Source organism: Polypterus senegalus, chromosome 18, assembly GCF_016835505.1.
Source record: "Polypterus senegalus isolate Bchr_013 chromosome 18, ASM1683550v1, whole genome shotgun sequence".
NCBI lineage: Eukaryota > Metazoa > Chordata > Cladistia > Polypteriformes > Polypteridae > Polypterus > Polypterus senegalus.
In genome coordinates, this window is record NC_053171.1 from 35175453 (window position 1) to 35281594 (window position 106142).

The following is a 106142-nucleotide window of genomic DNA, read 5'->3' on the forward strand; positions in this document are numbered from 1 at the left end:
ATTTTTATTAAAAAGAAAATTAAACCTTTTTACACTAAGTGAAAATATACCAATAATTATTTGTTAAGGATCTCTTTGTATACCACATTGTTAGTTCGGCCCTCCTGAAGTTAATTCTTCATAATAACTATTCATGGTGGCTCTAAAATCCGTACTGACCCCTACTCTCTCTTCTGTTTCTTTTTCCGGTTTCTTTGTGGTGGTGGCCTGCGCCACCACCACCTACTCAAAGCATCATGATGCTCCAACAATGATGGACTGAAAGCCAGAAGTCTACGTGACCATCATCATCAGGTCCTTCCATGAAAATATGATGATTTATGTTAGGTAGAATGCCCAGAGGGGACTGGGCGGTCTCTTGGTCTGGAACCCCTACAGATTTTATTTTTTCTCCAGCTTTTGGAGTTTTTTTTGTTTTTTCTGTCCACCCTGGCCATCGGACCTTACTCTTATTCTATGTTAATTAATGTTGACTTATGTTTATCTTTTATTGTGTCTTCTATTACTCTATTCATTTTGTAAAGAACTTTGAGCTACATTTTTTTTTTGTATGAATATGTGCTATATAAATAAATGTTGATTGATTGATTGTTAGTTCGGCCCTCCGGTTGTAATATGACCAAGCTGGGCGCTGAGCTTACTCTTGAGCATGCAACATACAGTTGGCCATGTGAAAAGTAATCTTGTCTCAAATCTCACAGCTTGGATTGCTGCTGTCATAATTGGTTTGAGTTTCACGGTTTGTTTCAATTACGACAGTATTTGCAGGATTTGTGTTGAAGTGACATTCCGCATCTGTCAAGCGTTGTAAGCATACAACCAGTTTCATCGATAACTTCACATCCAGCTTTTGAGAGTTTAAACATTCATAAACATCAAAGTGTCCACTACTAAAATTGTCACCTGTGAATCTAAGATGTTTAAGAGGCATTGGCGGTTGTCCAAAGGTGTAAAATATTTGGCCATTTCGGTAGACTTGAAAGCGACAACCAAACAATTCAGCGGCAGCCATCAACTCACATGCAGAACCATAGGTGAAGGGCTTAAGCATTTCACTCTTATAGTGCTCCTGTGTAGTATAATTATCTCCTGTACCGTCATCAGTCCACACCTTGAACCTGTCCCAGTCATTCAACACATAAGACACAATATTCCTCCAGATATCAAGAGTGAGCCTGCAATATATAACAAAGAGAATGGAAAAGGCAGGTGCCATCTCCAGGCATGGAAGCCACTCGGTAAGTGACAGTTCTTTGATCGATGGTGATCACCTCGATAGATATATTAATGGGGGTACGGTTGGAATGATAAAGGAAATGGGTACCCGAACAATGTAAAGTAAGTCTAAAATACCTACACAATAACTATAATTGTAATAAACAAACAATAAAACAGCGGAGAAGCCATGGATTAAATAAGAAGGCTGTAGTTATCAGCAGGGAGACGTCAGTCCCGTGGCGAAGCAAGGTAGGGAATGTAGAGACTGGAGCGAATGACGGCCTTATATAGGCAGGCAGCCAACAACGTGGGAGGCGTTGGGATGGGGGACCCAACGCTGCCTCACACGGTGACCGAGCTGCAGGCTATGGATGTATATATATGTACGTAAGTAGGATTCATTTGGGAACCCACGTACCAAATTTCTTGAAGATGGACCCATAAGTAACAAAGACCGTTGAAAAGTTCAATATGGCCGCCAACAGTGGCATCATACCACCAAAATAAGTATCAAATTTCAGCCTTCTACCTACACGGGAAGTTGTAGAATTAGTGACGTTGGAAAGTTCAATATGGCGGCTGACAGTGCCGGCATACCACCGAAATAAGTACATACATTGGTTTCGGTTAGCGCAGGGAAGCCACCTACCAAATTTCGTGAAGATGGGGCCATAAATAAGAAAGTTCAACATGGCGAACGTTGTCAACCGTTATGACCGTTGCGCGTAGAATTTTAAAATAACACCTGCTTAACTTTTGTAAGCAAGCTGTAAGGAATGAGCCTGCCAAATTTCAGCCTTCTACCTACACGGGAAGTTGGAGAATTAGTGACGTTGGAAAGTTCAATATGGCGGCCGACAGTGGCGTCATACCATCGAAATAAGTACGTACATTAGTTTCGGTTAGCGCAGGGAAGCCACCTACCAAATTTCGTGAAGATGGGGTCAGCCTTCTACCTACACGGGAAGTTGGAAAATTAGTGACGTTGGAAAGTTCAATATGGCGGCCGACAGTGGCGTCATACCATTGAAATAAGTACGTACATCGGTTTCGATTAGCGCAGAGAAGCCGTCTACCAAATTTCGTGAAGATGGGGCCATAAATAAGAAAGTTCAACATGGCGGACGTTGTTGACCATTACGTGTAGAATTTCGAAATGAAACCTGCCCAACTTTTGTAAGGAAGCTGTAAAGAATGAGCCTGCCAAATTTCAGCCTTCTACCTACACGAGAACTTGGAGAATTAGTGATGAGTCAGTCAGTCAGTCACTGAGGGCTTTGCCTTTTTTTTAGTATAGATTAGATGTCTTATCATTTATGTATCTACTAATATTTACTAGCCTTGATTAATAATTTTTTTTTTTATAGTATATTGAGATATTTTTGTTCCTGTCAAGGTAGGCTCTGGCACCCATTAAATGTAAATTGAAATGTGGCTTTGAAAAAAAGAGAGATCACTGACATTTCAATTAGTTTACATTGTAATTGTAGATTTTTATTCAATAATTTGTTTTAGACTTCACTTTTTGTGTCATTAACTAATTCCTATTATAACAAGTTGCTAATGGAAATGTAGTGTGGCAGCATTATTAACAACAATTAACTTGGGCATATTTGCACCTTTGCACATTCACCATTATGTTGTTGCTTAAATAACAATTGGAAGGAAACAGAACAAGTCATTAAACAATACCAAACAATTCAGTTTTGTTCAATTTTTTACTCTGAAAAGTAAAGAAATAAATTAGGCGTAGAAACAACAAAATATTTCATTAACAACATGAAGTGAACTTTATTTAAACAGGCTTTAAAGAAACTGCACCGAATGCAGTTTACAGAAAATGGACTGGGATACATCCATTTATGTAACGGGTAGCTTTGGACACAGCAAAAAAAATAAAAAAAAAATTACAGCCTTCAATCTAACAAACAGCTACTTTCCCTCAATAGTAGTACTTCTGCTCCTGAAACACTAACTAAAATAAAAACTGAAGATTTTTTTGCCATTGTTGTAAATTCAAAGAACGTGTTAGTTTATGTTTTCTTTGTACCAGGATAACTTAAGAGTTGTCTTGAAATTTTCAATCTCATGTGGCTTTCCAACTGTCATGTGTGTTAAGCACTCAAAGAGCATATTAAAGATAATGTACTTTAAATGAAAACCAAAATAAACCGGATACAAGTAGCCTAACAAGTCATAAATACACTAGAAATTATTTTTAACCTGCAGTAGCTGCATTTAAACCCCATGGTCCCCAAACATTGGAACGATTTGCATGTTAGGACGTCCCAGTGGGCTCAGCCAAATGCACATTATACCATAACCTTATTAGAGAAGGGGAACAAGTTGCTCAAACAGGAACTGCTTGTTTTTTCACTCAACACTAAAGGCCTCTATATCATTATTGTTACTGAGCCCCTTCTATTTTGTTTCTGTTCTTTTACTATTCTCTTGTAACACTTTTTGCAATGCTCGTTTGTAAAACTGATTCTCCTGTTCAATGAAATGAAAAGTCAGAGATACTCCAAACATGATTATTCAGAGTTTATTGACTCAACACCACACTATCTCACTTTAGTTTATACAGTGGTGGACTACAGTAAGTGCTTATGAAATTATAAAAAGCTACAGGTGAATCAGGAAAATTTTACCTTTGTCTACTACAAGTAATCATTGATGGCCCCCCAAATCCCCCATACAGTTACTCAAGGTTTATTTTCTCTATGAATGTAGTTAAAATATCTTATGCTAATGATCTTAATTCTTGATTAACTTTGATATGTCTTTTATTTGCGTAAATGTTGTATGGTTTTGTTTTATTCTGGTATTATAAAATGTGGTGCGTTCTCAGTCTTTGCAGAGTGCAGAGAACTGAAAATGTCAAATGAGGTTTGGATATCTTTAACTTAACATACGAAGAGCAATGGTCCCACAGCAGCCACATGCAGATAGCAGTTTTGAATTGACACAATCCCAGAGAAAATGCTGCACAAGGAGAAAAATGGAAATTAGTCTCAACACTCCAAACTGCAGCTGCTGTGACATGCTTAATAAATAACACTCTATTTGTTACTTAGCTATTCCAGTCAAAGGTTCCCTGTATGGTTTTTATCATTTTAGGCTCATAAAGTTAACGTAAACACAATCAAAATTACAAATTATTACACTCATTAATGTGATAAAATTAAGAGACTGAAGCAATTACTGTAATTGTAAAATCCCTTGACACTAGTAACTATAGGAAGATATTACTGTATATAAAAATGTTAGTCGTCTTCTACTATATTTTCAGTGAATTTTTTCTATTTTTTCTCTCTCTCTTTTTTTTATTTCCCAAGGATGTGCCTTTTTACTTTTAGTTATTTGTTATGTGTTTGAAAAGCATGTTGAATAGGTGGGCTCCTTGAAAGATTCTATTTAAAATGCACTTTGATTGATTTTAAGTTTGTTATTTAATATAATCTAAGTAGGAACTTCAAAAGTAACAGAAAACATCTTTAAAAAAGCATACACATGAGCAACTGTGGAAAAAATACAGGCATAACATGTTAATGTGAAGGCCCAGTTAATTTGTAAAAACTTAAAACATTTGAACTGCGATTGAACCAAGCTAAATGTTTTGCTGTCTTCTCGGTGACGACTCATTGCAATATTATAATTACACTGGGAAAAAAAAAGTGCAGGTCAGGTGCTATTTAAGAAAAGTTAAACATGACATTAACCTTCATTAAATATAGAGCAGGTTTACCAAGAGGAAAATTATGGTCTCAGTTAAAACTATGGAAAAGTGATACGAGGATTTGTCCACTTAGTTTGAGTTGCCTTCTTTGTGTTTCATCAGACGACTTCAGCTTACTTCAATAACACAAGATATTACTTTATTGTTTAGATGCTCAAAAACAAATGAAGTACAAACTGGAAAGTCAATAAAACAACACTCAAACTGAAGCATCTTTGCTTAGTTCTTCATGCCTCCATTCACGTCACTTCTCTGTTGAGAAAGCTCTCTTCATCAGTGGAGGTGGAGTTTTGCCGGGATCATAGACACTTTCTGGTGGAGGAGAGCTGAGGGAACACCAGTCAGGAATACGACCTATCTGATTATAATAATCTCTAGATATCGAACGGCTCCCAAGGATGTCCTGTAATGAGCCAAATATAGCCCCTGTCATGCAAAAACAAAAAAAAAAAGATTATTTCAAGAAAAGGTATACTAATGCTAATAAAGCAATTACTTTTAGAGGGTCATATTGCTTCTGAGAAAATCCTTGTTTAAAAACATTAATGGCAAAAGTAAATAAAGCCATACACCAATCACTTAAAAATAAGCATTCCATCTCATTTTCTGTATTTGCTCTTTTGTGCATTTCACTCATTTAGCAAGAGTCACTGGGGCCTCCATTCTAAATTATTTTTGTGTACACGTTATCTCACTTTACATTGCAATTGTTACTCAGAGCATATAATTTCTCTTATAATTTAATTATGACATAAAATACTATAATTCTGAAAAAATCCAAAGAGTATTATGTGATACCATCTACTGTTGAATTCTGGTCTGTACTTGTAATATTTCTATTGCACTATTATATTGTATTGAGGATTACTTGTGTTCTGTTCTGTGTATTGTATTGACCCCATTTTTTTGACACTACTTGGAAAGGGGTCTCTCTTTAAACTGCCAAGGTTTCTTCCATTTTTGTTTCCCTACACAGGCTTTTTTTGGGAGTTTTTCCACGTCTTCTTAGAGAGTTTCAAGGCTGGGGGCGCTGTTAAAAGGCAAGGCCTGTTAAAGCCCATTGCGGCACTTCTTGTGTGATTTTGGGCTGTACAAAAATAAATTGTATTATATTGTGCATTAATTTGAACAGTCAGTCATATGTATGTTCACTTGCAATTCCTATGTTTAGGATGCTGATTAAGAAAACTCTTGTACTCAATACAAAAATGGGAAAGATGAGGGTGGCGATTAATTAAAAAAGGGGTAAAATGTATTACATTTGGTTGTTACTGACAAGTATGCAGCCAACAAATGATCCCACTTACTTAATGGATTATAAAATGGTGCTTCTGTAACTACTGAATAAGGTTGATTGTACCTATGGTGCATTTTGTGACTAATTAGCAGGACACAATTAAGGATATGTTGTTTCAGGACAATATCAGTCTTTCTACTATGCTCCTCCAAAGCTGAAAATAGTCCTGTGTGTTTCAAGTCTCTCTCAGATACATAATATAACGTACCCTTCTACTGGGAAAATGTCTGAAACATTTTTTCATGCTGACAGTAGCCTTGACAGCCTCAGAGAAATTAATTGCACAAGTGAAAATGTGAGTATTGGAAAGTCTGAAACAAGCTGTGAAGTTTAGATATTTTGTATCGAATAGAAAAGCTCTCACATAACTTGTATTTCATTTTTCAAAATAAAATATGTAAAGCAGAAGTAGTGGATTCACCAAGTAAAGAAACAAATGGAAGTTTTCAGTATTTGTTAATTTTTCAGTGGGGTAAAGGCATCTCATTAAATTGACATTATGCTTGTAAATATGACACATCAATTTAAAAAAGCAAAATATTCTTTTTTTAGAAATGAAAAAATCTTGCCACTCTCTGCATTCTTTCAGCTAAAGCAGTTTTACTGTTCTGTTTCTTGTGGTTATGTTTCTAAGTTCAGTAATCCCTCGCTATATCGTGCTTCGACTTTCGCGGCTTCACTCTATCGCGGATTTTATATGTAAGCATATCTAAATATATAATGCAGATTTTTCGCTTGGGCAATGGGTCTTTTTACTTCCTGTACATGCTTCCTCAGTTGGTTTGCCCAGTTGATTTCATACAAGGGACGCTATTGCTGGATGGCTGAGAAGCTACCCAATCACAGCATGCAGTTAAGTTCCTGTGTGCTGACTGGCTCAGCGACGGAGCGCCGAATTCGATTCCGCTGTGTTAACCAGGAAGTCTTGTCTCGCTCATTCAGCATCAACGTATTTCGCTGTGTAAAGAGTTAACTTTTGTGCTCTTTTGTGTTTATCTTTGTGCATAGTCAAGCCCTTCGTTATTGCTCCAAAATGATCTGCTCATGCTACTGCTTCAGGAGCCGTGCTCAAGCGCCAAAGGAAGATGCTAACGATTGCCAAAAAGGTAAAAGTTTTGGATATGTTGAAGGAAGCGAACAGCTACACCGTTGCAGGATGTCATTACGGCACCAATGAGTCCACAATTCTTATTATTTAAAAAGGAGGAAAAGAATATAAGATCTATGGCCGCAGTGTCCTTTAACCAGGGAACAAAACGAGTTGCAAGTGGACGTAACAAGGCGGTAGTCTGGATGGAATCTGCTTTAGGGATTTGGATTGAAGACTGCTGGAAGAAGAACAACAACAGTGCTACACAGTCACCTGAAGGGGCTCCTTTAGAAGAGCTGTAACGCTCTCCTTTGTTGTGCAGTAAAATTAAACTCATCGTTATTGGACAAGTCGTCGTCTCATTGTTGGCGAGTAACCATAATTAATTTTCTACGTACAGTACTTAGTACATGTACATACGTCTAGTGTCACTGTACACACATTTTACTGTATACAATTTTTCTTGCATTGTATGTATTTATTGCTGGTGGCCTATCTATCGTAATGGCTGTAACATAACATGTAACATGTGTGATATTGGAGACGCTCAATATCTTATCTATAATATTTAGGTTTTACTGTATATAAACAGTGTGTTTACATACATAATTTCAACGAATCTTACCTAATATCTAAGAGAATACAAAGGGTTTATGCTGTATAACTCTACGGGAAATGTTTATAAGAGTGTGGGAGAGTTTATAAGGGCTTACAATATATAAAAATAACCATATAAACATATGGTTTTTACTTTGCGGATTTTCACCTTCTGGTTCTGGAACGTAACCCCCGAGACAGGTGATGGATGACTGTATACTTTTATTGATCTACTGTAAGTACACCATTAAACTTAAAGTTAAAGCATTTGGTTATATTGTGCTTTGAGGGAGAAGCATGAAAAAATTAATCTGCATGTAACTTTTAATACATACATTCACAACATGAGCTATTAATTGCATAACTATGCATAAAGCGTACAAAATTGACCCATCCACCATTTTGACTCCCATAGCAGATGCATTGCTAATTTGCATTTTGAGATGGGAAAATGTAATCAAATTGTAGCTGCCTGCTAAAAACACATTTAAAGTTTCTATGCATTTCTGTATATGCAATGCCTTTAATACCTATCATTATAAAATCAGGATACAAGTATCTAGTGTAAACAGGGTATTTATGATGTTTTCAAATATGTGATTCAAGTCATCGGCAAACTACCATCCATCAGCAATGTTAGATAATCAATCATCAATTGCCAATCAGTGCATTTACATGTGCTTCAATAACCCAACTTTTCACAGAAATCTGATTTCAAAAATTCCATTTAAACCTTTTTAAATCCAGTTACATAAATAGGGTTATTGGCCTCTGAGAAACCTGGTTAACAGAGGTAGAGTTCTCAGAGGAAAACCAAATTATGTGGCCATTAACTCTTAACTGGATTACTGTTTAAGGATTTTGTAGCTTGCACATGTATTTGCTTTGCACACACAGCCACGGGTAGAAGCACCCGCAAAATAAATTTCCAGAAGCAAATGTTCGAGCGATCACATTATTCTGTTTCCTGGCTGAAATAATTTGTCTTAATATTACAGAAATAGTACATTTATGTTTATGAGCTGAACGTACACTGCTAAACTCAGCAACACAGTCTCTAGTGCAGTAGGGTAATGCATTAAAATGCCCATAACTTAGTCAAGTTACTTTTTTAATGTAATAAATAACCTCACACAATACTTATCTTACTGGAGTAAAAATACCTGCATTATTATTATTATTTTAGCAAAACTGAGTGTAAGGCAAAAAGTACATATACTGGGTCAGTCCGTTGCAGAGCTCAATCGTACAGCCAAACAGAAAAGAGTGTGCTGCCTGTATTCTGGTAACAGAAACCTATTAATAAAGCATCATTTTGACAAAAAATATTTATAAAACACAAGAAGATTATCATAGGCGTTGTGCTTATTTTCAGATTCACAGTGGCTGTTGATTATGTTTTAACTCTTTTTTGTGCAGTTTAATGACAAAGGAGAAGATTACTTGCCCATATAAATGTGTGCTTTTAAAAAAAACAGAGTTATTCACTTATGTTCATGTAAATGCAGTCATTGCTGTTGTCCATAGGCACAAGTCTAAAAAAAGAGCAAGCTGTGTTTAGTATTTTATTTAATATGCTCAACTTGGTGTCTCACCCTGAAAAAAGGTGTATTTTTTTTTTATCTTTGTCTCTGCATGGTTCTGTCTTCTTTCAAAATAGGACCGGTCTCTCCATGGTCTTGCAAAGCTTCTCAATTTTAAACATCTTGGTGCAACCCTGCTTCCTTCTCCAACAAATGAAGAATTTCCAGGTCCAATGCCTCTGACTTTCTCTCGAATTGCAGGCTAACTACCTGCTCACTGGATCATATATCTGCCAATCTAAAGGTCCTAAACTGCTGATGTTACTCAATTTATCATCACACAGATGCTTAACCTGTCCTTTCCTGATCTGAAGAAACAGATTCCTATACTACTCTACTGTGGACAACTTTCATTTATCTTTTCCCATCTAAATATCATGAATGTACTTTATTCAGTCAACTCAATATTGACAATCATCTACATCAATCTTTCTGCTCTGGACAGTACTGAGGAATCCCTTGTTCACATTGTGAACCATCTTCTTGCTGAAGCTAGATGTGCTCCTACCTAGTATCATTGCTTTTTTCAATAATCCTGGCCATTCAACAGTACATTAGAGATAGCAGTGACTCAATTGAACAAGCACATCTTGGATATGATCCTGCTTTGTTTATGTTTATATGTTTACTGTAGCTTTTTTTTGGTAGTGAAGGCTCTCTCTCTCACATTGTGTTCTTTAATGTTCAGCACTTGTTGCTAGTTTCTTTTACTAACTTTTTTAAAGCATTGGATGATCTTGTATATTGTTGTTGTGTAATCTACAATAGTATTATTTAATTTGTAAAGGCCCTTGAGAATGTGTGCTCTATATATATGTATAGAGCATCATATTAAATAAATTATTAGTTCTTCAATCAAGGAACCAATTGTTCCTGCACTGCAAGCTGAAAAAACATTTAAATGCTTCACTTGTACTCACCTCCAAGCCAGGAAGTGCAGTTTGGTTTGGCTGGTGGGCTATGAATGCGGAAGGTTTTATTTGATAGGGACGGTTTATATTTGGGTTTTTCCTTCAAAGCTCGGATTTCAGCAAGGAGACGATGTTGAAATCCAGGCAGCATTGCTGTGCCACCAATTATTACAAGGTTTTCTGACAGAGTCTTCCGTGTGTCTATTGGACACTGTATTTAAAAAAAAAAAAAAACATGGCGGCAACATTAGAAATCTTACATATAAACCTTTATATCTCAGAAGTGAGGCTATTCTGATAGAAACAGACATGGAAACATTACTTCTGTCCAAGATGAGAACCAGAATAAGAAAAGATTGTATAATCTCAATAAGACTGAAAGTCCATATGACAGCTCTACCTTTTTTTTCTAACAAAGAAGAAGGAATGTAGCCACTGCATAAGATATTCAATTAATTATGTTTCTGTCAGTGTACTTCTAGGCTGTGAGAGCACAGAACTCTTCAAAATATTATCCATAAAGTAATAAAAATATGACATGCAAAACAACTTTTACTTATAAAAACCATAGCCAAAAAGTACATAGAGATAGTAAATACTGAAACCAAACGAAAAGTAAAATCTCTAAATTGCCTTTACCTACACTATCTAAAACAGAAATGCAAATCAATTGGCTTATTAGGAAATAAATGGCTTAATTTACAAAAGAATCATAAATAAAAAGTACAAATCTGAATGTTCAAACTTCACACTCCATTTCTGAAACAAATATACAATTGATTTTAATTGCATTCTAGCAGTGGGAGGAATAAAAATTACTATTCATACTCTGAAAAAAGGAACCCACATCTTTAGTTAAATTAACAGATAGCAGAATCCTGTGCAAGAATATGCGTGAAGCTTAGAGATTAGTTATAGAGACAATCACAAAGTAATAAAAAATAAAAAAACACCTGATCATTAACAAAAATAAAAGTGTTTCTGTAAAGCTTTATATTGAGTAGTTATGAAGATGCAAGAGAAAACTCCAAAACAGAATGTGACACTTTAAAGAAAGAGAAGACAACGATTTTTTAATATCCTTAGAAGATTTCAGTCACAGAGGCCAAAAAGGAGTCTCAGAGACAGAGCTAGATTAAATGCATATTTCTAAATCTTTATACATCTAACCCTTTTCTGATGGAAAAATAAAAGCTTAAGAGTGTCATAGGACATAATCACAAACCCATTTTTCCTATAGATTTAATATCACCCTGATACTCAAGATCACATCTGCAAGCATTTCTGGCGATATAAGTAAAAAAAAAATATATATATATATATGTGGAAATTTGGCCATTGTTACAAAATTAAATGGGAGACAAAAACGTTTGATATACACAGCATTGTACCTTAATAAGAGAGTCCAGGATTAAAGTGGCAATTGATTTCTCCTCATTGTCTTGTTCAAAGAGGATCTCAATTACAGAATCTCTGAAAGCAAGGAGAGTCGTATTTAAAAGTATTGTAAACAATATCTCTTATCTAATATTTAAAAGTAACACTGTTTTTTTCTAAAAGTAATTTCTATATGGCAGTGTGAGAATCAGCTTCACATTAATTTGCTCCCTATATAGTAACAATGGTCACCACTTTAGCACCAAGAAAAAGCCTTTCATCTGATAAAATAAATTGTTCTAGACTGCAAAAAAAAACAACACTTCCAATAAGTAAGACAATTAACAGAATGCAGAAGCAGGTATTTAATTTGAAGTCTTTCATCTCACCTGATTGATCCCTTGATGTGTAGAATTTTTTCTCCGTCCAGTGGATAATCCACATCTGGAGGTGGATCTGGACGCTAAAAATAAATTTGATTTCATATAATTAAAACTTTTTTTATGATCAAGAAAATGGCATATTATTAAGGAAAATCTATTCAATACCATTTTGCTTTTAGCCACAAAGATGACACTTACTCCAGTACAGTATCCCATATGACACCAGAATTTCATGGTGGTGATACTGACAATAACCCTTAATTTAAGGCCAAATGCTACACCTGCTTTTTTAGATGCTGACATTTTTTTCATTATTCACAAAAGTTTGACAATTTTTAAATCTTTATGAAAGGATTAATGTAAAATAAAGATTGACTATTTCATGTAGAAAAAAATAACTTTTTTTTTTTTTTTAAATAACGTTACAGGCTATTTATGTCTCTCCAATGGCAACATATACTAATGGATATAAACCTAGATTTACCTGTGCTGTCCCATCAAGATTGAACTTGGCCTTTTGGATGTTCTGCCCCCGGTGAAGATCACTAACAAAACATGTACGCACTGAAAACAAGCAGAGATAGTAAAAAATACAAATATTTACTGATAACTGTAGAAAGGCAATTTCCTCTCTCAAATAATGAAATCAGAAATAAGCTATTCAGCTGAATGAATATGATTAATAGAAAGATTCTGCATAAGTCTGCATTCCTAAAAGAAAACAAAAAGAGTATGAAAAGCAGAAAAGTCACAAGGGGAACAGTTTCTGGTTTAATGATGTTAAATTAAGTGAACCACTTACCTTTAATGTCTTCAATGATGCTTTCTGAAATGGAACCTGGGAATGCAAAATTAAAAAATGACAACTGTCTGAATGTATGCTTTAAATATAAAAACTAGTTAATACATAAAACTAGGTTATGCAAAACAGTACTTTGAAAACTGATGCATTTCTTAGCAAAAGACAATTAAGCATGACACAGTGATGGAGACAGATTGGTTTTTAATTCACAGTATACTGTAAAAATTTGCAATTCATGCCTTTCATACATCCATTTTATTAGGAAAGCAAGAAATAAACAAAATTGCTTATCTTAATGAAATACTTATTTGGCTTCAGCAGGTACTCACCCATGACAGATGGCAGACTTTGGCCATTGGCAGAGTCAGTGTCTACAGTACACTGCTCAACCAGCATGCTCTCTAGCTCCCTACATGAATATAGTATAAAATAAAATTAAATACAACGAAGAAAGCCTCCTATAAAAACAAATGCACTCTACACCAAAATATCTTTAAAGCTGAAGTTTATTTTCAAATTTTCTTCTCAACTGAAGTACTACTGTATCTTAGCGCAGTTTATCATGCATTTTGACATTCATTTTCTATTGTTACAACTTTGCACAGAAGAGAAGGGGATCAAGAGTAATACTAATACTGTAGTATCAAAATCAAAGTGCTATATATGCAAAAAAAAAAAAAGTACAATCTGATAATTACGGGTATATAATTCTGAAAATGGACCAGAGTCAATACAGCTTTTAAATTTTTAATCATGTTATATATTTATTTTACATAACTGTTATAAAACTGCTAATATGACCAGATGTAATATTTGTTTTTAAACAAGCTATTTTACACAATGCAAGGTAATATTACACATAATCTACACATAATGCTGGTTTCCAAAGTACATATTGTACAAGGTTGTGACAATTTAACTTCTGGAATGAACCTGTAGAAGAAAAAAAAAACTGTGCATATCTGTTCACTAGGGGCTACTGTCAACTTCTAACTAATTTCCTGCTGCAGCTATGTATTTAGTTGGACACCGCTGCCATTGCTAGAAGCATACTTGGAACTCTCTTTCTGGAATACCCTTGAGATTCTTTGTCACTTTACACTGAATGTCAGAAATATCTGAAAATCTTCATCATTTCATGGAGGTTTTTAAGGGACTATTCATAAGTAATGTGAATAGGATGGAAGATCCAATTTTGTGAGTGATTTGTATGCCAGGAAGTCATGAACACTGAGCATATCATGATGGATCATACACTTCTGGCATCATCATTCACATCTTCTTGCCCCTCCTTGAACTTCTTATGCTACTCAAAGACAATCTACTTTTTCATAGCATTCACACCATACACCCCTTTCAAAAACTCCAATGTCTCAGTAGCACTTTGTAGAACAGGCAACGCTACACAGCCATTCCAGAAATTAAACTGTCAAACCTTGTAGACTGACAGAGGTTCCTTATTTTTTGATGGGTGTTTTTTAATTGAAAGATACTGTATATGAGCATAAACAGCAGGTAAATGATCATTGTACAACAACATACTGTACATCAAGTTCTATGGATTTGTGAAATCTTTATAATGGAAATCTTACCATGCCAAGCATTCAGAACACAGTTATTTTAAAAAAATAAAATAAAATACAAACGAAGCTGAGTGAACCTTGCCCTTACACAGTAGGAAGAGGTTGGGTAAATAAAGTGGAATTGGCATCTATCTGGCATTAGAAGAACAGATGTTTAGACTGCATTATGGGCTAGCATAATCATTTCAAACACAAACTTAAGAACCACCGTGCCTGCATTTTGCATTTTTCATTTTAAAACCACTGTCTAAGCAGCTGCCAATACAAGTTTAATTTATTTCTGGTAGTATTCTTTCAAGTCAGAAATTTTAAACAGTAATGTTAACACCTATGAAAATGTATACACTAGAATGAATTCAGATGTGATGAACTTTCCTTTATAGATATCCATCCACAATCTTTATTTATATGCTTTCACAATAAACACATTGTTAGAACTGTTTTTTTTTTTCATTTAAAAAACATTGCAAAAGTCAGATCTCTTCGTAACATTATAAGATGCTAAGAAACTAATTCATGCTTTTGTTTTTATTTAATAATATTACTGTAATGCAGTCCTAACAGGTTGGTTTGGAGCATGCACTGATTACAGGGCATAAGCGCACCCACCACATGACGAACCACCCAGATTGGGACCCGAACAAAAGGCATGAATCGGTTGAAGTTAGTAGAGATTGCAGCAGCAAAAATCTTAACCAGTAAAAGAAATTCTGAGCATGCCTCAACAATTTTAGCATCATTACACTGGCTACCTGTCTCCTTTAAAATTGATATAAAAATATTGTAAATGGTATATGAAGTGTTTGATACTTTTGCTCCTACTTACATTTTGGAGTGTTTGTCCCCTTATATTCCCAGTTGACCTCGTATATCCTTGAACACTTAACGCTTACTTCCTCGAATAATGAGCAAATCTGGTCAGGTGGTCTTTTGATGTTATGCACATAAACTCTCCTAAAAACACATTTTTTAACCTAGCATTTTCATAGCTGCATTTTAGTTCCACTTCTAAAAGATTATACATGTACTGAAGTAATATATACTTCTTGAATTTGCAATCATCTACTTTTCTTTGCTTTCTTTTGCTGTTTACAGTGTTGATCAGCTACTTGTTACATTGGAATAAATGTAGATGCTACAACTTTGAAAGGGGCCTGTTGCATTGAATTTATTAGGAAGACGCTCAAAAAAAGATAAGAACTACTTAAGCATATTTATGTTAGGTAGTATGCCCAGTGGGGGCAGGCACTCTTTTTAGCTCTAGAATCCCCAAAGGTTTTTTTTATGTTTTCTGTTCGCTGGGCAATCTGACCAGCATTGGAATACTGTATTCATAAGAGACTTAAAAATGAATCAATAACTCAACTTTATCCATTACTTGTTCTGTATATCTTTACTATTTATGCATGTATTGATTTATTCTTATTTACTCTTTTTTGTATTTCATGCATTTATATACTTATTTCTAATTATTTTTTTCTTGAAACATGTGACATCTTATAAAACACTGTAAGCTCATAACGTTTGTATGTATGCTATAGAAATTATTGTTGTTGTTGTTTATCCAAATACAATATTTTGTTCAGACATTTTTTATGGTTTCTGCCAAAATGTGAAAATGTTTGAAAAGCATTCCTCTATTTGATTAGCACATACAGAACAGCTGACATTAAATAGATAGAAAATTTCGAGTTACATGACTATTATGCAGGAGTGTCTAGTCTTTTTCACTACAAAAACAGAGGGAAATGTTAACAAGTAGTGTATGCAAAATGAAAATAAACTGCAAGTAAAAAAGGATTTCTTAATTACAAGTTAGGTAGAATATAAATCTTAGCAAACATTCTCACAAGTCTGTGCACTGTTAATACCCAACTCTAAAACTACAGGAATAAACACAGTGTCGAATTTAACACGGAAAGTTAAGAAATAATCTGTAATTAGTAGATAAAATTCAAATTCAAACACTAGGATAAAGCTTCAGAATTGGTGCACTAGAAAATGTTATGGAGATCACTATATTATAAGGGCAAAAAACTTCTAAATTTAATATGTAGTCTTTAACTTGCTTGAATTACAGGAAAAGTGTAAAAAAAATTGAACACAGTAATATAATGATGTCAGTTTCATTATAATAATTGTAAAAATGGAGTTACACTTACTTGTGGATTGTTTTTCCACCCAAAGGTAGAGCTTCCCACAATGATAAAATAGGGATTCCTTCATAAACCTTAACTGGGATAAGGACATTTAACAGAACAAATTTCCACATCATTCTCCTACACATTGCTTGTCCCATTTACTACACTTAACCAAACAACTTGATTACTGCTGAAGATATCTGTTAGTGGATCTTGACAATAAAGCAGTCTATTTTGTTTTTCAGCATACCGGCACCTTTCGCCAACATAAGGAAAAGAAACAGTACAACAGTACTAATGAGAAGTTTAGAAGAAAAAAAGAAAAAAAAAAAAAAAGAGTAAAAGAAAAATAAACTGCACAACCACACTATTCTGACACACCAATTGGAGCTACTACCTTACATCTCAGGAAGTCTGGGTTCAAATCACAGCCTAGACATTATCTTGTGGAACTTGCATTCCCTTTGTCTGGACTTTTCTTCCACATCCAAAAGAAATGGATGTTAGTCCTACTGGTAATTCAAAATTGCCCCATTGTGACTGAAAGTGTGCGTATGTGTTTCAGAGTGTGCATATCCAGAATTGTTTTCTACTTTGCACCCAGTACTTTTGGGAGAGGAACTGGCACCATGCAACCCTAAGCTAAAAAAGGGTTAGAAGACCATGAACAAAATGGATGGAGACTGTATAAAAGACAGATGCATATTACTTTAGCTGTCACTTAAGAGAAAAATTCCACATTCATTTTTCAGTATGCTTCATTATGACCCGAGCAAAAATGTTAGAAGCTATCCAAACGTAAAAAAAACAGTTCTATAGATTGCACAAGTACAGTATGGGTGTATTCAGTAAATACAAATCCAAGAAGAACAGTTCTTAGTAACAAAGGTGATTAGGAGTAATGTTGGGGTGATTGGGAGCTGGCTTTGAGAGGGTGAAATACTTCATTCTCAATAACTCTGACCTCTTCCTCCCTGTTCAGATCAGTTCACTAATACAGTAAATCTCATCAACCTAAGATTATATAGGTAAATCTGTAATCCTTGGGAAGTGTGCACTTGAGACTGCAAAAAGAATACTGAGCCAAGGCAACACACTGGGGAATACCAATAATGAGACTAACAGGTGTTAAGGTGTTGGGTGAACACTGCCATTGTAACAGTATCCACTGTTGTTCACCAATAAAAGGAAATATATATATTCAGAGATCTTAACAACATAAATAACCTGCACAACGTCCTATATTCTGAATGAGAGCTGCTAGTCTATCAAGCTTCGTCCTCTTCAGAAAGGGACAGGAGCTGTTCTTTCTGAACTTTTCATTTCTAATCCATTGTGAACAATAAAGAAATTAGCCCAATGAAACTTTAACCCCGATTTAGAAAGAAAAAAAAAAGTTTGCCACTCCAGCTCAAACAGACATCCCATTCAGAAAAGAATAAATCCATTTTGAATCTGCACATACAGTACACTATTTTATCCACTTTTTGATGTAAGCATACTTTCACAGTCGAATCCAAGTCAAGCATATAAGAGAGACCCCTGCTGGGGAATTTTATACTCATGATGCCATGTCAGTGCTCAATAAGTTTTGGATTTTGGATACTCAACATGTATTTAGATTAATAAGTTATGGCTATATTCAGTCTGTATAAGTTTTTCTTCGGTAATACTTTTAAACCTGTACATGTCTGCAACAAGAGACAATTGCAATAATTTCATTACATTTAATTTTAAAAGTAAGCTAAATTGATGGTAATTATCACAGGGAAGTTCAAATTAAATATTTTAAAATAAAGAAATGTATTCTTATTGCTGGTCAGAGAGGTACTGCAAAACATAGCACATTTCATCCATTCCCATATGATACCCTTTTGCCATATGCTACTACTGTGTAACTCACTTTAGGAAAGCCAGTCTTTTCAATGTCATTAATGTATGTTGTAATCCAATGCCAATTCCAAATGAAGGCACCTACTGAGTTGAGTGTTTAACCTTAGTGATTTATACTACACAATATGAACCCGAAATTTTAAACTTTGATGATAGGCAGTGTAGCACAAAAATACTCCTATGCTAAAATTACAATATCTGAGACATGATTCTACCAATTAATTCTGAACCTGTAACAATCATCTGTCCTGATTTTCAGAAAGCTATCTTGAAGCCCCTGGAAAACATTGCACTGCCCATAAGTTGGGCAATGCCCATAGGTTGAAAACTACTGTTCAAAAAGGATACTGGGAGAACAAGAGTCTCTGTATAACCGCAGTCCATCACCATTGCAGAATTTATTCCAAGAGTTAGAAGAGACATAAGATGACTTGGAGCAAAAAGAATAGAAGGAACCTATAAAAATTAAGAGGGGAATGAGGACCTAGAAGCAATCTGCAGTCTGGAAATAAAACATAAATATATTACAATACTGTAGATACATAATACATCAGTAGGAAATGTTTACTGTTTTAGCTTACAGTAATTTAAAAGGTGTAGGAAACTTGATTTCATACATATCGTTTTTTTTTTGTGATCAAATTTTTACTGATAAATTGAAAAAGGAATACAGCAAAAGAAAACCAACATTAATAACAAATGTTTTGGCTATATAAAATAAATTGATTTCATATAGTTTGCAAAATAAAATGTCTTTGCCTATGTAAAAAAATATTACTTTATCAATTACGCACCCAGGTGTCAATCTTGGCAATTCAACAAGTCATCTGTGGTAGCACCTTTATATAATTATTCTCACCAGTTAATTGTGGTCTACGGTGAAAATGTTCATTCAAAATAATTAATAGAGTGTATTCATTACTTGAATATAGCTTTACTGTTGGTACAGCTGCCTCTGTTTTCCTTAAATATTAAATTATCCCTATGTGCTGCAAGCCAAGTACCTCGAAATGTCTGAAGAAAACTTTAGTTAGTGTTTCTCTGAAATGTGAGGGACACAAAACTGACTCAATGATCACAACTCTTCGATCCCGAGGATTCACCAGTAAGTGTCTATAAAATAAGAAGATGATCAGTTTAGCAATTACATTTCAGTGACTTCAATTACATTAAGATATCATAAAATTACCATTAGCAATTTCAAGATGTTTTCATTTTTAGGTTTTGTCATTTTCATTTAAAGGCAGATTAGAATATTGATGATAAAGAAGTGCATACCTAAAATACAGCATGTGAATGAAGTCCTTGAGGAGGGAGAACAACTCTTCTGTGTTAACATTGTACTGGACCACTTTAACTGGCTGAAAAGGTAAATCAGACCTGTATTAGATCCAGACTATGAGGAAACCTTGCTATCTTGCCAACTTTAAACTTTTTTACTTCTCTCTTAATATAGTGAAAAAACATGACCTACAAAAAATATTTGTTCTCCACTTGAGTAAATATATGTTTTGGTGTATATTTAGTCTAGAGAATAACTACTCTTGATCCCTGCAGGTTCTTCTTTAAAGGAATAGAGGTGCAGGAACATCAGAAAATGTGGTAACAGAGCTTACTTTACTTAAACTGAATTTCAACATATTTCTCTGAAGTGGAAAAGGAGTAAAAGAAAATAGTTTTTTTTTTTTTTTATGGAAACAAGGCACACATTCTGCTATCTGATAAAGGTGTTAATTCTCCAACAAAACAACTGCTTGTAGCAGATGAGTTTTTGACATAGTTTACAAGGCTCAGACTGCCTGAAAAAACATCCCAGTTTCAACTGGGACATTATTTTTTTGTTGATATTGCCAACAAATATATTCAAATCCCTTCATAAAGGTTAATATTTTGGTATCCCATGTAGTTTGGATTTTACTTTGGCTCAGAAGGTGCTGCTCCTTTGGCTGTTAAAAAAAAAACAGCCTTCAGATATTAGTACTATTTACTCACTTAAAGCCAATTTAATGTCAATTGTACTTCTGAGTGAATGCTCATTGCTTGTAAGCTCTCAGGTACACAAGCCTGCCTATAGGGCTTATGAGTTAAGACAAAATCAAATGTCTATGTTCCTTCCTTCGAAGGGATTTACCCATTGCCTGACAATGCTATCAGTCATATAGCAGTCTCCATATAAACACCAAAAGATTTCCTGAATGTTACATATGGAAATTTCAGCCATTATCTTGCTCTGACATATGAATACAGAATTGAGGCAGGGGGGAATACTTGAACTGTAATGTTGTAACATTACAACAGATTTTTGGCCATGTGATCATATTTGGTGTGAATTTCATGTGCTACTATACTATTAACAAGAAAAATATTTGAATTGGATTGATACTCATACCCAAGAAAAAAATTGCAAATATTACAGGATCCCATAGGCTTATTTTTAAAGATGACAACAGAATCACATATAACACTACAATAAAAGCCAGTCATAAAAAACATTTTGCATTTTGTTTAATCAGGACAGTGACACTGTTGGCAGCACTGCTGTCTCAAGGATCCAGCATCCTGAGTACATTATGGATCTGAGTAATTAACATGTTAAGTGTATTTGAAACAAATGTATTTAAAGTGGAATGCCAATCTCACATTTTCTTACCACAATGTGTCTAGCTAGATTTACAGCTAAACATATGTGTTACAAATGTTATTTTCTGCTTAAAAACAGCGGAATCACAAAATTCCTATACTGAAATTGTATGTAAACTCTGAAATTGAAAGAGAAACGGAACAATGTGCAACAAATACCAAAAAAAAAAAATGGTAAAGCAGCAGGAAGATAAATAAAAAAGATTTACACTAAATATTATGGAAGGAACATAGGTTAGAAGTTTCTTTACATGGGCACTAATAACAATCCATTATCAATCAAAAGCTTTTATGAAATAATTTTCAAGACAGGTTGGAATTTTCATTAAGTATAAAAACATAACCTACAAATAAAACTTCCAAAAGCAGAAAGATCTTTTTTTGCAACTGGACTTTCTAATAAAGAATGCATTATTACATTTGCAGGGATAACCAAAAAAATATAAATATGCATAACTGAAAACTGGGTGGGCACTCAAAGAAAACAATTCTGCTATTAACAACAGATTTCCTAAAAGATGCAAAGGCTCACCTGTGTAGATCCCGGCCTTTGAATTTCACTTGGAATAATGCATCTTGGCCCACATTCCCCGGCAAAACCACATCTATACAAAGATACATATTATTAAGAGTCTCAAAAGATACACAAAGTTCAGAGTAGGCATTTTACAAGGAAATGTCTGTTTGAACTGAAAATCACTCTTCTCTCCAGTTTGAACAGATTTTAGTCAATTAATACACAAGTGCAAGTGCTTGCATTGCAATGATGCATCAAAATCTAACATTATGCTCTAGCATGGTTTATTGTTGAATTCTATAACAATTATCTACTCTAGAATCCACTTTTGAAGATTAATATTAGCATCACAAACTAATTTGCCAGAACCATGTTAAAACGAGCTACTAGAGCTACATTTTAAATACACGGATGCAAGGAAATGAATATCAAATAGCTTTTTAATTTTAGATTTATAAATCAAACTTGATTTGTCACATACAATTATAAATACAGTACAATATGTAGTGAAATGCGTTGTTGCTCAACTCTGAGAATGTGTGTTAGGTAGAATATAAAAGGGGCTGTAAACAATAATACATAAGTTTATAAATATCAATACAAAATCATTATGTTAAAGAACAGCAACAGTATGGACTACATTAAATTATAAAAATATGCAATAAGTAAATAATAAATAACATTAGGGATTAATCATCATGTAGCTCAAGACATTAAATATGGAAACAAACACCCTACTCCCATCAGTACTCAAGGAACCTGCAACATGGTCATGTCACACCCAGCTTTGAAAAGGTGAGTTTTTAGGGAATTTGCTTTGAAGTCCAGTGTTTGGCATGACACCCAAAGATATATCTGGACATGTTGATATAGTAATGCAATTCTAGTCTGTTGTTGTTTAAGTGACATACTTAACAATATCTTGCTATTCTGTTCTTTTAATGATGTTCAGCATCTGGAAGGGTTTTCTTGTCGTCAGAGCTTCTCTTTATTTTGGCAATAAAATCTGTGCTCTCTGATGAAGCACCCTTTGCACAAGAGATGATGCATATTTTTAGCTCTTTCTTAACCACAGGTAATTTCAGAGTGTAAGGAGGCCGAATATGATCTACAACGGACCAGTTTGTGTAATGTGCACTTTATTGTTTGCACAGTATTCACGTATATTAACACAATTCACAAACATTGATTTTTCTTTGACTCCGTTTTCTTCCTGACACAGCTATGATTTTAAAACAGTTGGACATTTTTTGTCATTGCAACAGGAGTGGATTTTATTGCCCTGCTCTGCTTTACTATGGCTGATCATCTATCAGGTCAGAGTCTTCCAGTTTTGTGACTGCAGGTTTCAGTCACATTTATATCCCAGCCAGTTGAAATCTTCAGTAATTCTTAATACTTTCCTGTCTGTCTTTTAATACTCTGTGACAATGGTTGACATGCTCTTAGTCTACGTAATACAGTATTGAGCAACAGGTCACCATTTCTACTTTTTCTTTTATCTTTATCACAAGACTTTTTAAAATGAAGAGTTATTAATCATTATCCCATCTTTATTGATCAATACGTTTTTATATTACATAGCCTTATCTATATTAATCCTTTAGCTGGAGACTGGTAAAAGAGAACTTTATTCTAACATTAACACTTTGTTGATAACAACTGAAGATGTGATAGTTAGTTATGCATCAGATATAATGTCCTTGTTAAGTGTCAGTGAGGACAATAGGAACTAAGGCTTTGTGCTAAAATGTATAAAACTTTAAGATATGGGAAACTGTGCGAGTCATCTTTTTTTTTTTTAACAATACTTTCTCTTCATTGAGTTCACGCTACAGTTAAATTTGTGTCCAACTTGTAATTAAACCATAAATGCTTAAAAGCAGGGAAAGGAGAAAATAAAATGATTTTTAACATACCAAGTCACAAAAATACATGAGAAACGTGTATATCTTTAATTCATACCAAACAATGGAAAAGATAGAAAAACCAAACAGAAACAAAATTCAAAGAATGGTGGAAAAAATACAAATCCACTGATGTATTTTTCTTAAAAATGTTATAAATGTTAAGCTCTTTATAAATTTTGTCTTTACACACAGTATTTTGATAATGACAGATTTACCTTAATGAGTAAACGGACATTCTATTTGGTATAGTTATACTTGTATCTGAGATGGCATCTTGTTGGTATATGTGGAACAGCTAATTCGTTGTTTTATTATGTGACCTTGGCTTGGGCTGCACTGCTGCTTTACAATGGAGTGTATGGGGCACAGAGAAAAAGCTTACAAACTTACTAAATACGTCCATTTGTCAAGATAAGATAGTTGTCAAATATCAATCCCCATCTTCTGTGTTTCCAGGCCATGCGCGTGACAACAAAATGGGTGTGAAAATAACTATCACATATTCCTGGTAGTATTTTTCTCTTTGTAGGGATGAGTTCCACTTATGTGAGCTCTCACATAAATATGGAACTAAATCAAAACAAAACCAACCACAAGGCAAGAAAAGTTTACTGTAATTTGGTCTTCTGAGAGGTAACCACCACCCGGTGGGAGAATTTTTTTTTTTTTTTGTTATTCAAAAGTGACATGTATAAACTATTTTACAATGTATGGAATCGCAACTGTTTCTTCTTGAAAAAATGGATGCACTTGCTCAAGTGTTTAAGCTTTCCCTCCATGCCCCATAGTCTATAATGTAGAGCACCAGTGAGGACAAGATTATTATTTTTTTTTGTTAATTTATAGATAGCGCACAAATTTGGGTGCCAAATGCATATATACCACATTTGTGAAGAAATGACTTTGACTTGAAAAATACCAAACTTATCCTTTAATAATATTTCAATCTATCTAACTTCACAAGTAAGCAGGTCAAAAAGATATACTTAATCCATGCATCCATTTTCCCACCAGCTTAATCAAACTGAGGTTTGTGAGCTGTGCAGGCTCTTCAGGTACAATGCAGAACCTAACACTGAATGGAGACCATCACAGGGCACAACCACCTTTACCAAAATTAGGCCAATTTTGAGGTGCTGCTATCCTAAGACACACATCTTTGTGATGTGGAAGGAAAAATGTACTTCGAATCACAAACTCAGGAAGCAGTACACATTTGCAATAGAAAAACGGTAGGCAACACACAATATTACAAAATAAACACAAAAAACATACATTATATATGCAGACATATACAGGTTTACACTTTAAAAAATAAATTGGGGTACTACATTATCTTTAAATGTTAGTAGATCTTGGGTGTTTATTAATATTAATTTACAGTGTATATATTAAACGTTTTTATTTGATCGTGCTTTACACTGCATTAGAACAACGTGACATCTAAATACTGATAAACAAACAGTTTGCAAACCACTTCATTCTGATAATGGAAAGGCATTTTTTTTAACTACACACCACTAACAAGTAATCCAAACCAAGTGCTTTCATAAATATATATAAATATATATAACTGAGGACAACTATGATTTTAGAATTCAGTAGTATTAATTATACATTATGATATCACACATGTAATAAACATATTTAATTACATTTCATAACTCAATGCTCACTAACTTCACAAGTTTTTTTAATTGACATATCTAGATTTTTTATTCTCAGGTATAAAAATGACAAACAAAATCAGTTATCCATATCTCAAGAGATTATCACGCATATCTCCCATAATGCTCTGCTTAAAATTTCAGAAAAATGCATGCTCCAATATAAACAAAATCGGTTCAGTAAAGAGAATCGCAGTTACATAGTTAACAATTTTACCTCCAACCTTTATGCCTGAATATCTAGAAACGTGAATGACAAACTTGACAGGCACTCCGTCTAAGTGATGAACACAAAAAAACTTGTTCCGGCTTGCTGTCAAACTAAGAAAACTATACAGCAAACGCAGAACTAAGGTAACACCTCATGAATTCAGATAGTTAGATCAAAATATATACAGTATAACACGTCTAAAATATGAACTAGAAAGCCAACTCAAATAAACTGTTAATGAGAAAACAATGTGGCCAGGTATTTATGTCCGAAAAATAAACGCGTATACTGAAATACATAAAGCGTAATACAATTAATTAATAATGACCATTGAACAGCATCTTCACTTAGTACTCCGGGAGTGGATGATTTTAAATGACCGCGTACAAGCGGATTGGAAAAACTGAAAAACCTGAGATCAACCCACACATCGTAAAACAGCTCAAATGAAAAGCAATATTGACATATTCGATTTTAGGAGTAAGTTAAAGACGAAGAACATTACAGATGGTCAACACTATTATGCCAGAAACAAATCACAAGAGCAGAAGCGGATCTTACTTTGTATAGGCTGCTCCTAAGTCGACGACAACAGCTGTCTTTTCGCCTCCTGTTCCCAGCCCCTCAAACAAAGGCATTTTTACCCCGCCAGTTTTTGCAAAAATTTACAGTATTATTGACAACAAACCATATAACGAACGCAGAACAACATGTAAACCAGAGCGAAGTGAGGGCGGGGCGGACGGGCTGAACCTGGGGTCCTATGACCCAAGCTTTTCAAAGAGGCTGCCCCGTATGTGCCTGAAAAATTCAAACATATATCTACGAATTTATGAAGTGTCGTTAGATTATTCCTTCAGCAATCTACACGACAGAATGTGGTAAAGGTTTTCATTCAAATTAAGGCAATCTTACAGCCCGTAAAAACAAAGAACAACCATGACCGCAAAAGGTCCTGCTGTACTGTTCTGATCTTTAAAATCATAAAGCGTTCATATTGGTACATTCTTGTTTTTTACAAGTATATTGTGTTTTCGGTCTTCAGCTATTGCAGCAAAACTAAACATATTAGTGAATTAAATTGTTCTTTATTTTTGTTTAATAAAATTCAGGTTATAAAATACAGCCATCATAATTGATCACGATTACAAAGTCTATATGAACTTTTAGAGCCTAATTATGGCGTGAAACAGATTTGTAGATTTTACTAGAAGAATATGAATTTAGGTCAATAAAATGTTACATTACATTGAAAAACAACGCCCACAGTATCTAACGGTGAAGACCCCTCCCTAAAGGGACCACCGGTAGGAACTGGTTAAAAGAAGTTCATTCGTACGATTGCTGGAATGCATTTTAAACAATGCGCATCTTCTTTATATTTCATACTGTATATTTAGTGACCTTTCGAAATTAACCCGGCTTATATGGGCTGGCACATCTCCCACAGTTTATGATAATTCGTTCCCGCTAAGCAATAAATTTAGTAGCATACCCTTTTTTGCCTCATCTATTTGTGACAATAATGTGTTCTGTTACTTTGAGTGCATTCAGAGAACGAATATAGTGATTTTGCGTCTCTAGACATATTACTATTTAGATAGATAGATAGATAGATAGATAGATAGATAGATAGATAGATAGATAGTCTGTGTTATTTCGCGATGTTTGATTAATAAGGGCACGTGAATTTTGCCCTTTAGTTCCTTCATGTTTATGCATATCGCTATGTTTTGGGACATCGCTATGCGTGATGTCTAAGTCTTTAGTCTTTCTTGCTCCGTTAAGCACAGCGCCCCCTGGCCAAATAATAAAACCATCGCTGATTCGTCGTCGCTAGCGCTTCTATTTTCCATTGTTATACAAAAGACGCATCGCTCTGTGCACACCGAGGACAAGCCCCTCTCTCCAGACAGGAGCGGTCCTGTCACTCCCAACATATCTACGGGTAAGGTGTCTTTCCATCCGGCCCGTTATATCTAGCATGTTCGCCAGTCCGTTGTTTGAGACATTAGAACAAAAAGGTTAGGAGCTAGTGGACAGGTGTCGGTGGTCCTGTGGCATTTTGGGCATGTCGCCTTGTGTGTAAACGCATGGCAGGCACGACTAATTATTGTTTTAGTGGTCACATAGGATTTCTTGATTTTTTATTAGATCGTAGTATGCCTGTGCTAAAACGTGTACAGTATTTAGAAATACTGTACGTTAAATACATTATTCCCTTGTAAGAAATCAGCTTTTTAAATACATGTTTATTCGATTTTGTACATTTTGCAGTAGATGCATTCAGTATGTATTTGTTAGAGATCTAATTAAACGATTGGTTTTACTTTACACGTACATATTTATTATGTAATTAACGGCAGTATTCTGATAGTCGTATGGGTGTCTGGCCCACTCATTTCACTGTTCTCTCAGAAACGATGACTTGTGCAAGTGTTGACTCACACGCGAATGACGGAAGCTAGCAAGGTGGGTTACAGCTTCGGTGATTCTAAAGTATTTAATTAATCTGAGCGAAATATTCTCGTCTGTGCTATTGACAGCACTTGTATGCTTCCTACGACTCAGTGGATGCGAGGTGATGGATAAGGTGAAGGGGGCTCACCATAAAAGATGATAACATGACTGATTTATTAGCTAGCCTTTTCGTTTACAACCACCTTAAACTTTTAGAGCCCAAAAGATTAGCGTTATTTAGTTTTATAACTGTATGAACAGCAAATCTTACCTGTACAGTATTTGTATTCGTGCTGCTGTATTTATTTTTCTTTCATAATTTCGTCATCGTTTATGCAACAACACCCGACTTTTTAAATTTGTGGGATGTTTCACAATCTGCTAAAGTTAAATATCTATCTATCTATCTATCTATCTATCTATCTATCTATCTATCTATCTATCTATCTATCTATCTATCCAGTCAGTCAGTTATTGTCCAACCCCTATCTTTTAATATGGCATCAAATGTCTCTATCTTGCTAGTTTGTAGCATTCTATGGCCTACTTGGATATATCTGAAATTCATATTGTTTTAATTAACACTGTAATCTATCAGTCTTAATTCTGTATAGCACCTTTCTCAAAGAGCACCATCACAAGACACAGCCAAAGGCAAATAAAGATGAAATGCAAATGTAATCAAAGTAAAGTATGTGCGTTTTTATTACCTGTTTTTTATTTTTAATTTCTCCCTTTATATATTGTCCTATTGACTAAGAGGCTATCATTTCAAAAGCACTGCACTTACTTTGGCTAGCTACCATATTATATGCAGCCAGTGATTGCTATCTGAACCCTTATACTGTATATTATACTAGCTGTCTGTTTGTTTTTAATTTAGAGGAATGTCAGCTTATTTATTTAGATTCACTATGTCCTATTGTTTGTTTCTGTGCCCATCTTTGTGTCCAATATATAAATATTGTACATATCGTCTGGGTGAGGGGCTGCACAGCTTGACATCCCAACATAAACTAATTTTCATCGCATTACACAAAACATACTGTAGAAATGACATTTTGTCAGACTTGGAATGTTTTTATTTCATTTGTAGAAGGTAGTATACAATGAAAACTTGATACAGTGGTGCACTAATAAGCACACGAGAATCCTGTATTGAAATCCTGAACTTGGGCAGTGCATGTGTGGAGTCTGCATGTTCTCCTCAAGTGTGTGTGAGTGTGAGGTTTTCTCTGGGTACTTAGTGTTCTTTGTATATCCTAAAGATGTCCATGTTAATTTAATTGGTAACTCTGAATTGGCCCAGTGGGAATAAGAGAGGGATTCTTTGTGCCCTTGGGTTGACTTGCAGCCCATTCTGGGGTAGGCCTTTCATTTTGTGTGCATTGCTGCTGGGACTGACTCAGACCTCCTGCTACTCTGAGCTGGATAAGGCAGTTTGGAATTGGATGGATGTGTTCATTAAAATCATTCATCACTTGCAGTTGTATGCTTGTTGACATATCCTCAAAACAAATTATTCTCTGTGCCCTTTGTATACACTTGCACGTTGCCAACTTTTATTCCCCTTTGGCAGAACAATGTTCCAGTGGTTAGCACTCCAGGGCACTGATGCCGACTCTAAATTGATGGTATCTATATTGTCCCCTTTTGTCCGTGAGGGTTTTCTTCTGATAATTCCATTTTACCTCCCACAAATCCAAAATGTGGGTTAGTTGACTGAATATGGGTGAGTGTGAACCCCTAACCCTGCCTGCCCCAGTGCTGCCAGCTTGTGCTCCACCAATCAGTGAACCTGATATTGGTGGGAAAGTTCTAAAAATGGATGTGTGGACATTTGTTTTTGCCCATGTTTTTAGTAAGATAATATGTTTTCAAATAAATTCATTTGATGTGTCTGATTTGTGGCTTAAATGGGCTAAGAAAATTATATGGTGTGGTATGTCTGGCTTGAATGTATTAAATAAATGCTGAAGCAAGTCCACCACATATATTTCCTTTTTTATTCAATTCAATTTATCTTTATGTTATACTTTTCACTGAAGGCATACATAGAATGCATACCGATTTTTAAGGATTAAACAGAAAAACAGCAAAACACATAGCCATGCAACAACAGCATAATTAGGTACACATATATATTTATATAAACCAATCAGTCTTTATTTTGTATTGTGCCATTAATAGTATCCCAGAACACAAGCTGCCTTACAAGGCTAATGAAATTGGAAGAAAGAAATTTGTGAAATTTAGTTCAGGTGCTTACAAGAAAGAAAAATTGAAAATCAACTGGATCAGAGATTGTTACAGTCTTTTATTTTGGAAACAGGGTAGCATGGATCCCATTCCCAGTCATTGTCGTTATGAGGTTTGCATGTTCTTTCCATATCTGCACAAGTTTACTTCCAGTGAATGTTGTTTTTCTCCCCTAAAGAAGTGCAGGTTAGGGTAACTGTTACTTCTGTATTGGCCAAGTGTTTGTAGGGGTGTGTGTGCACAGATCCTGTCATACACAGGTGCCTTATCCAGGGCTGGTTCCTGCCTTGCTGCTGATGTTGCTGAGGGTGGCTGTAGACCCCGCAGCCCTGAGCTGGATAAACAGATTTGAAAATGGCATGTTGTGTTCCCTACTTTGAGAATGGCCAGCAAGTTGGCATAATATCTAGTGTTGCTGCCTTAAAGAGATTGCTTGTTGTCTCTGTTGAGTTTCCACATTGTTTTCCCATTTGGTTGGATATTCCCTTTGCTTCACTATTCTAAAGATGTGCAGGTTCATTCAAATGTGTTGAATCTTTGAATACTGGATGAGTGTACCCTGTGACAAACTAGTGGCTATTGGTTTCTGTTTTCAGAGTCCACAGAAAGATACTGAGAAGAAAATATGGGTGTCTAGGTATATGGGCAACCTTAGTGTTTCAAGAATGTTCATATTCACATATTGTGAGAGCCCCTGGAAATTGGGGGAGTGGAGCTTTGTGGAAAAGTGGCTGTCATTCCTAAACTCCTTACATTAAAGCTGAAGGTCTACACTTCAATCACATAATCATTGTTTTGTGTCAAAATCATTGTAGTGGCGAAAAGAGACAAATCCATGAAAATTGTATCATTGTCCAAATACTTATGAACCTGACTGTATAGCATCAATGAGTGGGCATGGGGGTAATAATAACACAGTCGGGGGCTTGGAACAATAGATCAGGGATTTAAGCCTCTGTACTCCCCCAATGCCACTGGTTTCCATGCTCCATTCACCCATCTACTGTATTTGTCCATTTTTATATCAGCTTAATGCAATTTTAGGGTCATTGTGCCAGAGGGGGCAAGCCACAAGCCATTGCTGGATGGGATGGCAGTCTATCTCACACTTATAGCTGCACTCACTCACTCACAAGCCCCATGCCAGGGCAGAAATGACAATTAGATTCACTTTGATTAAATACATTTTATTAATCCCATGGGGAAATTTAAATGCATGCAGCAGCAGAAACATAAAAAAACAAGGGTACAGACTCACAGGCTGGATGATACAATCAATCAATTAATTGATAGATAGATAAATAAATAAATAAATACTGTACACTTAACTAGTATATCCGGTGGAAACATTGAATTCCCTGAGAGCAGTGGACAGAAAAGATTTCATAGCACACTGTAGTGGAATGAACCTGTGGCTAAAAGTGCTCCAAGAGAGCGCTCCCTGGAGGAGATAGAGGGGATTTTTCATGGTGGCATCTATTTTTGTCATCATCCTCTTTTACATTACATCTTCCAGTGTGTCCAGGGTTAGGCCTGTGATGGAGCAGGCTTTCCTAATAAGTTTGTTCAGGCATTGTGCTTCTTTTGTGCTCAGGTTGCTTCCCCAGGAGACTGCAGCATAGAACACCACACAGGCTACTATGGACTGGTAGAACATTTCCAACAGCTTGTCACACACATCAAAAGACCCAAGTCTCTTTAGCAAGTCCAGTCTTCTCTGGCCCTTCTTGTACAGCGCCATTGTGTGGTCAGACCAGTCCAGTTTGTTGTTTATGTGAACGTAACACACTTGTGCTTGGGATGTGGGAGGAAAAGTTAAGATCGTTCCATGCGGTAGGTTCATTTTCACAACATTGCTGTTATTAAGACGAATGGATACATGGAGACAATTATAAAGCAGCCTCTAATAAAAAACACAAATCAGGTTCATATAAAGATGGCTTCTCTAAAATTTTATAGGAAACAGCAGATAACTTGAATAAAAGCAGCACCCACATTCACTAGTGAGTAGTTGTAACAAGAGTGTTTCATCATGTGTGATCTCCATCGGAGGGTTTACGGCGGCGCTGTCCAAATGTGGCACCGTGGTGTACTACTGTGACTGCTGTTTTATGTTTTCACCACTTTGAACCAATTGTTCTTTTTAACCCAAGGCTCTTTAGGTGTATTCATTGTTGCTTTAGATGAGAAATGCTTTCAGTTTTTATGCTTAAACCACACATTCATTTGCCCTAAATCTTAAAAAATAAGGTACACCCCTGCTGGGTATTGTGACATGAGTAAGTAGGAGAAAAAAGAATTGGACTAATTAAAGCATAACAATGACAGGCTGAAGAAAGCGGTTCACAAGGAAACCAGCAGCCACATCAGTCCCTCAGGGCCAAGCGTCAAAATCCATGGTTTGTGTCATGGAATATGTTACTAAATTATATTGCTGATGTCACTGAAGAAAGCACAGTGGCACAGTGGTTACTACAGCTGAATCATATGTGAATGTGAATGTGAATTTGGAATAAGCTACCAAGTAGTGTGGTAGACAGTAAGACGTTAGGGACTTTCAAAACTCAACTTGATGTTCTAAAGAAACACAAACAGGCAGTTAAAGGTTTGGGGTCCCAGAGGATGGCCCATTTAATGTCTAGTGGTTGATGATGTTGGACTTCTGAGGCGAGTCTTTAGTCGTTATGAGCTCATCATGATCAGAAAGGACTGCTACTTGTTATGGAGCTCTGTCTCTTTTTAAGCAGGTGCCAAAATGAATAACGAAATCCGGGTATGTGGCAGTTTATATGTAAAGGAGGTGGAAAGGTAGGGCTTTCAGAGTCAGGGTAGAATCATACTTACCATTAATGCCTACAGCAATTGGAGGTCCTTCTTCCTCAGGCTCAATTCTTAAATAAAAAAGGATGGGAACAATTAACATTGAGAAAAACCTCCAAAAAGAGAAACAAAAAAGTTAAAGATGGGGTGGAGCTCGGGCTTGACCATGACGTTGGTCAGGTTACTTAGCAATTCCAAATTAGACTTGTGTCAGTGTGAGGGGACCCTGTGATGGGCTGCCACCCTGCTTATGTTCTGTGCTGCTGGGATAGGCTCTGGCACCCCCTGACAATAAATTGGATGAAGCAAGTTTAAGCAGGTATGTATCTGGAGCATATCTGTCAGCAAAACACAATTATTAATTATTATTTTTTGCTTGCTACAGGGAAACCTCTTCAATGAGCTACTGGCTATTTCTATTAGCATCCATGATAAATTTAAGAAGTTAACTAGAAACAAAAGAACAGATTTATTGATTATATCAAGGATGAGCATATTCTGCCCGGTGATTATTGGGCCAACTCAGCACTAATATTGGGTTGAGGCCATTCCACCAGGACTAAGCACAAGGGCAGCCAGTCCAATATTAAGAACATTCTCATTCATTTATATTGGATCAGTTTAGAATCACCTACTAAAACAGCAAGCATGCACCTTCAGAATCCAGAGAAAAACTCACCCAGACACAAGGAGAAAATGCAAACCTCGCACAGATAGGTCAAGTTCAAGTTTTTTTAACACGTGTGCACACTACACTAGCATTTCTCCCACAGACTAGTGATTTTAAGGCAATGCTAACAACCAACAATGAATACGTTAAACGCAACACAACACACTATGTATACAGTATATAAGAAACACCCAGACTAATGCGCCTGTCATTCCTGTCCTTCTTAAAAATGTTTTAAGAATTAGAATGGTTTCAGTCTACATACACTAAAATGACATATATATATTTTTTTCTAAATTACTAAACCCATTTAAAATGTGCTCAGGAGTTGTTATAATCAATACAAGCAAATAGCGTATATGTAAAAGTAGAGAAGTGTGAATTTCACTAAACCTCAGTGCCTCCATTTTACCATTGCTTTAATCAGTTTCAGTGTCAGTGGGCAGACACTGTAAGAGTGGACGGGCCATTATGGTGTGCCTCTACCTTAAAGGATTATGGGGTGAGGTGAAGTGCTGACAGCAGTACTTGTCCTCCTGAATGTTCAATTTCACTTAACAGTTAATGAAGATACACCCCACATTCTAATTACGTGTACTCAGGAAACACACTTTAGATATCCTGCTAGGGTAGTTATTTTCTTTGTTGACAAGAAGGATGGTACTTTTCAAGACATTTCATAAAATTACTATCCTCAATGATTCCCCTCTACCATGATTGATCCATTAATTAATTAAGTCTGGGAATCAACTTTATTTACTGAACATGATCCTATTAGTGCTGATAAATTGAAAGCTTCAGAGAGGGGAACGAATGAAAAATTGAGATGGGTCCAGCTGCAGACCTCCGCAGCTCTGTGATTCAGTAGCCTTCCTGGATAGCCAATTGGATTGCAGGTCTTTGACACTAGGTTTACTTTGACTTGAGTCAGATAATCCTCCCCCAACCCTAATCTTACCCACAGCGCAGCCATGTGTTGTCACTGACGTATATTCTGAAGCCACAACCTCCTGAATGGAGTGGAGCTCTGGAGGTCCGCAGCCAGAGTCTATTGGGAAAATTTCATTTAGGACAGCTGTCTGATCAGTGGTTGGGTGGCATTCAAGAGAGTTGCACTTTACTCAATATTCATGACGAATCTGCAGCTACTACTTTACGCCTCTGCATCATGCAGTTTGTCGGTGTGACTGGCTGTTGAGTAGCCTAATGGCTGTGGATGATAACTGTTTCTAATTCTACTGATGTTAGTGCCAATGCCCCCGTACTGTTTGCCAGAAGTGAGAAAGAGACAATGCAAGATGGCGGAGGTCTTGAATGATACTTCTTATCTTTCTAAGGTAATGTGTGTTATCTACAGTTTGTCTTGAACAGAAGGCACTACAGAAATGTTCTGAGCTGACCTGCTGTGGGGCTGCAGTGCTACACTGTGCCACTGATCTAGTTAGTTAGCCCACTGGAAGCATTGTGAATTTGAAACCATGCAGTGCATTGATTTATAATTACCCTTTTAATCATTTTGATGGCTAAAACAGGCAAATATGTATCATCTTAGCATCCCACCAATAGCGGCATTCTGGAGTTAGGGATGGTTTGTTCTGTAAAGTGAATGCATTCATTTTGTTGACAAGTGTAACATTATACAGTACTTTACTACATCATAGAAGACAAAATACACAATTAGTAAAAAATAAATGAAGGGATTCTGGAGCAAGCTCTGGAGATATTGTGGTCTGCGACTACAACAAAAGAAAATGTTTTTCAAAAATTTGCAATGAATTAGTCAGTAAATATAGCATATCATTCTCAAATCTGCCATATTAACTTCAGGGTCACAAGAGAATGAGGCCCAGCTCAGCAGCAATGAGCACAAAGCAGGAATCAGCCCTGAACTGTGTGCTCACACTATCACGGCTGGCACTGCCATTAAGGCGAATTAGGCATTTGCCTAGGGTGCAGACCATAAGAGGTGGGGGGTTCCAGCCACATGGATTAGCTACCGAACAGTCGGCTGGCACACTAATAAGCTTGGCCTAGGGCGAAAAATAACCTAGCAGTGGCACTGCACACAGTGGCCAATTGACAATAAACTTAACACAGGCACCTTTGGGGGTGTGCAAAGAAAATCCAAGTGCTTGGAGAAAAGCCACACAAACAAAGAAAGTTAAGTGCAAACATCCAGGTGAAGGATTTGAATGTAAGACGGCAATCTCTGAAATAGCAATGCTACCAACTGCTTCTCCATCTCATCTTGTAATAAATCTGAATTGTCACACTGTCAACAAATAAAAGAACTTGTGTGTGTGTGAGAGTGGGAGAATACCATCTCATTAACTGACCAGTTGGTTCCTGAACTCTTCCTACTGTTTTTGGTGTGGACTACCAGGGGGTGCACCAGAAGCCCCAACCCTGATACAGACGGACATGGGATACAAGTGCAATCAAAAGCTTTTATTTTTGTTTCTCACAAGAAACACCTTCCCCCATTTCCCACATGTTCAGCACAGTTCCAATACAAGCACCAAACACTTTCTTCTCTCTTTTCCTCCACTCCTCCTGGCAATCTTTGTCGACTCTGGCTCCCAGAGTATTGGCTGCTGGCTCCTTTTATAAGGCACCCGGAAGTGCTCATTGACCTACTTTGTAGACCTGGCAGCACTTCCGAGTGCAGCAGAAGTGCTGCAATTGAGGGCTCATCAGCAGCTGCAGCACCCCCTGGCTGCGCCCTCAGAGTCCAACAGGGCTGCACCAAACTCCAGTTCCCATGGAGCCATGCAGGAGTCCGAGGCACTGCTGCAACCCAGGGGGGCCACCAACTAGTGCTCCGGAGGAGCTAATGCTCTAGATATGCTCCCTACCATGGTCCTTAAAGTGTAGAGGCATTCCAGCAGGGCAAGGGCCCGGCGATACGCCACAGTTGGGAAACGCCATGTACCTGAAAAGCAAAGTTTAAAAGGTGATTGAATGAATGACTTCTAAATTGGCCTCTTATTGGTGATCATTGGTGTAGCTGGCATGACAGCTTTATATCTTTCAAAGGTGAAAACCCTCATCCTCAGCATACATAATCCAAAACAAACATCCACTTTCATCCCTTATTGTAGAAAACCCATCCAACATCCATGGATGAATGAAATTACAAGCACGCCCAATGATTATGAAGTCTTAGTCACCAATTGTAAAAACAGTTCAAGGGCCATTCCTCCAACCCCACCATCCATCCTGGACTTGATCTATAGACCCTACTTTGGCCCACATGTGCTATGTGATGGACTGGTTTCCCCAGAGGGTTTCTTCCTTCTTCCTCAAGTTCCCTGTGAAACTGACCTGGTAAACTTGTATGGAAAATGGGAGGATGAATTGATATATCATGACATGATCATGTAGTAAAAAGTAGATATTTAAAATTTTGCATTGCCTGATTTATCCAAAATATGAATTGATGCTTTATGGTACTAGATTATATCTTTAAGTCTCTTTAATTTTCCTTCCCCATGCAGATTCTGCCTGAAGATGTGAGAACAAAGTTGTGCCCATTACAACTTCACTGAAAGACATGGAATCTCTTGTTGGTTTCAGTGTCTCCCTACTTGTGTATAGTGTTGTGGTGGTCTCTGCTCTTCCACTACTTGACACAGGGGTAGCACCCACATTTACATTACCACAACAAATTTCTGGACGTCAAAATGGAGTGCCCAAAGGGAGGTCTGTCTCAGAATCTAAGGAGATTGAGGGAAATATGCAAAATAAAGAAACACATTTCCCATATACTGCTGCTATTGTTGTTGCTCCTGTACACATGATCACTGAAATGAAGAATGGGGGAAGGAAGCATGGTGCTGGAAACGAGAAGATGTCTCACAGTGTGGGGTCTCAGATGGAAGGACTCCAGACTGACAGTCCTGGAAGCTCTGTGAAAGTAAAGGGCAATAACCACAGAAGGGCACACAGACCCACTAATGACCCAGCATCACTTCACCTAGAGAAGCCAAGAGTGCCAGTCAGCCCTCACAGTAATGTAAGGGCAATGCCTTCAGTTATGACTTCAGTTAATCAGACTCTCAAACTCAAGCACAAAGTCTTAGGCTCTGTTGATCTGAAGACCTCTGCTGAGAGAACTCGACCTCATAAAGCTGGAAGTCTAAATCACTTGGCACTTCAAAAAGAAGAAGATGGAGACATGTCTAATGAGGATGGAGAGACTGAGAGGCTGCAAAATCCATCCATGATCACTAGATTAAAGCATACAACTCCAGCAGTTGGTTCAAAAACTTTCAGAGGCCCTGAAGATGTCCTAGAATTACATTCAGAGGGTGTTAAGTCCGGTAAAAGGCGAAGAGCCAGTGTCATTGCTGGGGATGCCATGGAGAAAGCCACTTTGATATATGCCACTAAGGAACCCAAGATGATAAGTGAAGCAGTCAGTTCAGGGGAGCAGAAAAGTAGCCCTTTTGTAGGGGCAACAGAAGTGAAGCCAACTTCAACAATAATTGATTCCAGTCAGACAATCATAAAGGCGTCAGAAGGTCCGATCACCTACCCAGAGAGAAGCCAGACAGATGTAGTGCAGAACCCTTCAAGAAGAAAATCTGTAATGAAGGAGAAAAGCAGAGATGTTTTTGTAAACCTTGACAGTCTTGACAGAACCAAGATTGCCTTGCCAGAGACTGAAGTGGGAACGTCCAGAGAGACACAGAATGAGAGAAAGAAATGGTCATCGAAGGACGCCATGGGAATGAATTCAAGGAATACCAGCAAGACAGACAACTCACTCAACAGACCTCAGGTGTCAAGCAGAACAGAAAATAAAGAGGCTATAGTCCTGTCCAAGGAAATGCCAGAAGACAGAAAGGAAGTCCAGACTACCATCACAAGCCCGAGCTTTCTGACACGAAAAAGTTTGTTATTGACTACAACAGTCAACGAGCCTACAGTCTCTTTCACTCAAATGAAAACAATCGGCCCTAAGCTTGAAGAGAACATGCAAGCAAAAACACCTTCAGACGACTTTAATGACTTGAAAAGTGAGACCATCCATCCTACCTCCCATCTAGTTGGCCCAGACATCCCAGAAGGCATGACACTATCCTCTCAGAGCCCATGGATACAAACAAATGGTAAGTCTGAGCAAGTCTGAATTCATCAGCTCAACTTGCTTTATTGCTCAAACCATGAAGTAGTGGTGTGTCCTCAATAAGTAAATGTTGGGACTGCACACCATAAGTAGGCTGATTCAGTTCACACCTTTGGCCTGTTGCATGACCCTAAGCCAGCAACACTATTTGCCAGTGTTTCAATATGTTTAAATATGAGTTATAGCATCATCTACATAAATAAATGGCTTATTAGTACTTATTATTGGTACAATAATTACTTACTATTGTAGTGGACATGAATCTTGGAGTGAAAATGTTACAAGATATCTAAAAATACAATGGTAATCAAAAAATAAGAGTCACTGGGATATGATTTTATCATTAGCTGGCAGGATGTTGGAGTGGGTAACACTGCTGTATCTCTGCAGTTCTGCTTAAGGATTGATTCCTGTCTGTGATGCCTTTTGTTCCTACTATGTTTATGTATGCGGGTTCCTCCTATACTCCATAAGGCATAAATTTAGATGAACTGTTATAAATATAAAGAGGCAAAGGTGAAATATTGGGGCACCAAAGGTCAGGTCAGGTGGGGGACCATGCACTGGTAAAGCACATTGCCGTACCCACAACACAACAAAACAGCTCAGAATCCCAGCTGGCATCCCCCAGGCAGACACAAAGTCCACTCCCACCTTCCGGAAATGACTATCTATCTGCTGCAGCCAGGTGTTACATAAGCCGTTCAGGTCCATAGCAGTGAGGATCCTGTGAGCCAGATCACCCACGGGGAATCGCACCACATGGCCGTAGTGCCGTAACTGACGCTCCTCACAATGCAGGTGCCTCATTCGGGACTCCATGAGCAACCGCTCATTCGACACAAAGTCAAAAGCAGTGGTACCCAAGGATTCTCCAAGGAGACACTGTACGGAAGGGGTAAAGCCTTCATCTCAGATCACTGGATGGGTCCATGTCTCACAACCATACAACAAAACAGGAATCTAAAGACTTGGACCTTTGTCCTTTTGCAAATATATCGGAAGCAGCACACATCCCTTTCCAGATACTTCATGACTCTCCATTCTCCCCCAATCTGTCTACTGATTTTGTAAGAAAGGTCACCCGAGACATTAATGTCGCGGCCGAGGTAAGTAAACCTCTTGATGCAGTTGACACTCCCTCCACAGACAGACACATCGCTGATGGCTATGCCCAAGACATCATTGTCTTTCTGTCACCAAAGTAATTGGTAAATAATTGGTAATAAGATTGAAAAAAAAAAAAAATAGGCTTGCTGTCGGGTAACATCTTTGCAGACACAAGTTAAAAAGCAGACTGTTGAATTCTGGTGGTGATAGCCATTTTGAGTAGTCCCAGCAGAAAGGGTTGGGTTCAATGTCTCCAGAACAGAAAGTGAAGTCAGTAGTTCTTATGCCGTCGATCTTCTGGTCAGTCGGTGGAAGAAAGGAGAGGCAGCGAGTGAGAGCACCAACCTTTGACCTGGGGTGGAATTTCTATATAATAAGCTGTGAAGTTTTTTCCCATTTGTGCATGAGTGACACTATCATCATTAAAATATCCCATTGTGGCTATGGCTATGTTACTGTATATCCTGGGTTGGACTTGCATCTTATCATGAATGAATGGTTGCCTTTTTTCCCTATGATCCTGACTTGGAAAGGAGGTAGCTAACATTTACTGTATGTTTAAAAAGCTGATGTTATTTTATTTTTTTCACAAAAAGTTCTCCAGATTGTCATTATGACACAAAAGTTACGTTCTGCCTAATTGTGAGACACTTAAGAATTTTTTATAAAAGAGATCAGAAGGTCAAAGCAAAGTCATATAAATCAGAAATCAAAAATCAAAGAGCCAAATCCCAAAAAGCATGCTCAACAACCAAAAAGGGTTTGAATTGCAAAGTAATACACTAACGACATTATTACACAAAAGCTAATGATTCGAGACTGCACGTGCAGACCTATATATGGTTATGCTGATGATGTCACGCATTGGCCATAGTAACAACCAATGCGAACTTGTCAAAACAGTGCCTGTGAAATAAACAATATGGCATTGCGGAAAGATATTAAAAACTGGCAGCAAAGTAGCATCAGAATCAGATTCCTTGGATCAAAATAAAATTCAGCATAGATGTATAGATTGTGAAAATCCATCCAGGATTTCTCACTAAATATAAATACAAACTTCAATCATAACAGATTAGAATGTCCATCTCACAGATCCAAAATGCTGCCTGTATTGGGTCTGCACATTCTCTCCATGTCTTTGTCTATTTTCTTCAGGTACTTTGGCTTCCTCACACAACCCAGGGATGTGCTGGGTGTTGATCAGCTACTCTAAGCCTGCCAGTTCTGTGAATTTGTCTTGTGAAAGTCAGCTAGGGCTTGCTATTGCCTAGTGTCACAGAACCATGAGACATAACACATGCAATCTGAAGACAACTATGAGTGAATTTGGCCTCAACAGAGTGTAACTTTGGCCCACAGTATATCATGTAGCATCCATAGCATTGTGACATGCCAATAACGTCATTCACAACACATCTTTAAATTGGCTTAAATGTTGGTGAGAACAATTGGATGGTTCACTTATGTGACATTTTTAAACCAATCAAATGCCTCATAAAGGCGGCGCTCAAAGCAGGGGTGGTGCAAAGTGAAATGGTGCTCTTGTTAACAATATCTGACCGACAGCAACCCTGTGGTAATGATGTATAAACATTCTGTGGCTGAAAAATCTCCTTATAAGACCCCTGCTAAACATATAAATGTGTGTTGTGTGTGCAAAGAATATTGTACATGTGTTAAAAATAAGCATAAACTGTTGCAGGGCAAAAACCATTCCGTTAAACCAGATTATATTTAGGATTTTGAAGATGTTACTGGACTGGTGGCAAAAGTGAAAAGTGCATTGCCACGGGCTGCATACGCTCTGTGTCACTCACAATGATATTTTTGGAGTTAATGTGAGGGTCCAAAAATGGTGCTTTTCAATTTTGCAGTGAATTAATTTATATTGCCTCTGACAACAGACGTGCCCCATGAATTATTTCCTTATCCTCAAACTAATTTGCCTGAGATTAATTTCAATTAACATTTAGTTTAATTGTATTTATGCAACACAGTGGCACTATGGGTAGTCCTGCTGCCTCAAAGTATTTGTTTAGAATATGAATATGCCACTGTCTCAGGAAATGTGTGTCATTGTGCACGGTGTCAGTGTGTGAGTGTGATCACTGATGGATTAGCATTTTGTCCAGGGTTGTTTCCTACCTTGCTCCCAATGCAGTTGGAGTAATTTCCAGTACCCTGCTTAGATCGATTATCCTAAGTGGGTTCAGGACATTGATGTTTCCTAACATAATATTACATTTTTGAAATTGATAATCCAATGCCAGTTTGGTGGAACTGCAGCCTACCCCAACTGAACTGATCAAAAGCCTGGAATCAACTCTGAATGGGTTTGCAGGGCCAATTTAGAACTTCCGGTTAACCTGGCAATCTTTTATATAGAAAGCAGAAAAACCTCAAAAAAAAACCAAAAACCCACATAGACACAGAGGGAACATACATACTCCACACAGGTAGGTCTTGTGCTGGAGCCTGATGCTCTGGAGCCGTGAGTAGCAGTGCATGCTGTCACAAAAGTTACAGGAAAAGTTAAAATATTTATATATTTAATTGGAAATCTCACAAGTGCTGTAATTAAATAAGCTGGGCATATTTCACACTCTTGTGAAAATGTTTTTTTTTCTTTCCCTTAGTGTGGATTTGAAATAAACAGAGTCCATAAATGTCTGTGAAATGTTAAAAAACTCAAATTGTAATTTACTAATGTGTGTCATGGTTTACCTTTACAGGGTCTTCTTATACACCAGTGTCAGAATCCACCAGTTCAGCAAAGAGTGCCCATTCGAAACTGCTGCCAACCACAAGTCAAGGACTGAAAAGTAAAACTGAAAAGGATAACACTTCACACAGCAAAATCGTGGCGCCCTCTTCAGAGGATGTGCAGGTATCACTGCCAGCATTTAATGTAACCCAACTCCCTGGAGTTCAGCATCTGACCACATCCTTCACTGAAAGACCTATGCCCTCACAACTGGACTTAATTACACCCATAACGACAGCCTTGCATCTATCGGATACCAGCAATCCACCTAATGTAACAAGATCCTTTATGCAAACGGACAGAAACACTCATCCACCAAAAACCTCTGAACCAAATTTTAGTGAACTTCCAATCAATTTACCTTCTCCAGAAACACCAGGACCCTTGGATCTGGATCTTAGTTCACACCCTTTTGAAGTTATGGAGCCATCAGATTTGGATCTTCAAGCATTCTCCTCTGAAACACAAGACATAGAAGACCTGGATCTCAGAACACTGCCATTTGAAACTCCTGAGTTAACAGATCTAGATATGAGTACTCCTCCTTCTGAAATTCCAGGGATGTCAGACCTTGACCTAGCTGTATCTGAAGTCCCAGAGCTGTATGATTCTGACCGCGCAGTGCATTCCTCTGATGCACTAGAGATATCTGATCTAGACTTCAGTACTCCATCTTCTTATATAACTGATATCCCAAAACTAGACCTCAGCACAACAGCCTCTGACATGGTGGAGGAGCTCAGCATCCTCCCCTCAGATACACCAGAGGTCTCCAGTGTTGACCCTGGCTTACTACTTTCTGATATACCCGAAGACCCTAATGAAGACTCCAGTGTGTCCCATTCTGATAATACACAGTTCTCTGATATGGATCTTGGCACAGCTTCTCCTGATACATCAGAGTCATCGTATGTGGATCAAAGGGCACCATCTTCAGAAACAATGGAGGCATCTGTGCTGAACCTTAGCACACCATCCCCTGAAACATCAGAAACCACCCCTAAGGGGAACCTGTCTTTATCTCCTTCCAAAATCTCATCTCCAGGTCAGGAGGAAGATGCAGATTTTCAGCCATCAGTCAGATCCCCCTCTCCTTCTTCTTTACCACCATCTAGTGTAACAACATTCTTTTCAAAGAACCCTGAAAAATCCTATGAAACATCCATGCTGCCAACTGTGTCTGTACTGGTAGCAGACACCGTTCCAGTATCTATACAACCAAGGCTGTCCTGGATATCCACCACTCATTCTGGTAAGAAATTATATCTGCTGCTCATGTTGATTTGTACAATGTCATGCATGCTCAGGTGTTCTACCCCACATATATGTTAATACATCAGCTCGGGTTTAGATGCAGGAATTTGTGGACAACAGTATGAATTTATCAGGAGGATAATACAAGGAAGTCTACCCTAACCGGCCAGGCTTTAGTAAACTCGATTACTGTGTGTTCCTGTTCAAGACACTCTTTTCTTACGCTAATAAATATACTCTCTGGCAGTCAGTTTCAAGGGAATTATCAAACTGTAGAGATTCAGACTGAAATTTAAATCAGCTGTGGAGACATATTGATCACAATTTTACACTTATAAATAAAACCTCATATTTCATGAACTGGTTAAGTTGCCAGTATTAGTTTGAAATTTGTTGAAACAGCTTAGAAGATGGCCCCACTCAATAACTTCCTGCCAAGGAGAATGTTACAGAAGAGACAAAAGGAACATATCTGGTATGCCTAAGGTATCATAATATATCACACATACAGACACAACAGCTGAGTTCAACCCTGTGTTGGACAGCTGGATCCCTCTTTTGTCAGAGTTTGCAAAACCAGCTCCCAGTTCTTCTGGATGTATTTCTATGATCATGTCAGGATCCCTCATCTTACCCTCCCTTCCTCTGTTGGGATTTCTGAAGTACAACCCAGCAGACATCACACTCTATTTTGTAACTGAGCATACACAACTCTGCAGTAAATGCAATCCCTTTCCATATGGAATGGACAAGGTCCATTAGCTACAGTATGAAATCAGTAAAGTATGCAAGCCCTTAGCCGGCACCAAATGCTTACTGTGCAATTGTGAGTTATCTTGGAAACTGTATTGTGCATTCTGCAATTGCCTCTTCACTGACCTGTGACAAACGGGAGCGCTTAACACAATTTGCTGTTTATGGGAACTGTGCATTGATGCAGTTGGGTTATCACTTCCAAGTCAGCTTGTTGTAAGTTATTATGGCAATGAATGTTTAAATCGTTTCATACAGAATAAACTGTCTGAACTGGTGCAGGGAGGCAAAACTGGTTATGAAACAGTCCTCATGTAATACCACAATGTAATCATTTTGGGAAAGTTTTGCCCAACTGTGTTCTAAAGTGGTTTGACCATAAAGGCATGTCTGGTTGGGTACATATATTTTCTTCCTATTATTATTATTATTATTATTATTATTATTATTATTATTATTATTATTATTATTATTATTATGTTGTGTTTTCTTCTGCATCTGTCTTTACACACTAGCTTGTGAATAAATTGTATACATTGTGACGATTAGGGGCATTGCAGCACCCAAACCCCAAACACTGCCACAACTACACAGGCTCAAACAGAAGGTTTATTAACCAAAATTCCTTACAAAAAAGTTTCTTACAAGTTGTAGAATCACAAATGTTCCACTTCTTTCTTCTCTCTTTCTCTTTTATTTCTCCACTTCTCCCAGGCGAGTGTTGTCCAGCTCCATTCCCAAAGAGGCTGAGCATCCTCCTTTATATTAAAACCCGGGAGTACTGCCGGTGCTAGGGCATAGCCTGATGGAATCACTTCCAGGTTGAGTGGAAGTCCCTGAGAGCAGGGATCACACAGCCCCCTCTAGCAACACCCCCAGTAACCCAGCAAGACTGCTTCAATGAGACTACAGTTCCCAGCATGCCTCCCAGGGATCAGGAATTCTGGCACCTAACATGTCAGGGGAGCATTTAACCCTGGTCGGTTGTCTGCTCTGGTCCTTCTATCACACTGGCCTCCCAGCTGGTATTGTTCTACAGTCCAACCCAGCCGGGTACCCTGTTCTAAACTGGCATCTTCTTTCAACTTTCTGGCTAAGGCAGGGAAGACACTGCCTTTCTTCTTGTGCTTCTTGTGCACACTGTCCTTTATAGATACTTATGACATAACAATTTCCTTCAAAAATCCAGGTGATGAATTATCTGGTTTATCCACAGTCCAGCTACTTCATTTTAAGCTTATTGCACTTGACCAACAAAGGATTACTGTTCTTACATAAATATTCCTCTGCAGGTTTTTTAAATTTTTTTTTTTAATTGCTTTGCTTGCCATACACCCAAAACCCCACATGCCCTGCCTGTGCTATGCGCCAGCCACTTTGCATCTTGTCCGCTTGCGTTGTGAAGAGGGGGGCTGAATGCACCCCAAGAAGACATGGTCGCTCCTCCGACAACCCCTCTTAAACGGTGATACAATAGGAAACACGTTTTTTTTTTTTACCTCCACTTTGCTGGATCAGCTGCTGGATTGCTGCTACTGCTGTGCCGCGTGATCTTCATCTCTTGTGGCGCACTTCTGTCATATCATCTATGTCCATGTATTCAATCTCTTATCGCTTTTACCTTTTCATCAATGTCGTATTGAATTTTGATTCTGTGTTTTGAACTACATCGTGACAGTGCAACGTATAACTGCACGTGATGGCAACACGAATTATACAATCTACACATCTCCGACTTAAAGTTCAAATCCGAGCAATATATTCGATCTCTTTTCGCTGTTCCATTATTTCACCGAGTAATAATTTCAGTTTGTTTACGCTAATGCAATCTTTACTATCGTTTTTTGAGACTTTCGAATTTTTGTACTTCCATTATCTCTAACCTGCTCTGCATGTGTATCACGTTTTTGAATTCTTTACAACGTTCTACTTTGTCATCTACTCTTTTTCTTATTTCCGGCCCTGGGCATGGTTAAATCTCTTGTGGGACGTGAAGGTGTCTCCCTGAGAAAATCACGCCTGTGGACTCGTGTCCTGTCCCAAGCTGTTTCCTACTTTCAGTCTAATACTGCTTTGATCAGATCCAGCCCACTGCGATCCTGAATTAGATAAAGTGGGCTTGTCTGACATTATAGGGCATAATTGACTAATCAAGGACACAATCGGTTCTATGTCCCATACATTTATATTTCATATCAAAGTCAGCAGCACACCCAGTTCAGAGAGCTGTTTCAATTAATATTAATTACAGAGAATGCAACCCATTGCATGCAGAGGTCATGACCAGCCATATTTTTTTTCCCAAAGGGGAGTATATTAAACATATTGTACAATATTCACATGTGAGGACTGCCAGTTGTCTGTTGGCATAGAAATGATTACATTTTTGCATACATTAATTCATTTCAATTCAGCTTATTTTTGTATAGCACTCTTTACTGAGAGCAGACGCCGAACATTATGTGTAACAAGTTTACATGTAAATGCAATTACAAAATTACTAATTACATAATGAGTACACACAAAGACATACAGTAGATTTTTTTAAACAGACTGGAAAACAACTGGAACCCAACAATATCTGTCCATTAATGAATTAATGAACTATAGCCAGTTGACAATGGAGAAGAAGAAACAAAACTCCTGTTAGCTTTGAGACATACATGATTCACACATGGTCCTGGTTTCATCTTAAAATGTATTATGTACTGCGGTGGGTTGGCACCCTGCCCAGGATTGGTTCCTGCCTTGTGCCCTGTGTTGGCTGGAATTAGCTCCAGCAGACCCCCGTGACCCTGTATTCAGATTCAGCGGGTTAGAAAATGATGGATGTATTATGTATTCCTTTTCAAAATTTCTACACGGGGAAAATGAAAGCAATGCAGTAGCAGTGGCATTGTCAAGGGTACAGATTCTCTCTTCAGTATCATGATAAAAAAACAACTTAATAGAAAACACAACTTGTCTTATCCATGCTCCTAATTCCTGAAACCTTGTGGAAAAAAGGTAATTCTCTATTTGAGACAGAGAGAGAAAGAAGCAACACTTCATAATTGGAGATGGTGATAAAATCACACAGAAGAAGAAAAATGGAATGCACTCTTCATCCTAGTATAGTGGCATCGCTCATACGTAATGTCATGTTGAATATTTTGCCCCTACTTCACTAGGTGTTTATGTCAGTAAACTAAACAGACATTTTTTTCTTTTATTATAATACTGCAAACCCCTCTTAATCCAACTTAGGGTTGCCGTGGCCAGTGCCTATATAAGCGGGCATTGGGTGGGAGTTAACCAGTCCATCACAGGGAAGACTCACAGATACACCCACGTTGAGTATACATGTCTCAGGAAATGTGGGAAGAAAACAGGAATAGCTAAAAAGGCTTCACAAACACATCATTTCTAGTCAGCTTTCCTCAGGACTGGCCGCATGCCTGTCTCAATATGGCTGCCAAGTTGTGCTCCTCATTGTGTTCTCTTCATGGCCATGGTGTGTGTGAGAGAGAGAGAGGAGAGAGAGAGGGGTAAAGCAGCCAACTTTATACATTCCTGTCCAAATCTTTAGACCAATGGGGTATTGTGATACAAACTGGCCTCTGATTCAAAGCCAATCCCTAACAACCATACTTCAGACCAGTGGATGCCATTTGTTTAGCGGAAGCTTATCAGCTGTGTAGTTTTATGCGGGGGATGTTTCATAGAATGTCCAGCACAGAATCCAAACTGGTTTTAGGCACTTCCCCCAACTCTGCAATAAAATTAATATCATGAATCAGTCCTAAAGACTCAGGGGTTGGTTAGTTAGACATGAAAACATTGCTGGTCTCATCAATGAAATAAAACGTTCCTCCTGAAACACTAATATTTCATTTGCTTTGTCTGACTTACAAATAAAGACATACAAAATATTTATCAACTTCTATACAAAATGTCACTCCACCGCAGCTATGGTGGAAAAGCAACACACAAAAGTGGCCCAGGACCTACAGTGCACAGGACCTTGTTGGTTCATGAAAGCAAAGTTCCTGCAGTGCGAAAACGCCTATAATGTCCTGTTCATAATAGTGTTTCTAATTAAATATCAATAGATCAGTTACCTTAAAAAAATGCAAATGTGTGTATTTGTTGAGTACTTTTCTATTACAGAGTTTTCCCTGCTCCTCCTTTTCTTTGTCATGACTATATGCATAAAAGGGAAAATCCACCCCGTCAAAATAACAATTCAGTGCTCCACTGTACCATTAACCCTTCTTTTTTCATATTGTATGAATCCATTTTCTTTATTACAGGGTCCCAATGTTTGGAGCCTAGCCCTAGCCAGGTCAGCAGGTCATCACAGGGCACACTTACACAATGGTCCAGTTTAGAATCAACAACCAGGTCATCCTAGTTTGTGAACATTGAAATATACCTTAAGTATCACAGATTCAGAGAGTACAAAAAAACCCCTTGAAGACACTGATTTAAATAAATGTGCAGTGATAAACTAATCGTTGAGCGGCCTATGCTGTTAATGTGTAATAAGACTGAATCCAGTAGAGTGCCTAAGACCACAGTCACTGTGCCCTGATCAGCTTATTAGCATGTCTCTGTGCAAGAGCCCTGAATATGACTTAACAACTGCTTAGAAAATCAGAAGCTGACTATGACTAATTTGTTTTGTGATAGTTTATTTATATACAAAAAATCAACTGCAGGCTTCCTTCTTTTGTGTTTTCTCTTTCACTGTTCTTTAGAAACAGGAGACACCCAAACATCTAACAAAACTGCTTCTGTCAGCATGCAGACTCACTCCACTGTGACTTCTAGCAGCAGGCATTCAGGAAGCCTGGTTAGCAGGCTGCGGCCCCCTCCTGAAACTGGACTGGAGGACCTGGAGAAACTGGAGTCTGAAGGTACAGCTGGTGGAATGCGGGAGGGTGTGCATTGAGGGGGCAAATCAGTATTTTCCAACATGCATTCAAAAATGTTGAGTTGATTAGTTTTTAAAACCATTGTAGATGCCACATGGGTAGGACAAATACCCTGGCCAGGAGAGGGGATGGTTCCTTGCCTGGATGGTAGACTCCTAATGGACAGATAAGCATCCCGGCCAGGGAGAAGAAAGGGAGCTGGAAGGGATGGACGGACAGCCCATTGAAAAAAAAAATATCACTGGGGTTTTTTTACTCCTCCAGCACACTAGATGGCAGAGGCATGCAGGGAGATGTAGTCCGGCAGAGCAGCCCTGCTTGGCTCACTGGGTGCTGCAGGGAGACAAGCTCCCTGCTGCGATGGACTTCCGTATGACCCGGAAGTGCTTCCATTGAGTATTGACCCTGGCACTGGAAGTACTCCCAGGTCCTTAATAAAAGGGACTGCACTCCCTTGGCCAGGTGAGCTGGAGCTGGGAGAAAGAAGGGCAACACTCGACTGGAGGAGGGCAGTGCAGTGGTAAGAGTTGGAAGGAGAGAGATTTTGCGGATATTGGAGAGAGAAACCTATGTTTTATGTTCTTGGAACCGTGGAAAGGATATTGGTGAATAAAGCAACCTTTATTTGAACCTGAGACTGTGTGTGTGTGTGATCGTGTCGGGGTTTGGGCTCGCTAACGCTCCGGTTTCCATCACACCATCTGCTCTGATAACTCCTCACTATACTGTCATGAAAATGGTAAGCGATGAAAAGCTAGTCTGAAGCAGAAGTTCCATTCACTTCCTTCTTTCCCTCTACTGCAGAGGAGCATGACAGTGAGGAAAGAGATGAAGAGGAAGAAGAGGAAGAGGCAGAAGACACACCTGAATCTGATGAAGATGAGAGTCAGGAGGATGACTTGGAGATGTTTGCTGTGACCCTTGTCACAGCTTCCCCGAGCCAAACTCCATATCATCTTCCTGCTGGGAATGACTGGGCACAGCGCAACCAGGGTCTCGGTATGTCCTCTTCACTTTTCTACATCCGAATGCATAGGTGACCATAGAGTGAATACCAACTGTATGTTTTAGGGTCATAAGGTGCAGAAAAGGGCAGAGCAGGTTCATCTTGTCCCAAAGAATAGTTTGGACAAGAAGGTGCTGTTTTGTCTGTATTCTTCTGGGCTCTCCAAGCATTTATTTATTAAACATGTTTTTTTTTTTATTTTATTAATTTTATTTAAAACTAGGGGGCTTTGCCCCCTGCTTGCTCCATTCACCAGCGCCTAGGCCGGCACCACGCGCTAGCCACTTTGTGGTTCTCGCATATGGGGATGCGGATGTACAATTTAAACAGATTGTTATTTTCATGGGAATTGTTACATGCGCATAATAGAACTAACTATTTGACATTACAGCAAGTAATTAACCATATTCAAAAATATGAAAATTTGAAAGTAAATTATGTTTCATGTTTCAGTAGAGTTATTCGTTGCATAATATGATTTCATTCTGTTTGGCTTTGAAATTAACATTCAAATACTTTTTAAACTTACACTTTTACTGTAAAACTTCAGTAAAAACAATATTATGTATTAACCTTTCATCAATATTGTATTGAATTTTGATTCTGTGTTCGGACTTTCATCATGACATTGCAACGTATAACTACCCGTGAGTGAATTTTCGTTTCTTTCTCTCTAATAAGTAAACCGACTTTTTCAAATGTTTGTCTCTGAGATTTGTTAATTGTCTTTGCAAAAGCTATTCTAACCAGAAACTGTTAATGTTTTAATATGAATGGCATGTCAAGATCTCCTTTGTTGTCTAATGTTATACGCAGAAAATGTACTACATTACCTTTCTTGGATACATCCTTCTTTCTACAGTAATTAGGGCGGTGGAAGACTGGACGGTGTTAACGGTTGTAGATATTCTTTGGGATATTGTAAGTTGATGTTTTCATCTTCCGCACGATCAGCACTGTTTCAGCATAGTCTATTGATACATATTTATCCAATTTGCAGTGTAACCGATCAGCAATATTCGCATTAATTCGTTTGACTTCATCGTTTCTCGGTGCTAGGATTGCCCATGTACTCAGTTGTTCTGTTGATAACCTTCTTTATTGACAAATGTCCCAGGATTCTCCAGGGTTGTGCTACATGCGACGTCATTGAAACATCCATATCAATATTGGAACATGTTTTATTTTGTATCTGAGATTGGAAAAACTTGTGAAAAAATGCTTGTGTTTTCTTAGTGCTTTTCTGGTTTTGACACTTTTTCCTCTAAACTTTTGATTATGATTCTTGTTTCATCCTTGTTCTGATGAAAGTTTGGTTTAATTCCTGGTTTTTAATCCTTCCGTGTCTCTGCCTTATGACTTCCTCCTGGTCTTTTACACAAAAGAATCCTTGAACTATTATTTAGACAGAACATTTTCCTGGGTGAGAGAGATACAAGGAAGAAATCAGCCTTCAAGGAGCTCAACCATGTTGTAGTCTAAATGGTACTACATGACATTAGGCCAGTTTCACAATCCTGCATTATTTGGATAGGACCACAAGGATAGGAGTGGTCACAAATGTCCAATGCAGTTTCTTAATTAGACAGAAATCAATACCAGTTCAGCTAATATATGGCCTTTTGTTATGATTTGATGGAATTTGAAACAGTGAAAGAGGGTGATGGCCTCCAAAAACACTCATAAACCAAGCCAGAACTTTCCTATCCAGAATGAAATAGACCTTACCAAAGGCAGCCTGATTCCGAACTTCAAGAGGGGATCCATCTTAAAATGTTCAAAATAGTTCTTTCAATTTCCCATAAAAATGTACATAAATGTCCTAAAAAAGAGAGGAACTGTAAATCCTCTTTTCATCTGGCTAAATGAAATGCAATACTCGAGAACTAAAGACAGAAGCAAAAGATATCCAGAATCCAGAAAAGCAACACTCACAATTAAATGAACACTCCAAACGACAAGGAACTGTTGAAGGTCCTACTCCCTGCCTCCAATTATATAGGCTGCAGGCGGTCCTTCAACAGTGATGTCAGAATGGCTCCACCTCTTGGGGCCCCACTCACAAAACAAAAGGAACACAGGAGGACACAGGATATGTAGATAATAAATCCATCCAGCCATCCATTTTCCAACCTGCTGAATCCGAACACTGGGTCGCGGGGGTCTGCTGGAGTCAATCCCAGCCAACACAGGGCTCAAGGCAGGAACCAATCCTGGGCAGGGTGCCAACCCACCGCAGAGATAATAAATCTATATACAGTGGGTATGGAAAGTATTCAGACCCCCTTCAATTTTTCACTCTTTGTTATATTGCAGCCATTTGCTAAAATCATTTAAATTAATTTTTTTCCTCATTAATGTACACACAGCACCCCATATTGACAGACAAAAAATAGAATTTTTGAAATTGTTGCAGATTTATTAAAAAAGAAAAACTGAAATATCACATGGTCCTAAGTATTCAGACCCTTTGCTGTGACACTCATATATTTAACTCTGGTGCTTTCCATTTCTTCTGATCATCCTTGAGATCACCTTCATTTGAGTCCAGCTGTGTTTGATTATACTGATTGGACTTGATTAGGAAAGCCACACACCTGTCTATATAAGACCTTACAGCTCACAATGCATGTCAGAGCAAATGAGAATCATGAGGTCAAAGGAACTGCCTGAAGAGCTCAGAGACAGAATTGTGGCAAGGCACAGAGCTGGCCAAGGTTACAAAAATTTCTGCTGCACTTAAGGTTCCCAAGAGCACAGTGGCCTCCATAATCCTTAAATGGAAGATGTTTGGGATGACCAGAACCCTTCCTAGAGCTGTCCGTCCGGCCAAGCTGAGCTACCGGGGGAGAAGAGCCTTGGTGAGAGAGGTAAAGAAGAACCCAAAGATCACTTTGGCTGAGCTCCAGAGATGCAGTCAGGAGATGGGAGAAAGTTGTAGAAAGTCAACCATCACTGCAGCCCTCCACCAGTCAGGGCTTTATGGCAGAGTGGCCTGTCGGAAGCCTCTCCTCAGTGCAAGACACATGACAGCCCGCATGGAGTTTGCTAAAAGACACCTGAAGGACTCTGAGATGGTGAGAAATAAGATTCTCTGGTCTGATGAGACCAAGATAGAACTTTTTGGCCTTAATTCTAAGCGGTATGTGTGGAGACAACCAGGCACTGCTCATCACTTGTCCAATACAGTCCCCACAGTGAAGCATGGCAGTGGCAGCATCATGCTGTGGGGTGTTTTTCAGCTGCAGGGACAGGACGACTGGTTGCAATCGAGGGAAAGATGAATGCGGCCAAGTACAGGGATATCCTGGACAAAAACCTTCTCCAGAGTGCTAAGGACCTCAGACTGGGCCGAAGGTTTACCTTCCAACAAGACAATGACCCTAAGCACACAGCTAAAATAACGAAGGAGTGGCTTCACAACAACTCTGTGACTGTTCTTGAATGGCCCAGCCAGAGCCCTGACTTAAACCCAATTGAGCATCTCTGGAGAGACCTAAAAATGGCTGTCCACCAACGTTTACCATCCAACCTGACAGAACTGGAGAGGATCTGCAAGGAGGAATGGCAGAGGATCCCCAAATCCAGGTGTGAAAAACTTGTTGCATCTTTCCCAAGAAGACTCATGGCTGTATTAGCTCAAAAGGGTGCTTCTACTAAATACTGAGCAAAGGGTCTGAATACTTAGAACTATGTGATATTTCAGTTTTTCTTTTTTAATAAATCTGCAACAATTTCAAAAATTCTTTTTTTCTGTCAATATGGGGTGCTGCGTGTACATTAATGAGGAAAAAAATTAATTCAAATGATTTTAGCAAATGGCTGCAATATAACAAAGAGTGAAAAATTGAAGGGGGTCTGAATACTTTCCATACCCACTGTATATAAAAGCCAAATACCACTGACTCACTCATCATGAAATCTCCCGAACCATGAGGACTTGGGACTTAAAATTTGGAATGTAGGCTGGGATTGACTCCAGCATACCCCTGTTACCCTGTAGTTAGGATATAGAGGTTTGGATAATGTATGGATGGTTACCCTTGGCCCATAGGTGCTCGCTAAGAAAGTTTAAAAAAAAAATAAAATATAAAGAAATTTTAAAAATTTCGTGGTCCAAGCACGAAATTTCTTATAGTTTTTTAGACCCGTTTGTACGTCTGTCCGCTTTTCATGAGAGAATTACTAGATTAGATTAGATCAGGTTTTTTACTATTTGCTTGAACAATTCATTCATTTTGTGACTTTCTCATTGTGCTAAGTATCATCATAGATCACTTGTAGTATTGATTTATTAGCGCAAATCTGAGAAAGGCTTATCGGGCTGAGGGAAGAGGGTCGGGGCTCTCCTCACTCACGCATCTGCCTCGGGGCGTAATCTTAACTCTGCTTAGTTAGCGAACGAGAGAACTACTTAACGGATTTAGATCTTTTTTTTTCTATAATTTTCTTGGACATTCTGGTTGATTTTGCGACTTCTATCATTGCGCTAAGAATCACAGTTCATTTGCAGGAGCGATATATTTGTGCTAATCCGAGACAGAGGCTGCAGGCTGAGGGGAGAGGGAAGAGTGACATCAGCAGTAGAGAGCTGGGCTGGGCCCTCCTCACCGTCCTATTTAACTAATACGTGAGCAAAGGCGCAGGGGATGGCTAGTAATATATAAACAGAACAATAGAAACCGAAAAACATGAATACAATAAATACCTGAAAAAATAACACTCCACACTAAACAACAAAGGCATGGCACCCCTCACATATACAGTAAAATGACTTATAGAAAAAATGGGTTTAGTTCTCAGCATGGTTAGTAGTTATGTATTGTTTCTCTCCATCACCCGTTGGCTCTTGATGATGCTTGATGTGTGGGTGGGTGAGCGTCAGTGCACCCTCTGTTTGATTGACTACAGGGCTTAGACTCTGACTTCCTGTAATCCAGTACTAAAAAGGGTAGATTTTAACATTTGGTGTGTGGATAGATTGTTTAGAATAAAAACATTCACACACTAAAAAGATGATGTAATATGTAGGCAATAATGGTAAACTGGGTCAATGATGTCAAAAAAAACAGAATGTCACCCAAGACAAGGGAAAAAATTTCACAAGGTAGTTGTGCAGCTGTAGCTTCTGTGTTTTTAAAGCAATGTCCTTCAGTGTTAGCGAATTGATCCACTGTGCATATTGCACCAAAAATAGCAGAAATAACTGGATGAGTGCACCAGAGGCTAAAGATGGTTTTGGCAGAAAGAATGGCACTACATGAGTCTTCAGGGTATTGAAGGACTGTTAGCCTTGTTCTTCTCTAGAAACCAGATAATGCTGATGCTCATAACATCCATGGAGCTCGCCTTACCCTCGCTGGATGTGGCTACTCGTATGCAAGTGAAAGATTTCAAATGTTAGTTAGTAGTCAATGAGAAAAAGCAACACACAATTCCATATCTAAAAAGGCATGGCTTTGTAGGCTGTCTACCTTCCTTCCTTTAGGCAACAAAAAGTGGAGCATTGACAGGCCTTCGATAAAACAGTGTGGTGAGCGAGACCCTCAATGAGTCACTGAAGTCTGGCTTTATACTGCTGTGGTCAGCAATTCATAGGAACTGCAAGGCCTGCTGACAACAAAATATGGATTTTAACACCCGCCTGCTGCTGAGCTGCTTGAAAAGCAGACTGGTGTAGTGTCATAAGTAGGAGTCACTTCAGGGTATCTCGAAAGTATTCTAGTCTTGTTGGTGCTCCTCACTATCCACATCTGCTTGTTGGACCAGGTAGCAATTAACTGCAATCCTTTGTCATGTTGGCCTTTGCCATTCAGCTGTCTCACAGCTCTCACTGTCAAGTCATTTAAGTCATTAGAAGTATTAAATAGTCTGAATCTCCCTGGCGTTTATTCACTCAAAGACTTGTCTTATAGTTAAAACTGACAGACGGATCTGTAAACAAATGATCGTCGGGTACTTTTGTTGTTTTAAATCAATTTAGTTTATCAAAAAATAAGCTGTAATTGAGATATTAGCAATATGAAAAACAGTATATTCTAATAAAAAAACAACGTAAACTGAACACCAAAATCACAACCCAAAATCTATACTTTGATCAGTTCTATTCTTTAAAACAATGCCCTTGACTAAACATAATGTCGACAATGAAACTAAGAGGCAGATGTCTAAACTCCAACAGATCTTAAAGGCTCACAATGTCCAGCCACTCATTGGTTTTCAGTTAGGAGGGCAGCCTGATTAATCAACAGAATTGAGCTTCTGCTGCAACAAATGGGAGGTTAACCTTTAATTCTTTGAAGTTCCTTTGCCTTTCTAAGACAGGGGTGTTGAACTCCAGGCCTAGAGGGCCATAGTGGCTGCAGGTTTTCATTCTAACCCTTTTCCTAATCAGTGAACTGTTTTCACTGCTAATTAATTTGTTTTCTTTTATTTTATTTTTAAGGATTCAATCCTTTCTTCATTAAATAAGAGTCTAACAGAAATGAGATGTGGAACAAGCTAAATTGGGGCTTCAGACTCCAATCTGTTTCTTATTGAGAAGAAAATTCTTGTTGTTAATTAAACCCATTCTTTAATTCCATGGCTTATTGCTGCTCTCATTCTGCCACAGCAGACATTTCCAAAACTGTTGATTTCCTCCTGTTTCTAAGACCACTGTCAAAATGTTTTGGTGACCTGAGCAGATCAGCCTTATGAGACCTTCACCATTTTTTATGTTCAGATATTGAGTGATGGGCACAGGAGGGCTGCATATGTGGCATCTCATTTTGTGTCTCATTATTGTTTGGCTGCTAATTAAGGAAAAAGAAACAAGGAGTCTGAGTCAACTAAGGCAAAAGAAGTTAAATAGCTGAAAAAAATGGGTCACTAATTAAGAAAATGGTTAGAATGAAAACATGCAGCCACTGCGGCCCTCCAGGACTGGAGCTTGACACCCCTGTTCTAAGCCATTCACACATCAGTGCTCAAGTTTCTTCATGCAGATTAAAGAATCTGTCCTTCATTATGTGACTGGGCCGTGGTGTCCAGCTTTGGTCCAGGAGAGTCGCAGTGACTGGAGGTTGTCATCCCAACCATTTCATAATTAGTTACCAGTTTTTCCTGCTAATTAACCTCTTTTTTCTTCTTAAGTTTAAATGATTTTTAATTTAAGACTCAGAACCCCTTAATTGTTTCTTTTTCCCTTAATTAGCAGCCAAACAATAACAAGGTACAACATGAGCCAACAGATGACCAGCTAACCTGTGTCCTTCATACAATATCTAAAAATAAAGAAAAGTGAAGGTCTTGGTAAAATTGACCTTCTCAGGTCCGCAAAACATTTTGATGGTGGTCTTAGAAAAAAAAAGAAAATCAACAGTTTTGGAAATGAGTGTCAGTCTGGCATAGATATAATGGCTCTGGACTTCAAACCCTGAGGATAAGGCATCGGGCAAAAAAAAAAAAAAGAGTAATGAAAGTTTTCTATGGAAGAATGAGGGCACCAATAGGCCATGGAATTAAATAATGCTTATAATTAGTGCACACAATATTCAGCAAGGCGTTGGTGCAAAAGTGTCAAGTGCTTTTATTAAAAACAAAGTGTTGCAGAGTGCAGAGCATCCAAAAGTCAAAAAATAAATAATCCAATAAAACTGGTGAAACGCCTGTGAGTTAAAATGCCATAAATAATCTCAGAATAAAACCATCTTGACAATGGATTATTTCTCTTGTTCTTCCCGGGGCCAGAGTGTCTTTCACTCCCAGTCTTTCCAGCTTACCCAATGGGTTTTGGAAGTTGTGGAGATGCCAGCAGTTGCAGTCCTCTCTTCCGGCTCTCATCGAGACTACCTCCGTTAGTTTCTGCTGCAATGTCCTGATTTGGCCCCTCCATCTTCCACAAGCCCTTCGTGGCATCTACTGGATCCCTAGGAGGGTTCTGCCTTCTTTCCCCGCTCCTCCTCAAATGCTCAACGTGTTCAAACCACTCCTGGAGCACCGATTGCTCACTTCATCTTGAAGTTATACCTACCATCTGCTTCCTCACCCTGTGCCGCCTCGAGCGCTCTGATTCTGCTTTCTCATTTGCTGCCTCTTTTTTTTTTTTTCTTTCTCCTTCTTGATTTTTCTCTATGTTCTCACCTTGTCTAATATGTTGACTCCCTTTATACTGGCTGATTGGATGCAGGTGTGACCCTCCCCGCACCCTAAGTGTAAATGAAGCGCTTGACCAATCTGCTTGCATTTGCATGTGAGTGTGTGATCAGCCAAGCACCCCAATCGACTCCAGAGTAGAGGTTGCTCACACACACCTGCACCCGTTCAGACCCGGCACGCTCCAGGATGCGATTATTTATTTTAAACTGCACTTCGCCGTGAACCTCTCATCATGCTACCGTGATGTTTTAGCCAGAAGAGCATGACCTGCATGCATTCAACCATCCCTTCTGCTCCCTAGACTGGCCATGGAAGCCCAGTTAACAAACCCACCTGGTTAGAGCTGTAATGTTAGTCTTTCTTCTTTCAATCAATGACAATGTTGTGCTGCAGGCACTTAAAGTTATGTTCAATAATAACTAAATAGAGTAATGTTATTTGAACCACTTTCAGAGTAGTATTGTGTAAATTTGCACAAAATTAATTTGCTATATGAAAATAGCATATTCAATAAAATGTTGTGTTTATACTGTATATACCTGCACAAATAGGCAAAAAAATAAAGTTTCAAAAGGCTGAAATTACTTGTCTCCGGTGGGCTGGCGACCTGCCCGGGGTTTGTTTCCTGCTTTGCGCCCTGTGTTGGCTGGGATTGGCTTCAGCAGACCCCCGTGGCCCTGTAGTTAGGATATAGCGGGTTGGATAATGGATGGATGAAATTACTTGTAAGACAGCGATTTTTAAAAAATACCAAATATTTCCTGGAAGTGTGTGAGTACAAAGCTTTGATTTTTGGCAGTAAGATATAACATCTGTTATGAATTCGGCTTCATAAAGTTCAAAATAAGGCCCTGCTTCCAAAACTACATTCAGTGAGGCCTACCATCAAAGTGAGCCTTGAGGGTCAGGCTTGTGGCCTGAATAGGCCCAACAGAAAACTTGTCAAGGCATATAAACTTCATAAATGTGAAAAGGAGAGGGAAACTGTAAACATTCTTGGCTCAAAGGCTGGAAACAAAGTTTCTTTACATTTGAAGCTTTATTTAACAAAAATCTCAATAAACAAGTGTTAACATTTCCTGTACTCACCTTTTCTTACCGTGATTAGAGCCTTCGGTGTTCATTCCTGAATTTCTTCCACAATAGCAAATCCTCCTTCCTTCAGTCTCAGTTTTATTTTCAGGGACAAAAAATAGTCACAGGGAGTGAGATCTGGTGAATATGGGGGTGTACAAAGCAATACCCATATTGTTTTTGAACAAAAGCTCTTATTTTGACTGATAATGCAATGTGTGCAGGTGTCCCATCATAGTGTAAAATGCAATTTTGCACACACCACTGTTCCAGGCGTATTTTTTTTCCTGATGCTTTCCCACAGATGCGTCCACACTTCAGTGTATTGTTCCTGATTAACAGTCTGTCCACAGGGAACAAAGTCTTTATGAACAAGTCGGTCAATGTCAAAAAACGGACGTGCATAAAACGATCAAGGAGTTTGAGCAGAGTCATCCATCATATTGACAGCCAGCCAATCAAGTATGGATGATATCACATGTCCCTGAAGCCCCATGTGGAATTTTAAAATAAATATGGCTTGTCCGGGGGACAAAACAGAAGAAGAAGCACCAACGTCAGAAGAGGGTGAGAGAGACATCAGGAAAGGAGAATGAGAGATTTGCAAATGTTTTCATCTGATTGTCAGCAGCAACATGTCATGAATAACATCTACTGTATTGCTAAGCCACAAGCCCCTCCAGGACAATTTCAATTAAGCTTTTTCTAAAGACTAGATATATCCAGTCTTTGCTATTTCTTTAATTGCTTCTTCTACTGGTATTATTATTCTTTAATAAATGCCATGTTGCTGTTTACATTTCTATTGTCTTTAAATCTAGAATGACTGAAGTAATAAAGTAAATATTATGAGCACCTGGAGCAGTTGGAAGTTTGCCATACACTTCTCTCTGGAGGGTTTATCAGGCTGAGGAGGGGAGCTCCATCCATGAGGGAACAGTGTAGTAAAGTAAGACATCATTTTTAGGTCTGAGATATATCTAAGACATCATCCGTTGTTTGTGCCAAAGATAGGTAAGTGTCTTAAAGTGCTAGGGAGTAGTGGGCTGTGCGTGGGTCATTCATACGGCACATAAGTGGTTAAAGTGCTAAGGAGTGACAGTGGTGTATGTGTCATTCGTATGGCACTTACAGTGGTTTGAAAAACTATTTGCCCCCTTCCTGATTTCTTATTCTTTTGCATGTTTGTCACACAAAATGTTTCTGATCATCAAACACATTTAACCATTAGTCAAATATAACACAAGTAAACACAAAATGCAGTTTTTAAATGATGGGTTTTATTATTTAGGGAGAAAAAAAAATCCAAACCTACATGGCCCTGTGTGAAAAAGTAATTGCCCCCTGAACCTAATATCTGGTTGAGCCACCCTTAGCAGCAATAACTGCAATCAAGCGTTTGCGATAACTTGCAATGAGTCTTTTACAGCGCTCTGGAGGAATTTTGGCCCACTCATCTTTGCAGAATTGTTGTAATTCAGCTTTATTTGAGGGTTTTCTAGCATGAACCGCCTTTTTAAGGTCATGCCATAGCATCTCAATTGGATTCAGGTCAGGACTTTGACTAGGCCACTCCAAAGTCTTCATTTTGTTTTTATCTAGCCATTCAGAGGTGGATTTGCTGGTGTGTTTTGGGTCATTGTCCTGTTGCAGCACCCAAGCTCGCTTCAGCTTGAGTTGACGAACAGATGGCCGGACATTCTCCTTCAGGATTTTTTGGTAGACAGTAGAATTCATGGTTCCATCTATCACAGCAAGCCTTCCAGGTCCTGAAGCAGCAAAACAACCCCCGACCATCACACTACCACCACCATATTTTACTGTTGGTATGATGTTCTTTTTCTGAAATGTTGTGTTCATTTTACGCCAGATGTAACGAGACATTTGACTTCCAAAAAGTTCAACTTTTGTCTCATCAGTCCACAAGGTATTTTCCCAAAAGTCTTGGCAATCATTGAGATGTTTCTTAGCAAAATTGAGACGAGCCCTAATGTTCTTTTTGCTTAACAGTGGTTTGCGTCTTGGAAATCTGCCATGCAGGCCGTTTTTGCCCAGTCTCTTTCTTATGGTGGAGTCGTGAACCCTGACCTTAATTGAGGCAAGTGAGGCCTGCGGTTCTTTAGACGTTGTCCTGGGGTCTTTTGTGACCTCTCGGATGAGTCGTCTCTGCGCTCTTGGGGTAATTTTGGTTGGCCGGCCACTCCTGGGAAGGTTCACCACTGTTCCATGTTTTTGCCATTTGTGGATAATGGCTCTCACTGTGGTTCGCTGGAGTCCCAAAGCTTTAGAAATGGCTTTATAACCTTTACCAGACTGATAGATCTCAATTACTTCTGTTCTCATTTGTTCCTGAATTTCTTTGGATCTTGGCATGATGTCTAGCTTTTGAGGTGCTTTTGGTCTACTTCTCTGTGTCAGGCAGCTCCTATTTAAGTGATTTCTTGATTGAAACAGGTGTGGCAGTAATCAGGCCTGGGGGTGGCTACGGAAATTGAACTCAGGTGTGATACACCACAGTTAGGTTATTTTTTAACAAGGGGGCAATTACTTTTTCACACAGGATTTTGGATTTTTTTTCTCCCTAAATAATATTTGTGCATATCTATGTATGTGTGTGTTAACCTTTAGGTGCGAGAGTAGGCCAATCTGGTAACAAACTTGAGTAAGTTGAGGGTAATACCACGATAATACAGCAATCATCATTGTCTCTTGAAAATGTGCCTTGGTGGTTTGAGTCACCTGCATAATTGTAGAACAAATGGCAGAAATACGCACTCGATCAGCGCAGCACGGTGCCACTTGGTGGACTGATTAACCAGACTGTAGGCTTAGAATACCTGGCAATGTATTTGATAACAACACCCTAATCCTGTGCTATTAGCCAATTTCAGGCATTTTTGGGTCCTGCCTCCTATACCATAACAACACAATTACTTGTACCATGCATGCATAAAAAATGCATAGGATCATTTCAAGATTCCGTTTCTTCTATCTGTAAAGCCTTTAATCTTCTAAGTGTTTATATCTAAAACATCAAAAATGATAATACTGTAAGTGAAACTGTCTGAAAAATTAAAAAGTCTGGCCTCTTTTATAATCTTCAGTATTCCTCTTCCTTCTTCTATGCCTTTCTTATTTTGTGATCATAGTATACATGTATGGTGGATTTCCAAATGACCTGCAAATCAATGAAAGTCAGCTACATAAACTCTAAATGTTTGCATCTAAAGAAACTAATGAAGAATATCTGAGCTGGCACATCAGCTACCGACAACTCAAAGTATACAAGCAGTTTTGTTGAAAACGTCTTTAACTGAACAGACTGTTGACAGCAACGAGATCCGTCATTTTAAAATGTGAACAATGGAATGTGTCGATGAGCATCAGAAATGCAAACTGCCCCATGGAGAAGTTCATCAAATTGTAAAACATATGAAGGACTGGACAGCCTAACACATGATTTATTTTTCCAACCCATTTTTATCATCAATGTGTTTCTATCTGACGTAATCAAATCTAATGGAAAACTAGTAATAAAAAATAGAAAAACAGTGCAAAAGCAATAGACAAAAGGCAGTGTTGGTGCAAGGCCTGTAAACTGTTATGATTCTGAGGTTGTTAGATTTTTTTACAGGATACATTTCTGAGAATATTTTTAATTTATATCATGTCACCCCATCACTAGTTTTATTTTGGTCATGGATGCCACTTTTTTGCAATATGTTCTCATGGTAGTAGCCATCTAATTTATTGCTGCCATGCTAAATGATCAGTGATGACGTGTAATATTGTGTTGGGAGTTCCTGATGCCATGAAAGGTGGCAGTGCACAGTTCATGGTGCCCATGTTTTGGACTGTTGGTTTTAGTTAGCTAAAACATCTCTCAAGGGAGTCTGAACTTTGCATGCTTTTTGACATGAGTTTGGTTCACATATTGGGCTTTGGATGTTTTAGTTTAGACTTCAGCTTGTTTTTGACTTTTGAGTTCTGAACATCTTCAGGTCCTTCTTATTTTTATTTGCGTAATTTCATCCAGGAAGAACAGTAAATACTGATCTTGTATAGTACCATACAGAATATTGACAGAGTGTCACAGTGAAACCCAGGTGTCTTTGCCTTCTGGTTATATAAAAAAGGTACCATAACACTATTTGATATTGCAGCAGTTTCCAAAAACACATTTCATTTTAAAACAAAGGCATGTTAACTCACAGAGTGATGATCCTGCCTTCTTTGAACCCTAACTTATGAATCCAATCAGTACAAGCCAACTTTCTAAGAGAAACACTTTCTGAAGAAATAAATCATGTGCCATCTGAATCCAGTCTCTCAGACCCCCACAGTGCCCTGCTTTACACAAGTGCAGGACCATGCTGGACAGGCTTGTAAATATGCAGGCCAAGTCAGCAGACAGCAGGAAATGTTGCCAGCATCATGGAGTTGTGAAGCTGCAAATGCATGGAGATGTGTAGAGAGAGCTGCTTGAAGGCAAAGAATGACACAGCACCAGTCAGTATCTGTGGGCAAATGTCTTTACAGACAGCAGACACCAGATGGCAGCAGAATTTTGTTCAAATCAGTGCAGCGCTCAAAAGAACTTGAGTTAGAAATTAATATACTGGGTACCCCATCTAAATAGTCTTCCTGCCTAAATCAGTCTGGGACCCTGAGTGACCCTGATCATGAAAGACAAGCATGACAATGTGAGGCTACATATATGGGCTGACACTTCATTTAAACTCCGTCTGTTATCTATCCATCCCTGGAGTGATCTAAAGACTACTCCAGAAAAACTGGGCACAAGGCAAGGACAAATTTTGGACATATTGTCAAAACATGCACACGTTCACACTTACTTACTAGAAGTCAATTTCCATTTGCCAATGAACGTAACCAAAAGGCCTTGGGGATGTGGGAGGAAACCCAGAGTGCCCAGTACACACCTCCATGCTCTTCTCACACCTATTACTAGTAAGAAAAAGCAACACAACCCTCTCAAAGGTGCTTAATCCAGTTCAGGGTCACAGGAGGCATGAAACGGTTCTGGATAGAATGCCCACACACCTCCAATGCCCCTCACACAAGACCCATCAACCTCAATAGCACTAGCATTTAATAAAAATGTTCCCACACCAATTATCTTATTGGCTGAGTCTGTCGGGCTAACTGATTGCTTGACTTTCATTTTACAGTGAAGCAATAAGTATACAACATGATCCTGATGCTCAGATGTAGCCTGCAAACTTTCAGTAAAGTGCATGTACTATCGACTTTAGTTTGACGTGCACAACAGCCGTTCTCAGTGTTTTATGTACTCCAATTTACAGTTTGGTTCGCCTGAAGTTTTCCTAAAGATTGGGCTTACTGCTGTCTTTATATTTATTAAGTAAGAAGGTTTGACTTTAATGCTAGTTGTTGCCCTTCACTCAAGTCTAATAATAATAATGCATTTTATTTATATAGTTTATTCTTGGCGGCACGGTGGCGCAGTGGTAGCGCTGCTGCCTCGCAGTTAGGAGACCTGGGTCCTCCCTGCGTGGAGTTTGCATGTTCTCCCCGTGTCTGTGTGGGTTTCCTCCCACAATCCAAAGACATGCAGGTTAGGTGGATTGGCAATTCTAAATTGGCCCTAGTGTGTGCTGGGTGTGTTTGTGTGTGTCCTGCGGTGGGTTGGCACCCTGCCCAGGATTGGTTCCTGCCTTGTGCCCTGTGTTGGCTGGGATTGGCTCCAGCAGACCCCCGTGACCCTGTGTTCGGATTCAGCGGGTTAGAAAATGGATGGATGGATAGTTTATTCTTACATAGTAGTGCACTTCTCGGTAAGCTCATTAAGGGCCTTGGTTATCAATTTTTAAAAGTGTACTTTATTCCTTCCATTGAACTCCGCTGAATCACTTTCAAACTCTTGGGAAGCTGGTGCCTACCCTGGCAGTAGTAGGCAAATGAAGGAGAGGGCATCGTCCATCACAGGGCACAATCCCACATACGCTAGGGCAGAGTGGCTGTGGAACGAATGTCCGTGCATGAGAGAGTGAGCCAGAGAAAGAAGCTAGCAGCAGCAGAGGACCTGTGTAGGTCAGTGTGAAAAATCATGGACTCCTAGGTGATGCGAAGGGCACAGAACAACAACAAAATTTATTTATATAGCACGTTTTCATAAAATGATGTATCTCAAAATGCTTTATAAGATGAAAAAAGAAAAATATAAAAATAAGATTAGGCAATACTAAGTAACAAATGGGCATAGTGGTGGCTCTGAGGCTAGGGATTTGCACTGGCAATCGGAAGGTAGTTGGTTCAAATCCCGTAAACACCAAAAGTGACTCTACTTCGTTAGGCTCTTGAGCAAGATCCTTAACCTGCAATTGCTCTGTCCTGGGTATGACGTTAATCTGCATCCAGCCCTGCATGTAGGCCCTCCAACCTGCAGTGAAAACCTGAGGGTTGGTGGCAGAATTGGAACTCCAGCCACCATAAAAAACCTCCATCTGAACTAGTGTAGTGCTGAGGTGTTACCCGTTACATGGCTGCACTCAGGTCCTAATCTGGGATCCTGAACTGGTTTGTAATGTGGTGGGTGCAGCAATGCACTGTATCAGTGCGTGCTACTAACCCCTCTCCTCTAAAAACTCCAGAGGGCTGGAGAAAAAAAAAACCACAAAATCTGCAGGGGTTCCAGGCCACAAGACCACCCAGCCCCGACTAGGCATTCTACCTACCATAAATTATCTCAATCAGTTCTCATCGTTTTCAGGCTCCACGTGGAAGAATTAGACAGTGATGGTTATGTGGACCTTCAGTCCATCAATGTAGGGGCTGCATGGCGCCCTGATCAGGTGGTGGGGGGCACAGATCACCACCACAGAAAAATGGAAAAAGAACAGCAGAGAAAGTAGGGGTTAGAACAGAGCCATGAACAAAATGATAATTAAATGCATATACAGAATACCAGGGTTATATACTAAAATGAAATTTTAACAAAGCCATGTTAAAATAATGAGTTTTTAGCAGTGTTTTAAAGTGCTCCACCATATTAGCCTGGCGAGTTTCTATCAGTAAGCTATTCCAGATTTTAGGTGCATAACAGCAGAAGGCTGTCTCACCACTTCTTTTAGGTTTAGCTCTTGGAATTATAAGCAGACACTCATTTGAAGATCTAAGGTTACGGTCTGGAGTGTAAGGTGAGAGGCATTCTGAACTATAGGATGGATTGAGATTATTTAAGGCTTTGTAAACCGTAACCAGAATTATAAAGTCAATTCTAAATGGCACAGGTAACCAATGTAGTGACATCAAATCTCGTGGTCCTGAGAGGAGTGCGTTACAGTAATCTAGTCGACCAAAAAAAAATCGTGTTTTGCTATATTTCTTAAGTCTTAAAAAATACTGTCCTAGTAATCTGATTAATATGTTATTTAAAAGGGCATTGACAGAGGCACCAGCATACGAAAGAGTGGTGCAGCCTGGGCACAAGCAGGCAGTTCCCTCCAGGACACTAGAGAACAGGGACGACCAGCCGACAGTTTATGAGAGAATGAGTCCAAAGAGGAAACTCCAAAGAGTCGGGCCACTACAGGGCACATAGTCCAAGAAATAAATGTGTGATCTTGACAGCTGGCATCTGAGGTCTTGGGATAAAAGGACACCAGGAACTCCTAGAGGGGGCACCATATTTGTGTCTCTGTAGCCAAATAAGGCCTGAAGCAATTCTGACGATTCACCATTAGTTGCATGGGGATGGGACTTTAAGGTGAGTATGGAGTTGATGGAAATTAGTGACAGAGGCTAAAAGGGAAGAACAGAGACCATGTTTGAGGGAGTAAGAGAAAGACAGTGATAGGAGTGGAGAAGTGCAGCGCTTTCATGTGGTACCATTACACCTTAAACACAGGGGACCAATCAGGCTTAGGCTTGTGCTGTTCATGTCTGCTTTGTGTTTTCTCTGTTTCTGTCCCTCCATCACAGTATGTTGTGTTAAAAGGTGTCATGATGTTAATTTTTTGCCTCCTCTATGTGTTTTCTGGATGCAGTGGGCACTACAGCAAAAATAGTGGAACATGCAAAAGCAACTCTTACATTTTCTGACAAGCTCATATTTTCCATCAGCTCTCCTTGTTCTCGCTGTAATTCTGCTGTTAGTAGAGGAGAACAAGAAAGGAGTAGGATCAATATGGCACTGCAGTCAAATGTTTAAGCCGCTGTGGTACTGCTCTTCAGGGAAGGGCACCTTGCAACATGCAGCATGAAGAGATCCTGATTGAACAAACCTGCTCTTTCTGCTGCTTTGAGGGGTAACCACTGAGTGAAATGCAGACCCCTTGTGTGTGTATACAGATGTGTATATGAAGGTAATGACAAAAGTAAAATCGGGAAGTCACCCTTTACATCATGAGAGCCTGAGCTTCTTTTTGGGCAGTGGTTGGCTCTGCTATCACACAACTTCAGTGGCTTGTCTGTAGGGGGCTTGCTTGCCATTGCAGTGCCTACATGGTGTTTTTTCTGGTGAATTAGGTGTCCTGCCACCACTTTCCAAAGACGTACTGTATGACTGAGTGATGCATTGGTATTTGCACATGGTTCTTGTGCACTGCTGCCTGTGTAAATTCTGGTTCTACCCTCTAATAAAGAAATGGAATCTTAAATTAAAGGACTATACAGGACACAATGGATGGATGCGGCTTTTACAAAGTAACTGCTTTATTACTCAATGCTGTTACAGCTCTATTAATTATTAACTAGCTGATTTCGACCTAATCTTACATTCAGCTGACCATCTCCAATTCTGCTAATTACATTCTGAGTTCTCTCATTAAAAAATTGTGAAGGTGTGGAGAATAGGAAGGCGACACCCCAGCTTCTTTTAAGATGTAACTGTGAGACAGCCATATAGCTTAACCACTGGGAACACTTAGGGTAGCGTGGTGGTCCAATGGTTCATTTCTCAGATCCAGCGTGCTGCACATAATCCAGCGGTTGTTGGAGTTTAGGTGTTTTCCACATCTCAAAGACATTTATTTTGTAGAGGAGGTTCTAAACCGGCCCTGTGTGAGTGGAGATGTGTGTGAATAAACCCTGCAATGAACTGAGAACCTGTCTTGTGCCCCATGAGAGGCTTTGGCCCCAATATGAGCCTAAATTGGATCAATTGGTCTTCAGAACAGGATTTTAGGTCATACAGGCAAACTGAGTGGTCACCTTTCTTATAGAATCATTCTTTTTTGTTCTTCATTTTGAATAAACATGCTTATGTGTCATGAGGCCTGCAGTCTTCTGTAGTCGAGCTCTCTATTAGGTATTAGCCAAGAGTGCCATGCAGACACTTTGTAATGACTGCACAGGGTGGCAGCAGCTTTAAGAAGGGCGGAATCAGGAGACGTAATGTGATATTAATAGCAAGCCAAGGTCAGTGCTGGGAGGACTTGACACAAATAAACAATGGCCAGGACGTGAAATAAAATCATAAGTCAAGAGTCGTAGCGAAAGAGTCAAATACCAGAATATTACACATAGCCCAAGTCAAAACGCAAGGCGTAAATCAAAGTCGAAGAACAGAAAGCAATCCGTAGCCAGAAAGATCTTTAAAACAATCACACTAGAGTTTCAAGTACTGAGTTGGTCATAAACTCGGATAGTAAAGGAGTGTTTGCTGCTAACGTTTATACCGTCACGGTAATCACATACATCATGTGTCACACATTCCCAAGACATCTTCCCTTACAAACAACAAGCAATTGTGGTGCTTGGAGCCTTGGAAAGACAGATTTCAAAATTAGTGTCCTCAAAAATGTGCTAAATCAATAAACAAACCAGACCATTAAACTCCTTGACCTCTAAAACCTCCAAAAGCAATACCTCCATGAACTTTAGAGGCCAAAGAAAAGCAAAGCAAAACACAAAAATAAATAAAAATACAAAACAAAGTCCAAACCATGACACACTTTGAAACTAATGATGCTGCTGCCGTTTGTTTCTCTATTGACGCCTTTCAGGCCACACGTGAGCTGTTTTAAATTTTAAAAAGTAACTAAAGAAGCAGTGCATATCTTGGGCTTTGGTGTGTGGAATTGTTTAAATAATAAAGTTGATGCCAAATTTTTGTGACTTGCTGTGAGTTAAGCTATTCTGATTGATGACTAAAAAGGTGCTGTAGGGAAATGAATCACGGCCAGAGGTGGGTAGAGTAGCCAAAAATTGTACTCAAGTAAGAGTAGCGTTACTTCAAAATAATATTACTCAAGTAGAAGTAAAAAGTAGTCATCCAAAAAATTAATAATAAATGATTTATTTTTTAGAAATGTTGACAAAAATATAAAATAATGTGTAAATTCTGCTATTCCCGAATAATAAAATAAAAAAAATGAGTAAAAAATAAATAACATCTTTACAAAATAAAGATGCACAAATAACACAAAGTTCCAAATCTCAGTTTTTCACAACAAAGCTTTTGAAGCCAATACCTACAGTAGGTAACATGTATGTTTGAACGGTGCAAACTACTTACAGTGACAAGATATCCTGTACACTGACAGCATAAAACTGCATATTCACTTGCCCTCCAAATAGCACAGCTGATAGAAAATAACATTAGAACAAGGCAGCTTGTGCACGTACAAGAAGTCTCACTTTACCTTGACTGTCTGTGTCTGTGCATGTTTGGTTAAAACATGCTTGTTCTTCACTCAGTGAAGTGATGGTTAAGCTTCATTAGGAGTTGGCTCTCATTTTTCATGTACAGTGGAACCTTGGATTGCGAGTAACTTGGTTTGTGAGTGTTTTGCAAGACGAGCTAAAATTTTTAATAAATTTTGATTTGATAAATGAGTGAGGTCTTGCAATACGTGTAGTACGTATACACTTTGTCTGCCGAGCATCACAGCTGAGCTGATGGTTCTTCTGTCTCTCGCTGCGGGATTGTGGGCAGTCGGCATGCCTCACTCAATAGTCAACATCCGTATGAGCGTATACTGCTTACTACAGTATTGTGACCACGTGTGTGTGTGCTGTGACGTGCGAGTCCCCGTCTTGCACCCCAAAACACGAAGCTGAGTCTCAATACTTTAGCAACACCATCTTTATTCAGCTTGAAACAAGAACAGCGAGGTTATTTATTGTATCGGCATCTGCCACTCTACTATACAAAGACACAGCAGTCAGGCAGCGTCATGGCCAGGCTAATGGCCAAGTAATACTGTGCCCTGAGCATTTACAATGTTCCTTGTTCCTTGTATCACCCATCAATGGCAGGTGCTTATAGCATGACCGTAATCTTTTCGGATTCGCTTTTATGGCTTTTACACTGGGTGCCTGCGGATGCTTCGTGATACTCTTCCGCGTGTCGTCCCGTTGGGTGAAATCTCACAGGAGTTTAGAAACTCACTCTCACCAGCCATGATTCTTTTCAAAGGTAAAGTGCAGGTTAATTTGTTTTATGTATTTTTACTTTATATTTTGTATTAATCATTTTTATATGAATAGTTTTGGGTTGTGGAACAAATCATCTGAGTTTCCATTATTTCTTATGGGGAAATTCACTTTGATATACGAGTGCTTTGGATTGCGAGCACATTTTCGGAATGAATTATATTCGCAAACTGAGGTTCCACTTGTATTCTTTCTTTCCCTGTCCGCTGTCTGTGAGGAGTTTGTGTCGCTATACCGCCACAGTTTGTGTGTGGTCATGTGACAGCATGGTTAATGTACGTCTGATTTGAACAGAGCCATGTGTTTATTGTTGCTATGTCTGATTGATGAAACAGAGTCTTGTGATTATTGTTGCTACGTCTGATTGGTGAAACGGAGTCTTGTGATTATTATTGCTACGTCTGATTGGTGAAATAGTCATGCAGTAGATCCACGGGCGGCTTCTCTCTGGCAAAAGTATATCTAATGTGTAAATGGAAAAAAAGTAACGAGTTGAGTGTTGCCTAATGTAGCGGAGTAAGAGTAGCGTTTCTTCTTCACAAATGTACTCATGTAAAAGTGAAAAGTATGGTGCAGTAAAACTACTCTTAGAAGTACAATGTTTTTAAAAAGTTACTCAAGTAAATGTTACTACCCACTTCTGATCATGGCCTACACCGGTGGTCCTCAAACTAAGTCCTGGGGACTCCATGTTACTGCAGGTTTTTGGAGTCATTTTACCTCAAACTTATCTCACTTCATTACTCTTATTCTGCATTCAGAAAAACACAGCAGTGTGGTTTGTACATTTCTAAGACATTTATAAATATTTGTATTTTTGTCATAGCTTTAAATGTTTAACTGCATTTGATTGTTTTCCTGTTAATTTGTCTTGTTCTGTGTCATTTGATCTCTTAATTATATCCTAATAATGACAATCTAAAATGGGCAGAACAGACACCTGGGCAAACAACGCTAAATGGTGAAAAGTCGCCACTACTTTGGTGTCAGACCCTCTAATGTGTTCATTAGTAAATAGGCAGGCAGCGTGGTGTGGTGTAGTGGTTAAGGCTTTGGACTTGGGGTTCAGATCCCACTACTGACACTCTGTGACCCTAAGCAAGTCACTCGACCTGCCTGGACTCCAATTGGAAAAACGATTGTATCATAAATGTTGTAAACTGCCTATGAATAAAGATGTCAGCCAAATAAATAAATGTAATATAAATAATGGATTACATAATCAGGACACCTGGAACAGCAGGATGAAAATGAACCAGGTTAAAACAAAACATTGAATTATCCCCATATAACATACATGCTTCATAATAAATTACCAGACTTAGTTTTGTCATTTCTGCATTGACCTAAAAAATAAGAACTACAAATAATATCATGTGTAATTACATTAGGAATTCTCTTAAAAACAGAAGCTTGTTGGAATAGAAGCCTTCTGGCATAGGGGGTCCGCAGAACTGAGTTTGAGAACTGCTGTACTTTACCATTACCTGGGCAGAAGACTGAAATAGGAGATATCATTTTTTCCAGTTATTTAATTCCATTTTCGAGCATCCAAGTAAAGAGTGCAGTTGGTACAATTTCCACCAGAAAATCCCACCAGTCCTCTGCACCTCTGCCTCCCAGCACTTTAAGAGTCCTGATCGAGCCGTCTTCACTGACAGTGTTGGAGTATTCAGTATGTGAGTCTGCTGCTGCCTACTCGATGTGGTGCTGCTCTGTGCTGTTGGCTACTAATGGCAATCATAAGTCATGTTGGAGCAGCCGGCCTGTTACAGGCTGTAAATGGATTGTGGAGAGTCTCAGGTTAGGGGGTAATGGGTCTGACAATGGGGGAAGCAAACCACAAGCGGACTTCCCTTGTGATCCATCAAAGCATGCAGAGCCCCATGGAATTGGTTACAGCATGCTGCCTGTCTTTTCTGTTTTGTGAGCTGCTGTGTTGATCTGACACATGAGGCTTGCATCCCTAGTGAAGCCTTATATAGAAAAAGCATTTTTTAAAAGAATGTACTATTTATATCGCTTCACATAGGAGTTAGAGCTGTTGGTCAAGAACAGAGTGTCCACTTTTTAAATTTTGGGTTCCCAGCCACCAATTTACAATGTGATAATTTGACTTAAGGCCTCAAGCAGGAAAAGACAAGGGATGAATTATACAGGGTGTCCCACTCGGGAGTACAACTTTAAAAATGCGAATTACTCTGCAACGCGTGCATGTTTCATCATGCAACAAGGTTCAAAATATTCCTTATTTAATAAAGAATTGATTCTGTGTCATAAAGAGGTGGGCACTATAGCAGGCGCCGCTACAGCGGCCCCAGATGTGGCAGCGGCCGGGCTGCGCCAGCCAGGCACAGACGGCCGTCTAGCCCCAGACACCAACCCTGTAGAGTGGCGAAAGCAAGCATGCAGTACTTGTCCATATTTGATGAATTTGTGAAACAACTGGACGACTACGAACTTCAAGAAGGTTACTTCCAACAGGACGGGGCAACATGCCATACCTCTCATGCCAGTATGAAAGAGATCCGATCGTTTTTTGGAGACAGGGTGATCTTGAAAGGTTTGTGGCCACTCCCCCAGATTTTTTTCTATGGGTATATTTAAAGGGCAAGGTTTGTGCAAGCAAACCCAGGACCATCGAACAACTGAAAGCAAACATCGAGCTTGAAATTGCTGCCATCGACAGTGACATGTTGCAGAGGACATTCTCAAATATGGAGCGTCGCATTTCCTTGTGCGCGGATGTTGGGGGAGGACATTTTCAGCACTTTTTGTAATGTGGACTTGTTTTCCACTAAATTAAGGTATGTTCAGATCTTACGGCTCGCCTTTATGTTCATGCGTTTGCGAGTAATTCGCATGTTTAAAGTTGTACTCCCGAGTGGGACACCCTGTATATGGAAGGTGCCCCAAGGGTGATTCTTTCAGTCAGTGGCCAGTGTAGAAAACCTGAAAAGGAAGTATAACAGGCTGTCAACTTTTTTCATATCCTATAGTAAATTAACTGTCCATCCATGTGTTATCAAACGTGTTTAGTCCTGGTTAAGTTGGCGGAGGCTCGGGCCTATCCTGGCAACAAGGTGGTAACCAACCTCTAATGGGAAAGCTGGTTCACCCCAGGAGGTATTCATGCACACCCAGTCACTCATATGGGGACAGTTTAAAACTGCCAATTAACCTAGGATGTATGTTTATGGGATTGAAGAGGAAAAACAGAACACCTAGAGAAAACCCAACAGAGATATGGGTAGGACATGAAAACTCAACACAAATCTGACTTTGTTGTTCTCACTTCTAACAATTGCACCACCTCAAATTGTTATTGTTATTATTACTCTGTGTCAGGCACATTAGATAGATAGATAGATAGATAGATAGATAGATAGATAGATAGATAGATAGATAGATAGATAGATAGATAGATAGATAGATAGATAGATACTTTATTAATCCCAAGGGGAAATTAATATACTCCAGCAGCAGCATACTGATAAAAAACAATATTAAATTAAAGAGTGATAAGAATGCAGGTATAACAGACAATAACTTTGTATAATGTTAATGTTTACCCCACACACCAGGTGGAACTGAAGAGTCACATAGTGTGGGGGAGGAACGATCTCCTCAGTTTGTCAGTGGAGCAGGATGGTGACAGCAGTCTGTCGCTGAAGCTGCTCCTCTGTCTGGAGATAATCCTGTTCAGTGGATGCAGTGGATTCTCCATGATTGACAGAAGCCTGCTCAGCGCCCGTCGCTATGCCACAGATGTCAAACTGTCCAGCTCCATGCCTACAATAGAGCTTGCCTTTCTCACCAGTTTGGCCAGGCATGAGGCGTCACTCTTCTTTATTCTGCCTCCCCAGCACACCACCACGTAGAAGAGGGCGCTCGCCACAATAGTCTGATAGAACATCTGCAGCATCTTATTGCAGATGTTGAAAGACACCAGCCTTCTAAAGAAATATAGTCGGCTCTGTCCTCTCTTGCACAGCACATCAGTATAGGCAGTCCAGTCCAATTTATCATCCAGCTGCACTCCCAGGTATTTATGGGTTTGCACCCTCTGCACACAGTCACCTCTGATGATCACGGGGAATGGTATGGGAATAAAAGATCAAAATGGATTTAGTGCCTTTCAGAAGGCAAAATCTTAGCAAGCATTATTACAGCAAAGGACAAAAAACAGAAAACCAAATAACTGGGCTAAAGAAATGCAAAGTCACACAACAAGCAAATGTTAAAAACAAAATTAATTGTCTAGAAAAAAAGCAGAAAGACTTTGCTTTATTTGCTCCAGGTTCTGATGATTACTGGGTCTACGGTTCCCCCTAAATAAGATGGCCAACAAGACCATTCGATTACACCCCTATAACATTGCACACAGGCATAAAAGTTATGCCCCCCTCGCAACACATGCCATCATGGCACCCAGACTTCCAAATGGTGACACTTGATGGTTTCAACACGAGGAAAAACAAAAACAACATAACATTCTCAAATTCAAGAACACCAATTTACATGCTGTATTCCTGCCTTTGGTTTATGTAATACATCCTATTCAGAGTAAAATGAAGTATATTGGCCATCTTGAATTAAAGTGTCTGTCTTACTACTTTACAGTTTTTTACAGAGGAAGAATAACAAGACAGCACAGATGGAAACAATAACAATACAATATTTAAAACACTACTATTATTTTACATTTAATATACTGTTATATTGAGCATCCCAAAACTGGTATTTAGGGTACATTAAACACAATTCATCATGCTAGTTCCAAGAAGTGGTAAGAGTAGAATCAAGAAGATCCCGATAAGATGCACTCTTTGTCAATAGACTATGAGCAGAGTCAGGAGTCTCCACTGAGACCCAGATATAAGATGACACCCTACCATTTCTAATAGCCATGGATATAGCAACTTCTCAATGCTCTTGAAGTTGTCATCCGTTCACCATTAGTCATAGCCTGGAATCTCAGCATGACTCTGGACTCCTCACTTTGATTCATCAAATACATTTCTCGAATGACCCAATCCTATCATTTCTTTCTTCATAATTTTTTTCCCTCCTTTTCAAAGGATTTGACCCTTTCTCACTAATTATTTCATGGAACTCTTTGCTTGAGCATTGGTTGTCTCTCTGCTGGACAATTGCCTCTTCTGGCGGGGCCTCCTTCAACTGCTTTTCAGCCTCTACAGCCATTCCAGAATGCAGTTTCTCAACTGGTGGTCTCTGTATCTCATTTCCCTCCTAACCACTCCTCTAACTTTGGTTTCTTCACTAGCTCTCTATTGCTGCAATGAGCCGGTTCAAATCTCATGTCTTGACCTACGATTCCCTGAATGGTTCTGCTCCTTAGCATCTCCAGTCTTTAGTCTCTTCATATGTCTCTACCTGTCTGCTCATCATTCCTGCTCTTGCTAAGCATGCCTTGACTAGATAATGCTTCTCCATTCTTGGTCTAAAGTTGTGGTATGATCTCCTTTGACTATTTGAAGCGCACCCAATTTACTCATGCTGAGGCATCTTTTGAAATTGCATATTTTCATTAAATATTTTAGAACAGCTTATCTTCTCTTGTATAGAACAGCTACTGTCATACTGACACAGAGTTTTGTCTTAGTTTAGTTGCAGATATTATTATAGAGTAGTAGTAATAGTAGTACTCAGTCTTGCTCGGTTTCCTATCTTGTTCTCTGTACTTTGATGCTTGCACCTTCTAACCAGTCTTGTAATTATTATGGCTTGCTTTGTAAATCACGTCAGATAAAGGCATCTGCCAAATAAATCAAAATAATAACAACAATGATGGTGTCATGGTGCCACATCTGCCTGCACTGGCTGGTGATCATTTATGGCTGCCTCCTCTGGTAGAGGGCAGCCCTTCTCAACACCACACTATTAACGTATTTTAAGTATTGAGTTGTGTCAAAGTCACTCACATGCACTCTTGGTACCAGTTAAAATCTTCTAGACCATAAACTGGCAGTCTTGCCACATAATAAATTAAATCACAGTATCTTATGACTGGAGAATGAAAGTTACATTTTTGCTAAACTAAACTGTTTCTTTTTTTTCATGTCAGTAAAGCACATTTACATTTGAAAAGAGATTTGAAAAAAGTGAGGCTTCAGGTGGATTATTACAAATTTTGACAAAATTATGGGGTAGGTTCCTTGGAAGATCTGTTCTCAGATCAAAGAATTCAGACTGAGTGCCAAGAACGCTGGCATTTTTCATTCTTACAATCACGTTGTTTTTGCTCCTGGAAACAAAATGTCAGGGACACTGAGGCAGAAGATTGGACTCCTCTAGAGGAATAATTGAATTGTATACAATGTCACCTTGTTCAACTCACGGTGCCTTTACTGTATACCTTTCTGCTGAGGGTTCAGTGTCCCTGTGTTGATTTTTCATTACAGAAGCAGACATTATCATCAGTCAAGGTTTTATTCATCCGGCTGGGCTGCACTGAAAAACGACTTGGTCTAATTAGAAACACAGACGTTTCAACAAATAAACTGCAAGTAATTGCAGAGGACTGGGTGGATATTAGAGTCCTGTTGTTATCATTTCTGGTATTTTTTTTTTTCGTTATTAATTTTGCATTAATTTCTTGCTTCTTTTACCTTTTAAGGTTTTGAACTGTGCTAAACACGTTATTGTTACTATTTTTTCATTTAGGTTTCATTTTCCTGTTTATTATATTATAAAATGCTAAGGTCAGTGTTTGTTCGATTCCTCAGAGTGATCTGATTGGTTAATTTGACTTTGATGTGATTGGTCAGTTTCTCTTATTGGTGATGCGATCAAAAGTATGAGACCCAAGAGGAGGAGTAAAGGCATATGAGTCATGTGGAGAGTCCCCTTCAAGGATGGGAAGTATAAAAGTGAACAGGGGGTGAGCAAGGTGCCTGAGAAGGACGGGGACACACCAGTCAAGAGAGGTTCAGACACACGAGGGTACTGAGGAAAGGCACCGAAGGTACATGTAGGGAAAGAGTTTTAAATGTATTCTATTACCTGTCTTTGACAAGTCACACGGCTGGTTCTTAATATTTTTTCATGCTGTTATTTTGAGCTAGGAAGCATGGGCACTGCCATTTTGTGGTTTTCTATAGTTGGCAATGCTCCCGGTTGGCAGTGTCTCACTTCCTGGAGTGACAACATGTGTTGTCAACAGGTTGCTGGTATTTAAGTGTTGTTTGTCTGAATTTGCTGATAAATCTAAACAAACTTTGCGGTGTCTGTTAGTTTTCTTCTGTGGTTAACAAGGCATTTTCTATTTAGCTGAATTCTGACAGCTCTGCTTGATTGTTTCGGTCAGTTTGTTCCATTGGAATTGGACTTTTCAGACTTTATTCTGTCTCATCTCCCAGTCCATCTCTTTTTAAATTCACTCTGCCAGGTGTTCACTCTTGGCAGTACAAATGCACTGGGGCCTGCATTGGCGTCACTGGTGCTGGCACACGGCAGACTGATTTTCTGTGTTGTTTCTTTTAGTTGTGGGCAGGACCAAGACACAGCTTTCCTAGTTTAGCAGTAACAAATCAATCTGAACCTCCATGTATAACACATGTGTTGTGTCTTGGGTTAGTGTCTATGAAGGAACTGTTTTAAAAATACATTGCAAAGGCTGTTGGTGTGATTAAAAAGGCTTTAAAAAACAAGTTGGACATTTGACACAGATTCCTAATCATCTTAGGAGACACTGAAAAACATGTACATCCTGATTACTTTGACAAAATAAAAACAACGAGGGAAAGGATACACCACTGGTCATGCTGCTGTGTCCAAACCAGTAATAATGAGTATCTCTCTTAATATTCTGCAACCTAATTATTCACATTCAGAGTAAAGTAGGCTACTGCCTATTCTGCCAACATTAGAGGAAAGAAGAGGCTGTTGAACATGTAAAAGAGAAAAATATACAAAACTAGGGGGCTCTGCCCCCTGCTCACTTCGCTCGCCAACCCCTGTGTTTGGTTAATTGGATATACAATTTTATTTTTTTTTTCTTTTGAATTGTTTCAATTTCATTATTTGCACTTTTACTTTAAAGCTTCATTAAAACAATATTTTTTGGAGACACATTGTGACAACGCAACGTATAACTGCCCGTGAGTGAATATTGTTTCTGTTTCTCTAATAAATAATCCAAGTTTTTCTAATGCTTGTCCCTGTGATTTATTGATTGTCATAGCAAAAGCTATTCTCATGGTAAACTGTAAACATTTTAATACGAATGGCATATCACGATCTCCTTTGGTGTCTAATGTTATTCGTGGAATATATACATTACCTTTCTTTGTGCCTGTTAAAATTTGCATAGATCCTCTGTGACCATAAATATACACCTGACCGAATTGTGTTTTCTTTGAAATTAAACTTGTCGTTGCTTTAACTGTTGCGGGACCACAGATTCTCATAGTGTATGGTCTATTATTGTGTAAATCCACGTTTTGTGCATTGAATGATGCAAATGCGAAAAGACTTTGTTGTCTACTGTTTGCCTTTTATTTCTGACCTCAATTTGTCCTGCTCTTTTTTCAATTACACCTGGTCCTGATGGTTAATCACCTTTTGTTTTGTGGTAATGCGATCTTTTCTATCTTTTCTTTGATACTGTAGCGACTGACATGATAAAGTGTCACAAAAGTTTTACTTGAACAATCGCTGACTTCGTAACCCCAAACACAACTTTCTAGCACCCTCTTCAACCCCTCCTCCCCCTGGTCTCGCCCCCCCCTTACCGCATCAATCAATACCCCACTATCAGTCTTCCATGCCCTCCCTCAATTGGACCTAACAGTCACTTAAACCAAAAAGGCTTCAACTTGGCTGGGACGCTACAATACTTTCAAATTTTACTGCTTTCATATTCTTTAACTTTCCCTGCATGTGTATCACGCCATCGTTTTTTTGAGCCTCTCGAATTCCACTGCTTTCATAATCTCTTATCTGCCTTTTTTTCTCTCCAACGCCTTTGGGTCTCTATTCTCCATATTGTCCTTATACGCTTCATATGTTCTAAGAGCACAGGATCTGTGTGTGCTATGTGCCTATCATACACGACTGAGTGTTTTTTGATGGGTGTGCTCGTATATGATATCTTTTGTAAGTAGGGCGTGTCTTGCAAGAATCTCATGTTCCACGTCCCCGCAAGACGGCCCTGGGACAAACTCTTGGCACCAAGTCTCATGTTTACGGTCCCCGTGAGACGTTCCGTGGCCAGTCTGTTTTGTCTCGCGGGTCTTTTAAATGTCTTCTGAGAACTTCTGAAAAGATCACGTCTCATCGCCCTGCTTTTCCTTTCCAGGATTTTTTTTTATAATAGAGAGACATGCAAGCTGAAGTAACCACGTTTAAAACAGTAAACTAATCCGTAATTGAAGTCGTACAGAATGTTTCTCTGTTTGATGAGAGACAGGACAGTAATCTTCTACAAAACACTGTATTCAATAAAAGGTTTTGAAATTTTAAGATCTTCTACAGAACACTGTATTCAAGACATTTCACCAAAAATTGAACTTCCAGGGCAACAATTCTTGAAGAATAAGTCTGACACACTTAAACAAAATGAGTCCACAAGTTGTTTCATGCAGACAGATGGACAGACGGACATGACAAGTGCATCAGGCGATTTTTTATTATATGTGAACACACATAATAAAAACCCCACCACCGTACTGAGCTTACTTTCTGCCAGGTGTCGCCCAGATCTGTTTGACTTTTCTTAGCCCCTGTCTTCTAAAGTGAGAAATCACTTTAGCTTCATATCACCTTTAAATCCTGTCCCGCTGTCACTTCAGGGACAATCACTGGAGTCACTTCCCTAGACAATCCAAAGGGATTTGTTGGACATGGTGCCCTCTAGTGGCCACAGTAATGCTTCATCCCTGCATTTCAATGACCTGGCACCCTGACCCGTGTGTTCTTCAAAATAATGCATCAAGGTCACACCAGTCTCTACTGCTAGCCTTGAGGATTTCTTACAGTAGCCCAAAATGCCTGCTTACCATCACCGGGCCACGCTAGCTCTTTGGGTTTTAGTATCTTAGAACAGCCCCTAGCAGAGCAACCCCATTTCTTGGGCCATTTTTATTTCCAGAATACTCTGACAAAGAATTGGTGGCCAAACAACAAGTCCCAAATTATTATAAAAATGAAGGACATCAAAGAGGCAGAGGGGCAGCTTCCCCTTTAAAAGCTTAACTACTCTGTCATCAAGTATGGCAAAGAAGCAAGATATCCATTATCTGGACAGAAACGCTGAATATGAAACAAAGCTGCTTTTCTCGTCTCATTAGAGCAGGAGGGGAAGGTGTTAGAGCAGCAGCGTTCTGGCACTGCGATTTTATTGGACGATCAATAATGGAGATTTGTTAGTGCTGGGCATGATGCAAAGGAATGAATTCCCAGAGGACAGATCTGAGTTTTACTGAAAACAGAATGAGGTTGAGGGAGTGGGAGCTTTGGCGGGTGGCACCTCATTAATTTTGCTTTTGAACCCCGTGGTTGATAGTGACATGGTGAACGTTATTGGAGACATTTTACTAAGTAAGCCTGACTTGTAGCTGTTTTGCTCTATTTTGACTTGTTTTTTCTTTTTTAATTTGCCTCAGTGAGGACATCTCATTAGCATGCAGGTCAGATGGTACAGAGACAGTCAGCCGGAACGTGAAATGAAATAGAAGATTTAGGGTCATACCAATGTTTATACAGAAGATAAGGAGTGCTGTGGTCTGTCTAGAATACAAATTAGCCATCTATTATTATTAGTAATAGTAGTAGTAGGGATGTTGTCATGTGTGCAGAGTCTAGTGAGATTCTTACTTGCACGTCCAACCAACATGCCAGATGTCATCACTCTCCAACGCCATGATAACAAGAATGTATTTAACTACTGAACTTCATTTAGTTTAGTAAAAAACAAAAACCATCTCACCTGATACACTTACCACTTTTTTCCATAGCGGATGCAAGGTGGCATGGTGGTGCCGTGGCCATCACTGATATCTTACACATCCAAAGACTTGCGTTGAGATCTCAGCCTGATAACTGAGTTGAGTGTTGTGAGTTTCTCCCTATTGCAAACACAATTTGATTACGTAGATTGACGGCTCTCTACAGGCCCAGTGCCAGTGAGTATGGTGCTGCTTGTGATAGACTCGTATTTTATCCAGGAGTGGTTTATCCATCAGTCTGATTTGGACAAAGTTGGTACATATAACACTGGACAATGGAAATTTTGCTGTCTGAACACTTTTGGGTGAGTCTTATAGATTTTGGCGTGCAAAGATCACTTTTCCATTTTTTTTTTTTTTAATCACATATCATTTTATTGTAATCATATTGAGTAAATTTACATAGAAGATGCAGCAACTACAGCTGGAACATCTGTGGTGATGTAAAAGTAGTGACACCTCTACTAGGAGTGCAGCTCCGATATACCAAGAACTGCAAACGGGACAGCAATGCTAAAGTGTCTTTCCATTAAAAAGAACGGGTCACTCTGTAAGGCCAGAACAGCGTGGCACATAAACAACTTGTCGACCCAACAACGATATTTGAATCCTGTTCATGCAAGACTTTGAGAAAGTGATGAACGAGGAAAGTGAAGGATGTCGGATGTTTGAGACAGATGTTTCCACGAACGACTGATGTCAAGATTTAGGAAGAAATTACTGTTTGTCCTCAAAGCAAACAAGTCATCAAAAATAAGCTGGAAATCTCATGGGAAGCATTTACGGTTGTTTTTGAGATTCGCCTTGGTAAATGCAGAGCAGCAGACTACACGCAGCTGTTTGCTTCAAGCATTCAAAGGCATAAAATGCAACAGATCGCTAAAGATCCATTTTGTGCAGTCACACTCAGAATCTTCTTCTTTGCTAATTTTGGTGCAGTCAGTGATGAATGTGGTGAACGTATTCACTAGGACATTGCAACAATGGAAGAGCTGTATCAAGGCAAGTGGAGTCCATAATGCTCGCTTGCTGTTGTTGGACACTGAAATAAGAAGCATGAGACGCTCAGTGCAGATGAAAATCAGCAGCAAAACATTTTTAGCTCAGTTGCACTAATGCAGTGTGTCAGCATCACTAAGCGACATGCTAAATTTAGGTAAAGAATAAATTCATGCTTCTCCAAGTACCTACGTGCTACAGCCAATGTGAAATTTTATTTGTGTTCAGCTTGAAGCTTTCTATCATAATCAGCAAAACTTTTTCAGGAAGCAAAACAGTGGGAAAAATGTGCTGTCCAGTGTAATGAATAGATGTGTAGAATATATAGATAATAACGTACAAGGGTAAATCAAAAAGTAAAGACAATTTGAAAATGACGCAGTAACCACCACAGATAGAAGCTGACATAACAACATGTTCATGATGGCTTATGGGTAGTTAGAACACACACAGCATGGCGCTCCACCATAAGTCCAGTTGAAGCCAATGTCAAATGAACATGGAGGCACCTCTGCGCGATTGCACCATTGCTGAACATCAGGAGTAGTAGGATTTCTTTGGACAAAGGGAGTGAAACCTGTAGAAATTCACTGAAGGATGTTGGCTTGTGATCAGTAAGCTGTTTGGGTTCCCATGAACTTTAAACTACTCCAAGTCACCATGCACTATGGCAAGTGCAGACCCATAGCTGATCCGTCAGTCTCCTCTGATGCAGGCATTCACCATGTCGATGTTGGTGTGTGTGTGAGATGTTCGTAGTTGACCAGATCGAGCGTTGTCGGTTGCATTTGTTCTTCCTGCTTCAAGCCTTCCTTCCCATTCATAAACTTTTCACAAACATTTGTAGTAATGCATCTTATTACTTCACTAACTGTGCTACCCATCTAAGAAGGGTTGAAGTCTGTGTAATTAACGTAGACCACAGCGTTAACGTTCGCAGTGCACCATGTATTCCATGTGTATCTGTTAAATGCCATTTGGTATGGGATTTGTAAAAGCATTGTTAATGTTTGTGATGCGCCACCTGTTGAAATGATAAATGCAATGCATTTTATTGATTAAAATTTTTGTGATGCATCATCTTTTGGAATGACAAAGATGCAGCAACTGGACGGACACGCAGACAGACACTTACCCTTTTTTAAGGTGGATGCATTACAAAATACATTCCAATAGAAGATGTGCTGCAAACATTAACACTGAGGTCTACATTGATTATTTAGATGTCAATCCATCTTAGACAGGTAGCACAGCTAATATAATATACACTCACCTAAAGGATTATTAGGAACACCTGTTCAATTTCTCATTAATGCAATTATCTAATCAACCAATCACATGGCAGTTGCTTCAATGCATTTAGGGGTGTGGTCCTGGTCAAGACAAATCTCCTGAACTCCAAACTGAATGTCAGAATGGGAAAGAAAGGCGATTTAAGCAATTCTGAGCGTGGCATGGTTGTTGGTGCCAGACGGGCCGGTCTGAGTATTTCACAATCTGCTCAGTTACTGGGATTTTCACGCACAACCATTTCTAGGGTTTACAAAGAATGGTGTGAAAAGGGAAAAACATCCAGTATGCGGCAGTCCTGTGGGCGAAAATGCCTTGTTGATGCTAGAGGTCAGAGGAGAATGGGCCGACTGATTCAAGTTGATAGAAGAGCAACTTTGACTGAAATAACCACTCGTTACAACCGAGGTATGCAGCAAAGCATTTGTGAAGCCACAACACGCACAACCTTGAGGCGGATGGGCTACAACAGCAGAAGACCCCACCGGGTACCACTCATCTCCACTACAAATAGGAAAAGAGGCTACAATTTGCACAAGCTCACCAAAATTGGACAGTTGAAGACTGCAAAAATGTCGCCTGGTCTGATGAGTCTCGATTTCTGTTGAGACATTCAAATGGTCAGAATTTGGCGTAAACAGAATGAGAACATGGATCCATCATGCCTTGTTACCACTGTACAGGCTGGTGGTGGTGGTGTAATGGTGTGGGGGATGTTTTCTTGGCACACTTTAGGCCCCTTAGTGCCAATTGGGCATCGTATAAATGCCACGGGCTACCTGAGCATTGTTTCTGACCATGTCCATCCCTTCATGACCACCATGTACCCATCCTCTGATGGCTACTTCCAGCAGGATAATGCACCATGTCACAAAGCTCGAATTATTTCAAATTGGTTTCTTGAACATGACAATGAGTTCACTGTACTAAAATGGCCCCCACAGTCACCAGATCTCAACCCAATAGAGCATCTTTGGGATGTGGTGGAACGGGAGCTTCATGCCCTGGATGTGCATCCCACAAATCTCCATCAACTGCAAGATGCTATCCTATCAATATGGGCCAACATTTCTAAAGAATGCTTTCAGCACCTTGTTGAATCAATGCCATGTAGAATTAAGGCAGTTCTGAAGGCGAAAGGGGGTCAAACACCGTATTAGTATGGTGTTCCTAATAATCCTTTAGGTGAGTGTATACATTACACCGCATAGTTGTGAAACAGAACAAACATAAAAAATCAATAAACAAAAGGTATCGCTAGCTGAGCACTCCAAAACACAGAGGTAGAGCGACTCGAATGGAGGCTGGCACTTGAGTGAGGAGGGCCCTACCAGGCTCCCCACTCCTGACTTCACACTTCCCCCTCGCCTCGGCCCACAGCCTCTGTCTCGGATTAGTGCGAATATATCAAGTATATGCAAGCGAACTTTGATTCTTAGTGCAATGAGAGAAGTCGTAAAATCAATCAGAATGTTCAAGCAAATTCTAGAAATAAACCCGATCTAAATCCGTGAAGTAGTTCTCTCGTTCGCAAGCTAAGCAGAGGTAAGGTACTCTCTAAGGCTGGAGTGCGAGTGAGGAGGACCCTACCCACCTGGGCCTGCTGCGTGTCTCTCGGATTTCGGCAAATATATCGTTCCTGCAAGCGAACTATGATTTTTAGCGCGATGAGAGAAGTGGCAAAATCAACCAGAATGTTCAAGCAAATTATAGAAAAAAACCCAATCTAAATCCGTGAGGTAGTTCTCTTGTTCGCTAGCTAAACGGATTTAAGGTACATGGCCCGAGGCTGGAACATGACTGAGGAGAACCCTCCCCTCAGCCCATTGCGTCTCTCTCAGGTTTCACACATAAATCAATACTGCAAGTGAACTATGATTTTTAGTGCGGTGAGAGAAGTTGCAAAATCAACCGGAATGTTCAAGCAAATTATAGAAAAAAACTCGATCTAAATCCGTTAAGTAGTTCTCTCGTGAAAAGGGGAACAGACAGACAGACAGACGTTGGATTTTATATAGAGAGAGATATACGCACTTTGACAGTGTAGGACTCTGTTGGATCCTGCCTTGCAGCTGGTGATGCTGAGATAGACTGTAGTTTCCTTTGATTCAATAATGGAGTCGATAAGCTCACAAAATGGGTAGACAGATGGCACATGATTGTGTGGCCTAGCAGTCTCAACTGGCAAAGCATTCCACTGGCTTCTTTTTTGTCAACTCATGATGGTTATGCAACACACAGCTGTTAAAAAAAAGTGCTCGTGTCACTCCTTTAATAACATAAGTACATAACATTTTCAAACCAATCTAATTCAGTGTCATGCTGTGCTGGAGCCTATCCTAGCTTCACTGGGTTGCAAGGCTGGAGAAAGATGCCAGTTCATTGCAGAGTCCGTTTATTCTCACACATACTCCCACACTCAAACAGGGCCCAATGTGGGAGTCACCAATAAACATGACCGCACATCTTTGGGGATGTAGGGGAAAAACCTGAGTACCCAGAGGAGAACCCATGCAGGAACACGGAAACGTCCAAACTCAGATAACAGAGCTCTAGCCTGTTTGTACTCAACCAGAAACGAAACACCACCAACCGATGACCAAATAAAACTTGACATTCCAAATTGAGATTCATTGGAAAATCATTGGTAAGGGATAGGCTCCGGCTCCCTCTGTTCAGGATAAAGTGGGTTTAGAAAATGGATAGATGGATAACCGAATTGGCAGCAGACTCTTAAAACTGATTATAAATTCCAATTTACCTTCAAAACAATACCTTCAAGCAAAATCCCACCAGCTAGTTTTGCCAAACTTTAAGCAATACATTATTCTCATGGTGTGCACTTCTGGCACTTGAACCAACGTTCAGATTTTTAATGTAACCCTTTGAAGCTTTTGCCATTCCCAATATTGAAAAGCCTCTGGTCCTTGCAGCAGAACGCAATGCATGTTTCTGTAACTGCTTCTTTATGCTCTGTGACAGATAGGGGGTGCTATCGCTCCCTTGAACCCCTGTCCAAGACTCCAGACACCAAATAAAAGTCCAAATGTTGACTTTATTAATTCTGCACAGTGCACAAAGCACCCTCTCCTCCATAATACTCATAAACAAACCAATAATAACTACAATAATACTCTCCACCACTCCCAGATGCGTTGCCCTCCTACCACCCAGCTCAGCTCGCCGTCTGGGAGCTCCCACAGTCCTTTTATATTCCCTGACTCGGAAGTGTTCCCAATCCCCAGTCCATGTGATTCTTTATCACTTCCGGGTCAGGTACAAGTCCTTTTCTTCACCCCGGAAGTACGTCACTTCTGCCGTCACTCTGCCTATGACGCACTTCCGGGTTATAGGGCACATATGACTCTTGGATCCTCCATTCAGCTCCCTCTTGCGGCCCCTGTGGTATCCAGCAGGACTGTGGATAAAAACTCCATTTTCCATGATTCCCTGCTGGTCTTTGGGGCACCTCCATACTGCAGGGAGGGCTCCATCTGGCGGCCTGGGGGTATTGGCTGGGATGACAAGCCGGCCATAGACCACAGCTCCTAGTGGGACAGCCATATGTCCTCCTTGATTGCTCACTAGAAGCAGCATGGCAGGACCAGTCAGTAGCATTTTCAGTAGCATTTTGCAGCTTTGACTCTGCACAACCACTGTAGGCTTGTCCTTCCTCTTCACCATATCAAATAATTTCTAAACTAAGATGGACAATCTTGTGGCTGTGCTAAACTGCAGTCCGCTGAGTTGATTCACTGTTTTCATTCAGTTGCATCCATTTTCACAAGCGTGTTCACCTAAGGACTAGATGCAAACAACGTTAGTGACTCGACCATGCCAGATTCAATTTTTTAAGGCATTAAAAGTAAAGACAAAGAAAGGAGTAATGATAAATGTGAGCTAAAATCCATTAAGAGGAGAGTGAGAAACAATTAGAACATGAAATCCCAAGCTAGTGATGAAGATTGAAAGTCGCCTGAACTGACAAACACTTGAGAAATGCTGTCACATCCAAAGCCACTGGTAATGGTTAAGCTTCCATCAGATTTGGACAGCCACCATAAGCATTAACAAACAGTAACTGGATCTGTGAGGTGGCAGAGCTAAACACTGTGCCACCATATCACCCCTCACCACTAAGTGCACATTAGGGACTGGGTGTCAATGGAAGGGTGTGCTTAATTAAAGTTGTTATCAGCTACAGATTAAGAACTTGGTGTGCAAAAAAGCCAACACCCAGTGATATGATAATCCAACCGCACCAAAGACAATTTCTTTTTTTATTCCTTCTGGCTCCCCGTTTCATTTTTCCTATTTTTTTTTTTTCTTTTTGTCTCCAAGCCATCTCATTTTCCAAGACGATTCAATATGTTGGTTTTCAGATTTGCTAAACTGTCTCATATTGCAAGGTGACAGTGTCATTTAGTTCCTAGATATTCCTGCAAATCGTCTTATTTTGTCTCTTAGTCTCAAGATGTCTGTAAACCATCTCATTTTCCCAAGGTCGGCATGTCACAGAGTTCCCAGCTGTTCTTTCTAAAATATCTCAATTTTCAAGGTGATTATGACAGTTAGACTCCAAGTGTTGGCTACGTATCGTCTGTTTCTTTCTGAAGGTTATACTGCCATTCTGTCTGCATGCCTCAGTTGAATCACCACTACTTAGATATGGAAGCTCTATCATCTGCCTGTCTGTGCCGTAATATAATTTACAGCCAGATGTTCTAATTCTGCACAGTATGTTGCTTCAAAAGCACCGTTATGCAGTGCTCACCCTACTGTGTAAAACAAAGACTGATTAGTCAAAGTGCCATTCATTTCTTTTGGTTGGCAATGCCACACAGTAAGCGATCGAGTCCCTGTGCTAATAGCTGTCTGTTATTTCTTGCAGTGCAAAGCTGGGTGGAGAAAATACGAGACAAGGTAAGTCTTACTTCTGTTACTATACAGTATACCGCAAAGGTCTGAATGCTCTGGTGATTATTGACTCTTAAAGGGCCTGGTAAGTGGGCATAGTGTGCCTGAGCTCACCCGGTCGTGGCCTGGGTTTTATCTTTGTACCACCCAGTGACCATTTACTAAAAGATTTGCAGGTTCAGATCGAGAGGATGGGCTATCACCATTTTGTTTTAGGTGCTCATATTTAAGATAACTGAGATCTTTTTCATTTAATAAATAAACGCAATGGGTTGAGTAATCTGAAACGCATTTTTCTAAGTACCCTGTCTACAAAAGAAAACACCGATTTGCTTTCTCCTCAGCCTTCACAATTTTCAGCTCAAAACCTGATCCATCTTTTCACCACGCCAAGTTAGCCTTTTTCTTCTGCCTCCTGTCGCCAAGCTCTGTGGGCACGGGCAGACGGTGCTATTTATATTCCTCTGAGGGTTTATTTCTAGGTGGCTCCTGGGGTCAGAAGCTTTGGAATTAAACAGGTGGGGTCACCCTCTGGAAGCCGCAGATTCTTAAGAAGTCCTAAAGCCATGAAATAAAGATTTAAAAAAAAGAGGCCTGGCAGAATGTTACTTGTAGTCTATCTGCCCTTTTCAGGTTCCTGACTGTCAACTAATGGTATGAGAAAGCAGACAGACCTCCACTGAGGCCCTTCCATTTTTGAAATGTTCATAATACCCACCTACAGGCAGTCCACTCAGGCCAAATTCTGGGGACTACTTTTCTCTGATTAAAGACACACCAACAAGGAGGTCCCCAAGTGACGCTACCTAACTTGGGCTTCAACTTCCGTGTCAGTGAGGTCCAATGGTGTTCCTGACTTAGCCCTGCTCTATTTACTGTGTTGCCCCATGACAATATTAGTTATAAATAACATAACATCCCCACCCTATCTTAATCTAGTTCAGAATTATGGGGGTCTAGAGTCTGTCCCTGTAGAATCAAGGGCAAGGCAAGATGCATGATGATAATTCATAAGGTTGCTTTATGGTAGCACACACCTGGTCACAAGACAGACTTGACAGAATATGAAGGACATCAGTCACCTTGATGCTTACCTCTCTTGTGCTTTACCTTCAGGCAGGCTATGTGTCGAGCATGCTGGCTCCTGTTGGCATTGGCATTGCCGGGGCACTCTTCATCCTTGGAGCCCTTTACAGCATCAAGGTGATTCACCGCAAGAGGAAGAGCAGCTTCAAGAGACAGCGTCGAAAGGTGAGGGTTTACTAGACAGGAGAGGAGAAGACTAATTATGTAAGGGAGGGAGAAATTACTGGCAGAAAGGCCAGTATGTGGAATGGACAACCAGATATTTCATATTCTTCCCATTTCCCCAGATATAGGAGAACATTTAAAGATGATTTATTACATGTGCAGAGTTTTGGTACACTACTGTTTAATTTTGCTTAACCAAGTAAAACTAGTGAATATGAATAGCAGACTTATTTTGTAGGCGTGTTGGTGGTGACTGAGAGAACTGGATGATGTGTTCAAGAACATTAGATAGGCTAAAAAGAGCACTGAGTGTGACAGGTGGCGAGGAGACGGACTCCAGAGCACAGGAATTATGGGGCATATTTGATGAGGAACCATGAAATCAGAAGGAAGAAAGTGCAGATACTATGGCGTGACTGAGAGGTGCTGCTAGGAGGTGAATTGAAAGATGGACTGTGGAGAAGAGAAGTAAGAACATAGCGATTGTACAGTTAACTCAGAGACTTCAACAAGAGGTATGGTGAAGTGAAAAAGTAAGTGCACCCTCCTTCAGTTGTGTTTTACATAGCAGGACTTAGCCGACAGCCATGTATTCCTTACTTCTTCATCTTCTTCTTTTGGCCACTCCTATTAGAGGATGCCACAACAGATCATCTTTTTCAATTAACTTCCTGTCCTCTTGCTCTGTTACACCCATTACCTACATGTCCTCTCTCACTACATCCATAAACCTTCTCTTAGACCTTCCTCTTGCCTGGCAGCTCCATCCTTAACATGCTTCTCCCAATATACCCAGCATCTCTCCTCTGCACATGTCCAAACCAACACAATCTCACCTTTCTGACTTTGTCTCCTAACCATCAAACCTGGGCTGACCCTCTAATGTACTCGTTCCTCGTCACACCCAATGCCGATCTTAGCATCTTTTACTCTGCTACCCCCAGCTCTGTCTCCTGCTCTCTGGTCAGTGCCACCGTCTCCAACCCATATAACATAGCTGGTCTCACTATCGTCCTTAACTCCTAGAATCTGAGAAATCTAACTTCCTGTGTATTACATTAAACTGCATTTATTCAGGAAGGCAAAGGGAAACCAGCTCAGCTTTTTCTCTCAAGTATCATACAAATCCAACATGACATTGAGACGAATGACGCAAACCGTGCCACACAATCGCATATAGAAGGAGCCGTATCCAGCATGGGAGGAAGGAAGGCTTCTCAGGGAGTCACCAAGTGAAATCCTTAAATGAGCAAAGGGAAGGAAGCACCAGTGAGGACTGGAACATGAAATACAACAACAGTGCCGAAGGAGAGAAAATTAGGGAAACATCAAGAAAGGAATGTTACATGCCTAGATAAACATTTTGGGATTTTACAAAGTATGGTGGATGATTGGAGGAGATTTCAGAAGTGATGTGAAGAGAAGTCATTTATGCCAGAGGACAAGAAATAGTGCTGTTTGATAAGAAGACCGCAAAGAGTATCATCACAATGGATTGAAAAATTGACAGACTACTAATTGTAAAACTGAAAGCCCAACCAGTGGACATAGTTATAATTCAGATCTACATACCAACACCTGATTATAAACAAGAGGATGTAGACATAGATTGAAGAGATGCTTGATGGCAGAAACAGAGGGTCATTATTGGAGATTGGAATGCAGTGGTAGGTGAGGGAAGATTCACTCAGGAGGTTACGGCCGAATAGCTAGAAATGAAAAAGGGAAAAACTGAATACTGTAGACTGAGAAAGCTCTGCATAGTTGCATAGTGAACACACAGTTCCGACATGAAACGAAGATATAATATACAGTGGTACCTCTGGTCACGACCATAATTCATTCCAAAACTCTGGACGCGACCCGATTTGGTCGCAACCTGAACGTAATTTCCCCCATAAGATTGTATATAAATACAATTAATCCGTTCCAGACCGTACGAACTGTATGTAAATATATATTTTTTTAAGTTTTTTACTCACAAAAATAGTTAATTATACCTTAGAATGCACAGTGTAATAGTAAACACATTGAATAACACTGAGAAAACCTTGAACAACAGAGAAAAGTAACATTGTAAGAGTTTGCGCTATACCCTTACGAACTGCTCACTGTAAACACTTTTTTTATGAGTTTTAAGCACAGGGGAAAAAAATAAATGCCACTTCTCTTGTGAAACATTTCAAACCATCCTCTACTCGCTTTAAATTCCTCACCTTCGACACTCGAAGAAGGATTTTTTTTCAGCAAATCACCATGAATCTTCCTGGCTTTCTCACATATGATCGCCTCACTTACGCTATCCCCTGCAAGTTGCTTCTTATTCAACCACACTAGCAACAGTTTTTCCACCTCTTCTAACACTTGAGGCCTCTGCTTGGTTAACAAGGGAAACTGGCGCCAGTGATTTTGTTCGCCACTAGAGCGTGTGGTCATGAACAGATGCAAAGTTTTGGCAAACTTTTTAATCGTAACCCGATTTGTACGTGTTCGGAAATGTTCATGACCAGAGGTTCTACTGTACCTGGAAAAAAATGGTGATTCTGGAAGATACCAGCTCAATAGTATTATAGTCACACAGAGAAACCAAAACTATGGCGGCCTTGAAAGAAAAATTAAAACTTAAGTGCCATGTACTAAATAAAACAAGGTGCACACAAACCGAGAGGTGATGCGTACAAAATAAGAGGATTGTCAGGAGATTCAAACAAGTGCTGCGCACAAAATAAGAGGTAACGCATAAAATTTGAAACAAGTGGCTCGCCCCAATTCAGAGTTGAGTTTACGGAAAAGATAGTTACAAATTCAAAATGAGAAAAGAATGCTGGTTGGTGGAAAGGACTTGTCAATCACTTCTGAGTGAATGCAATAACCATAGCAGTAAGCAGAATGGAAATGTTCTTTTATTTTAGTTGCTATATATGTTTTTTGTAATTGAATTATACTGTATATAGCAATCATGGCATACGTAAGCAAAGAAAAATACCTCTTCGTATTTTGTGAATGTATTTTGTGAATGACAGTTGTTTTAATTTTCTTCAGCTTTTGCTTTAGGGCCATGGTATAAAACAGCACACGAAATACACACAGCTACCCAGAAGCAGGTGCAGACTCTGATCACACCTCATTGATGCCTTTTCAAGGCTAAAACTAAGGAGAATTAATGCAAGTGAACGAAATAAAAATAGAATCTCAAACTACAAAAAGGACAAAAGGAATAGCATTCTAAAAAAAAACAGATTGAGGCAACACTGCAACAGAAAATAAATCAGCTACAGAGCAAACATGAGTGTAGGTAAACACTGGAAAAAAATAAAAAGAACAATTCCCATTAGCACCAAAAATTACATTGGCAGAGAGACAGGGCAAAGGAAGTACAGTAGAAGCTGTGGGTAACAGAGGAAATGCTTAAGAAATAGAGGAGGTTGGTGGGACAGAACAAGAAGGCAAGAAGGAAATGCTGGAACATGGGATGCCATTGATCACTTAACTACTCGTGATCTACTTGACCCTCTAAGATGAGTGTACTGATTCCTGTAAGGAAGACAAATCTCCACACTATTATATGTAAATACAAAAACAATACTGTTTGATCCAAGACTTGTCAGCTATGTGACATGTGCACATCAGGATTTAGTAAGTAGGTGTGGTATTTTTGTTTTTGTCATTCCATTACATGGGTTACTCTATGGGTACTGCCATTTTAGCACAATAGTTGGTACAATGCAGAATGTCCCATAAAACTCTTTGAAGGGTTGGTAACTCCACCAGCTGTGGGATTCATTGCAAAACTAATAACAAATCGTGAATTATTTGCATTTTGTGCATGTAAGCAGCTTTCAAGCTGTACGTAACTTCACTTACTTGCATTCAGGTAAGCCACATAACATGAGCCATGGAAAACAACTCCTCTGTGTCAGCTATGTTGGAATAGGATTTTCTTCCATGAAGGTTGACCAATCAGGAAAGGGATGTATAACAAGCAGAAACAAATCAGAGTGTGATTACAGTCTGTCTTTTCAAAAGACTACATTTTCACTCATCCACGGTGCAATGCTGAGACGGCATCTTCCGAAGTATACGGCTCTGCAGAGTGTTTTCAGAAATCTCTGTTTTTGGGGCTTAAAAACACTGGGGTTGTGTGGATGAAAGGTGAAAATGGCGACTAATGTCTGCATTTTTAAACAAGGGTCCAGTGGTGTGGATGTAACCTAAGTTTCAAGTTCTGATAAAGAGGAGGAGAACAACGTGACCTTTATGCGATCACTCTGATGACATCACTTGTTGTACACTCCGAGCCTAGTAATGCAGTAACAACAGACATCACAAAATGGCAGTGCCCATAAAATGGAGCTGGAAAAATACACAAATAAATTCTAACAATATTAAGATGAACGTGAAACAGAAAACTGACATCAAAATTGATTCTGCATCTTAAAAAAAAAAACAAAGTAAATAATGATTTAGAAATGCAGTAAAACATTAAAAATGAAAAATAATCTTAATTTATTAAAATTTACCCTGTGTATTTAGTGTGAGCACTTTTCCTATAAAAATGGCTGCAGAACAATCACCCTGATTCAAAAAACAAAAACTTGGACGTGAAAAGTTAAATACCAAAATACAAAGGTACAGGCAAAGAAACTTTACAGCTGAAAAAGGAAGATCATAAGGAGAAGCTCTGACCAAGGTGGATAATTATAACAACATTGTGCTTGACTGCTTATATGGGGGGAAGTTAGTCATCAAGATCACGCAGCACACACTTGCCGTGCTTCAGGCTAGTTGTACCTGCGTCATTTTATAACAGTTTATAGTTTGTTTTTACAATGTTGAGGATTTGTGTTTGTATTTAATTTTATTTTGACTTGAATTGTTATTAATGTCTTATTTTCATTGTTGACGTGACACTCCAAGCAATATAACGTGACCAGTTCAGTTGAGTCATTGACTTCATCACATATGGCGTTCGTACCCTTTGTTATGCCTCTGTGGATGTGCTCTGTAGAGAATTAATGGTAGTCAGCTTTCAATGCAAGTAGGCCCCAGTGCTAGGCTTTCTGAAAGGCTCTGGGTGCCTGACTTTGAGTTTTGCTTTATCCTTAGGTGTTGATTATTCATGATTCTTGCTTTTATGGTTCTCTTCCTGTTTTTGCCCTTAGTCATGGTGTGCATTTCATATTTCCTGATGGATTTTCGTTCATAGAATAATTCTGACTTGCTGTCTCATAAAGACACTCACATAATCTTGCACAACAACCACACGAACATTATCCCTAACATCATTATTGAGTGGCCATCACAGACGCCTGGAGCTATGTAAGATCACTAGCCAATCAATACAAAAATAAATAATAAGAAAATACAAAAAACACAATACAAGGACGACATAATATAACGCTTTGACCTTTCCCAGCCAATATCGCTATGTGTCACCACCTTGGTGTATGTGAGTCAGATAGCAGGTCAACATTAAAATGCCCTCGGGCCCCTTCCTGCAATACTGATATGATAAATAATATAACTTATACAATCTCAACAAAATAACTGTGAGAAACAGACAAGGCGAAAATAACTATTAAATCAATCTTAAAAAAAAACTATACAAACATAAATGGCGACAACCAAATTCATGAACGCACCTCTCTCCCCCTAGGGCGGCACGGTGGCGCAGTGGTAGCGCTGCTGCCTCGCAGTTAGGAGACCCGGGTTCGCTTCCCAGGTCCTCCCTGCGTGGAGTTTGCATGGTCTCCCCGTGTCTGCGTGGGTTTCCTCCGAGTGCTCCAGTTTCCTCCCACAGTCCAAAGACATGCAGGATAGGTGGATTGGCGATTCTAAATTGGCCCTAGTGTGTGCTTGGTGTGTGTTTGTGTGTATCCTGTGGTGGGTTGGCACCCTTCCCGGGATTGGTTCTTGCCTTGTGCCCTGTGTTGGCTGGGATTGGCTCCAGCAGACCCCCGTGACCCTGTGTTTGGATTCAGTGGGTTGGAAAATGGATGGATGGATGGACCTCCCTCCCCCACAAATACCATATGTAGATAACTTAAAAGAAAGAAACCCCATCGCCCCAGACAAACCCCAAAATCCAGGCAGTTTTCAGACACTTATGATAACATTAGTCCATTGTCCTTGTTCTCTTTTTCCTAGAGTCTCCAAACACACAACCAGAGATAAGCAAGGATTGCTCTTAGCTCACCCACTTTAATTCCTCCTAACTGTCCCCTCCAATTCTACTTCAGAGTGGGTCGGCCAGCAAAGTCTTCGAGGTGGCCACCTCTGTAAGCAGGCTAGGTAATCCTTCCCCTGGCTGTGGATAGTCAACGTTTACTGTTTTTTTTTCTTCTCGCTTATCAATATGTGTTGACAAGCTTTTCTCTTTTCTTTTTTTTCTCCCATTCTTGTCTTTCACTGCTTTTGCTAAACTCTATCCTGGCGTCCTTTCTCCATGACAACCCTTGGAAACCACAGACACAGACCACGCCCTCCCAAAGGTCTTCTTTATGACTGTCTGCCCAATGTGCCTGATTCCCCCCACCCCCCAATTAAGGTTGTATAGGCAGTAAAAGCGTTGACATTGAGGACAGCTAAGAGACAAAAGCAAATCATGTAGCATTTATGTGGCAGTGCCACAACGCGTTCAGCTGACTATGACATCTTACAGATAACCAGGTGAAAGGTTCAGGTGTAGCCAGCAAATATGCATAAAGCCCTGGAAACCATTAGCAGCTCTTCTATGAGTGTGTATTGCCATGCCTTGATGCCTACTGATGCCTTTTATTCTAACTTCTGTTTTTCAGCACAGGGAAATGAGCACCAGACAGGACAGAGTGATGCTACTGGCTGACAGTTCGGAAGATGAGTTCTAATTCTGTCAGCATCCCCACTTCTCTAGCAATAAATCCTTCCAACATCTTTTGGAGCTTTCGGCACCTTCACTGCATCTGGAGCTCAACCGTGTGTCTTACATTACCTCAGATATTGCTCCATCCATTTGGACCAGCCTTTGTGGGGATTGGGTTTGGGATGGGGATTGGAGAAGAGGAGTGGGTGAAAAAAAAAGAACAAGACTAGGATCTGCAAAATGAGCCCAACAAAAATAAGATGAGGATGTCTTAAATAAGAGACAGTGAATAGATAAGAAACTCAAAGAGGCTGATCATTCCATCCAACTAAGTTTAGAGATTCATCACTCAGCTGCTTTGGTAGAGGTTGAAGATGGAGTTCACATGAAGTTCAGTTTCTGTCAAAGGCTTACCAGGGACTGCCTAAAACTGCTAAGTGAATCACCTTGAAAGATCAGTCTATATTAAGTCATGACATGATGTGCCACCATTATTTAATAAACTCTAGTATTCAGTGTTTGATGAAAGTAATTTGAAGTAGGACACTGATTCACACAAGACACAGACATGGACACAAATTAGTACAGGCAGACAATTTCTGGATATTGACGACAACGGAAAGATTCATCATGGAAGAGGCAAACAGTGAAACCTTCTTCATTCACAAGGACATCATAGCAACGTCTGAGAAATCTGATGTCCTGGTTTTAGTAGACAATGAATAGGATCATAAAGAAAAGTCTTGATCATTAAACACAGAGAAACAAAATGAAGGCTTGACCAACATCTGTTATGCAAGCTAATTTACAACCTCTGAAATACCGCAGGTTCTGGAATTGGACAAGTGACTTCTTTATTTTTTAAGGCAACGTCATTTCAAGAACTAGAGAGACACTGCTGTCTGCTGGCTTCAAATCAAAGATCTCTTAGTTTCAGAAGATAAACCTACAACAGAAAAATCTTCAGGCTAACATACTGGATTGTAAAAAAAAATGACCTATTCTGGTAGAGACGTCCATTGTCTTCAGGTGAATGCCTTATCCAGTGTTCTTCCAAATGAGCAACTGCAGCAGACATCATTAAGGGCTCGGCCTCTTTGGCTGGGGTGTTTCCTGATTCCAAGGTAGCCAACTAGTTTATGGCTTTTCAAAAGCCCATCCTGTTTTATTTGAAGAGTTGTACCATTGTAATAATAACCTTGGCTTGATTTCTCAGGGTAATGATCCCACAGTTTTCATGCAGCCCACTTTTGTCAAATATTAAGCTGCAAGCATGTTTGGCAAGTCCAGTTTCATCACATCCTTCCTTGGTGTTGTGGCCACTTTGATATCCTTCAGATCCTCACTGCTCTGCTCTGCATTCCAGGCTGATGGAGTGTTTCTACTCTTTCACCTGTTCATTTTTGTTATTGTCCATCCATATTTAAACCGTCTCTACAGCGTTTACATCTCAGTATGACTATATGTTGCTGTTAGGATGTTCTGGCTTAACACACAAATGTTCTGTTAGAGAGACAGATAAGAGTCTACTTTAAGAAAACCAAGGCATGTCCAAGTTCCAACTCCAGTTTCTTTCAGGTCTATAAATGCCCTGCAAAGTCGACCTTGTCAAGGCAGACACAGGGACCCACGCAGAGTGGCTCTTGACGTTTTGGCTCAAAGAGCAGCAATCCATTCTCCTTGAATAGTTTCCAGAAGGGATAAATGTCTTGACTAACCACATCATTAATAGCAGGCAGCACTCCATGGTTAGAATGGTCAGTGAACTGTCAAAATCTGTAGTGGTCTCCTAGTTTCTTAACCTCCGTGCTTAATGTAAATAAATATGCTGAAGTTGTAGTGATGATTATAATGAAAACACTTTCTTGTTTTGGCTAGTTTTAATATTCCAGTTTTTATTATCCATTTTATCAATAATGCATTTTGCTTGTGTGCTTCAGAATTTTCTAATAAAAGTCATAAACCCCAGACTTATTATTCACCCCTGTCAACAGGCAGAGTGATTTGCTTTGAGTTTTTTAGATGCTAAGTCACTTATTATATTGTCTTTCCAATTAATACTGTGCTTTATTCTGTCTACTATACTTGGGTATCCATTTCTGCCACTGCTAGGCTGGATCAAGACCCTCCACAGGCTCCTAGGTGACTTAGCTCCTTACCAGAGCATTGATCATAGAGTGCGGAAACCCAGTCATTAAGTGCAGTGTGTTATTTCTCACTCACTTCACCACTTGGTCGGGGTCTCCCTTGATCATATCAGATACTTGCTTGCTTAGTGGGAGGAATAGGGGAAGTCTTTTGGTCTCATATGGTCATTTCGGCTCATAGGATACTCTTAACAATTCCTCAAGCTTGAGCGTTCTTATTAAAAAGGCTCCGTACTGTCACAGGCCCCTGGGTGCACACCTTAAATGCCATGATCGTAGATCAACACCTGTGGTACAGGTATCCCTTTTCTTGCTGCTCAGTTTCCCACCTCCTCATTTTTGCTTCAGCATGGTAAGTGTTTATCGAGGAATGGCATTAGAGCAGATGACATACACTTCGTTACCCTCCCATGGTCCAAACTGATGCTGTTAGGGTAACAGACGATTGATTGAGAGTTAGTACGTATACTGTATGTGTGCATCATGTCACGGCCTGGTGTCCTTTTTGCTGCTGGTTGCCGCTTTGCACTTGCAGGGGTTGGAATAAGTTTTGCTTCCCTACAACTTTTTATTAAATAACTAGATTAAAAAAGCGGATAGATTAATAGGAATGGTTAATTGTTGCTAAAGGAGATAGATCTTATTAACACAGAAACAAAGTACTCTATTCATAATGTGCCTCCAGTTTTGAAAATGTCCTCATTTTTGGAGTGCCACAGCTTTTCCTTCATGGCCTCGGGCTATAAACTAAGGCCTACTCTGCATGCATGGCTGTGCCCCGCAGGATGCCCCTCATTTCCTGAGCTGTGGGTCAATGCTTGTTGGCCTCCATAGTCCTTAAACACTAAACCCAAAGAAAAACCAGTGGGTGTGGTGACTCACCAGGACGGATGTTGTGTGCTGCCAGTTTAGCAGTCGGGTGCCATTAGAGAAGCCCAAGCTTCTACTTGAGTTCAGTGTCCCCTGCCCCTGCACAGCTTGCTTGACATAGTGGAAGTTTCTGTTCAATTTGGATTAGTTATTTTTTTATGAGAAAACCACAACAAAATAACTTGGCTCTCTTTTACATTCTGTAAGAGGAATACAATCTCTAACTGGTTTGAGAAAATGTGTAAAACTGACTTGTTTTCATTTGATTGTGTGCACTCGCTCTGGTCCCAATATATACTGAAATAAATGATAACATGTTAATGCCGACTTCTGTGGTCCTTCAAGTATACAAAACACCAACCCAGGAGATGCAGCAGGAGAAGAAACAAGAAAGCACTGATGCCTCACATGCAAGAGCACATATCCATCCATCCATCATCCAACCTGCTACATCCTAACTACAGGGTCACGGGGGTCTGTTGGAGCCAATCCCAGCCAGCACAGGGCACAAGGCAGGAAAGAAACCCTGTGCAGGGCAGAGCACATATCCTGAAATATGATTTCTTGTTTCTGGGAAGACAAAAATGACTTTGATGAGCAAATTGCAGTTTAAGAAAATAAAAATGTTCCATTAGAAATATGAAATAAATGATAACACAGAGATTGAGATTAAATCTGTGACATACAGTACAGGAACATCTCCTGTAACGATGAGCCCTGTAGGCCAACCCCTTCAAACGCTGGCATTTCTCTACTATTCTAGTGTCTAAATCTCTTTTACACTCGCTGTAGTCATCACCACCATGATTATTGTCGTGCTGATTGTTCAGCTTTACCGCAGTGCAGTTTACCTCGCTCAGGTGGTACTGTCTTACTACTGTATTGTACATGCCAGACAGCTTAATAAAGCACCAGGAAATGTAACATAGTCAGAAACAAATCCAAAAATCAGTACCAAGTTGTCAAAACCAAAATGCTAAGCCAAATCATAGACAAATAATCGAAAGCAAAAAGTTGAGGGTCAGAAAACAAACACTAAAGCACACGAGAAATTTGTAGAGAAAATCTGCAATCTTGGACAACCAGTACGCGTACAAAGTACGCAATGCTGACTTTCATACAGCGAGGATGTCACACGTCGTACATTCCCTGCTGTCCCACCATAGCAATGCTGTAGAAACCACAGACAATTGGTACCCACCAAATTGAGACATGAAAAAATTTCAACTCAAAATAACATCAAAAATAAAAATAAATAACAGAATTGAATTCTGCGCTAAACAAAACCCCTGAGAATAAAACTGTATGAAAATAATTGAAATCATGCACAATTATAACATGTACTTGATTTATTTTTATTTATCTCTACTCCAGTAGTAGTTTGTGTCCGGGAAGGGGAGACTTTTTTTCTTTGATTTTGATATACTTTGTTAATCCCTGAAAGGAAATTGTCTTTTTGCATGTCCTTTTATTGGAGGTCAGAAAATAAACCTTTATGTTTCGTTTTACATTTTTTGAACAATATTAGTGGTAGTTTTTAATTTTTTTTTATTTTTGGTGACTTTACTGCATCAAAATTTTATGTTTCCAGATTTCATGGCTGCCAACATGTCATGTGCCAGGTTGCTATGACGCTGTATGGTTGTTAAGCATGTGATACATATGGACATCATGACATCATGATGCATAATGGCCCCTCAAATTGAGAAAGCATCTGAACTTTGTGAAAATTTAGGGAAGACTTGTAAGATCCTAGAACAACAGGCAAACAATAAAACATAACAATTTACAATATCAGGATTGGTCTAGAATTCTTGTTTGGCTTTGTCTAACGATTTTGGTTAGCATTTTGGTTTTGGTAATGATCTCAGAAGAAACCTGCTTAAGAATGCTTGTCTCGCCTCATTCATTTACATCCATAAAAACGGTTTGCTCTTTTCTGGTGTTTGTTCCTAGGAGTAACACCCAGTCCAAAAGGACACCAAACCAGCCAATCTGCTTATAATTGAGGATTACAGTATATTGTCTAATGAGCAAGAGACACAGAAGGCTCTCTCAGTCTCACCTCTCCAATACTGCAAAATCTGCCCCACTAGAGCAGCGAACACTAGACATACCTTTCCTACTATATTTATGCTGACATTTTGGTAATATAATGTTTCTGTTAAATATAATATTTCATGTTCTTTCAAAGTTGCTTTACAGGTAGATATCAGCTGATTTATTTTTTTTTTAAATTATGTTTGAGTTTCGCAAAGTAACTACAGATTTTGATGTAGAGAAACAATCTAGATATCACACTGCCCTTGGTTTAATCTGCAATTACATTAGTAAAGGCAAAAACAAATCAAAAATAATTATGTACAGATTTAGCAGAGTAATATTTAAATTTTGAGTCTTAGTTCTCTAAGTAATAATTAGCTCTAATGTATGATTATGACAATGAGTCGGACCATTGGAAATCTGACAAAACCATAGTATTTTTAACAGATGAGTAAAACATTTGCTAATGGTGTCAGTTTTCATATCTATGTGGACATTAAAATCCCTCATCAACACTGCATTATCATAATTTATAGCTCAATCAGATAAAAAGCTACCAAATTCAGCCATGAACAATGAATACAGTCCTGATAGTCACTGAGTAAACCACAAGGAACAGCCACACAACCACCTATACACACTATAACATGCCCGTTAATAACCTAAGCTGCACTCGCACAAGCAGTTAGTGTAAAGATCTCGTGAGGGAGATGTGGGACACCCACAATCTTAGTTACAAAACCGTGAGCAGGAGATAAAAGTCTTATAAGGAGCAGGAAAATAGGCAATATCTGGTAGCAGTCAAATCACCAGGAGGTCAAAAAGGAAAAGCAATCATCAAACGGAAAAATGTTAAGCAAAAGTCAAAGTCAAATGAACAAAGCAAAGAACTCAGAACCTGTCTAACAGTCTCTCCCACATAAACTGAAAACCAAAGGCTTAATTCAAACCTCAGTGATAAGTAATAAGGTCAAATATAACAGCTTTGGTCCCATGTACAAGTAGTATGGCTGTGGCTATGACTGCACTACATAACCCATCACAAACACCACCAACAAAATGACATCATGATCGTGTCACCAAAGTAATGAAAAAATATTCTGAACCTACATGTCCTCAGAAAGCATGACAGTTGGATTTGAATCAGCATCTCACAGGAATAAAGTCCAACGCACTGGGCAATATGATACAGGAGCTCACCATGAATGAGTCCATCACACTTAAGAAAAGACAAATCACTTTACTGTTCAACCAGGAGTTGGACAAAGGGCAGACAGTAAGCAAGTGACGGGACCAGGAGATGAATCACAGTTGAAACAAATAACCAAGAAGGCAAGTGATCTTTGACGTAAGCCTGAATAACACACCAAAAATAGTCCTAACCTGAAGAATGTTAAAAAACATGTCTTTGAAGAAGATCTTATGAAAAGGAAATACACTGCAATATACAGTACCCAAGGTGAATGGTTTATTAATGAAGCCCATTTTTTATTCAGCTAATTTTTCTATAGTGCATTTATAGGTACAGTATAAATGATTTATATTTGTACAGTGCAAGCACTGACTAGTTAACATTGTGTTAGTTTCCTCAGACATGAAAAAATAAGTCAATGAAACTCCACCCCTGCAACTTTACCTAACTATGAGTACTGAAAAGAAGAAATAATCCTGAATAGTGAGAGGGAATAAAAGGAAAAGAAATAAGTGTTATGTTTTAAAGATTATTTGATTCCGAACATATATGGCAGGTCTGTGGTCTTCCTTCCAAATATCAGTCTGACCTTGCATCTTGCACCTCAAATACCTAACTGCCTCATCGATTTGTCCATCTGGCTGTCTTATCTCCACTGGAAATGAAGCATGAAAGATTTCAGGTTCCAAGAAGACGTTGTGAAGAAATAGTGGTGCGGACATGTTAATATTAGTGGGGATGTGTTATACAAATACATTTATTCATTGTGTACATTAATTAAATATTACACAAAAAACACCAAAAGAACAACTATTAGCATGAGCATAAAATCAATCATGTGAAACACTAGAATAGAAAACTATTCCGCACTGCAGCAAAAAATAAAATGAAACTGATGTCTAATTTGGAGTTGCTTCCAACATGCCATGATGTGCTGGTACTCAGTCTGTCACTGTTTTCTGCTCAATTTGGTGGCAGCGTTGTGATTTTCCATTATATTGGTCATCTTTTCCCATATGCAGTAAATAGTTTCCATTGTAGGCCCCCACCTTGAACCTGATGCTGCTAGGATACCCCTAAGAACCTGAAGTGCATTAAGTGGGTTCAGTAGTGTATGTGTATGTGGCATTATTGGACTGCAGCCATTTTTACATTCAGGGCATGATGAGGCTGTGGTTGGCAGACACTCAAAAGTATATCTTATTTCAGCAAATGACATTAACTCTCCACCCCTCACTAGTACCAAATGTCACCTGAGACTCATTTTGTCATCTTTATAAAGCCAATCACAAGCTTCAGGATGCACCCCACCCACAGCTCCTGTGCCATTTTACTATTTTGCAGGCCGATCAGCTCATGTTCTGGAGGTTTGCCAGTTTTACAGTGGTAAGTAATGTTTGATTCTTTATCAGCTTAAACTGCAGTTTTACTGCTGTATAGTACCATGGAGAACGACCATCAGCGCTCACAAATCACACAGAGGTCTACTGAGCAGGGTAAGCCGTAGGACTCTAATCAGCTCTTAAATGTCAGCCAATGAGAAACATTTTCAAGTGACTTATCATTCTTACTTTAATGTGCGTACCTAAATTAAATTTAACACACTACATAAAAACAAGACATTATATTATGCTTGCAATAACCGGTTCTTTTGCATTTTCTTTATTTGAGATATGGCTGAATTGTGGATTCTGAAGTATATAATGAAGAACACTTGCCAAGGAATGGCCTCTAAAACACAGTCTCCTTGAGGCTGGTGGTACTTTTTTGCTATGAAGTGTGGGAATGGAGCTGATGGACTCTACCCCAGATGTGGAGAGCCATGAGAAAAATAACAGGCAAAACAAAAAGACGCTAAGTGTGAGCATGGAGAGAAGTAAAATAAAAAGAGTAGAACAAAATGGAGCAAAGAATAGGTGGTGGAGCACCTCGTGTCTTGAATGCCTTGTTTGATTTTGAGTCGAATTTGCCCAGCGTTTCTCAACCTTTAAGTATTTGCGACCTGAGTTTTCATAACAGTTTTAATCGCGCCCCCCTAACTTTTTTTGAAAGGAGCCCACTAATTCCAATTTGTTCTTTTTTAATTACTGGTATCTCATAGATGCATATTTTATTATACCTACTTAACTTTTGTCAACATTTATCTATGTCTATATTTATTTTTCTAGTATCAGAATGTAGTTTAAGTTAATTTGTTTTGGTTTCAATAGATGTATTTTTCATATTTTTGATTCGTTTAGTTTTTTTCACATCTTCGCACCCCCCTTTTTGTTACTTCGCGCC

General features: G+C 39.2%; 2 protein-coding genes across 2 annotated transcripts; one reads left to right on the top strand and one right to left on the bottom strand.

Moving 5' to 3' along the window:
• Positions 1 to 2984: 2984 nt before the first annotated feature.
• Positions 2985 to 26318, bottom strand: actr10 (actin related protein 10). The gene is made up of 13 exons (XM_039741115.1): positions 26121 to 26318; positions 21787 to 21859; positions 19893 to 19975; positions 19619 to 19727; positions 18963 to 19070; positions 16743 to 16810; positions 13327 to 13406; positions 12998 to 13033; positions 12680 to 12759; positions 12202 to 12275; positions 11827 to 11908; positions 10445 to 10646; positions 2985 to 5383 (listed from the first exon to the last, which is right to left on the bottom strand). The coding sequence occupies exons 1-13, from the start codon at positions 26195 to 26197 to the stop codon at positions 5202 to 5204; spliced, it is 1254 nt and encodes a 417-aa protein (XP_039597049.1). The 5' UTR covers positions 26198 to 26318; the 3' UTR covers positions 2985 to 5201.
• A 1085-nt stretch (positions 26319 to 27403) lies between these two features.
• On the top strand, positions 27404 to 100945 carry LOC120518643 (armadillo-like helical domain-containing protein 4). The gene is made up of 8 exons (XM_039741530.1): positions 27404 to 27507; positions 37266 to 38882; positions 42745 to 44028; positions 49523 to 49681; positions 50504 to 50698; positions 89490 to 89521; positions 90632 to 90766; positions 97564 to 100945. The coding sequence occupies exons 2-8, from the start codon at positions 37322 to 37324 to the stop codon at positions 97630 to 97632; spliced, it is 3435 nt and encodes a 1144-aa protein (XP_039597464.1). The 5' UTR covers positions 27404 to 27507; positions 37266 to 37321; the 3' UTR covers positions 97633 to 100945.
• Positions 100946 to 106142: the final 5197 nt, after the last annotated feature.

Bases quoted from the DNA above. Each gene is read 5' to 3' on its own strand.
- actr10 (XM_039741115.1), bottom strand. From the start codon at position 26,197: ATGCCTTTGTTTGAGGGGCTGGGAACAGGAGGCGAAAAGACAGCTGTT. The intron at 19,071-19,618 runs GTACTTGGCTTG...TAATTTTTATAG, and splicing joins TTTTCTTCAGACATTTCGAG to GTTCCTTCTATTCTTTTTGC. The intron at 11,909-12,201 runs GTGAGATGAAAG...CCTTGCTTTCAG, and splicing joins CACATCAAGGGATCAATCAG to AGATTCTGTAATTGAGATCC.
- LOC120518643 (XM_039741530.1), top strand. From the start codon at position 37,322: ATGGAATCTCTTGTTGGTTTCAGTGTCTCCCTACTTGTGTATAGTGTT. The intron at 49,682-50,503 runs GTACAGCTGGTG...CCTCTACTGCAG, and splicing joins GGAGAAACTGGAGTCTGAAG to AGGAGCATGACAGTGAGGAA. The intron at 90,767-97,563 runs GTGAGGGTTTAC...TCTGTTTTTCAG, and splicing joins TCAAGAGACAGCGTCGAAAG to CACAGGGAAATGAGCACCAG.